The sequence below is a fragment of the Pipistrellus kuhlii genome, unplaced genomic scaffold (assembly GCF_014108245.1).
Source record: "Pipistrellus kuhlii isolate mPipKuh1 unplaced genomic scaffold, mPipKuh1.p scaffold_m20_p_37, whole genome shotgun sequence".
In the NCBI taxonomy this organism is placed as follows: Eukaryota; Metazoa; Chordata; class Mammalia; order Chiroptera; family Vespertilionidae; genus Pipistrellus; species Pipistrellus kuhlii.
Window position 1 is genome coordinate 4,100,827 of NW_023425537.1, and position 128,768 is coordinate 4,229,594.

At 54.9% G+C, this 128,768-nt stretch overlaps 9 protein-coding genes, 1 long non-coding RNA gene and 1 other non-coding gene across 29 annotated transcripts in view; 6 read left to right on the top strand and 5 right to left on the bottom strand.

The window, feature by feature from the left end:
• The first annotated feature begins 358 nt into the window (after positions 1-358).
• NR1D1 (nuclear receptor subfamily 1 group D member 1) lies at positions 359-3,791 on the top strand. The gene is made up of 8 exons (XM_036407850.2): positions 359-458; positions 619-954; positions 1,213-1,301; positions 1,404-1,548; positions 1,886-2,520; positions 2,829-3,014; positions 3,497-3,707; positions 3,754-3,791. Exons 1-8 carry the CDS (start codon positions 359-361, stop codon positions 3,789-3,791), a joined length of 1,740 nt encoding a protein of 579 aa, XP_036263743.2.
• On the bottom strand, positions 3,758-28,901 carry THRA (thyroid hormone receptor alpha). 5 transcript variants are annotated; one of them, XM_045570801.1, is made up of 11 exons: positions 28,720-28,901; positions 18,021-18,369; positions 15,489-15,556; positions 14,771-14,871; positions 12,623-12,770; positions 11,878-12,083; positions 10,560-10,706; positions 9,297-9,555; positions 8,533-8,660; positions 4,419-4,763; positions 3,758-4,376 (listed from the first exon to the last, which is right to left on the bottom strand). In XM_045570801.1, the coding sequence occupies exons 2-11, from the start codon at positions 18,071-18,073 to the stop codon at positions 4,272-4,274; spliced, it is 1,560 nt and encodes a 519-aa protein (XP_045426757.1). In that variant the 5' UTR covers positions 18,074-18,369; positions 28,720-28,901; the 3' UTR covers positions 3,758-4,271. The 5 variants fall into 5 exon arrangements, with proteins under 5 accessions (XP_045426757.1, XP_036263739.1, XP_036263740.1 ...); XM_036407846.2 differs by having other exon boundaries at positions 3,758-4,763; positions 28,720-28,899; XM_036407847.2 differs by having other exon boundaries at positions 3,758-4,646; positions 28,720-28,896.
• Positions 28,394-60,198, top strand: MED24 (mediator complex subunit 24). 9 transcript variants are annotated; one of them, XM_045570800.1, is made up of 27 exons: positions 28,394-28,527; positions 38,857-39,066; positions 39,154-39,236; positions 46,098-46,136; positions 46,453-46,526; positions 46,845-47,077; positions 47,223-47,279; positions 48,660-48,771; positions 48,925-49,075; positions 49,347-49,460; positions 49,992-50,039; positions 50,406-50,488; positions 50,746-50,832; positions 51,273-51,384; positions 52,080-52,258; positions 52,783-52,820; positions 53,173-53,273; positions 53,613-53,791; positions 53,900-53,999; positions 54,291-54,466; positions 56,886-57,150; positions 57,394-57,575; positions 57,768-57,858; positions 58,091-58,190; positions 59,030-59,110; positions 59,428-59,576; positions 59,681-60,198. In XM_045570800.1, exons 2-27 carry the CDS (start codon positions 38,937-38,939, stop codon positions 59,795-59,797), a joined length of 3,081 nt encoding a protein of 1,026 aa, XP_045426756.1. In that variant the 5' UTR covers positions 28,394-28,527; positions 38,857-38,936; the 3' UTR covers positions 59,798-60,198. The 9 variants fall into 9 exon arrangements, with proteins under 9 accessions (XP_045426756.1, XP_036263716.1, XP_036263714.1 ...); XM_036407823.2 differs by lacking the exon at positions 28,394-28,527 and adding an exon at positions 38,363-38,495 and having other exon boundaries at positions 38,879-39,066; XM_036407821.2 differs by lacking the exon at positions 28,394-28,527 and adding an exon at positions 38,441-38,495.
• Positions 53,031-53,132, top strand: LOC118702206. The gene has a single exon (XR_004982671.1). It is a non-coding gene; the product is annotated as a small nucleolar RNA SNORD124 (small nucleolar RNA).
• Positions 60,199-62,158: 1,960 nt separating the features above from the next.
• On the bottom strand, positions 62,159-64,712 carry CSF3 (colony stimulating factor 3). The gene is made up of 5 exons (XM_036407858.2): positions 64,430-64,712; positions 64,123-64,277; positions 63,649-63,756; positions 63,368-63,514; positions 62,159-63,112 (listed from the first exon to the last, which is right to left on the bottom strand). Exons 1-5 carry the CDS (start codon positions 64,440-64,442, stop codon positions 62,933-62,935), a joined length of 603 nt encoding a protein of 200 aa, XP_036263751.1. The 5' UTR covers positions 64,443-64,712; the 3' UTR covers positions 62,159-62,932.
• A 6,875-nt stretch (positions 64,713-71,587) lies between these two features.
• PSMD3 (proteasome 26S subunit, non-ATPase 3) lies at positions 71,588-83,332 on the bottom strand. The gene is made up of 12 exons (XM_036407844.2): positions 82,938-83,332; positions 80,715-80,905; positions 79,131-79,268; positions 77,381-77,517; positions 76,388-76,578; positions 76,168-76,271; positions 74,439-74,553; positions 74,217-74,336; positions 73,991-74,094; positions 73,580-73,735; positions 72,228-72,278; positions 71,588-72,044 (listed from the first exon to the last, which is right to left on the bottom strand). The coding sequence occupies exons 1-12, from the start codon at positions 83,152-83,154 to the stop codon at positions 71,967-71,969; spliced, it is 1,602 nt and encodes a 533-aa protein (XP_036263737.1). The 5' UTR covers positions 83,155-83,332; the 3' UTR covers positions 71,588-71,966.
• A 1,544-nt stretch (positions 83,333-84,876) lies between these two features.
• LOC118702169 lies at positions 84,877-87,854 on the top strand. Of its 3 annotated transcripts, none has more exons than XR_006739595.1 (3): positions 84,877-84,925; positions 85,322-85,437; positions 87,746-87,854. It is a non-coding gene; the product is annotated as an uncharacterized LOC118702169 (long non-coding RNA). The 3 variants fall into 3 exon arrangements; XR_006739596.1 differs by lacking the exon at positions 84,877-84,925 and adding an exon at positions 84,950-85,001; XR_006739594.1 differs by lacking the exon at positions 84,877-84,925 and having other exon boundaries at positions 85,144-85,437.
• GSDMA (gasdermin A) lies at positions 87,165-99,383 on the bottom strand. 2 transcript variants are annotated; one of them, XM_036407853.2, is made up of 12 exons: positions 99,284-99,383; positions 97,677-97,895; positions 97,309-97,489; positions 93,644-93,809; positions 92,721-92,817; positions 92,173-92,220; positions 91,440-91,466; positions 90,836-90,856; positions 89,951-90,105; positions 89,387-89,501; positions 88,404-88,477; positions 87,165-87,772 (listed from the first exon to the last, which is right to left on the bottom strand). In XM_036407853.2, the coding sequence occupies exons 2-12, from the start codon at positions 97,888-97,890 to the stop codon at positions 87,530-87,532; spliced, it is 1,341 nt and encodes a 446-aa protein (XP_036263746.1). In that variant the 5' UTR covers positions 97,891-97,895; positions 99,284-99,383; the 3' UTR covers positions 87,165-87,529. The 2 variants fall into 2 exon arrangements, with proteins under 2 accessions (XP_036263746.1, XP_045426758.1); XM_045570802.1 differs by lacking the exon at positions 99,284-99,383 and adding an exon at positions 98,331-98,349.
• An 8,903-nt stretch (positions 99,384-108,286) lies between these two features.
• LRRC3C (leucine rich repeat containing 3C) lies at positions 108,287-112,674 on the bottom strand. The gene is made up of 3 exons (XM_036461415.2): positions 110,612-112,674; positions 110,370-110,418; positions 108,287-110,003 (listed from the first exon to the last, which is right to left on the bottom strand). Exons 1-3 carry the CDS (start codon positions 110,934-110,936, stop codon positions 109,196-109,198), a joined length of 1,182 nt encoding a protein of 393 aa, XP_036317308.1. The 5' UTR covers positions 110,937-112,674; the 3' UTR covers positions 108,287-109,195.
• Positions 112,675-121,166: 8,492 nt separating this feature from the next.
• ORMDL3 (ORMDL sphingolipid biosynthesis regulator 3) lies at positions 121,167-128,402 on the top strand. 4 transcript variants are annotated; one of them, XM_036461423.2, is made up of 4 exons: positions 121,167-121,325; positions 125,040-125,237; positions 126,089-126,240; positions 126,892-128,402. In XM_036461423.2, the coding sequence occupies exons 2-4, from the start codon at positions 125,064-125,066 to the stop codon at positions 127,025-127,027; spliced, it is 462 nt and encodes a 153-aa protein (XP_036317316.1). In that variant the 5' UTR covers positions 121,167-121,325; positions 125,040-125,063; the 3' UTR covers positions 127,028-128,402. The 4 variants fall into 4 exon arrangements, with proteins under 4 accessions (XP_036317316.1, XP_036317318.1, XP_036317319.1 ...); XM_036461425.2 differs by having other exon boundaries at positions 121,171-121,325; positions 125,045-125,237; XM_036461426.2 differs by lacking the exon at positions 121,167-121,325 and adding an exon at positions 121,529-121,854 and having other exon boundaries at positions 125,045-125,237.
• Positions 128,403-128,681: 279 nt separating this feature from the next.
• The window catches only part of GSDMB (gasdermin B), an 8,152-nt gene continuing 8,065 nt past the window's right edge, over positions 128,682-128,768 (top strand). The window contains exon 1 of the mRNA XM_036461421.2: positions 128,682-128,696. Coding sequence (XP_036317314.2) covers positions 128,682-128,696 — 15 coding nt within the window. The remainder of the gene's footprint in view (positions 128,697-128,768) is intronic.

Below are 128,768 nucleotides of genomic sequence, written 5' to 3' on the forward strand. Positions count from 1 at the left end.
GCAATGTGCACTGCTGTTTCCTGGATTCAGAGGAAGAGTCCCCTCGGACTGGGGGCTATTGGAGGCCGGGGAACCGGACCGGGCAGGTTTGGTACCTTCGGAGAATACGTCTTCCACTTGGGGGGGAATGTGACTTTAAATTTCCACATTCCCCCACGCCGCTCGCTGTTGGCTAGCTGCCCCTCCGTGGCCTCATCCCTGGAATGGTCTTCTGTTAAAATCGGCAGCTGTTTATTTTGGAAGACGGGGCCTTATGAATGGGTCTCAGCTGCTCTTCCCATCCTTAGGTCTGCCCCGGACAAGTCATTAGCTGCAGCCAGTTTCCAAGGAAGGCTTCCAGGGCAGGGGGAGGGGGCACATGTGTGAGATGACCACAGGAGTCGTGCTTCTAGGGAGGTCACCTAAGGCCGAAGCTGAGTGTGCTCTGCAAAGGGTCGTGGTGGTTGATCGGCTCTGCCGTATCTAATATGTGTTGGGGGTCGCCTATGGTGGCTCTTCTGGGGTGCCACATGATTAACTTCTGGTTTGGGGGAGGCAGGGGGGTGATGAGCAGGGTGGTGCCCTGAGACCATAGACATACGGCAGCTGACATCCCCTCCCCCTGTGTTCTATCGCCAGGTGGCGTCATCACCTACATTGGTTCCAGCGGCTCTTCCCCGAGCCGCACCAGCCCCGAGTCCCTCTACAGCGACAGCTCGAATGGAAGCTTCCAGTCCCTGACCCAAGGCTGCCCCACCTACTTCCCACCATCCCCCACTGGCTCCCTCACCCAGGACCCAGCTCGCTGCTTTGGGAGCATCCCACCCAGCTTGCGCGATGATGGCTCTCCCTCTTCATCTTCTTCATCGTCCTCCTCCTCCTCCTTCTATAACGGGAGCCCCCCGAGTGGTCTACAAGTGGCCCTGGAGGACAGCAGCCGCGTGTCCCCCAGCAAGAGCACCAGCAGCATCACCAGTGAGTCCACTTCCACGTGATGGAGGAAGGAGGTGGCAGACCCAGGTCGGGAGTGGGTGTCCACGTGAAAGTTATTGGCCTTGGAGACTTCTCCTAGAGCTGCATCAGCTGCTGCTGAGCCCAGTCTGGTCATTTGAGTGCTCCCTAGATACCTGGGCTCCTCCTCAAATTTCCCCCCAGAATCTCCAGCCCAGAAAACCTCCATCTCTGACCACTAGACACCCCTCCTGCTCACTTGCGGCCCCTCTCTTCCCACAGAGCTCAACGGCATGGTGCTGCTGTGTAAAGTGTGTGGAGACGTTGCCTCGGGCTTCCACTATGGTGTGCACGCCTGTGAGGGCTGTAAGGTGAGGCAGGCTGGGGGAAAAGCCAGGGCCGGTGACCCCCTCCCCCAGGACGCACAGGCCTGGCCTGGATGGAGACGCTCACTCGCTGCCCCCGCCGTCTAGGGCTTTTTCCGCCGGAGCATCCAGCAGAACATCCAGTACAAAAGGTGTCTGAAAAACGAGAGCTGCTCCATCGTCCGCATCAATCGCAACCGCTGCCAGCAGTGTCGCTTCAAAAAGTGTCTCTCCGTGGGCATGTCCAGAGATGGTGAGGCAGCACGGTTGCCCCTGGAGCGTTTTCCTTCTGTTTCCGAATGAACCCCTCCCTGGAAAAAGCCCCAAACTGAGGCACATATCCGGGAGTCCCATTTGCATAGGGGATGCCCATACTCCATCCTCAGGGGTAAACACAGTTCCTTAGTCCCTCTGGTCACTTCTTAGCGAAATCCCTACTTGGAAAACTCCTCCATGGTGTGCCCTTGCTGGTTTTAGTTTTGATGTGGAACCCCAAGCCCGCAGGGTCTCGCCCTCTCAGGAGGAAGGAAGGAAGAGAAGCATGTGAGTGCGTATGAAAACTTCCTGACACTGCTCTCATCCTGTCACAGCTGTGCGTTTTGGGCGCATACCCAAGCGGGAGAAGCAGCGGATGCTCGCCGAGATGCAGAGCGCCATGAACCTGGCCAACAACCAACTGAGCAGCCAGTGCCCGATGGAGACCTCGCCCGCCCAGCACCCAGCCCCAGGCCCCATGGGCCCCTCACCATCCCCCGCTCCAGCCCCCTCACCCCTGGTGGGCTTCTCCCAGTTCCCACAACAGCTGACACCGCCCCGATCTCCAAGCCCGGAGCCCCGAGTGGAAGATGTGATATCCCAGGTGGCCCGGGCCCACCGGGAGATCTTCACCTATGCCCACGACAAGCTGAGCTCACCTGGCAACTTCAATGCCAACCACGTGTCCGCCAACCCGCCGGCCACCACCCCGCATCGCTGGGAAAGCCAGGGCTGCCCGCCTGTTCCCAATGACAACATCATGGCCGCGCAGCGTCATAACGAGGCCCTGAATGGTTTACACCAGGCTCCCTCCTACCCTCCCGCCTGGCCCCCTGGCCCTGCCCAGCACAGCTGCCACCAGCCCAACAGCAATGGGCACCGTCTCTGCCCCACCCACGTGTACCCAGCCCCAGAAGGCGAAGCACCTGCCAACAGTCCATGGCAGGGCAACTCCAAGAACGTCCTGCTGGTGAGGGCACCAGGGGTGAAGTGGGCAGGTGGCCCGCAAGACTGGATTTAGCTCAGGCAGCTGGGTGTGCCCGGAGGCTAACACCAGAATAGCCTCTTCCCCGGGGAGGATGCTGAGCCCTGTAGCGAGGGCTCTGCCTGGGGAATCCCTCCTCTGCACCTGGGCCCTGCTCGCTACTTCACCTGACAGACCCGTCCTCTCGGCCACGGCCTCTCGCCCGGGCCAAATCACGGCCCCGCACCTGTGGGGGGAGCTCATCTGAGCTAGCCCGGCTGATCCTCCCCTCCCCAAACCCCTTCCTCCTCCAGGCATGTCCGATGAACATGTACCCGCATGGATGCAGCGGGCGAACCGTGCAAGAGATCTGGGAGGACTTCTCCATGAGTTTCACACCTGCTGTGCGGGAGGTGGTAGAGTTTGCCAAGCACATCCCAGGCTTCCGTGACCTTTCTCAGCACGACCAGGTCACTCTGCTGAAGGCTGGCACCTTTGAGGTGAGTGACCCTTGGTGCTCCCCACCCTTGACCTTGGGAAGCACCAGCAGGAAATTTGGCTTCCGGGGCAGGCAGTGTCTGTGAAAGGCTTTGGAACCCCCAGACCTTTGTCCTTAGACTCTGACTGAGGAGGGAGGGGGCAGGACGTTTCTCACTCCTGCCTCAGGAGGCTGGGCCCTCTGCCTTCTCAGCTGGGGTCTAGTCACATCCCATTGCCTTACAATAACCCTTCGGGGCACATGGCTACCCCCATTCGAGGCCTGAGCAAATTAGCTTTGGTGAAGTGACTTGCCCAAGACTCTGATTGAGGCCTGTTGGATTTCAAAGCCAGTGTGGGGTGTCCTCCATCCTCCCACCTCCCAGTCCCCGTTTGGAAATCGTCCCCACTCTTTCCTGAGAAACCCAGTAAGCCCTCCCGAGAACTGCAGGGGTGACTCGGCAAGTGCTGCCGCCACCTCACCCAGGATGCCTTCCCGCGCTAGGTGCTGATGGTGCGCTTCGCGTCGCTGTTCAACGTGAAGGACCAGACAGTGATGTTCCTGAGCCGCACCACCTACAGCCTGCAGGAGCTCAGCGCCATGGGCATGGGCGACCTGCTCAACGCCATGTTCGACTTCAGCGAGAAGCTCAACTCCCTGGCGCTCACCGAGGAGGAGCTGGGCCTCTTCACCGCGGTGGTGCTGGTCTCTGCAGGTGAGCCAGCCTCCGCCTGCGCTGACCCGGGAGGAGGCGGACGCAGTTCGGTTGAACACACCTTTTATGGAGTACCTACTCTAGGCCAGGCCCCGCACCGGGCTCTGGCGATACAGACACGATTCAGACACAGTCTAGCTTGGGAGACAGACTCATGCCCGACTAATAATAAAACAGTGAAATAAGTGTCACAGTAGAAGCATGAACCAAGGGCTTGGGAAGCACACACACAGCTATTTCTGCCTGGGGAGCTGGGGAAGGAGGTGACACTTGAGTGGGGCCTCAAAGGACAAGTGAGCTATTGCCAGGCAGAGGTGGGGGAGGGGTGGGAGCGTGGGGGTGAGGGAGAGGCATTCAAGCGGGGGGAACTATCGAGCAAAAAGCAAGGGAGCCTGGGTAGGATTGGCCTGTTTAGGGGAGGAGAGCGGCCTTATGGGCTGGGAGGTGCCCAGCCCAGCTGAGCCCATGCTCCCAGCTCTGGGGCACCTCCTGCTCCGGGGCAGAGGCCTGGGGGGAGGAGTAATGCTTCCTTCCTCCTCCCTCCCTTGGGCCCTCCGAGGGGCTTCAGGGAGAGGCTGCATTGCCCGAGGCAGCCTCCTGGCAGACCTCGGGGTCCTCCTGGCAGACCTCGGGGTCCTCCTGGCAGGCCTCGGGGTCCTCCTGGCAGACCTCGGGGTCCTCCTGGCAGGCCTCGGGGGGCTCCTGGCAGGCCTCGGGGGGCTCCTGGCAGGCCTCGGGGTCCTCGTCAGAGGAGCTCAGGGAGCTGGCCTCACTGCTGTCGTCTTCCCCACAGACCGCTCGGGCACGGAGAATTCCGCTTCGGTGGAGCAGCTCCAGGAGACGCTGCTGCGGGCTCTTCGGGCTCTGGTGCTGAAGAACCGGCCCTCGGAGACTTCCCGCTTCACCAAGCTGCTGCTCAAGCTGCCGGACCTGCGGACCCTGAACAACATGCATTCCGAGAAGCTGCTGTCCTTCCGGGTGGACGCCCAGTGACCCGCCCGGCCGGCCTTCCGCCGCTGCCCCCTTGTACAGAATCGAACTCTGCACTTCTCTCTCCTTTACGAGACGAAAAGGAAAAGCAAACCAGAATCTTATTTATATTGTTATAAAATATTCCAAGATGAGCCTCTGGCCCCCCCGAGCCTCCTTGTAATACCTGCCTCCCGCCCCCATCACCGAACCCCCGCCCCTCCCTATTTAAACCACTCTGTCCCCCTAATGCTCTCGCCCCCATTTGTTCTGTTCCTGTCTCAAATCCAATGGTTCACAGCTGAGCTGGCTCCTGTGGTGTGTGCTTGTTGGGGGCGGGGTGGGGCGGGAGTAATGCCAAGGCCGGGGGCACACCTCTCCATCTGGTCAGTTTGGGGGGTGGGTACTCTGCCAGCAGATGGGAGGGTACAGGGAAACAGCACACGAGTCTAAGGGGGGCGCCCACGGGGGTTATTTTCATCATATATTTATTACATAAATATATAGTAAAATAGACGAGCAACAATTACCATAAAAATATCTTTCTTTAAAATCCTGACCCAAAACACAACGGGGTGAAAAATCGCACATAACAGACATACTGATTGTCAACGTGGGGCAGGAGTAGGAGCCCCCCAAGTCACTCCTACTGGCCCCGCCCCTGGGGAAGGGAACTACTGCCTTCCCTGTTTCTGGCCACAGCCCCCCTCCCCCCACCCCAGCACCAGCTTCTCATACATTCAGTAGCGCCTCCAGGGAAGTGTCCCCTCCCCCCACCCAGGAGTCCCGGGGCAGGAATTACTGTCCCTACGGAAGGTGTCTGTCACACGCCCTGCCCTCTCCCAGCCCTGAAGACCCGCCACCGGGAGAAGGCATCGGGGCTCCTCGGCCCCCACCCTCCCCATGTCTGAGCAGGGAGGAGGCTGGATGAGGTATGTGTGTTATGAGTGATAGGACGGGGAATACTGAGATGGAGAGGCGGTGGTGGGGGTGGGGTAGTGGTCATGGCTCTGGCACCCCCTTGTCCTGGCCTGGACCCCTCCTTCTAGTCTCAGCAGCCCCTCCTCCCACAATACTGCACCTGCTGCCCCACCCTGCCTGCCCTAGTGCCCCGGGCCAATACTGGGGGAGGCATGCTAAGCACCCACGTCTAAGCCGTCCCCCTCATTAGCACCAATGGGCCCAGGAGAGGGCCCTGTCCCCCACTTCCACAGCGGGGACTGGGACAGCTGCCTCTCCAGAGCAGGTGTGTGGCACTCCTGAGTCCCCCCCCAGCTCCTCCCCCACCACATGCACTCACACATTCACACCGAGAAATGCACGCGTACGCCCCACATCAGAGTGAGGGGGAAGGGTCAGGGCAGGAGTGGGGGGTCACAGCTCATATGATTGGGGTGGGGTAGGGGGATTCCCAAGTGCCTGTAAGAGGCCAAGCCTCCTCAAGGCCTTTTCTCCGCCATGTCCATGGCTGAGAATGGGGAATGGGGGTGGGGGGAAGGCTGCAGGGATGGGGGAGACAGCAGACAGGTCAGGAATTCCACTGGGCCCCTAGGGGTGGGAAGCGGGTACGAGAGGGCTTGCCTATAGGGCAGGAGGGATACAGGAATTGGAGCCCCAGGAGAGAGAGAGGGAGAGACAAGACAGCATGTGCAGCCCGCGTGCCCCGGGGGGCGGGGCAGGCACTCGCACAGGTGACAGCACAGGGACAGCGGATGCTCCTCTGGGCCCTCCCCTCCGCCCAACACTGACAGCAGGGGAAGGACACGCCCTGGTGGGCAGCATAGCATTGCCTGTGTGTGTGTGTGTGGTGTGTGTGTCGGGGGGGGGGGGCTGTGGCAGGCTGAGGGTTGGGGTGGGGTGGCAGGTCCCCCACGGCTTAAGACATGTTTGCCCCAGTAGTGCAAAGCTCAGGAAGCCCTGGCACCCCGCCCCCCTCCCCCCTTCCCCATGGCTTCCGGGGGCATCTATGTCCACCCATCCATCCCTGCCGACATGCAGCCCTGAGCCCAGGGCCCTCTGGTCTGCTCCGCCCCTCCCCGCCCTCCCCCCTGCCCCACCCGCGGGAGAGCTACCCCCTTCTCTGTCCCTCTCCCTCATCTCTCTCCCCTGCAGAGCGGGCGAGAGCCAAGGGGAGGAGGAGGGTAACTGACCCAAATGCAGACCAACAGAGAGCACTCCTCGCCACCGAGGGTGGGAGGTGGCTCAAGCCAAAGTCCCTGAATTAGAGAAAAGAAGAGGGGAAAGGGGTCCCGGGCGGGGCGGAGGGGCTGGCTGGCCTAAAGAGCTTCGGGGGGGGAAAGGAGGAGCACCAACCGCCCCCTCCCCAGGGCCCGAGCTAAGTGCTATTCATCGAAGCGTCCCGTTCAAGGTGCCTGCCCACCCGGGGTCTGGGTTCCTGCGTAGACGCGGCGGGGGGGGGGGGGGGGGGGGGGGTGGTGTCAGGACGGGGAAGGGCAGGGGTTAGAGAGAGCCCAGAAGACATGTGGGAGACAGAGTCCTGAGGGGGGCGGGGGCCCGGGAGAAGCCGGGGCACGCACACCCTCCTCGCCCTGGTGCAGAGCATCTGGACTGGAGCTGGAACAGCAGGATGTGAGGAGGGTGGGAGCTTGAGCCACAGTTTTTCCTGTGTGGGTGCCAAAGGGCAGGGGGAGTGGGGGGCGGGGGAGACGGGGGAGGGACAGGGAGAGGCCCCCGGGGCTGGGCACTTGAAAGGGGAGAGCTGTGCGGGCAGCAGGGCGGGCAGGCTGGTGAGGGGCCAGCTGGCATCCAGCGTGAGAGGTAGATGGAACTCAGCGGGCACGAGTGGCAGAGAGCAGAGGAAGTCCTGGGGTGGGGGTGCCAAAAGGGGCACAGAGGGTGGGGGCAAGGCAAGGGGTGGGTGGCCAGGACCCTGTTGTGTGAACTCACAGCTCTGATCGGCAGCCCTACCTTTAGGGACCTTGTGTGTGTGTGTGGGGGGGGGGGGGGGGGCAGTTCTCTGATTTGGGGGGGGAGGGGTAGTTCTCAAAGTGCATGGGGGTCGTAGGGGGCTCCTCCCCTCTGGCCAGCCTCAGTTAATAACTTAATATTATCTCTCTCTCTCTTTAGCAATAGTTCGCGCGCTCTCTCTCTCTCTCTCTCTTTTTTTTTTAATTTCTTTTTTCTTTTTTCTTTTTCTCTCTGTCTAGTTTTTCTTCATTTACCTTCTCCCCTCGCCTGGTTTCCAAAGTGCAGTTAGAATGACTATAATTTTTAACCTCCGGGGAGGAGCCAAGCCCAGCCCTTCTCTGCACCCAGGCATCTGGGGAAGCGAGAGGCCCCGAGCCTGGAGGGGGAATCTAGGCCAAGGACCTAGACGGGGCCTCTCTCTCTCTCTCTCATGTGTGTGTCGGGGGTGAGCTGAGGGCCTCTCCCCCCGGCTCCACATTCCTGTCCCCTACAGTCAAGATGGCTTGTCCCCTCTTGGCTCTCCCTTCCTTCCCCTGCCTTCTCAGAGGACGGGGCCCACGGTCCCCCCCAAGCCAGCCTCCCACGCTGTCCTTCCATAGCCAGTTCATCAGCGGCCCTGTCCCAGGGCTGGAGGCTCTGGGGAGGGGCGGGGTGGTGCGGGCGTGTGTGGGAGCTGCATCTATCCGAGGACGAGAGGGAGGAGAGAAGAGGGGTGTGTGGGGGGTCTCCCTCAGCCCCCCGGCTCTGCCCCTTCTCTCCAGGCTCCTCCCCACCAGCTCCGCACACCCTCTGGCCGCCTGAGGCGTTAGACTTCCTGATCCTCAAAGACCTCGAGGAAGAGAGGGGGGAAGAGTTCGGTGGGGCACTCGACTTTCATGTGGAGGAAGCGGCTGGCGTGGCAGGCCCCGATCATGCGGAGGTCAGTCACCTTCATCAGCAGCTTGGGCCAGAAGTGCGGAATGTTGTGTTTGCGGTGGTTGACGTAGTGCTCGAACGCCAGCAGGTACGCCTCCTGACTCTTCTCGATCTTGTCCACGCACAGCAGGCCCGAGCGGTCTGCGGGGAGGAGAGGCACGAGAGTGAAGGGAGGCGGCAGGGCGGGGCGGGGAGTGGAGGAAAACATACGGGGGAGGGGGGCGGGGGGGGGGCATGTGTAGGATAAGGTGATCAGATGTCCCGCTTTTGGCAGGACAAGTCCCGATTTTTAACAATTTCCAAAAATCTTTCCCCAAAATTGGGACTTTTTTTTAAAACACTGAGGGACAAGTTGTTAAAAATCGGTCGCCTTAGAGAGGAGGAACAACTCCAAGGCAGAGGGAGAGTGACGGAAGGGGTGAGGACAGAGGGACAGACAGGTGCGGGGGGGGAGAGGAAACTCAGCAATCGGGCAAGACTGGGGGCAGAGAGAAGGGCTGGGGGGCAGAGAGGTGGGTGGGACAAGGGTACAGAAAGGATAAGGGGGCAGAGATGGAAAAGGAGCAGGAGAGGAATCCAGAGGCAAGAGCTGGGCCATGGGAACAGAACCGAGGGGGTGGGTGACGGAGCAGGGCGCAGGGGACAGAGGGTGGGCTGGGCCATGGGGATGGCAGAGGTGAGGGGTGGGCCCCAGAGGTGGGCTGGGGGCGGCGGTGGAGCTGGTGAGCGGAGCGACACTGGGGCTAGGAGCAGCCCTCCCAGCCGGCCAGCAGGTACCTGTCGACATTAGCAGCACGGCCTGCAGCAGAGCCACCTCCGTGTCGTCCAGGTTGAAGGCAGAGAGTGACTTGCCCAACTCGAAGATGGCGTCGGAGACGACGCCCAGGCCGCCATTCTTGAGCTGCTCCCGCTTGACAGCCATCTCCCCGCTCAGCGTCAGGGTGTCGCTCTCGGGGTCGTAGCGGACGGCAGCCCGCAGGGACATGATCTCCATGCAGCACCCCTTCAGGAGGATGATCTGGTCTTCGCAAGGCAGCTGTGGGCGGCAGGGCCGGGGGGACTCAGCTGGCCCTCCCAGGCGTGTCCGGGGGGGGGGGGGGGACGGTGGCCCCAGGAGCTGCGAGGCCACACCGGCCTCAACCAGTAACCTGTACTCAGCACAGCTCCCCTCGCGCTGGGCCCCAGACTGGCCCTGTTCCACGAAACCCCACAATCACCCAATTACATCTCCATCCCCCCTGCAGGTGAGGAAGCAGAGGCGAGGGAGCTAGGTGACATGGCCAAGGTCATTCAGCTGGTCCGGCAGCCTGGTCCCAGCTGTGCTCTCTAAGACGAGAACTTACGGGCTGCCTGGAGTTGGGGAGGCCACACAGAGATGGGGGAGAGGGGCTGGGAGGGCTTGAGAGGAACGGTGGGAACCCTCTGGTTCCTCAGGGGTCAGGTAGCCCCCAGTGTGTGTGTAGGAGGGGCCAGGGGGCGGTGGAGGGTGTGGGGTGTGTGCTGATCTAAAGTGAGGTGACCAGCCGAGACCGGTTTGGCTCAGTGGTAGAGCGTCGGTCTGCGGACTGAAAGGTCCCAGGTTCGATTCCGGTCAGGGGCATGTACATTGGTTGCGGGCACATCCCCGGTAGGGGGTTTGCAAGAGGCAGCTGGCAGATGTTTCTCTCTCATGGACGTTTCTAACTCTCTATCTCTCTCCCTTCCTCCTCTCTGTAAAATATCAATAAAATATATTAAAAAAATGAAAAATTAAAAAGATAAAGTAAGGTGAGCAGATGTCCATACTTTTAACAATTTGTCCCGCGTCCCGCGGCATTTTAAAAATCGGGACTTTTTTAAGACACCGCAGGATGCGAGACAAATTGTTAAAAATCGGGACTGTCCTGCCAAAAGCGGGACATCTGGTCACCTTAATCTAAAGGAACCGTTCCCTGCCCAGAGGAACTCAGATGAGCCGGTGCCGGGACTGAGTGGCCTGGGGAGTGGGTCCAGGCTTCCCTGCCGGCTGTCACCACGTCTCCCCGCCCCTCGGCCGCTCACCTCGGAGAACATGGGCAGTTTTTTGGCAAAGTCCACCACGCGGGTGATGGCCGGGGTGATGATCTTGGTAAACTCGCTGAAGGCCTCGAGGTCCACCTTGTCCCCGTCCGGCATGGAGACGATGGGCGACTGGCCAATGTCGTCCGGCTGGAGGGAGAGAGCCGGCAGGGGTCAGCCGGGGGGAAGGGAGGGGGGGCCCGAGGACCCCTTCCAACCTCTGAGGCTCCCTGCCCACCAGGGGGAGCTCCAGGGCAGCGTGGGGAAGAGGGGCCGCCGGCACCTGGGACGGCTCTAGCCCGGGCCCAGGGCTTCTCCTCCACCTCGGAGCAGAGAACAGACCCGGAGCCAGAGCTCCCAGTCTGCTAATAATAACAATGACCATCACCGCGGCAGAAGCAATGGCATAAGAACAGAAGCTCTATTTACTGAGCATTGACTATGTGGCCAGGCATCGGGCTAATAAGGGTTTTACACATAGTATCTCATTTAATCCTCACCACAAACCCTATAAAGAAGGTGTTAGAGCCGAAACCGGTGTGGCCCAGTGGATGGAGCATCAGCCCGCGGACTGAAAGGTCCCAGGTTCGATTCCGGTCAGGGGCATGTGCCTTGGTCGCGGGCACATCCCCAGTAGGGAGTATGCAGGAGGCAGCTGATTGATGTTTCTAACTCTCTATCCCTCTCTCTTCCTCTCTGTAAAAAAAAAAAAAAAAAATCAATAAAATATATATATTTTAAAAGAAGGTGTTATAGTTATCTCCATTTCACAGATGAGGAAACTGAGGCACGGGGCAGCTAACCGATAAGCCCAAGGTCACGACCAGCAAGTTGTAGATCCAGGCAGCCTGATTCCTGACCAGGACAGCACACTGTCCCGCCCACTGGCAAACCTTTCCGGAGCCACTCTGCCAGCTTCCTGCCACCTCCATCCCCTTGGCACTCGGTTTTGCCAGAGCCTAACACCATGCCCGGCCCCCAGCAGGTGCCCCCAAATACTGTTCCATGACTGTGTCTCCCCCCGCCCCCCACTCCTCCCAGTTGCTGTGAGCGAAGAAAAGAGGAGAAGTCGGTCCCGCGGGAAATCTGACGAGGAAGGAGGGGCCCTGTCCTCAGGCGGCTCCCAATCGGGTGGAATCGGCGGGAGGACCCAGAGGGCAGTCACACACACATACAGGGGTTCACACCAACACCACCAGGGCCTGGGGAGCACCCGCTTTGTGCTAGGGCAAACCGGGAGGGCTTCCTGGAGGCGGCGGCGCGGCTCTGCGCTGGCTCTCCGCTCCCCGGCCCCTCGCCCCCTCGCCCCCTCGCTCCTCACCAGGAATTTCCGCCGCTGCTTCCAGTGGCTGCCCTGGGCGTTGGTGCTGCGGTGGGCCTCCGTGGCCACGTGGATCAGGTCCCACTCCTCCGGAGTGGGCTCCGGCCGCTGCTGCAGGGACCGGATCATCTCCTCCTTCCGCCGCCGCTCCCGGTTCTGCTCGATCAGCTTGCGCTTGGCCACCCGCTTCGAGTCGTCTAGGACCACTGTCAACGGGAGGACACAGCCCTTGGCGCGGCTCTTCCCGGGGCGCGGGGCGGGGCAACCGAGGGCCAGGGAGGTCGCGCGAGCGACTGCCGACCCCACCCCCTCCCGGCAGCTGCGTGACACCCCCGGGGCGTGAAGATCACGGGGACAGCAGCTCCCCTGTGGGCCCACCCAGAGGCCTAGCAGGTTCCGGTCCAAAGGGCTACGGCGACAGCCGTGATCAACAGACCCTGCTGACCCTAGGCCACGAAAGGCATCCTCTCTCCCCCAGAAGTGGGGTGTCCCGCTCTGGAGGGGGCGCTCAGGGCTTCTCTCTACCCAACCTCTCCCTCTGAGGCCTGGAGCGGTGAGACGCAGGTGAGCACCCAGAGCGGGAGCCAAGACTCCGAACATCCATTTCACCATCGGCCTCGCCTGCACGGCCCCTGGGCCCCTGGGCCCTGAGGGTGCCTTGGGAGGGAGCTGGCCCATCTGAACTCCCCCTCACCCCCCCCCCCCAGCCGCCTGGCCCGCCTCCCCCGCCCCCCCATCCCCTTACAGTCCATGGCCATGCCCACGGCGATGCACTTCTTGAAGCGGCACAGCTGGCACTGGTTGCGGGTGATCTTGTCGATGACACAGCAGCTGTCATACTTGCAGGAGTAGGTGGGATGGAGGTTCTTCTGGATTGTGCGGCGAAAGAAGCCCTGGGGGGGGGGGGGGCGTGTTGTCATCACGGCCTCCCCCTTCGGGGCGGGCCATGCAGCGCTCGGGGGCGGGGTTAGTGCGGGAACCTGGCACGCTCCTGGCACAGCGGGCCCAGGACCACTGGGCTCTGTGAGGACTGAGGACGGACGGAGAGGGCCTGAGGAGCGCTCGCCCTCAGCTCCTCCAGCTGCTGGGGGGTGGGGGGGAGATGTGGGGAGGGGATGGCAGAGGTGGGATGATGACTGAAGAATGGAGGTCTGGGCCTGGGAGGGTGTGAGGTCCCGCGAAGCCGGAGTAATAGCAGCACTGGCAGTGCAGGAAATACCCGATGCCCAGCGTTTTGCTGAATGGCCCTGACCCCAAGACCCACTCTCATACATGCTGCCTGGTGCCCATGCAGGTGGCGGTCATGAGAGAAGGAGAGGGGGTGGTCAGAACGTCGAGGGAAGGCATTGTGTGTGAGTTCTGGCAGTGTTCACACGACGTTTCGGTTCTGTGCATCACGACCAACGCCCGCTGTGTGCCAGGCCCTGCCACGCCTCTGCTCCGGGCATCGCCACCTTGAACCTGGTGCCAGTCCCACGGGGCAGGCTGTCCCTGTCTCCGTTTTGCTGGCCAGAACGCCGAGAAGCTTGGAGAGATTTAGCAATGTGTCCAAAGTCCCTCCACTGGCTCAAACTGCCCAAATGGCCAAGCGGGCGTCCGAGCCAGGGCTGAGGCGTGGGATACCAAGGCCTGAGCGCCCAGATTCTAGGGCGCGTTACCATCCCCTAGGCCAGTGGTCAGCAAACTCATGAGTCCACAGAGCCAAACATCAACAGGACGGCGATTAAAATTTCTTTTCTGAGAGCCGAAAACTATTTCTGGTGTTTTGTGGAAGAGCCACACTCAAGGGGCCAAAGAGCTGCATCTGGATCACGAGCCGCAGTTTGCCGACCACTGACCCAGGGTGCTCCAGGTCCCTGGACCTCGCTCTGACCCACGTCAGACCCTCCAGGGGCGGGTCAGGCCCCCGGTCCTCTGAGCTGCTCTCCGGGAACTCGGGTCTCCGTCCCTGGAGGTCTGGGTCCCCCCGCCTGTGCCGGGGACTCTGCCTCCCTGGCCGTCTTGGCTTGGTCGACACCAAGAAAGAAAGGCACTTGAAGCCTTCACATATTTTAAAACACTCCTGTGTCTTGGAGGGTTTACATTTTCAGGTGGTGACGATCCCAGGAAAAACCATGCAGGTTGAAATGTCCGAATGGAAATCTAATGAACCACCTACCCCGCCCCTCCACCCGACCCCCAAGTCTGTGAACTCGTTCCCTCTGCCCCGGGAGACCCTGCCATCCTCCTCTCTCCTGGGCGCCCCCAGCCTTCCCCACCCAGCTCCGGCTCTCGCCCTGTCAAGTGCAGAAGCAACTGGGGAGACTTGTTCCAAGCAGATTCCCGGGCTCCACCACGGAAAGTTCTGCGTGGCCGAGGCTGGCGGGGGGGCCCGGGGATCTGAGTGTCACTAGGCCTGCAGGTGGCCCGTGAGCCACAGTGTGAGAAGCGCTGATGCTGGTTTCACCCGTCTGCCTCTCTCCGGGCGGCTGTGAGCAGCCTGAGGGCGGCGCCTAGACTACACGCCTCGCACCCGGCGCACTGAACGGGTGACGGTGGCTGGCACGGACTGAGCGCTTCTTTTGCGCCAACTGTTACCGTTTTAAATACTCCGAGTGGGTGCTCGCATGTCCCTCCCCCAGTCACTCTGTGAGGCAGGTGGCGCCACTGTCCCCACTTCACAGATGAAGAAACCGAGGCCCAGAGAGATCAGGCGTCTCGCCGATGAGGGGCGGAGCAGGGATTATGGATGGACACATGGATGGATGGTAAGAGAAGTGGTGATGCCACAGGTGAGCTGGAGGTGACGTGTTCACAGAGCCATCCTGAGCTGTGCTGGGTGCTGAGAGCCTTAACAAGCGTGCGATGGGGGCTCAGGCAGTGGGGGGAGGGGCAGGAGCCGGCTGGTCCATACCTTGCAGCCCTCACAAGTGATGCAGCGGTAGTGATAACCGGTTGCCTTGTCCCCACACACGACACACTGCTCGTCTTTGTCCAGGTAACTAGGGATATACCCTGGGGGGGAGGAAGGGAGGCAGGCAGGCAGGCATGGCTGGGGCCCCTAGGAGGGAGGCTCTTCCACTCCCTGCGTCCCCCGGCTTTCCTTCCCTGGCCCGTCCCCTAGCCCAGCCTCCCTGGAGGGCGGGATCCTGGAGACAGTCGGAGGTTATCTCCTCCATCCCCTTCCCTGAGAACATGGAGAATCCGGAGTTCTCCTGCTTGCCCACTCAGGGCCTTTCTCTCGCTGCGCCCCAGGGGTGGGGGCGTGCAGGAGAAGCAGCAGCCAATGTCAGCAGCTCATCTGGGGGGGGGGGGAGCAGGCTGTACCCAGCTCCAGGGGCACCACGCCAACTGGCACAAAATCCCTCAGGCTCTGATTTTTGGGGCGGGGGCGGGGTCTCAGGCAAGAGGGTTATGGGAGAAGGGAAGAGGTGCCCTCTGGCCTAGTCCATCTGCAAGGCGGGGGCATGCCCACGTCACCCGTCTCACCTGCAGACAAGTCCATCCCAAGCCCTCTAGGAGGCTCTCCCCGTGGGCCACAGCAGCGGTGGGCACACGCCAGGCTCCCGGAGCCCTGGTCTGGCTCGGCGGCGTTCGGGGCAGGGAGGGGGGGCGCACACAGGCGGGCTCACCTGACATGCTGGTTTTCAGGGAACATTGGCCGTTCTTTCTTTTTCGCTTTCCATCTGGCGACCTGGCACTGGATGGGGGCAAAGTGGGCAGAGTCACAGAGCAGCCTGTGGGCGGGCAGCCCCCTTCTCCTCCAACAGGCTCAGATACCCCCCCCCCAGGCCCGCCTCCCTGCCCCTCATGTCCTCATCCTACCTCCCACCCCTCCGTCAGCTGACAAAGCTGACAAGGGTCCAGCTATCTAGAAGCTTCAGAGAGCGATAAGGGGCTTGGCTGGGGCACAAGCATGTTCTAGGGCGCGCACACGCGCTCGCGCACACACACGCACACACACACACAGCATTATAGAACCGTAAGCACCCACAATCTAAAATACCCACATACTGAAGCCTTCAAGTGCATGAGACATGCAGGAAGAATCTCCAGGACATGCTTAGAGTTATATAACCTTGAGAACACACACACACACACACACACATCTATGCAACACAAGACCACTAGCTATGAGTCACGATGCAGCCCCCAGGATAAGGCCAAGCATGGTAAGCAAGGATCTACATAACTACCCAATTTTCAGGGCGTTCTCAAGTGTGTTACATGACCTCTCGGATATGCCCACGTGCTACACTGCCCTCTGGACAGACACCCAATCACACTCCTCCCTCCTCCCAGCAGTAAACATGTCGCTGGATTTCCAGGTCACACACACGCATGCCCCCTCACCACAGCGACGGAACACAGAGAGTGCCCGGCGCCTGGAACCCGCTACCAAGAACGTGAGAAGGCGAAAGGCCTTCCGGAGCCACCCTGCCCCTTCAGCTCTTTCCACAGAGCAGCAGACGGGGGCCCCCTCGGTGCTTGGTGACCCTGAGCTCTGACATCAGCCGGGACAAGGACCCCGAGCCCCGCCATGCAAGGTGTTAGCAACCCACAGCCCCTGCACGCTCGTCCCCAGCCTCTCCACATACGTGTTATATAACGTCCGCGCACACGGGTTACATAAGCCTTGCACATGCACGCACGGATTGTATAACCTCCCACACCCACACCCGCTCTCCTCCGTGTGGCATGTGGCGTGGCCCCTCCCCTGATGCGGCTCCCAACATACTGACACAGTGACCTTGGTCAGGGTCATAGTCAGAGACAGCTCTGTGCGCCACGCTCCCTGGAGACGACCCCTGTCTGATTACTACAGTGTTTGGAAGGTCAGATCTCCCTCTCTCTCCACTCCAGGCCCCAGGAGGGGAGGGTGTGGGGGAACTCCGGCCACCTAGGGCCCAGTTGAGCGCCCGGATTTTCAGCAATTATTAGATTTAGAGCCTCTGGGTGCAGTCCCAGGGACAGCCACCAGGTGGCGCAGGGCCATGGGGGAGGGGAGGATAACGGGCAGGGGTGCAGCTCTGGGGGACCGGGAACCGGGATTCCAGCCTTTCCCTGCTCAGAAGCAGACTCTTCCAGATTCACGAGGTCTGGGCCGGGAAGTACAGAGGCTGCCAGTGAGAGCTACGCAATGACACGGACACGCCCGATCTTTTTCAGAGTCTTCCCTCTCCCCCCCCCTCCCCCGCCCTGGGGTGAGTCTTTTGGGAGGGGAAACTCTAGGTGCCCTACCCAACGGACAGCCCCATCCACCCCCCGCCCCCCACCCCTCCAGAGACCGGGTCTTGGGCCCCAGGGCTTTGCCTGGCCAGGCTTCTGGCCTCCTGGCTCAGAATCTGGTCTCCTAGGCAACGGCCACTCTGCTCCCCAGAACAACCCATCCCCCACCCGCTCCCTGGCCATCGACACAGGCTGTACCCAGCTCCAGGGGCACCACGCCAACTGGCACAAAGCTCTGTGCCACTCGGAGTTGACGGGAGAGGCAGAGACCCTCTGGGCTCCCTCAAGGGTACGGCGGATCACGGGGAGCCATTCCCAGCAGCCTGTGTGGGGCTCATGCCTCCACCGGTAAGCAAAACCCTCACCGTTGGCATCCACTTCCACTTCCTGGGAGGAGCCCACGGCAGCCTGCGCCCGCCCTTGCCCATGAACAAGGAAGAGCTTGTGGGGCTCCTAAAAGGTTCCAAATATAAGCACGGGCTGACGAGGGCGCCTGGTGTGTGCGCCCCGGTCGGTCTGTCACGTCACGTGCACCACGGCTTGTGGGCTGCACGCGGGGGGCGATGCGGACAGGCTGGCAGGGAGAGGAGGCAAGTGGCGAGCCTGTTTGCATTCCACATGCTCAGGGGGGGCGGCTGAGGGGGCACGGGGGGCGGGGGGTGGGTGAGCATGGGAGCCTGCCCAGCACTGCCCAGGGAGTGGCCATGTGCCTGCTCCTCGTCACTTCCCCACGCCCAAATGGGCATCTCTCCTCCAGGTGCCCAATTCCCATCACACGTGGACATGACCTCACCTCCTGGGCAAAGGTAGGCAGCGGCAGGCTTGCTGGCCTCGCGTCCATTCCCCCAAGGCCCAAGCTCAGCTCGCTTTTGCCCAACCAGGTGACCGTGCCTGCCGGCTAAGAGTTGGCGAGACCTAGCTGCCAGACCCATTACCTGTTCTCCTCTGGGTCGGACCCACACTCCACCTTGCTTGGCTTCTGTTCCATTCACTTTAATTCCATCCAGGATGCCCTCCAGCACGCCAAGAGACTGGGTGGGCACAACGGCCCCCCCCCGGCACACCCACAGACTGCCCACCCCCTGCCACCCAGGCCTAGGGCACAGCACCCATGGTGCGCGCCTCAGCACGTGGCCTCTCACACCATGCCCTGCGCCCCAGGGGGGTGGGCGGTGAGACAGGCCAGGGAGTGGCAGGTGGTAGTGTTGGGGGGGAGGGGAGCTGGGTCCGTCGGGGAGTCCTGGGCTGGGGGAGTAGCTTCGGAGTCCTGTCCTGGCGAGGTCCCTGCAGAGAGAGGAGAGAGGCAGGGATGAGGTGGCACCGCGGTGGAAAGCAGGCTTTTGGTGGCATCATGTTGGGGCTCTTTGAGCTCACAACAAGATGGCGGTGGGCATGGAGGGCAGGCACGCGGGGGGGGGGGGGGAAGGGAGACAGAAGCAGGAGAACCCCTCCGACGGACCAGTTTTAGCCGGCAAAACTGGAGATCCATGTCCTAAGCCCCAGACACGGAAAGGGTTGGAGGGAAAGAATGAGGTCATCCATGTACCATGTCTCAGTCCTCGCATTCAATCAAGTATCTGGCCCCTAACAATGTCTAGTAAATGCTCTTGTTACCACGCATCTAGCCAAGTTTTCATAAAATTCACCATACTACAGGGCGTGAGGGGGCAAGGGATGAGCGGTGTTCAGCCGGGGCGCGGGGGGGGACGAGGGAAGGAAGGATGGGGTGTGGGAAGGGGGGCGGGAATGGAGAGAGACACTGAAGGCTGTGGTGGGGGGCGCTGACCTCCCCTGCTGCTGGCCAACTTGTGACTCCAACCCGGCCCCCCAAGAACCCCAGAGCTGCCCAGAGGAGCTGCCAAATCACACTGCCCAGACTGAGGCCCAGACACCCCCGTAGCTGAGCCGCCCCCCTCGGGGATGGCAAGGGGAAAGGACAGGAAACGAACACGCGTCAACGTCACAGACGAGGAAACTGAGTCTCAGAAGTCACCGAGCTGGTGAGCAGGTGGCTCCGGGTTAACACCTCGACGCCTGGCTTCGATGCCCGTCTTGTCCCCATCCCCGGGGGCCGGGGCCGGGCCAGTCCGGGCCCACCGTCCCCTCCACGGCGCCTCTGACCGCAGGCTCCCGACCCGAGGCCCGGGTCTGCGCACACGGGCAGGCGTGGGCATGCTCGAGGGGGACAAAGGGTGCAGCTCCCAGCACACAACCAACCTCCCTCCGGCACAGACCTCGCCCCGGGCCCTCCGCCCCACCCTGGCTGATAAGGAGCCAGAGGAGGAGGGGAGCAGAGATAAGCCAGCCCACTGGGCAGGGCGGGGGGCAGGGCCCCTGCCCCCAGGTGAGCCCTCGGTGTGGGGAGCGTGGCAGGAGGACGGAAGGGTGGCCCCTCTGCCTCGGATCTCCCCCCCTCCCCGACTCCCCGACCGGGACTGGGCACTGGGGGCTGGACAGGAGACGGGGGACGGGTGGGGGGGTGGGGTTGGGAGCGGGGAGCCTGAGCCCAGAGAGCCTTCAAGAAAGTAGGTCAAGTTTTTCTTGGCTTGTGGAGAAATTCCTGTTATAAATTTATAATGGCGTAGCCAGCCCTGAGGGGTGGAGGTGGGGGGAGCGGCAGGAGTGGGTGGGGATGCCCAGGGCCTGGGCGCTGGGGCCTGCTGCTCTCGGCCTGGGCAGGGAGGGTGAGGGGCCGGGGCAGGGGTGGGGTGGGGCTGGACAATAGGGGGCTATTTTCTGCCGCCCGTTTCCACGTCTGTCTGTGTCCAACAAGGCTTCCTTGGGTCTGTCTGTCTGCATCTGAATGTCTCTCTCTCTCTCCGGGTGTCTCCCCATCTCCCCCCCGGGCTGTGCCTCGGTGCTTGGCACACCCTGGCTGCAGTGCTGCCCCCGCCTGTCTCCTGCCCACCTGGCACCCTGCCACCACTTGTTTACAGAGGCTGGAAAAATCCACTCGCCAGCAGGAGGCCCGCGTGCCCCTGGGGAGGGGAGGAGGCGGGCGCAGGAGTGGGCCTGCGGAGAGGGGGGCAGCCCCGGGGAGCAGGCCCCGGGGGCAGGCGGAGAAGAGGGCCCGGTGTGTGCGGGTGGGTGTGCGCAGCCGCGGGCCAGGCCTGGCGGGGAACACCGGCCGCGCCGGCAGCCACATGCCCCGGGCGGGCCGAGGCTCTGGGGGACCCCTCCTCCCTCACCCCTGCCGCTGCCAGTTGCTACAGGGCACACCTGGGGCAGTGCCAGCCTAAGCCTCCATGTTTGTTTTCCCTTCCCCCTCCCCGGCCCAGCCTCCGCTCCACATGTGTCTGGGCACTGCCAAGGGCTCGCACTGCCCGCAGCGGGAGGGAACCGCCCTCCGGGCCTCAGCTCCGTGCTGCGCCCAAGGGTGCCCCAGTGCCCGGGTGCCCACTGCACCCCTGGCAGCGGGGAAAGACACTGTCCTCACGGCTGCAGGCACCTTGGCCTCTAGCGAGGATCTGGGGGTTCCTTGTCATGCCTCCAGGGACACACCTGGGTCTCTGGGGTGACACCGCGAGTCAAGGGCCCAGCATTCAGAGAGGCTCATGCCAGGCCCGTGCCACGCGAGCCTGAGCTAGCTGTGGGCAGAGAAGGGTCAGGGGGGAAGGGGGATGGGGCAGGGGTACCCGCCCTGGGGGGCAGCCCTGCTCCCTTCCTCCTGAAGTCCTGTTTTCTTTTTCCCTTTTTCTTTTTCTAACCTGGAGTCCTGCCTCATCCCCCCAGCTCCTCCCTGGCACCCGGGCTCGGTCCCAGGAGGCGGAGGGGGTGGAGCGGTGGGGGTCTGAGTCCTGGCTGGACAGCCGGACAGCAAGGCCCACCTGCCGGCCGGCCTGGCCAGCCCCCCCCCCCGTCAGATAAGCACTGCCTGCCGGTGCGGTGTGGGCACGGTGCCCACGGAGGGGGAAGCGTTTCATTAAGGCTAAGTGCCTCTGCCAGGGGGGGACCCAGCGCCCGGGGCGGCGTCCGCAGGCGCCATGCCAGGCTCCGCTCCCAGACTGCGGGCCCAGGCCTCCCCCAGCGGCCTCCGTGCACAGGACTGCCCCGTGTCTGCCCTGGGAGCTGGCCCCACCTGCCGGGGGCCCCTAAACTTTGTCCCGAATGCCCTGGAGGAAGCCGAGCCCTCCTCCCTGCCAGCCACAGAGGGGGAGGCACACTCACAGGGAGGGGCCCAGGGGAGGGGAGGAGGAGGAGGAAGGCTGGGGTGACAGCGATGATGGGGGCGAGGGGGCGAAGGACGAGGGGACGAGGGGACGCAGGAACAAAGAGCGAGCGGAGCAGGGACGGGGCAGAGGGGGACGCGTAGCAAGTGCAGGGGAAGGAAGAAAGGCGGTGGTGAGAGGGGGTGGGGGATGGGGAGGGAGGGAGGGGGGAGAGGGGCGAGGTAGAGAGGAGGACAGAGAGGGGGAGGGGAGACAAGTGGAGGGGGAGACAAAGGAAGAAAGGTAACAAAGAAAGATGGGGGGGGGGCGTTGATGCATGCCCTGCCTAAGCCCCACCCCACGGGGGCTGGGGGAGGGGGAGTGGAAATGGTTTCCACGGCGACAGCTGGTTCTTGGTGGCCTGGCATGTGGGCTATTAATAGTGCCGTGGGCAGGTTCGCACCTCCCGCTCCCCTTCCCCTCTGCCTGCTGCTAGGGTTGGGGGGACACACTACTCCCCCCCCAACGATCTGGCGTGGATGGGCTGACCCCACAGCATCCACTGCAGCAAGCGGGGTGATGCTAGGGGCCCAGGTGGCTACCAAACCCAAACATACACACAGGCATGCACAGGCACACACAGGCATCCGTGTGCAGACACCGCCGCCCCTGCCTGCGTGGGCTCCGTGGGCGGCCACGGGCACCTGCAGTCCGGGGGGGGGGGTCCGGCGAAGGGGGAGGCTGCGGCAGCAACACAACTGCCCCCCCAGGAGGGGTAGATGCCCCTGGGGCGGGGCCTCGTTTTCCTTCCCCAGGTCCCCCTGTTCTGCTCTCAGGTATGCACCGAGCAGGCGGCCCCACCCAGCGCCCTGCTATCCCTGTGCCAGGGAGAGGAGGGAAGGCGGGAGGAAGGTACTGCTTGGCAGGTGTGAGATGGCAGAGGAGTGCAGAGACACAGGCACCGGCTTGGCAAGCGGGAGAGAGGGCCGGAGGGAGGGAGGGAGGGAGGGAGGGAAGGAGGGAGGGAGGGAGGGGAGCCCAGGAGGCAGCACAGCTAGGTGGGCCCCACTGGGCACCCATGAGATGGGGTTCTGGAGCCTAAAGGCAGTGGCCCTGAAGTCCGATCTCCCAGCCACTGTGGGACCCCGGAGGCCAGAGAATGGGAACCGGGGGTGGAGGGGACCGGGCCAACAAAGAATCCTGTCCCCCTAAAGAATGGGACAGGAAGCTCCCCCCTGCGGGTCAGAGACAGAAGGACATAAACAGCAGCCCTGGCTGGGCCAGATGCCCAGTATTCACATCAAAGACCGCTCCCCCCAGCAGGGCCTCACCCACCTGCCGCTCCACCCTCCTCCCCTCGCCCACCGGCTCCAGCCAGGCAGCAAGGTGGGTGCCCAGGTCTAGAGGTCAGCCCCACCCCCAGGCCCAGCCCTGGCCTGCCGATCCCTGGAACTTTGTGTCCCCTGACCCAGTTCCCCTTGGGAACGGATGTGGGAAATGCAAGTCACCCAGAAAGCAGAGCTAGGAGCACCCCCAGCTGGGCAGGGCACCTCCCCCCCGCGGCCAGGCCAGGGGTAATTGGAGCTGGGCGCTGGGGCAGCTGAAGGCTGGAGGCATGAGTGTCACGGGGCCAAGGCACTCCCTGGCACCGCGGGCACAGGCTCGGGGTCCTCCCTTCCCCGCTCCCCTCTTCCACGGAGAGAGGAAGAGGCTGGGAAGGGAATTGCCACCCAGCCCCGGGGCGCCCGCCCGCTGCCCGCCCGGGAGGGAAGGAAATGGTGGAAGGGAAAGGCAGGGATGTTCTTCTCCCAGGCCCCCCAGGGAGGTGGAAGCTGGCCCCTCCGAGGGCGGGCGGGAGGGAGAGACCGAGGGAGGGGAAAGAGGGAGGAAGGGAAAGGGAGGGAGAGAGAGGAAGAGGGAGGGAGGGAGGGAGAGAGGGGATAGAGGAGGGGGGAGAGGGAGAGGGAGAGGGGACAGAGGAGAGGGGAGGGCGAGAGGGTGAGGGAGGGAAGAAATGGGGAGAGAGATTAAAAAGTGTGTGCGTGTGCATGTGTGCATGTGTGTGTGTGTGTGTCCCGCCCGGCACGCAGGCTGTGCATGCAGTTGGGGCTCAGGCACACACACGGACACGTGCAGACACACACTCGCCCCGCATGCGCAGAGCCGTTCCCCAGCTATTCGGAGCCCTCCCCGCCCCACACATGCACAAAACACGCACACATGGGCGCGCGCACAACACACCCACTCACGGATGTGCACAGAAACGCCACCAGCCACCGAAATCTCGGCCCGTTTCCCTTTCCCCGCCCACGCGGGGGGGGGGGGGGAAGAGAAAATGAAACAGGCAGCTGAGGCTCCGGAGCCCAGCTCCTCTCTTCCTCGCAGGAGGAAGAGGAGGAGGAAGAGGGGTGTGGGGGGGGCTCGGCCCGGCCATGCTGCAGTTGGCCGCTGCTGGAGGGTGTGGCTGTGCCCTCCCCCCTCATCCTGAACTGCAGTCCGGGGTCCACGGATCGAATGCTACCCCCCACCCACCCCAAGGCGCGGGAGCAATGGCAGCATTTTCTGGGCACCAGTGAGCTCCATTTTGCTACCCTGGTCTGCCCAGACACCGTCTGACCCCTCCCTCCGGACCACCTCACACAAGGTAAACAAAAGTCAGTTCCTCTTTGGCAGCCCTGCCTGGGCCTGCCAAGGAGGGCTGTGCCGTAGGCCCAACCGTAAGCCCTCCGCCACACACCGCCCAGAGGCCTCCATGAGCCGCCGAGAACTGCCTGGGGTTCCAGCGGCCTGGACATCCCCACCCGGAGCGGGCCGGGTCCTGGGCGGACAGGGGCGTCCACAGGTGTCACTCACCCGCCGGGAGGCACCGGGCAGGGCGCGCAGGTGTCACCCACGGTGCACTGTCACCCTCCCTCAGCGTGCGGGAGGCATCCTGGTCTCCAGGTGACGAAAACCCAGCCCCAATTCGGCGACTGGTGGATGGCAGACGCCCAGCTGCCAAGTCCCAGCCAGTTCTCTCTCTGCTGTGGTCCCGCTCGCCTCCCCTACCCGCATCCAAACAGCCCCCCAAGCACCTCTGCAGCCAGGAGAGCTAGAGTTGAGATGCTCCCCCCCCCCCCCGCCCCCATGGCCCACCAGGGGGCATCCCCCCCCCACACAGTCTTGCTGCACCTTGGAAGGGAAGAGCTGAATAAAAGGAATTTGGAGGAGAGAGGAGTCTTATCGCCGGCTTCCCAGAGGGAAAAGGCAACCCAGGACAGGGCCTCAAGGCACCATGGGCCTCAAGGCACCATGCCTACCGCGCTGATCCTTCTCAGCGCCGCTGCCATCCACACAAATGCCCCGTCCATGCAGGGGTGGGAACCTGGGGTCTGTCAGCAAGGCTGGGTCCTGGTTGCTCAGCCAATGGTAGGTATCTGGGTCGCTGGGTCCCCAGGAGAGAGAAAGGGGGCTATCCTCTATAAGGAAGGAGGGTTACTGAAGGCGAGGAGCCTGCTCTCCTTGTTATTCTCCCTCCTGGTCCCCCCCTCCATTCCCAGGGTTCAGACTTGCCCCAACAGAGATGCAGTGGTGCCCAAACATTCATGCATGTGCCCCTGACTGGGGAGGAGTGGCCCAGGCTGAGATGCCAAGGGCTCCTTTTAAGCAGCAGCTATAAGAACTCCAGCCCGGGGCCCACAGCTGTAAGGCGAGGTTCAGAGAAGCTCGAGGCTGCAGAAGCTTGCAGAGGAGAGAATGGTGGTGACACAAAGACTGAGGGGTCTGGAGATGAGGGACCCACGATGCCCCCGGACCCCACCCTCTCTCATTCCCGCTCCTGTGATGTCTGGGAGCTTCTCCAAGAAATCCAGGGGACCCCCGGCCCCAGGGCCGCCCCACTGTAACAGCTAACACACACAGTGCTTGAGGTGCACCAGGCACTTTGCAGAGCATTTTCCTATATTCTAAACCCTCTGCTCCTCAAAAAGCTGAGTGAAGCAGGTATATCATCTCCCAGTTACAGCTCATGCCAGGGGTGGGTTGAATCACTTGCCCAAGGTTATGCAACCAGCAAGTGGCATAGCTGGGATTCAAACCCAGGCCTCCCAGCTCCCAACAAGTCTGTGCTCTTAACCATTCTAGCATATGTTTCAGCTGCTGGAGGAATGCTACCTTGGTCCCTGTGACCCAGCCTCCGTTGTCCCTTCTGTGGCAACCCATGGCTTCTCTACGGTGGGATCACTACCAGTGCTGCCTCACCCGAACAGGCCAAAGCTAGAGGGGAGAGAAGCAGACGTGCCTGGTGACCCCCGTTCAGATGCACCCTCTGGAAAAGTTGCCCATTCTGCAGCCCTGGGCTGGAGCCTGCGCCTCCCTCAGCCCTGCACACAGCCTGGGCAGCTGTGCCCTCAGAAACACGCTCTGAGGCTGGGCAACGGGGGCACAGCTGTTGGGCATCTCTGAGGTGGGCCTCAGCTGCCAGGGGTGTGGAGAAAGGCCACTGGAGGTCCTGCCAACTCTTGCCACTGCCCATGGGGGCGAGTCTCTTCCAGTGGGTGAGTGAGGTGAGGGGCTCCTCACTGGCCTGGCTGGAGCCAGCCTGCTTGGCGTGCATCCCCGGGGCCCCCACCGATCTGGTGTGCCCTGGCTGAGCCTGGCAGCCTGGGAGGTCAGCACGGGCAGTAGGTAACCCCCTTCCCTACCCCCTGTTCTGTCTGTGTGGGCATATTCCCTGTTCCCGCCTCCAAAGCTTGCTGGCCTGCAGCTGCAGCATTGAGGAAGTGCAGGATGTCCTGAGCAGCGGCGGAGCCCCATGAACACCGCCCCCCCCAACCTCTCCATGACCCCAGAGGCAGGGCAGGCAGGGACTGAGGGGCGGGGTTCGAGTATTAACAACCGGAAAACTATGAAGACCATCCATGCCAGTTCCCAGCTCTGAGAAAGGAGGTTGTGGCAAAAAAAAAACAGACAAGAGCAGGGGTAGACGGGAGTAGTGACAGGGTGAGAGTTACAGTCTGGCAGACACACAGGCAGAGGGAATCAGACACAGCGAGACAGAGCCACGGAGAGATGGCGTTGGAGAGAAATTCCAAGTCAAAAATACACATCACTCACCCAGACACTCACCAGCATCCAGCCCGAGGAAGGCTTCCAAGTTTGGACAGGAGGGCAGAGGTGGAAAAGGGGGCCAGACTCGGCCGAGAGGCAGGAACGTGGCTGGGGGAGAGCGAGCTGCCCCGGGAAAGGCGCAGACAAAAGATCCCGGCGGGGGCAGCTGGGTCCCCCCACCATTTGCTTTTGGGGTGGGGAGGAGGATCTAGAAGCTCCTTCCCCCAGCAGCCAGGACAACCCCCGCTGCTGGAAGTCCCTGGACACTGCTCCAGGCCCATGACTGCTCTCTGGAGCCCCCCGTCCCTACCCTCTTTGCTCTAGTTTCTCTGCCCCTCAAAAAAAATAAAAATAAAAAAAATAAAATAATAAAATATAAAATAAAATATAAGATAAAAAATAAAAATAAAAAAATATATATATATATATTTTTAAAGCTAAACCTTGAGGAAGAAAATGGGAGGAAGCTTAAAGGAAAGAGTCCATGACTATGTGTGCATCTGGGGACAGCCTGCCCTGCACAGTCCCAGGGTCTTTGCTGCTGGGGTTGTGTAGGCACGACCATTGGTGTGGACCTGGGCCTCGGGGAATGCCTTCTGCACCTGAGTCCCCGGGACTTGTGTGCACAGGAGTGCACCTGTGACTGGAGTTCCCACAGTCAATCAATTAACGAGTATTTACAGAGCACTTCCTGCGGTAGGCTGGGGGGGGATCCCCAGTGCCCGGTGCAGTTCTGCCAGGTCTCACGCTCATTATCTAGCGCCTGCCGTGGGATGGCGGGCGACAGAGACCTAGGACGCTATCACCGGGGCATGCCTCGCACCATTCTGCAGAGAAGCCCCTTCCCGCAAAAACACATTTCCTTTTCTCGGGAGCAGGGGCTTTGTCGCAGACAGAACCTCAGAGAGCCACAGCAGGAGTCCAAGAAAATACTTGTTGCTACACTGTGTATACATGTGTTGATGTGTAACCACGTTTGCTTTGACTGAGTGACAGCGGCTGCCACGGCAGGCGATAACGCCTGTGTGACTGGGCTCACGCGAGCACGGGTGTGCCCGTGAGTGACAGGGTCTTTTGTAACGTGTGGTTGCGTGCAATGGCCCCGTGTTCCTGCATGCGTGCCACAGAGACTTTTTTTTTTATGTGGGTGACGGAGACGCCTCCTTGCCCCTGTGGGTGACAGCCTCTCCGGGTGACCCTGTGCGTGGTCTCCCGTGGGTGTGTCCCACCCTCCGAGCTCCCGGTGCGGTGCAGCCTGCCTTTTCCCTTCTCCCCAGTGGGTGTGTCCAGCGGCTCCTGTCCTTGAGTCTGCCTGGGTGTCCCTGGGCGTGCATGTGGCTGTCTGTGCGGGCATATCTCAGCGTCTGCATGTCACATGTGCTCCCACCTCGTCTTGGACAGCAGCCCTGTTCATTCCTTCCCCCCTCGCAGGGCCAGAGCCATCATGGCGAGGTGGGTTCCCACCCCACCGGCTGTCCCTGCAGGGACCTCCACCCGGGAAATGGTGGCTCCCTCCGCTGCCCGCCAGCCACAGGCCTTTCTCTCACGCCGGACAAGGGAGGCCCCAGGCAGAGAAGGGGCACCAGAGGAGACACGTTGCAAGGGGAGGGGATAAAAAAAAAGGGGGGGGGCACGCACAACACAGGTCCGTTCCTCCCTCTTTTCTCCAACAACGCGGGCTTGCAATTCCCCTGATCATCTCGGGACCCTCCAATACACACTCCCCCACCCCCAGCCACGTTTGTGTGTGTGTGTGTGTGTGTGTGTGTGTGTGTGTGTGTTTTGCAATCAGGACTGTTGCACCGGAGAGAGCCACGCTCCATTGGGGAGGCGGGTGAAGTTGGGGTGGGGGGAGGAGGACGACTTCCCTCTCCCGGGGGCCCTGCAAGCTCACCAGCCCACCCCACGATGACTGGCCTCCGCGACGGAGGCAGCTTTGGAAAGGCCACTCGGCCTCGGAGGCCGGGGTGGGGGCCGCGGGGGGGCAGGCTCCGGCGGGCGCACCGTAAACAAACCGCGGGCGGCGGGCGGCGGGCGGGCGGGGGCGCTGGGCGGGCGGCCGGCGGCGGGGCAGGGCCCGGGAATGCGCAGCAGACGGGGCCGGACCGAGGCCAGGCGGGCCCTCGAGGGGGAGGCCCGGACGCCATCTCCGCTGGCAAACCCCGGGGCCCACCGACCTCCCCGCAGCACCTCCCTCCCCAAGGGCGTCCGTTGCAAGCTCCCGGGGCTGTGACAGGGTCCCCGGGGCGCCGGGGGCAGGCTGAGGCCGGCGGCGGGGCCCCTCCCCGGGCGCCCCCCCAGATCGCCGGGGAGCTGGCCACCGAGCCCCGCGGCTTTGCATAATCAATCGCGAGGGATTTGCATATTAATGCCCCCTCGCTCCCTCCCTCCCCCTTACCTCGGCGTGGCGCGCGGGCCGGGCTGGGCAGCGGCGCGGGGTCTCAGCGCCCCGTGCGGGGGGCGTCCATCGGGGGCCGGTGGGGCCCGGGCCGCCCGCCTCTGCGCCCGGGTGTGAGCGAGTGAGCGCGGGGGGGCGGGGGGCGAGAGTGGCGGCCCCGGCTCCTCCGGCAGAGGCGGCGGCCGCGCTGGCTCCTCCCCGCCCCGCCCCGCGCCGGCTGGGGCTCCGCTCGCTCCGGGCCCGGCTCGCGGCTGCTCCCTGCAGGCCGCCCGCCGCCCGCCGCCCGCCGCCCGCGCCCCCCGCCGCCCGCCGCGCCCGGCCCGGCCCGCCGCCCCCGTCCCGCCCCGCCCCGCGGGCCTCCCGGCCCCACGCCGCCGCGCCAGGGGTGCGAGGGGACACAGTCCGGGAAGATGTCCTTTCAAAGACCAGCCTGTGCCCGCGGGAAGAAGGGAGGGTCCGGGGGTGCACGGTGCGGACGGGGAAGGCAGGCGGTATGGACGAGCCTGCCTGCCCCTTCCAGGAAGGGAGAGCGATGAGATGCCAACCCCGGGGCGGTTAGGGTTTGCTGCTGAGTTCGGGTCCCCGGCCCGGAACTCGGTGTGACCTTGAGCAATCACCCCGCTCTCAGCCAGCGGGGGGTGGGGGGGGGGGGGTGTGTGTGTGTGTGTGTGTGTGTGTGTGAGAGAGAGAGAGAGAGAGAGAGAGAGAGAGAGAGAGAGAGAGAGAGAGAGAGAGAGAGAGAGAGAGAGAGAGAGAGAGAGAGAGAGAGAGAGAGAGAGAGAGAGAGAGAGAGAGAGAGAGAGAGAGGAGAGAGAGAGAGAGAGAGAGAGAGAGAGAGAGAGAGAGAGAGAGAGAGCTTCCTCCACCCGAAAAGGCGAGCGTTGCGCAGGTGAACCCTGAGGTCCATTTGGCTTCCATCATCCCGTTTGTAATCCTCCTGGAGGTTTATTGGCTTCCCCTCTCATTTCTAAGACCCATCGCCTCCCCTTCCCATGCCGCCCTCTTCCAGTGCAGGCTTTCTGCTCACTGTCACCAGCCACTTCCTCAGCCCCCTGCCCCGTACCTGAGCTGGGGAGGGGGGGCAGGACTTGCCCTAGCCCCTGCCCCCTCAGCTGCACAGAGGTGGCCGTTCCTCCCGCCTGTGCCCACACCAAAATCCAGATGGTACAGGGGCCAGCCTGAGGAGGAGGGGGGCAGGCTGCATGGACATGGATTCTCTTCCCCGCAGGAGAGGGCTCCGCCAGGGAGCCCCGCCACCCATGCACACACACACACACACACACACACACACACACACACACACACACCTGCGTTCCTGGACATGAAACCAGCCCGGTGACGCCGGAGCCCCTTTCATCTCGGGATCTCCCAGCGCCCGGCAGAGCTCTAATTACCCGGGCACCCCCCCTGGCCCCGCCGGTTCCCCTGCTGTCATTAGCCGCGTTTACCAGCGGGGGCCACAGCCTTCCCACGGCTCTCAGGGCGGGGCCCTGCCTCCCAGGTCTGCTCTCGGAGGGGTGTGTGCGTGCTGCGGAGGTCTGCTCCACTAATCACTCGGTGTAGGCTGAAAAAAAAATCACTAAGTGTGGGGTTCTGGCCGACAGCCTATCTGTGTCGGGCTGCCCTGGCTCATCTTAGTCTCAGCCGCCTGCATCTTCCCTCTGGTGCAGCCCCTCCGCTGACAGGGGACAGCGGGGTTTGCAAAGCCTGGGAGAGAGAAAGGGGCCTCTCTTGGGACCACCCTGGAGTCGTGAGGCATGAGAAGGGCGCCCCGGGATGCATCCCACGGGTTGCAGAGTGGGGAGGTGGTGATGAGGGTCTGCAGGGGGGGAGGGGGGAGCAGCCTGCAGTGTGCGGTAGTGGCAGCTGCAGTGGGGGGCCGAGGCTGCAGCAGCATGCAGTAAGTGAACCTGTGGGCTTGGCCTGGGCGCACAGTGGGCATGCAACAGCTGCAGGGTGGAGCAGGAGGCTGCGCTGTCCAGTCAGAGCAGTGTGCATGCAGAGCAGACAGCGAGGTGCACGGAGGGTGGCTGCTGGGCCTCTAGGCCTCCTCCTCCATCATCAGGTTTGGCTGAAACCCTTCGGAGCAAGGCTGTGGTGTGCAGGGTGCAGGGTGCACGCTCTACCCTGTTTGGAAATAAGTATTTGGGATAGGGCTGCCCAAGGAGTTGGGAGAGAGTCCCAAAGTATAGGGTAGAGTTATGGAATGAGCTACATTTATGCTCTCATCGACCAGGCAGAACCAGGAGGCCGTGGAGAGGTCCAGCAGAGATTTGGATGAGGGGATGGGGGGATGACAGAATCAAGAGGGGAAAGATAAAAGAAAATGGCTCTGGCCCTAACTGGTTTGGCTCAGTGGATAGAGCCTCGGCCCAAGGACTGAAGGGTCCCAGGTTCGATTCCAGTCAAGGGCATGTACCTTGGTTGCGGGCACATCCCCCGGGGGAAGTATGCAAGAGGCACCTGATAGATGTTTCTCTCTCATCGATGTTTCTAACTCTCTCTCTCCCTTCCTCTCTGAAAGAAAAAAAAAAAAAAAGCTGTGGTTTTGTCTCCCCTCCATTCTGGCTTCCCTCACCACTCTCTATGACAACAGGCCTTAAAGATATTGAGCGAGATAGACTCTCAGAAATTCTAGACCCAGAGCCATCAAGAATGAAGTGAAGAAGGAAAAAAAAAGTTAAAAACATGAACAATAAAATGGCAATAAATATATATCCACCAACAATTGAATCTAAAAGTCAAATGAACAAGAAATCTAATGAACAAATTGAACTGGTGGATGAAATAGAATCAGAGGCATGGAAACATGGCACAGACAGAGAAATCTCAGAGGGAAGTGGTTGGGGGTGGGAGGAGATTAACCAAAGACCCATGTGTGGATGGATCAGTAGGGTAGTGAAGAGCTGTCTAGGGCAGGGTAAGAACCGGGTAGAGGGGAGACATGGGAGGGGGAAAAGAGGGCCATCTGTAATACTCTCCACAATAAAGATTTAAAGAAGAAAAGAAAAAGGTGCTTCCTGACCCCCCCCCCCCCCTCTCAGGGGCAGAGGGGGCCCCCTTGAACTCAAAGACAAGAGTTCACCATTTTGGGGAGAGATCAACCAAAGGCCTTGTATGCATGCATATAAGCCTAAGCCGTGGACACAGACACCAGGGGTGGGGGTGGGGGTGAGGGCGAGGGCATGAGTGGGGGGATGGGGAGTTATGGGGGAATAAGGACACATATGTAACATCTTAATCAATAAAGAAATATTTTTTAATTATTTTTTATTTTTTAAAATATATTTTATTGATTTTGTACAGAGAGGGAGGGAGACAGAGAGTTAGAAACATCGATGAGAGAGAGTCATCGATCAGCTGCCTCTTGCACCCCCCCCCCCCACTGGGGATATGCCCGCAACCAAGGTACATGCCCTTGATCGGAATCGAACCCGGGACCCCTCAGTCCCCAAGCCGACGCTCTATCCATTGAGCCACACCGGTTTCGGCAATAAAGAAATTTTTAAAAAGAAGAGTTCACCATTCCCATCTTCTCCTTTCCCTTGGCTCCCACCGTGGGCTGCTGACAGACCTGGGCAAGGGCAGAGTGAAGGGCACGCTGCCTCCGGAGCAGATGCCAGGACCCAGCCGGGGTGTGGGCTCGGAGCCCCTGCCTCTGTGTGGTCCACCCCACTCACCCTGCCCACCCCCAACTCTTCCAGCCCTTCTCACAGCTGGCTCATCCCCAGCTCCTGCTTTCTCTTTGCCATGGAAACCCCCACCTGCCTGTGTCTTCCCTCCCCCACTTCCACTTCAGGACCGAGTCTAGAGGGGAGAGAAGGAGGGTGGGGCCTGGGTGAGGAAGGATAGAGACCCTCCAAAGGGACATGCCTGGCGGTCCCTTTGCTCTTAGATGTTGGTTGCCATGGAGGCGGCAGGAACAGCCTGTTCTCTGGGCTCCTGTGGCAGCAGCTCTACCAGGCCCCTCCCCCTTTTCTTTCTTTCTTCCCGCCCTCTCAGACGGTTGCTAGGAAGCACCCCAAGATTTCTTGAGGGTGCCACCCCTAGAAACCAGGGATCCAGATATCTTTCTGAAGAGCTTCCCCTGGAAGCCTTGAAGCCAAGACCCCACAGAGCACCCTCCAGCCCAGCTCAGAGGAGCCTCGGGCCGTTTTGGGGAACAGGGAGGAGCTCCGTGTCTCGGGCCTCGGCAGCTCCCCTGTCCGTCCCCCCCCCCCCCCCAATCATGACCTCCTGGGCTCTGGGCGAGGGCAGCAAGCGGTGAGGTGTCCAGCAGAGACCCCTGACTCTGCAGACACAGCCCAATTTTGGGAGAATTCTGCGAAAACCACCAGCTAAAAGAACCTAAAACCCAGGTATTTCTTTCCCCTTAGGGCTCTTTCCACCAAGAAACGATGGAAATAGAGGAAAGGCAGAGGGACCGTTTATGGGAGTTGGAGACCATGCAGCAGAGATGAGAGAGAGAGGAAGAAAAGATATAGAGATAGCTAGATGGAGAGAGAGATATATGAGAAACATAGGTTGATTGCCTCCCATACTCACCCCGACCAATGATTGAACCCGTGACCTGGGTATGTGCCCTGACTGGGAATCAAACTCACCACCTTTTGGTGCAGGGGATAATGCGTCAACCAACTGAGCCACCCACACCAGCCAAGACAACACTTTCTTTCTTTTCTTTCTTTTTTTTTTTAAGCATGTAATATGTAGCAGGTATTCGATCCCCTGTTCCCAGCTCCTGGCTTCACTCCCATACAGAACCCCCTCACCCTGCCTTTGCCAGGAGGAAAGAGAAGAGGAGGGAGGGGGAGGGGGCGGTCTCCTTTACCATAGAGTTTGGGTCTTACCATAGAGCAGCCCTCCCCTTTCAGTTAAAGGCTGGTGTGGAGGCCAAGAGTATCGAGTGGCACTTACAGAGTGCCCAGAGGGAAGGCCTTCTTCGGGGTGTGAGAGAGGAAACCGCTCAGAGGATGGTTCAAATTCTGCCTTTTACTGTTCTGGTTGGTCTCTCTCTGGACCTCTGGTGAGGTCAATGGGAAGATGCAGAAGTGTGTGGGGATCCAGAAGCTGTCCTGAGGTGGGCCCACCATATAAACCCCTCTGTCCTCCCCTCCCCTGATAGATAAAAAGCAGGCAGTTTGATGGGGGACTGGTGAGCACAGGAAACGGGTTTGGAGCCAGCTGTGTGTGAGTATGTGGGAACGGCTCCCTCTCTTTCCCCACCCACCAGATGCCACTGCACTCTCCACAGTGGGGGGACCCAAGCAAGCTTCCAAAAGGAAATATTCCATTAGGGGAGGGGAATGATTCAGTTTCCCTCTGTGCCTTATATCCTCACTGAGTATTTCAGTGTTCCTGGGCCTAGACTCTCACCCATTTTCCTTCTACTTCTTTTTAACCTCGATAAGAAATGTCTGTCCCATTGGGTACCCAAAACCCTGTTCCTCACAACCACTCACCTCACTCCAAGCCCTCGTCCTGGCCTGGCTCATTTCTGCCCCTGCTCCAGGGATACCTGCCACTCTGCCTGGCTGGCTGCCACCTGCCCCTCTTCTCTCCTGCCCCCCCCTTCCCCGGCCAGCCCAGCCAACCTGAGGAGGAGGCTGGGGCTTTGGGCTAAGAGAGCAGAGGTGGGCGCTCAGGCCCCAGCAGTGCTGAGGGAGAAGAGACACAGCAGACGAAAGTGGAGCAAGAAGAGTTTTTGAGAAGGACTGCGTGGGGGGAGGCTTTCCTTGTACGCTCAAAGGCGATGTCAGCATCTCTTCTTTCACATGTTGGAGGGTTAGCATGGAGTCCTGTCCTTATAGTCAGAAGGCAAGAGAGCGTGTGGGTCCTCGGAAGCTGCGGTGATGTGGGGGGGAGAAGTGATGTATGGGAAGGCTATTTCTGATATTCACAGACTAGCAGACAGGACAAAGTAGAGAAGCTGAAGAGCGCCCTTGCCCAGAACTAAAGGAGTCCTTAGGTTCCCGTGGGAGTCCAGTCCTTGGGGAACCCTGCCATGTCCAGAGAAAGGGCTGCTGCTGAGAGCTGGGGGGTCAGGGAAGGCAGCCGGCCGGACTGCAAAGGCGACCTCGCGATTGTGAAGTGGGAAGGAGCACCCCACTCCCTCCACCCGGATCTGCCAGGCTGCCCGCCAGAGGGAGGTGGTTGGAGCTTAGAACATTACTATCCTCAGGCCCAAACACTCCCCACTTCCAGGTGGACCGGATCCAGCACCCACTAGTCCAATCAGGAGCAGTCACAAAGCTGACAGCTTCTTTCCCAGAGGGGCCGTTTGGCTATGAGGGAGGGGACAGGAGCTGCGGGAGCCAGGCCTGGCTCCAGGAGGAGTTCCTTGGCTGTAGTAACGGGAAAGGAACAAGAGGAAGGCAGCAGGCACAGGTAGCGTGAGGGCCTGGGAGGGGTTCCAGGTAAGTGAGAGAGCAAAGACAAACAGGGTTTGAGGCCATCTCAAGCGTGTATGTATGGCCGCGGGGGAGTCTGGAGGTCAAGTGTGAGGAGTCTGGGTTCTCCCTCCTCCCTGCTTTGGAAGCTTTGGCTACGCATATTTGGCAGTTGTTCCCCAATGATGTCACTTGGGCAGGCATAGAAGGAAGCAGAATGGAGGGTGTGTGTGTGGGTGCGTCGGGAGGTAGAAAGGCCAGAAGGATCCCTAGCCAGTTTGGCTCAGCAGATAGAGCATCAGCCTGCGGACTGAAGGGCCCCAGATTTGATTCTTGTCAAGGGCACATGCCTAGGGTATGGGCTCGATTCTCAGTGTGGGGCGCGCAGGAGGCAGCCCATCAATGATTCTCTCTCATCATTGATGTTTCTATTTCTCCCTTCTCCCTTCCTCTCTGAAATCAATAAAAATATATTTAAAAAATAAAAAGATGATATTCTTATAAAGAAAAAAAACAAACAAAAAAACAAAGAAGTAGGAAAGGAAGGCCATAAGCAGCAATGACCTTAGAGGGATGTGATCTGGCCCTCCTCCAGCTGCATTCTCCCCTGCAGAACAGGAGTCCTTGTCTCCCTGTTTAGACTACGCTCCAGATTCCCAGGATCCTGTTCTTTCTTGTTTTAAGGCCCACACGTTTTAGCCTGAGTGCTGCTCCCCCAGGTTCACTTTCCTGAGAACTGATTTGCCGCTGAAAGGATGGTCAAAGAATGGCTGTTGGGAAATATGCATGGAGCTTGGACTCATGGACTAGGGCACATGTGTCAAACACAAGGCCCGCGGGCCAAATCCGTCCCGCCAGGCCTTGCAACGTGGCCCGCACCGCGCTGTCATCACTGCACTCCGCTGCGTTTCCATCACAATGACAGTTTATGACTGTTCAGTAAACCATTCGGCCCGCGATTTAGGCTGGATTTTAGATTTTGGCCCCTTCTCTGATTGAGTTCGACACCCCTAGACTAGGGTGTCAAGCTCCTCAGGCACTGAGATGGAGAGCTGAAAATAGGAGTGGGGGACACTAGGCTGTTCATTCTTTTTTTTTTTTTTACAGAGAGGAAGGGAGAGAGATAGAGAGCTAGAAATGTCCATGAGAGAGAAACGTCGACTAGCTGCCTCTTGCACACCCCCTACTGGGGATGTGCCCACAAGCAACGTACATGCCCTTGACCGGGATCGAACCTGGGACCTTTCAGTCTGCAGACTGACGCTCTACCTCTGAGCCAAACCTGTTTCGGCTGGGCTGTTTATTCTTGTCCCTCATTGTAAATATTAGGGACAACCTGTTCACAGGACAGAGCAAGGATGAGGGCTGTGTATGGGGAGACTCAGACATTGGAGTCAGAAGTAGGTAGCATTTGTTTTTTGACTTTTCACTGAGGGGGAAAGAAGGACCAATGATGGAAGACATGGGCATAATTATCTACAATATGGTTTTATAGGATAAGCAAGACAGCACATTTAAAAAATATATATTTTATTGATTTTTTACAGAGAGGAAGGGAGAGGGATAGAGAGTTAGAAACTTCAATCAGCCACCTCCTGCACACCCCCAACTGGGGATGTGCCCACAACCAAGGAACATGTCCTTGACCAGAATCGAACCTGGGACCCTTCAGTCTGCAGACTGATGCTTGATCCACTCAGCCAAACCTGGTTTTGGCAAGACAGCACATTTTTTAATAAACTTAAAATATTTTTAGCTCTAGCTGGTTTGGCTTAGTGGATAGAGCGTTAGCTTACAAGCTGAAGGGTCCCAGGTTCGATTTTGGTCAAGGCCTTCCTCCTTGGCCAGGGTCCTTGTCAATCTGTTTCTCTCACATCAATATTTCTCTCTGTCTTTCCCTCTCTTCCACTCTCCCTAAAAATCAATGGAAAAATATCATTGGGCAAGGATTAAAAATGTATGTATATTTCTATTGCCCAGCTGGCAAGGCTCAGTGGTTGAGTATTTACCTATGAACTAGGACATGAACTAGGTTGGCAAACTCATTAGTCAACAGAGCCAAATATCAACAGTACAATGATTGAAATTACTTTTGAGAGCCAAATTTTTTAAACTTAAACTTCTTCTAACACCACTTCTTCAAAATAGACTCTCCCAGGCCGTGGTATTTTGTGGAAGAGCCACTCTCAAGGGGCCAAAGTTTGCCAACCACGGACTAGGAGGCTGAGGTTGATTTCCTGGGTTTTGGGCTCATGCCTGGCTTTGGGGCTCAATCACCCCATGTTTGGTGTGCAGGAGGCAGCAGATCAATGATTCTCTCTCATCGTTGATGTCTCTCTCTCTCTCTCTCCCTTTTCCTTCATCTCTGAAATCAGAACCTCAATCTCCTGGTTCATAGGTTGACACTCAACCACTGAGAAATACCAGTTGGGCTAATAAACTTTTTTAAAAAGAATAGTTTTAGATATATAGGGAAAATTTTTGAAGATAGTAGTGGGTGTCCACACACCCCAAGCCCAATTTTCCCTTTTGTTAACACCTTACATTAGTATGGTACATTTGTTACAATTACAATGGAACCAATACTGATACATTATCATTTACCAATGTCCATGCCTTATTCAGATTTCTTAGTTTTCTCTTAATGTGCTTTTTCCGCTGCAGGGTCACACCCAGATTACCAAATTACATTTAGTCATCATGTCTCCTAAGGCCTTCTTTGGCTAAGACAATTTCTCAGACTTTCCTTATTTTTGATAACCTTAACCTCAGTTTCCTCCTTACTTTTCCTCCTGCGTCTCCTGGTATTCAAGCAGTCTGCAAAGCCAGGAGATTCTGGGAGGATTGCCAGATTTGGGGGTGAAGTGGTGATGTGTGTAACTGAGGAAGCCTCAATGTGGCCTGTGGAACACAAGTGTGGAAAGGAGAACTCTGGTAATAGACTCAGAGGTTTAGGAAATAATAATGTTTGTTTAAATATGCCAGGAAAGAAGAAACATATTGCTAAGAGAACGCCACCCCCTCGCTGTGCCTACTAACTAGCGGGTAACGAAGGAGTGGCAGAATATTTAAATAACGAGTAGGCAGTGACGTCATTGGGCGAGGTCTGATGGCGAGCGGCCTTCGAGAGCCCTCCCCACTCATTCCTCTGAGCCCCTGGGATGCCTTAGCTCCTACAAGTCCTTCTACGGAGGAGAGAAGCGAGGCGGGCTGACTACTTATCTTCCACGCTAGCTCAGTCCGAGAAACTACAATTCCCAGAAGACCTCGCGGAGTGACCTATCTCTCGCTGCATTGGCTCATGTACGTTGTCCCCAGCCAATAGAAAACTAGCTCTTTGATAAGTGCCAAAATGGCGGTGCCTGGGTCTTAGAACTAAGTGGTCCGGTAGGCTTCATTTGGGGCGTTGGTGGATGAAAAGGAAACCGGGGACTAGAGTGTTAGGGTTATGGGCAATGGAGGAAATGGGGGTGTTGTCTAGATTTGGAGTGGGGGTGCCTGCTGAGGGATGGAGCCAGAGCTGAGGGAATAATTAGGCAACCAGAACTGGCTTAACCCTTTGCTGTCCTCTTTACTCTTTGAATTAAAGCCCCTTTGACACCCTCGTTAGCTTAAGAAAGGATGGTCCAGGATGGCAGGACCCTTACCACCCTCTCCCCCTCGTTTCCTTTTTGGTTCTGTCTCCCTTAAATCTTCCTGTAGCTTCTCCATTTCATTCAGGTCTGCCCTCCCCCGCCCTTCCCCTCAGCATCTCCTCTCCCCTTCTCTAGCTCGATTTCTCCCGCCTCCCAGCGGACCGCCGCCGGCCCCGCTCCTGAGAGTGCAATCATGAAGGTGGTGAACCTGAAGCAAGCCATTTTGCAAGCCTGGAAGGAGCGGTGGAGTGACTACCAGTGGGCAATCAACATGAAGAAATTCTTCCCCAAAGGAGCCACGTGGGACATTCTCAACTTAGCAGGTCTCCAGTGAAATAGGAAGGAAGGATGGGAGGGCTACACCCGGGAAAGTTGTGACCACACTTTTTACTTTGTGATTCCCCTTGCAGAAGCACTGCTGGAGCAGGCCATGATTGGACCTTCCCCCAATCCTCTCATCCTGTCCTACCTGAAGTATGCCATTAGCTCCCAGGTAAACTGCCCCACCAGTGTCAGAGGGCGAGGGTGTGAAGGTATAAAAGGCGCAGGGTACCTTGTGGGCTCATACACCGTCCAGGGGAATTGGTTGGAATATATCACTTCTCTGAGCCGCAGTTTTCTCTTGGAAAGAATAATACTTCATTAACTTATTCTGCAATAAATATTCACGAATGTGCCAGACGGTGCTGGGGATATGGCTCTGAACAAGGTCTGATCCCAGCTCTCAAAGAATTTACTGGGTAATGCAGATATAATAAGCTGCCAGTCACAGGATAGGCTTATGATAGTGGATGGGACAGGGCACTGTGGGAATACATGGAAGGGGCACCTAATCCATTCTGAGCAAACAGAGGGATGCCAATGTTTAAACCAAAACATGAATGTTGAGTTAGCCAGGCAGATTGATAAGATTGTGCATAGTGTTTGACAGTATTTCCACACATCTTTGCCAATGCTGGATAGAATCTTACAGATTTATTTCCAGAGAAGCAAAAAATAACATCATGTTATATTATGTCTTTCCATGATTGTGATGTTGAGCATATTTTTATATGCATGTCTTCTTGAATTACTTATGTATACCATTTGCCCAGTTTTTTATTGATTGTTTATTTTTTTGGTAACAGCTTAATTGAGCTATAGAACACGTACTATATAAATAGTTTACCAATTTAAGATATTCACTGAGTGGCTAGAATATTATTATATGTTCTCTGTACACATAATAATCTGGCCACTCAGTATATATCCTATATAATAAAAGACTAATATGCAAATTGTTCCCTCGACCAGGAGTTCAACCAGCAGGCAGGCCGGCTGGCCAACTGCCCATGTCCCCTCCGCCTGGCCAGGCTGGCCTAACCCCACCCATGCACGAATTCATGCACCAGGCCTGAGTGGCCAGATTATTATGCATTCAGAGATCATAATAATCTGGCCACTCAGTGTATATCTCAATAGTTTTTAGAATATTCAGAGTTATACAACTATCACCACAATCAGTTTGGAACATTTTCATCGTTCCAAGAAGAATTCTTACTGATTTTTAAGTGTCTTTTAAAATAATATATCTTGCCCTAGCTGGTTTGACTCAGTGGATAAGAGTGTCGGCCTGTGGACTGAAAGGTCCCAGGTTCTATTCCAGTCAAGGGCATATGCCTGGGTTGTGGGCTTGATCCCCAAAAGGGGTGTGGAGGAGGCAGCTAATCAGTGATTCTCTCTCATCATTGATGTCTCTCTCTCTCTTTCTCTCTCTCCCTTCCTCTCTGAAATCAATAAAAATATATAAAAAAAAGTAATCTATCTTGTAATTCTTTTAAAAAAAATATATTCTTTTAAAAAATATATATATTTTATTGATTTTGTACAGAGAGGAAGGGAGAGATACAGAGTTAGAAACATCGATGAGAGTCATCGATCAGCTGCCTCTTGCACATCCCCTACTGGGGATATGCCCACAACCAAGGTACATGCCCTTTACCGGAATCGAACCCGGGACCCTTCAGTCCCCAAGCCAACGCTCTATCCATTGAGCCAAACCGGTTTCGGCTAAAAAAATATATTCTATTGATTTTTTTTACAGAGAGGAAGAGAGGGATAGACAGAAGCATCAATGAGAGAGAATCATCAATCAGTTGCCTTTAGCACTCTCCCTACTGGGGATGTGCCCGCAACCAAAGTACATGCCCTTGACCAGAATCGAACCCTGGACCTTTTCGGTCTGCAGGCCGAAGCTCTATCCATTGAGCCAAACCGGTTTCAGCTATCTTGTAATTCTTATCTGTTGTATATATTTTTAATTTCCATTCTGTCACCTTTTTTTAAATTTGTGATTTTTATTTTCTTAGCATGCAGAGTTTTTAAAAAATATTTTTATTGATTTCAGAGAGGAAGGGAGAGGGAGAGAGATATAGAAATACCAATGATGAGAGAGAATCATTGATTGGCTGCCTTCTGCATGCCCCTCTCCGCCACTGGGGATTGAGCCTGCAACCTGGGCATGTGCCCCTGACCAGAATCAAACCCAGGACCCCTCAGTCCGCAGGCCAAGCCTCTGTCTACTGAGCCAAATCAGCCAGAGCAGCATGCAGAAGTTTTTAATGTTTCTGTTGCCAGATTTAGCCTTTTTATTTTTTCCTTTGTGGCTTTGTCTTGCATAAGTGGTTGCCTGCTCTAAGGATCAAAATATATTTTTCTCTAATTTTTGCCAACACTTCACTTTTTTTTATTTTTATGTTTCTTTTCTCTGACACAGTAAAATGTATTACAGACATAAGGACACGGTGAAAAGATCGTTACCCACCTATAAGCCAGAAATTGGGCCCTCACCACACACCAAATTCAGAGCACTTTAGTCTTGGACTCCCCAAAACTGTGAGAAATAAATAGCTATTGTTTAAGTGAAAAAAAAAAAAAAAATGTGTTACAGTGTGAAACAGATTAAAATTTATATATTTTTTCAGACAGATGGACAGTTGACACAACTACCTTTATTGAATAGATCATTTATTTGTCCTATCTTAAATTTCTTATAGGCAAGATTCTATTTCTTGACATTCTAGTTTATTTTATTGATATATTAGTCTTTTCTCACACCAGTACTTCATTGCTTTAATTACTGTACCTTTATAGTATGTTTGATACCTAGCTAGGCAAGTCTTCCCAGTTTTATCTAAAAAATTTCTTGACCCAGGCATTTTCATTTCTAGACAAATTTTAGAATCCACCTACGTTCTTTTTAAAATCCTATTATATTTTGATTGGGATTTCCTTGACTTTGTAGGTTTAGGGAATTTGTAGATTAACTTTAGAAAAATTACTCTGATCGTAATTTGAAGAATGGGTTGAAAGGAGAGGTAAGACAGAAGGCAAGGACACAATTTAGTCTGAAATATTTTTGCTGTAAAGAACCAGACAGTAAATATTTCCTGTTTTGCAGGCCATATAGTTTCTGTCACTACTGTTCTGTCTTTATAGCTTGAAAGCAGATCTAGATAATATGTAAATGAGTGGGCATGCCTGTGTTCTGATAAAACTTTATTTACAAAAATGGTGGATAAGCCAGATTTAGGTTGTAAGCCATAGTTTTCCAACTCCTGATTTAAGCTATTGGAGTAATTCAGGAAAGAGATGATACTAGCATAAACTTGGGAAGTGCCAACCCTGGTTGTTAATGCATTGGCCCTAAAACCAAAGGATCTTGGGTTCAACCTGGTTCAACCTGGGGTGCAGGTTCAATCCCAGGTCCCAGTTAGAATGAAGGTAGGAGGCAACCAATGTCTGTCTGTCTGTCTGTCTCTCTCTCTCTCTCTCTCTCTCTCTCCCCTCCTCTCCCTCCCTCTCTCCTTCCCACTCTCTAAAAATCAATGAAAAAATATCCTTGGGTGAAGATTAACAAAAAAAAAAAAATAAAATAAAATAAAAACAGTTGGTTGGACATCGTCCCATGCAATGAGAGGTTACCAGTTTGATTCCTGGTTGGGGCACATGCCTGGGCTTCAGACTTAATCCCCTGTAGAGGGTGTGCATTCATGTTTCACTCTCCCATTGATGTTTCTCTCTCCCTCTCTAAAAATCAATAAAAACATTTTAAAAAGGTGGCTTCAAGAACAAGTTAGGAAATGACATTGAGAGAGGATTTGGTGATTGACTGGAGGACAAGTGTGAAAGAGAGGAGAACATCCAAGGTGGTGTCTAGGTCTCTGGTTTGGAGGACTGGCTGAATGATGGGATCGTAAGGTGAATGATGGGATCGTAGGAAGACAGTGGGAGAGAGTAGGACTTAGGTTTGGGGTGCAGATGAGGGTGGAGATGGCATGTTTGATTTTGGCCTTGTTACATTTAAGGTGTCTCTGTGGGCTATCAAAAAGGAGATACTGAGTTGGCAGTTGAACATACAGATCTGGAACTTAGAAGGAGAGGCCTAGACTAGAGCTGTCGATTTAGGAGTCATCGTCTGCACATGGTAATTGAAACTATGGGCCCGGAGAGTATGGAGAGTGAGCAAGGAAGGGAGGGACCAAGCCACATTCCTGAGGAACCCATCACATTTAAGGAACACACAGGAAAAGAATTCCTTATAGGAGCCCAAAAAGAAGGGGTCGGTGAGGAGAGAAGGAAAGAAAAGCAAGAGAGCGGGTGTCAGTAAAAGCCACAGGAGAGGAATGAAGAATGAAGAGGTATTTCCTGGTGTGAGATGCTGCTGGGAGGTCATTGAGATCAGAACTGAGAGCTGTCCATGGGGTGTAACAACAAGAGTTTGCTGATGAGCTTAATGAGAGGATTCATGCTGTGGGAAGGACAGAAGTGATTGGAATGGGTTGAATTGCCAACGGGAGGTGGGGAGGTAGTGAGTATAGAGAACTCTTATGCCTGTGAAGAGCAGACGAGAGGGTGGTGGACAATTGGAAGTGTGAGGTCTGCGGGAAGTTCCTTTAAAAATAGAAGAATCTTGAGATGTTTAAACACTGAAGGGGAAAACAAGAGGGATAAAGAGGCTGAAGTAACAGGGAGAGAAATAAATATACATGGAAGACCTTTGTGACTTCCAAAGTGCTGTGCACAATTAGTCACTTATTTTCCCTTCAGAGTCAAGAGGCTCTTTGGTCCAGTGCTGTAGGGGTCCTCAGGAGCAGTTGGGGTGCTGACTGTGAAGAGCAGGGGAGATCAGAGAGCAGTCTGGGCTGGCGAGTTGTGCAGGGGCCACAGACGGTCTCCACCCTTGGGCTGCTGGTATTGAGCGCTCCCGCGTTGATGGATATATGACGACTGGCATAGGTTAAATCCTGCTGTTAAAACAGTTCGCCACGTGGAAAGTATTTTTAGGTCTCTAGAGGAGGAGTGCTTTATTGATACTGTTGGCAAAAAACGTACTAAACAGAATCCTGAATTTGGAGACCATATAAACATCCAACCCGTGGCATCCTTCAGGACATACAGAATTGGGGGTGTCTCTTGTAGTTTGGGTCCGTTTCTCGCGGGGACATCCAGCTCCCCCTTCAGGTTGGCATCCAACAAGGTTCTGTGCTCTGCCAAGCTCTTGCTCTGGGGACATTGGTTATAAATAAACAGAACACGCGCCTGGAGCGTTACGGTCATCCCGCCCAGGCAGGCGCCCAACTTTCTGGTCTCTGTCAGACACACACCGGCTTCCCGGCGCGTCCCGCTGAGCATGGCACTAAACACCGGTGGTGTATTTAGGTCTTCTGCGTGCTTTGCACCTGTTCAATTTAAGAATATTCATTAAAGATGTCTGAACAGAGAGCAGTCTGTGCACACGATGGGGAAATAAGACGGGAAAGGCATTGCCACGCATGTAAAATTCACCCGACTAAGGACATGGAGGCTGACTTAGCTTTCCTCTTAAATCTTTGGAAAGTTCTGTTTTTCTAGGGAGGAAAACCCACGAGGCAGGTAATTCATTGTCTTGACAGTTTCTGTCATTGTATTTTGTGTTTTTTTTTATTTGGTGTATTGTGCTGCTAATTTTGACTTTTTCTGAAATATTACTCATTTTATCAGCATGCTATATTATTATTATTTTTTTAGAATATGACAACTTAAAAGATTTTTTGTAGGGTTTAATTTCATTCAGGACAAATTATTTCTTTTGAATTATATCTCTGATCTTATGGTGATAAGTAGGTTTTACTAATAGAAATTTGTTTTAAGGTAAATTCCCTCCCCCCCTCCCCCCTTCGCCCCAAACATTAGTTACATGACATCTTAGATATCAGAATGAAAGACACATCAATGAGGAAAGTGAATTCATCAATCTAAAGCAATAAAAACTTACGGAGGACCCACTACCAGCTGGGCCCCAGGCTGCGTTCTAGAGAAGCAGATAATACATTTTAAAATTCTGTTTAACTTTAAAAAGCCACATGTGGCTGATGGCATCGCTGTTGTCCAGTGCAGCTTTAGAAGGTACTTTGGGAAATGCTGATCTCAGGGTGTGTTCTTACTTATTCATTCTACAGACATTGTCAACAAGTTCATGGGTCACCGAATAAAAGCATCCTTTTCCTCAAGGAACTTCTAGTTCGGTGTGGGGGGGGGGGGGAGAGGGAGGGCAGCAGGCACCAGCTGTGCAGTGATGGGCACAAGGGGATTATTGGACTCAGAGGAGGATTTCAGCCTTGGGTGGGAGGTTGGGGTGGGCCAGAGAAGGTGTCCTGGAGGAGTCCTCGAGAATAACTCCAGAAAAATGAGAAAGAGGTGAATAGTGGAATTCGATACCTATGTCAGGGCGCAGTTACCACCTCATCCACTGCAAGAAATGTGTGCTTGTCTCCAGCTCTTTTTTATTTTATTGATTTCAGAGAGGAAGAGAAGGAGGGGGAGAGAGAGAAACATCAGCGATGAAAGAGATTCATTGATTGGCTGCCTCCTGCACGCCCCCCACTGGGAGTCAAGTTCACAATCCCAGCATGTGCTCTGACCAGGAATCAAACCGTGACCTCCTGGTTCATAGGTCGACGCTCAACCACTGAGCCATGCCAGTCGGGTTGTTCTTATACAAACAAAATCACTCTTGATGGAGAAGTTGTAGGAGTAAAGAAACATAACCATTCTGTTCACGGGCAGTTAGTCAAACTCTGTAGTGGACCGTGAAACACGGTCCCTTTGAAAACCCATCTTCTGAATGGGTTTGTGCTTATGATGTCATTAGCGGTGAGTGTGATAGAGGGAAGAATGGAGACAGTGCCTGGTGATTTGTCCATTTAGGGGGTTGAGGAAGGCCTCTGGAGGGGGTGGAGGTTTAGGAGAGCTGCAGCAACTTGAAGTATCAGCGCTTGTTTGCTCAATTGCGAACACCCGTTGTCTGAACTTTATCTTTCTTCTTTCCCTCCAGATGGTGTCCTACTCCTCTGTCCTCACGGCTATCAGCAAGGTACGATCATAGCTACTCACAAGCTGGGTGGGGGCAGGGGGAAAGATATGGTCATGACGGAGGGGGCCCCACCTCCTCGAATGCTCTGATCATGTGACCACTGAGGCTGGACAGGCAGCCCACGATGCCTCTGGCTGGCATAGCTGCCTTTCCCTGGAAGGGGGAGCATCCTGGGAAGTGGGGCTGGCAATTAGCCAATCTCCAATGTTGAAAGGGTGCCCATTCTGAAACCTGAGGTGGGAGGAAAGATGAGTGTCCCATCTGCCTCGTGGGAGACCAGGGGTTGACTGTAGCATCACCTCTGTTCTTTCCACAGTTTGATGACTTTTCCCGGGACCTGTGTGTCCAGGCTTTGCTCGATATCATGGACATGTTTTGTGACCGACTAAGGTAATAGGGGTGAGAGGCTCACGACCTCCAGCTCTAGCTTAGTGTAAAGTATAGAGACTCTGTGGCTTCCCACACTTCTCCCCCCGCTGCTCACCCACACCCACCATCCCCATCCTTTTCTCCTTAGTCCTTAGGACAAAAATGCCTCTTCTCGATTTGGAGTAGCTCCTTTGAAATCTGTCCAGTGGAAGCCAACAGGGCTGTCTTCCTAGGACTTTGCTAGCTTCCCAACCCTCTTCCCTGGTAGGGGAGTGCCAGGCAGTGGGGGTCAGATTTCAGTCTTTGGAGCAGAGACAGATTTTGCATCCTTTCCCTTAGCTGTCATGGCAAAGCCGAGGAGTGCATCGGGCTCTGCCGGGCTCTTCTCAGCGCCCTCCACTGGCTGCTGCGCTGCACTGCAGCCTCTGCCGAGCGGCTCCAGGAGAGGCTGGAGGCTGGTGCTCCAGCGGCGGGGGAGAAGCAGCTCGCCATGTGCCTGCAGCGCCTGGAGAAGACCCTCGGCAGCACCAAGAACCGGGCCCTGCTCCACATCGCCAAACTCGAGGAGGCCTGTATGTCCCCTCGTCCCCCTGAGCCCCACCTGCCACTGCTCCCATATCCGGTTCTATAATTGAGAGGGGAGAGGCAGGATGGCACCCCACTTTTTTCCAGGAGGATCTGAAATCATCCCACTTCCTTTTTTTTTCTCCCCATAAGCATTGCATACATCCCAGGGACTTGGGCAGGGTGGCACCCGAGCCAATCAACCAACAGGTATTTACTGAGCCTTATTGTGTGCCCAGCACTCTGCCAGGTGCTGGGGGCGGGAGGGCTGGGGGCTGCTGAGGAGCATGTGGCAGGGTCCCTGCCTTCAACCAGTGCACATGCCAGAGGGGAGCAAGACTAGTGTGCCGTGCACTTGGAAAAAACTAGAGGACAAGGCAAGCACATGACCCATCCTGTGTTTGTCTCCATGTTACTGATCATCTGAAAAACAGATGGCTGGGTTTGAGCATTGCCTAACACGTCCTTTAGACATGATGCGTGTCTGCTGCCAGGCCTACTGGGCCATACACCTCTCGACTCCAGTGCACATGTTAAACTTTGGAACTCTCCAGAGTCCGCGATCAGACAGGTCACCTGGTGGGAGGGAGGGTTCTGATAGTCCGGACGTGGGGCCCGGCGGCCGCAGTTTTGCTGCGGTTGGGACCGTGGAGGATCTGTATTTCTCCAACAGGAGAAATGCCAGGATAGGGCCCCTCAGAGCCTTCACGGCCTGGTGAAGGGCTTGCTGTAGGATTCGTCTGTTTATGACTTCCCAAAACATGTTTTAGTGCCTGGGTAAAGCACAGGAAGGCGGCCACGATGCAAAAATGGGCTATGCAGACAGTTCCTTACCTCTCTTGAGCACTTGACAAATGTTTATTAGCTGTAAAATGAATGAATATTTAACTTAATGGGCCTCCGGTCTCACCTCCCCCATGCTTGTTGGTGCCATTCTTCATCATTTGACCCTCTGGAATTGTAACTAGAATAAGTGACTTGTAATTAAGTGCTAAACCATGCAGTATAGACCATGAGTTCAGGCACTGAGGAGCGATCAGTGGGTTGGACCAGCTGGGTCAGTTGTTAAAGCAGCTGGGGCTGGACAAGAGGCTTGAAGGCTAGTGAGAGCCGGCGAGGTGATGAGTGGGAGGGGCATTTCCGAAGGGAGGACGGCTGGAGCCAAGGCCCAGACGGGGTGGAGGACACGGAAGGTGGTGGAGGAGTCCAGCTTGACGGAGTTGGAGAGTGTTGGCTGTTTGCAAGGCTGGCACACTCCTGGAGTGACCTGTGGCCACCTCCCCGTTCCAGCCTCTGGACTCCCCTCCCCGGCCCCACCCCTGCCTCTTCCACCGCCTGTCTACACTCAGCTGTACGCACCCCTACCAGTCAGGCTTCTAGGTTTGGCTTCTAGGGGCTTCACTGTGGTATACAGCCTCCTTCTAGAAACAGCACATGCTGCCCCCAGGCCCTCAGCCTCCATGTCACCCGCAGGGGAAGCCTCGCGTGGTTTTGTGGGCCCAGGGGGTGCCAACGTTGAGGAGTTTGGGGCTACTCTCTCCCTCTTCCTCTGTTTCCCATCATGTTCCTGCATTTCCCTTTCTCCACCAGCCTCCTGGACGGCTATCGAACACTCTCTCTTGAAGCTTGGGGAGATCCTAGCCAATCTCAGCAACGCCCAGCTGCGGAGCCAGGCTGAGCAGTGCGGCACACTCATTAGGAGGTACCAGCTCCCAGGCCGATGGCGGTGAAGGGAGAGGGGAAAGGCCCTGGGTGGGGGTGGGTCGTGTGGCGCCTGGCCCCAACCTTTTTGCTCTGCCCTGCTCTCCCTCGCTTCCCAGCTCACCAGATACCTCCCCTGTGTGTCTGTCCTCAGCATCCCCACGATGCTGTCCGTGCACTCGGAGCAGCCGAACAAAACTGGCTTCCCCACGGTCCACGCGCTGGTCCTGCTGGAGGGCACGATGAATCTGACCGGCGAGACGCAGCCGCTGGTGGAGCAGCTGATGATGGTGAAGCGCATGCAGGTGGGCGGCCGCAGCGCTTCTCTGCCCCCCTGGGGCGACCGTTTGTGTGCCAGAGGGAGGGTCCTCTGGTCCTTCCGGGGGACACGGGGTTTCTCCTGTTCATGCTGGAAAGGGAATCCCTGTCTTATACGGCTCTGCCATCTCACCTCACGTCCCTGGCTCTCAGGTCCCTGTGTTTCCCGGTCTGTAACCCAGCCTGATCCCCGGGGGCCTGCAGAGGTGAAGGGGGAATGGGGCCCCTCTGACGCCTTGCCCTTGGATCTTCCCGCAGCACATCCCCACCCCGCTCTTTGTCCTGGAGATCTGGAAAGCCTGCCTCGTGGGGCTCATCGAGTCTCCCGAGGGGACGGAGGAGCTCAAGTGGACGGCGTTCACCTTCCTCAAGGTACCGGCACACGGGGCAGCCGGGGGCCAGTCTGGGGACGGTTCTCGGGAAAAGCAGCGCCTCCTGGGCCTTGGCCCTGTGTTTCTCTCCGCTGGCGTCCTGCCCAGCCTGCCAGGTCCCCGGCCCTAGTTCCATCGATTCTTTCCTCTGGGAGTCCCAGGGCCATGCTTAGCTCGCTGGCCGGCTCCTGCTGTTTCTCAGCACACTGGTGCCTTCAGCTCCGGCTTCAGCCGGACTCCTGCAGGGCGGTCACAGAGCCAGGGAAGTAGGCCACGGTCCTTGAAGCGGGACTTACTTTTGCTTGTGGCATCTCCTCGTTGGGCCAGCCCACGAAGGGTCCCTGTGCCCCGTAGGCCGAGGGCACCGGGCACGTGGGCACCATTGCTTCCTGATTTGGCTTCTAGAATGCTCTCCCCTCTAGGGCAGGGGCGTTCCTGTCTCTGCCCAGAGCAGGGGCCGGAGGGGGGCCTTCAGTCCTGGGTGGAAGAGAAGAACTTGTGCTTCCTGTTTTCCCCGCCCCCCCCTCCCTAGATCCCACAGGTTTTGGTGAAGTTGAAGAAATACTCTCACGGGGACAAGGTGAGTAGAAGAGATGAAACGGAGGGAACATAGGAGCAGTAGATCCTTGTCTCTGCCCTGGAGAAGCAAGAGCAAGGGCAGGTCACTTAACCGGCGGGAGCGTGTCCTTGTTCCTGTGGGAAGGGCAGTGTGTGTGCACTGAGCATCTGTGTGCACCACACATGCACCCAGGCTCCGAGAGAAGGCAGCCAGGCTGCTCAGGAGGCAGGGCTGCCCGAGGTGATCAGGACCCCAAATACCGCCCCCGCCCCATTGTCACTGGAAGCCAGTGGGTAGGCACGGCCGACTTGTAGGCTTTATATCCAGTGTCCAGGCTGTGGGTGGGGAAGAAGACTCGGGAGCCAGATGGCATTTCTGGCTCTCTAGGACTTCACCGAGGATGTCAATTGTGCCTTTGAATTCCTGCTGAAGCTCACGCCCTTGCTGGACAAAGCCGACCAGCGCTGCAAGTACGCACTCCCCTCCCTCGCCTGGGAAGTGTCCTGGGCCCTCCCACTGCTCTTCCTGCCACGCACGCCTCACAGCTCACCCACCAGGCAGCAGCAGGAGGCAGCCGAGCCCCTCTCCCCTCTCCCCTCTCCCTTCCCTCCGGCCCTCCAAACGTTCTTCCTCCTGAGGGAGGGGGGACCCGGGCTGGGACCCTTGGTCCTGCCCCTGGGGAATCCCTGTTCTGGGCCGCTCCCCTCACCCTCCTTCTCCCTCACAGCTGTGACTTCACAGACTTCCTCCTGCAGGAGAGTCGGAAGCAGGGGCTTCTGTCTGAGGCCAGTGTGAACAACCTCATGGCCAAGCGGTGAGTGTGCGCTCCCTCGGGCCGGTCCAAGGCCCCTCGCCCTCCCTCCCTCCTGTCCAGACTGGCTCCCGGGTGCCTTTCCCCTCCTGTCCACTAGGGGCTCCCCTAGTGCGGGGTGCGGGGGCCTGGGGCCAGGAGATGCTGGTCTCTGCAGACTAAGGTTTTTCCCCATGAGGTTCTGTGCCTTGACTCTCAGCCTCCTTCATGGTCAAAGTCAAAATCCTCAACCTTCCTCCAATCTTACATGAACGTTCAGAACGGGTGTGATGACCAGTGACCGAGGGAAGCGGTCGCATATTGGATAGGCTTTTTTCAGTGTCACCATGGCACCACAGGTTCTCCTGTGCTTCCCCTGACTCTGGGCTCTGCTCCGGGCTGGAGGGAGCACGTCAGGAACTGACCTCTGTTCCTCCTCTCCTCTCTGGGCCTGCCGGCCACAGCGCCGCAGACCGGGAGCACGCCCCCCAGCAGAAATCGGGAGAAAACGCCAACATCCAGCCCAACCCCGGGCTGATCCTCCGCGCGGAGCCCACTGTGACCAACATCCTCAAGGTGAGAGCGCCCGGCCCTCGCCACCAGGGCCGACTCTCCCGTCTTTCCAGCTTTCCCTCTACTTCCGGATAAATACTCAGAGGCCATAGACTCTCTCTCTCTCTTCTGGCTTTTGTGCTCAGTTACTTGGGAAGTAGAGAAAGGGGTTCTCAGGGGAAGCTGCCACTGAAACTCACCTTTGTTGAGCATCACTGAAGCCAGGTGCTGTGGTAGGTGCTTCACGTAGCTTGTCTTGTGCAGAAACAATGGAGAATCTCACAGCAAGGACCTCACTGCCCCGGTCCTACCTCCCTTGTCCCAGTTTCGTTGTGAGGGATGGTTTTGGAGAGCAAGGATAAGATTTTTTTTTTTTAAATTATTGTATTGATTTTCTTGGAGGAAGGGAGAGAAATAGAGAGTTAGAAACATGGATGAGAGAGAAACATCAATCAGCTGCCTCCTGCACACCTCCCACTGAGGATGTGCCCAAAACCAAGGTACATGCCCTTGACCGGAATCGAACCTGGGACCTTTCAGCCCGCAGGCCGACGCTCTATCCACTGAGCCAAACCGGTTGGCTAAGGATAAGATTTTAGAAACTGTTCTCCAGATTGGAGTCAGAAAGCCGTAGGTTAAGTTGCAGGTCCCGATGAACCATTGGCTGGAGACACGCAGAGAGAGAGACTGTGGCCAGGCTATATCTGGGGGGGCTTCAGTGTTCTTCAGGACTTGATTTCCTGTCGTGTCCCCAGACGATGGATGCAGACCACTCCAAGTCCCCGGAGGGGCTGCTGGGGGTGCTGGGCCACATGCTGTCCGGGAAGAGCTTGGACTTGTTGCTGGCTGCGGCTGCTGCCACGGGGAAGCTTAAGTCCTTCGCCCGGAAATTCATCAAGTAAGGACGGCCGAGCTGTGACCGGGCCGGGGAGGCTGGTCTGACGTAAGAAGGAGCGGGATGGGGTGGGGCCCTGGGGTCGGGGTCTCCCAGGATGCTCAGGCCAAGGCAGAGCCTCCCAGCTGGCGGCCCCGGAGGAAGGGCCGCTTCCTCGGACATGGAGCCTCGTTGCACTTCGGCTGAGGGTGAATTGGAGGAGTCCCAGGAGGGGACGAGGCGGTGGACGGTGGCCCAGAGGGGTTCTGAGTGTGCCCAGGCGCTGACCAGGGCTCCCCTCGTCTGTGGACTTACTCTTGTTCACCTGGACTTTGATCTGTAGAAGTTGTTCTATCCAGTGAGCCGTTCTTTGGTTTTTGGGAATCTTTAAAAACAACGTTCTCTCTTTGGTAGCAGTAGTGTTCATTTTAAGGTTAACCTGTAATTGGGACCAGTGAGTGCCTCTCGGGCTGGGTGTGGTCCGCCATCCCCAGCTCTCACTCCGCCCTTGCCCTGGCTGATGCGGCCTCTCTCCGTTCCCCCCACAGTTTGAATGAATTCACGACACACGGCAGCGAGGAAAGCAGTAAGTCACTGCGCATCCCCAGCCCGCGAGGCGGGTGTGGGGCTCAGGAGGGAAGAGGATGCCTTTCGTGGGTCCCGGGGGCTCTCCCCCTGAGTGATGGCTCATGAAGCCAGGGGGAGGCTGGAGAAGGGGGATGCTGGGAAAGGGTGCTCCTACAACCACCGCCTTAGGATTCGGTTGGGTATTGGGGGAAAGAGGGAATCGAAAGTCTGATTCCAAGGAAGGAATGATGTTCCAATTGAGACTCAAGAAAAGGATTCTGAGCCTCAGAGCTTTGAAGGAGACACTGGCTCTGACCTTCCTTGAGGCGAATCCTGCCCCCCTCCTGCCCCAGACAAGGGCGCTGGGTCAGCCCTCTCATCCTTCACAGCCAAGTCGGCCTCCGTGCGCGCCTTGCTCTTCGACATCTCCTTCCTCATGCTGTGCCACGTGGCCCAGACCTACGGCTCCGAGGTGGGTGAGAGGAGAGCAGGCAGGATTAGGGGCACTGAGTGGGAGGGGCAAGAGGGAAGGAAACAGCCAGTATCTCTCCCCTCACCTCCTGCCCCACCCTGTCAGGTTCTTGGTGCAGAAATCAGGCATCCGCCCAGAGAATGTAATAGAAGTTAACATGCCCTCCTGGTCACAACCCAAATCCTTCAGTGCCGCATTCCTGACCACTAGGTGGCAGCATAGCCCTCATCTTTCCCCTGTAGCGCTTTGTCCGCAGTTCTCCAGGGGACAGATGGCAGCAGGGAAGCCCAGGGCACGTGCTCCCCACTCTGCTGGCCTGTGACTCGCCTCCTTTCCCAGGTGATCCTGTCTGAGTCGAGCACCGGGGCAGAGGTGCCCTTCTTTGAGACCTGGATACAGACCTGCATGCCCGAGGAGGGCAAAATCCTGAACCCTGACCACCCCTGCTTCCGGCCGGACTCCACCAAAGTGGAGTCCCTGGTGGCCCTGCTCAACAACTCCTCCGAGATGAAGCTGGTGTCAGTGGCCTGGGCGCCCACTCCCAGGGGCGGCGGGCGGGGCCGGTCCCTCTCCCTCAGCCCACCCTCGTTCCCCTGGTGATTCTCCTCCCCCTCCCCACCCCGCAGGCAGATGAATTGGCACGAGGCCTGTCTCAGCATCTCAGCCGCCATCTTGGAAATCCTCAACGCCTGGGAGAATGGGGTGCTGGCCTTCGAGTCCATCCAGGTAGCCCTCCCCGCCCCCCTTTCCAGCAGCCTTCTCTCTTCCCTGGGACACAGAGCCAGTCCTTGGTAGATGGTTATATTTCATAAGAACAAGGAGGCAGACCCTTAAGCCAGGAGCTCCTGTGTGGATGCTGATCTTCCTTGTAATCATAGTCCTGGCCACTCCCTCCACCCAGGTGACCGGGAAGGTGGCCAGGGCTCCGCTCTGCACTCAGCCGCCCGCAGAGGCTGCGGAAAGTGACGGGCGGGGAAGCGGAGGCAGTGGCCCCGGTCACACTTTCCCCTCTCTCAGAAAATCACAGACAACATCAAGGGGAAGGTGTGCAGCCTGGCCGTGTGTGCCGTGGCTTGGCTCGTGGCCCACGTGCGGATGCTGGGCCTGGATGAGCGGGAGAAGTCGCTGCAGATGATCCGCCAGCTGGCGGGGCCGCTGTACAGCGAGAACACCCTGCAGTTCTACAACGAGAGGTCAGCCCGCCCCTCCCTCCCTCCCTCCCTCCCTCCCTCCCGGAGCGCTGCAGGTCTGCGGTGAGGAGCCGAGATCTAACCCCTCTGGACCTTCCCAGACACGCCGCTCACCGGCTCACTCACTTCCTTGCTCGCTCACATTCCTCTTCCCCTATTCACTCACTGACTCAGCAACAGTTTCGTGTCTTATCTGGCACCTGCTGTGCCCAGAAATACAGACCCCGAACACCGATGCTCCTGCCCTCACGGAGGTTAAGTTCTGGAGAACTAGCTTGCCCAAGAACAATGCCATTATCTCAGCAGCGTTACTGTCTAGAAACTGTGAGCCCATCTGCAGATGTCACAGGCCGTGGCCCTGCCCACTCCCCTCACCCACACCGGCTGTCTTCTGTGACCTTTTTCTCCTTGGCTTTTCCTGGGCTTCCGGAACCTCCCTGGCGACTTCAGCCATGTTGAGTTCGTGGTGCTGGTCCATTCACCTGTCCAATAGGCTTTTTTAATTTAATTTAATTTAATTTATTTTTTATTGTGGTAAAAAAATACATACTGTGAAATCTGCCATCTCAGCCATTTTTATGTATTGATTGATTTTGGAGAAAGAAAGGGAGAAAAGGAGAAGCATCAGTTTGTTGCTTCACTTACTTATGCATTTGCTGATTGCTTTTTTATATGTGCCCTGACCGGGGATTGATCCCACAACAATGACGTACCCGGCCAGGGCCCATTTTAGCCATTTATTTTTTTTATTAAGGTATTATATGTGTACATACCTTACCCATTCATTTTAGCCATTTTTAAATGTAGAGTTCAATAGTGTTAATATGTGTGTGTGTGTGTGTGTGTGTGTGTGTATATATATTCATATATATGTTATTCATTTATTATATAACAGTGGGAAGAGATTATTTTTGTTTGTTTGTTATTCCTCATCTGAGAATATTTTTTCCATTGAATTTTAGAGAGTGGAAGGGAGAAAGTGGAGAGGGGTTGGGGGGAGACGTGGATATGAAAGAGACACATTGATTGGTTGCCTCACGTATGCACCTCAGCTGGGCTGGGGGATCGAACCTGCAAACCAGGTACTTGCCCTTGACCAGAAATCAAACCTAAGACCCTTTGGTCTGAGGGCTGACACTAATCACTGAGTGAAACCAGCCAGAGCTGTGTATTCACGTTGTTGTAAATCAGACCTCCAGCATTTCCATCTGCGAATCTGAAACTCCTGCCCCTTAAGCAACCACTCACCCTCTCCCGACCCAGCTTTTCGTAACCGCCATTCTGCGTTCTATTCCTGTGAATGTGACTACTTTAGATAGCCCCGTAAGTGGAATCCAACAGTATTTGTCATTTTGTGACTGGCGTATCTCACTGAGCACAGTGTCCCCAAGGTTCGTCCACATTGTGGAGCATCTGAGCACGCCCTCCTTTTTAAGCTGGATAACATCCCACTGTTTGTATGTACATCCCACGGTTGCCTGTCCGTCTATTAGTCGATGGGCACTGGGTGTCGACCCTTCTGGGCTGTGTGAGCGGCGCTGCTGTGACCTGAGCCCGGACCAGGCGGCCGTTGTGAGTGGTGATGCTCCAGGCGGCCGTCAGGGTGCCTTCCGAGGGAGAATGGACACCGGGCGAAACGGGCTGGGAGCCTCTGAAATCGCACCTGCTTCCCCTGGCCTCTTCCTTGCCTTCCCTCACTGCCCTCCCTCCACAGTAATGAGTGTGCGCTCTCCGCTCCAGGCCCCTGGCTCTGAGGAAAGTGGGAAGTCTGTGGCTTCGTCATGCTCGAAGCAGTGGCTCTGACAGTCCCAGGGACTTTCCCAGCCCCACCGGCGTTCCAGGAACAGCTAGTCTCAGGCCCCGTCTGCATTCAGAGTCGAAGACTCTTCACGTAAAATTCCTGGATATGCGCTGAAATTTGCCCCGAGAAAATTCCTGGATATTCACTCAAATCTGCCCGCTACCAAGGGCCGGGAAGAGGGTCCCGCGGGGCAGCCCTGGGCCCCGGTCCTGGCAGTTTGCATTGGTTGGAGGCCCAGGCTGGGGGGACCCCCCTCAAGCACTCAGCCGGAGGGAAGTGATTGTTCTCACTGATGCCAGGGCATTGGCAGGCCAGGCCTGCGGGTGGGGGCGTTGGAGAGAGAAAATACAAATCCATCGCTAGACAACCTGGGAACGGAAAGCACCCCTGTCCCCTTCGGCTCTGTGCCCAGCAGAGAGTCCTGCCAGGTCAGGTCTGCTAGGGGTTTCCAACTTCCTCTTGTCTGCTCCCTTAGCACAGAACGGGGTTAATTGCCCAGGAATGTTTCCGTAACCCAACCCCTTGGAAACGTACGTCTGGCCTGGGAGTTTCCTCCTCTGCCCTCCCCGCCCCAGCTCTTGAACCCGTGTTGCCCGAGCCTCAGGTTCCCCCCTCCCCCAGGGTGGTGATCATGAGCTCGATCCTGGAGCACATGTGCGCTGACGTGCTGCAGCAGACGGCCACGCAGATCAAGTTCCCGTCCACGGGCATGGACACGATGCCCTACTGGAACCTGCTGCCCCCGAAGCGGCCCATCAAGGAGGTGCTCACAGACATATTCGCCAAGGTGCTGGAGAAGGGCTGGGTGGACAGCCGCTCCATCCACATCTTTGACACCTTGCTGCACATGGGAGGCGTCTACTGGTTCTGCAACAACCTGATTAAGGTACTTGGGGTGGGGGGGGGGCGGGTGTCCTCAGACTCCAGGAGACACCTGAGGACATGCCTGTCATGTTCTCACCCTCTGACTTCCCAGCACTAACCTGGGCCTCTCAGAGGTGTCTAAGGACTGGGAGAAGCTCCCTCTCCTCACCTGGGGAGCTGCAGGGCAGAGGGAGGGATGGAGCCGCAGCTGGGGCTCCCTCATAAGAGTCCTCAGCTCCCGGACCCCCCTCACCTGCCCTCACAGGAGCTGCTGAAGGAGACGCGGAAGGAGCACACGCTGCGGGCGGTAGAGCTGCTCTACTCCATCTTCTACCTGGACATGCAGCAGGTGACCCTGGTCCTGCTGGGCCACATCCTGCCCGGCCTGCTCACCGACTCTTCCAAGTGGCACAGCCTCATGGACCCCCCCGGCTCCGCGCTCGCCAAGTAGGCGCCTGCAGAGCATCCGGTCCCCGTAGCCCCGGGTCAGGCAGCCTTCCCCGGGGTCACCCAGGAAGTGGGGCTGTGGGAGGCCATGTCAGCTGGGGCCTGATCACCCAGGGCACAGAGCCCCCCTTAGAGCTGGAGGTGACTAGGGGTCCCTCTAATTTTACTCCTCTTCCTGGAACCCTCTGCCAGGCTCGCCGTCTGGTGTGCCCTGAGCTCCTACTCCTCCCACAAGGGACAGGCGTCTTCCCACCAAAAGAAGAGGCACCGTGAAGACATCGAGGTAGGGTCCCTCCGCCCACTATTCACGCGTTTGTGGAGCAGACGTTTCCTGAGCCTCTTCCGGTGAGAGGCCCCTCCCAGGCCGAGCAGCCAGGCTGCTCCCTGACTCCGGGCGGCCTGGCGGCCATGTGGCCGCAGGGATGACCGAGCAGGTCTCACTGGGATCGGAGGGGTGAGGGGAGGGCTGGGATGCCGCGGGTGGGGAGCCCGTAACAGTGAGTTCCCGCCCCCAGGACTACATCAGCCTCTTCCCCTTGGATGACATGCAGCCCTCGAAGCTGATGCGCCTCTTGAGCTCCAATGAGGAGGATGCCAACATCCTTTCCAGTCCTGGTGAGAGAGGACAGGGCTGGGCAGCGGCTCCTTTCCTGGCACTTGGTCCTCCGGCTGCTGTGCTAGGCCCCAGCGCAGGCATCTTTGCTGGCGGTCAGAGGGCGGCAGGAGTTTGTCCCATTTTGTCTCCTGGCTGCTGTTTTCCACCCCAGAGAGACCGGGGCTGCTGGGGTCCCTCCCACCAGGTGGAGGCCTCCTGCCCGGTCCAGGCCCAGGCCCAGGGCTGTCCCTTCCCGCCCCTTCCTTCCCGCCAGCTACCAAGGGAGCCCACTGCCTGGGCACAGTCTGCCGCTGACTCACCAGCTCTGAGCTTCCTGGTCCTGAAACGGGCCCTGAGGCCGGCAGGCTGGGCTGGGCTGGGGCTCGGGGCTGCTCCCCACTCTTCCTGCCGAAGAGCAGCCCCCCCCCCCCCCCCCCCCCCGGCTTCCCTCGCTGTCCGCACCCAGGGCTCTGGTGGCACTCACATTGTGCTGCTTCTGGAGATTTCTCTGAGGCTTTCTAGGGACCAGGGAGCCACCTCTGCCTGAGCAGCAGGTAGATGCCGCTCTGCCGCCTGCCAACCCTCTGGCCTTTGCCTAGTCACTTAGCACCTCTGATCTCGGTTCTTCGTCTGGAAAACTGAGGTGCGAGGCTACAGCGCTGAGTCTGCGCGGCCCACAGAGGCCCCTGGCGCCTGGCGTGTGGCCGGTGTTAGTTCTGTCTCCTCTCCTCTGGGCCTCTCTGTTTTGGGGGCCCCTCGGTGACTCTGGACCCAAGGACTCTGCGGGGCCCTCCACGCCCGATGGTGAGGCTTCCCCGGCAGAGGGCCTGGTCCTGAGTGCTCTCCGTTGGCCCCACAGCCGACCGGTCCATGAGCAGCTCCTTGTCAGCCTCCCAGCTCCACACAGTGAACATGAGAGACCCCCTGAACCGAGTCCTGGGTGAGTCCTCCCCCCGACTCCGGAACGGGGTTCAGGCCCGTCAGCTGGAAGAGGCCTCTTAGTCCCCTGTCTGCTCTGTCACATCCCCCTGCCTCCATCCTTCTCCCCTACCTGCTAGCTCTCCGTCTCCCCCGGGCTCCCAGGTTGTGCCTCTTCTGACTCACCCCCAATTTCCCTCTACATCTCCTCTTCATGACACCCCCATCTGGGGGGACACTCGGCACTGCTCTCCCTTCCCTTTTCAGTGCCACCTCCTCCCAGTCTGACCCCCTCGCAGACCCTTCTCACGGGATTCTCGCACCTCCCCGTCCTCACAGCCAACCTGTTCCTGCTCATCTCCTCCGTCCTGGGCTCTCGGACCGCCGGCCCGCACACGCAGTTCGTGCAGTGGTTCATGGAGGAGTGCGTGGACTGCCTGGAGCAGGGCAGCCGCGGCAGCATCCTGCAGTTCATGCCCTTCACCACGGTGAGCTCGCCCGGCTGGGCGGTTCCGTGGCGAGCCCTCCGAGGAGGGAGGGGGCCCTACTACGAGGTAGACCCAGTAAGCAACTGTCTGTCTGTCTGTGGCAGGTGTCAGAACTGGTGAAGGTGTCGGCCATGTCCAGCCCCAAGGTGGTCCTGGCCATCACAGACCTCAGCCTGCCCCTGGGCCGCCAGGTGGCTGCCAAGGCCATCGCTGCCCTCTGAGGGGCCCGCAGGGAGGGTCTAGCCCCAGGCGCCTCGAAAGGAGACAGTGGGGAAAGATGAGGCATCATTGCTCACATCCACATGATGTAAGGGCCCTTTGCTGGCTTCCAGATCCCTCCCCTCTCCCCTACTTCTGGCTGTTCAGATGCCCTCATCTTTCATCATTTCCTCTCCGTGCTGCCCGTTCCTGACGGAGTGTGAGCAGCCTGGCCCTCAGCTCAGCGCGGTCTCCCCGCCCGCCCCGCCCCGCCCCGCCCCTGTGCTCCTGCCCCCTCCCAGAGGCACTGGGTGCGGAGTGTACATATGTATGTATGTGTACATTTAAACGTTTGGCAACACACGAGGGACGTTCACGGCAGCTCACTTGTAAATAAAGGTCCTGTGGATCCCTTTGTAAGTGCTGTCCGAGTCTCTGTCTGGCCTGGGGGTGGGGGTGGGGTGGGGTGAGCAGAGGAGGGCTGGCCTCGGGGGCCGTGTTTGTCCACTCCTTTGGGGCAGGGAGGGCAGTGGATGATTACCGTCACCCGAGGATAATGAGTCAACACTGGCCCACCACCGCCTACACCCACCCCCAAAGTCAGACTTTCTCTGAAAAAGGTGAATACTCATTCCTAGAGTTGGGGTAGAGTGTCTTATTCTGATGCTCAACCCAGACCAGCCACACCCAGAGTCTGATCTGTCCCCCATGAGAGCAGGGGGGGGGGGGGGCGCGCTGTGGGGCGGTGAGGGGCAGGAGCTGTTTTACGCTGCCTTGCCTGCTCCGGGGGACTCCAAGCCTGATTCCTTCAGAACTGACCGAGAGGGAGGACTGAGCCCCCACTGGGAGGTCCAGCTGGCCAAGCCGGACCCTGCTCTGCAAGGAGCCACGAGCGGAAGGGAAGGGAGGGCCGATGAGGACGGGGAGGCCTGGGGAGGGGGAACTGGGGACTGGCTGGCCGGCTGGACCTCCCTGGGTGTGGCGGAGGCGCCTGGGAACCACACGGGCACCTTGGGCTGAGGGAGAGGGCTGCCCGTGGGAAGCAGCCCCTCCCAGCTGCCCTCCCAGCCTCTCAGCCCAGGCCCGAGACCAGCAGGAGGCAGGTGTGAGCAGCTCCCTGCCCGCCGGTCAGAGGCCGCTGTGGAAGGGGGAGAAGTACAGAGCCTGCGATTTGAGTTCAGACCGACGCAGTCACCTGGACTCCGCCTCCTGATCTGTACAAGGCCCTTCTCTTTTAAAACTACATTTTTATAGGTTTCAGAAAGGAAGGGAGAAGGAGAGAGCCATAGATACATCAGTGATGAGAGAGAATCATTGATCGACTGCCTCCTATACACCCCTGCTGGGGAGGTGCCCTGGCCAGGAATCAAACCTAGACTTCCTGGTTCATAGGTTGACGCCCAACCGCTGAGCTACACTGGCCAGGCCAAGGCACTTAAAAAAATTTTTTTTTAAATCCTCATTTGAGGATATTTTTTCATTGATTTTTTTTTAAAGTGGTTTAATGATTGTGTTAGACATATGGCAGGCAAGATGAACATATGTTTTTTAGAGTATATTTTTATTGATTTCAGAGAGGAAGGAAGAGGGAGAGAGAAATATCGATGAGAGAGAATCATTGATCAGCTGTCTCCTGCACACTCCTGCCTCCAGCACACTGGGAATTGAGCCTGCAAACCAGGAATGTGCCTTTGACCAGAATCAAACCTGGGACCCTTCAGTCCACAGGCTGACAATCTATACACTGAGCCACACCGGCTAGGCGCAGTGGTCGGCAAACTCATTAGTCAACAGAGCCAAATATCAACAGTACAACGATTAAAATTTCTTTTGAGAGCCAAATGCTTTAAACTTAAACTTCTTCTAATGCCACTTCTTCAAATTAGACTCTCCCAGGCCGTGCTAGTTTGTGGAAGAGCCACACTCCAGGGGCCAAAGAGCCACATGTGGCTCGCGAGCCGCAGTTTGCCGACCACAGGGCTAGGGCAAGGCACTTCTTAATTCTCTCTCTCTGAAGGCTCCTGTGAGTGTGGATGGGCTGGAGTTCATGAACGATGTAAACTGCCCGGCTCTGCAAACATTAACTGCATCTGGACGGTCAAGGTTCTCCCCAAACTCCACATGCCCCTCTCTGGGTAGCAGTGTCGCATCTGCCTTCGACCAGGCCCGGCGGGCGCACTGCCGCGGCCCTAGCATTAGCCTCGCGCCTGCGCAGAGAAGGTGCAAGATGCATACGTGCTGAAGGAATGAGCCAGAGGACTGACTGCCCCTCCTCCCTGCACCCCTTCCCCCCTCCCTCTGCCCTTGACCGCCATTCAGCTCCCTGCCCCCCCCAGCCCCTGGCCAGGCACCAGCTGGACTCAAGAAGGAGGAAGGACATTTACTAGAGACAAACACTTTATTAACATGAAGTCTGGCTACAAGAAGCAAGTAGAGGCTGAGAGTGAACAGTTGAGCTTCCCTCTCACCCATCCCATAATCCCCCTCCTCTTTTCCCGCCCACGTTGCCATCCCCACGCAGCCAGGCAGGTGCACCACCATCTGCACTGGCCCCGGTGGGGGTGGTGTCCCAGGCCTACGGGGGTCTCTCCAGGGCGTCCAGAAAAAACAAGAGACACCCCACGGGCATGACAACATGCCCCCCGAAGTCTTAAGAAAAGTTAGATTACCCAACAAACTTGTGGGACCGCAGGGCCAAGCCTCCAAGCTCAGGCCGCCTCCGCTGGGCTTCAGGCCCGTGGGGAGGGGCCGGGAGGGGGAGAAGGCCTGGCGCTCACACGCCACGCTGCAGCCGGAGCGAGGGAGGGATGAGGACCCAGCTGCGAACACGGCTGTTTAAATATTAAACAGGCTGTCTTGTCTCCCACGCGGGAGAGCTGCTGATGCTTCCAGGGGCCCCGAGGTGGGGTGCCCTCGGGGTCGGGGGGTCGGTGCCCACCCCAGTCATCGGAGTTAATACTTGGTATTTACCTAGCGACCTCCCAGTCCAGGGGACAGGAGGTCAGGAGTTTTCTCTCTGCCACAGACAGAACGACATTTGGAGGTGGAGGGAAGGGCCCAGGAATCGGAGACTCCGTTCCGCTCTTCCCTGTCTTTAAATATTAGGTTTAAATAAATAATAAATAGCGATAAATACATTGGAGGGGGGGGGGGTCCGCTCAGGGCTCCGAGGAGAGGTAGCGCAGGACGCGGAGCGCCAGCTCCAGGAAGCCCTGCAGGTTGGAGGCCACCAGGAAGGCCCCTGCCCGGCGCTGGAAGGCCGAGGTGAAGGTGAAGGTGAAGGTGGGCATGGTGCCCTGGGCGGCCGGCACTCCGGGGGCCATCCCCAGCTCTTGCATCTGAGGGCGGGGGGAAAGGACAAGATTAGCCAGCGCCCTGCCGAGGGGGCAGATCACGAGCACATGGTTGAGACAGAGCCGGGGCCCGAACCCAGGCCTCTTCGGAGCTCCAGTGACCCCACTCCTGCCCTCAACTAGGGGAGCGTGGGAAGGCCAGGAGCAGGAGGGTCCCCCCACCCCCCAGGTTGCCAGCATGACCTTTAGGGACCATCTCGGTCTGGTCCCTAACGCCTGCCGCTCCCAACCCAGGCTCACCTGCTGCCGGATGTTGGTGGCAAAGTCGTTGATGTCCAGCTGCAGCACGTCCAAGGTGGGGCCCACCCCGGGGGGGCCTCCTGCCAGGGCCTGCAGGAGGCCCTGGTAGAAGAGGAGGCCACTGTGGAGCTGCCCCAGGCAGCCTGTCTGGGGAGACGGAGAGGGAGAGTCAGGGGGTGCTGCTGGGGCGCTCCCCTCAGGGCCCCAGCCTGGAGCCTGGAGGTGGGGGACCTTCCAGATCACCCTTCCCCTCCCCGCCCTCCTGCCCCTCAGACACTCACCAGCTGCAGGGCCTGGCTGGAGCAACTGCCCAGGGGCACCTGGGGGATGCTCAGAGAGTGCCTGAACAGCACCAGCTCCTCAGGGTGGCACAGCTGGTGGGTGGCACACTGGGGACGAGAAGGATGCTGAGTGCAGGGGACTTAAGAGAGCCAAGCTGTCCCCCAATCTCTCTGAGGTCTCCCCCTGCCTCCATGTCCTGCCAGGCTCCTCAGCCCATCCTGCCCTCCACTTCCATCCCGGCTCGGTCCCCAAGGTTCTCTCCCCAGTTTCTTCCCGCCTTTCAGGGCTACCCTTCTCCTACCTTCCTTCCCTGCCCCGTGCTTCTCTGCTCCCAGGCCCTCCTGGTGCCCCCGCCCCCCATGCACACACACACTTCCCTTCCCCTCCCTCCGCCGTCTCCTCCGTTCTCTGCCCCTATCCCCGCTGGGCAGCGTGTGTGTGCCCTCCCTCCTTGCCGCCAGCCCCTCACTCACCAGCCTTTCCTGCAGGACCAGGACATCCGCCTGGATCTTCCTCACTTGCTCTAAGCACTTGAGCAGGAAAGTCTCGGGCAGGTAGTGGGCAGGGCCCAGGGGAGTCGCTTCGTGCACCGTCCAAAGTGCACTGTGCCAGAGGAGCAGCTGGAGGGCTGGGAGCGGGCGGACGGGCTCAGGAGCTGTCCTCTCCGCTCCCACCAGCACCCTGTTCTGGGGACTTAGGGACCACCAGCCCCTGGACCCTCCCAACCCCCCCTCCCCTGCCCCAGGCAGCCAACTCCGGGATCCTGGGCGGGACACTCACCCATCAGCTTCATGGGCTCTGTGCAGCGGGTCAGCAGAGTCTGGCTGGGGCTGCAGGCTCGGGCTCTGTCCGGGACCAGCTCTGAGGATCTTTATACCTCAGCCCATGGAGGCCCGGGAGGAAATACCTGCCACTAAGGCTTAGTAATAACTTCCCAGGATTTATGCAAATTCAGTGTCCAGGACAACAACGAGGGGGGGTTGAGACAAAACGCTGTTTGCGAAAGTTTTGTGAAATTGTGGAATCCCAGATCCTTTGACCTCGGTGCCCCCTCACACTCTCTTCCTCTCCTTTGCCCCACCCAGCCCCGAGCTGCCGCGGGGTGTTTGAACAGCCCTGAGCAAAGGCTGAGCCGCCCATCCAGAGCCTTGGAGACTGGAGTCGGGTCAGACTGCTCGGAGCCTGACCTCTGGGCAGCCCCACCCTCTCTCCTGGCAGATCTGTGGGGCAGCTCCCTTTGCCACTTTCCTGTGGGATAATCAAGCCACCTGCTCTCGGCACCTACATTCCGAGAGGGGAGAAGCTAGTCGCCCCCATTTCTACCCCCCAAACGCCCACTGCCTTCCGGAATCCTCCCCCGAGAGCCCAGGGGCCGGGGATTAGGGACATTAGGGTCTTGCCTCCTGACCCTCTGCACGGCTTGATGGCCAGCATCCCAGGCTCCTGCCTGCACTGATTAGCTGGGAACTCCCCAGTCCCCCCCATGACTCATCCCTTTAAGCCCCTGGAATCCTGGCAGAGACCAGAGGAAACCGGATGCCTGTCCTGAATGAAGCAAGACCCTTTCGAGGCTCTGGGTTCACCTAACCCTGCCCTTCCTCCTCCTCCCGCACCCCCCTCCCCGAACAGGGTCCCAGGGCTTTGGAGTTGGGGTCTGGGATGCGTGGCTTCCCAGGCCGGGTGCACTGCCAGCCAGAGCGCGTGTGCTGCCCCGAGGCGGAGTGGGCTGCGGGTGAGAAAGAGGAGCTGCCCTGGCTCTGAATCCGCAGACCATGCCATGTTGGCACTGGAAGGAGCCTAGGAGACACATCTGACCTCAGAGAGCTTAGGTGTCTTGCCAAGGAGCAGCACGCAGATCTGCCCTGTGAACTGGGCCAGAGAGGGAAGTGCCTCGTCCCGGGTCATGTTTTACAACCGGGGCCTCTGCCTTGGGCCAGAGAGCTTTCCCCAGGCCGAGGGGCCTACCCAGGGCAGTCTGACCAGGCACACCACGGCTGTCCATTTCTGTCCATTTCTGTCCCAACTTTCTCTGAAATGTGCCTGGGAACAGAGGCATCTTCTTCACCTGAGGAGTGGGTGTGTCTCATTGGGTGAGGTCATTTCTGCAACAGGGGTGCCCCCTGGTGGTCATAGCTGGCAGGGTCTTCACCTGCTGATGTGTTCACATCCTGCCTCGGGGACCCTGTTCCTTGTGGAGCAGGCTCCCCACCTCCACTTTCCCGTAGGCCTTCTGCCACCGTGCACTGGCTGCCCCCACTCCATGGGCGGGGGGCTGGGAACTCACATCGACAGACGCGACCCCTCAAACCTCCGGAGGGGTCAGCCCGCCTTGGTCAGTGTGCCGAGTGAGCAGAGCACGCTACACATCGTCCAGTTCCTCTCCATAAGCCCTTCTCCCTTTTACAGAAGACAAATTCGACCTCCGAGAGCTTAAGTAGCTTGCCAAGGAACAGAACTCTTAACCATCAGGTCTCTCAGCCAGCGTCTGGCCTTCCTCACTCATGACCAGGCCAGTGCTAGACCCAGACTTCTTTTATCTGCACCTGCAGTCCAGTGTCAGATGTTTGGTTCAGAAAATCATGTGACTCTAAGAAGGGTGGCCAGAATGGTGAAGGACTCAGGATCATGATTAAAGAAAACAGGCTTTCTCACCTGGGGAAGAGGAGGGGTTGCTGGGTGGTCTCGGGGCTGGAAAGGGACCGGAAGTGAAGGCCACAGACCGTTTTCAGCTCAACAGAAGGAAAGTGCTTTCTAACGGTGTGAGATGTTGAAAGATGGAGTGGGCTGCTTCCAGAGGAAGTGATGAGCTGTCGTCCCAGGAAGTGTCAGGTCATACATCCCATAGGGAGAAATCTGAATGCTGGCTGGCAATTATGTCAGGCACCTTCTCTTACACTTTCGTCATTTCTTTTTCTTTTTTTAAATAATTTTTTATTGATTTCAGAGAGCGAAATAGAGAGAGAGAGAGAGAGAGAGAGAGAGAGAGAGAGAGAGAGAGAGAGAGAGAGAGAGAAACGTCAATCATTGATCAGCTGCCTCCTGCATGCCCTCTGCTGGGGATTGAGCCCACAACCCAGGCATGTGCCCTAAGTAGGAATTGAACCGTGATCTCCCGGTCCATGGGTCAACGCGCAACCACTGAGCCACGCCGGCTGGCTACACTTGTCATTTCATCTGATCAATCTGGCGGTAGGATGTGGCTTGTTCTCGCAGACAAGGGGTGGCCTCGGAGAAGCGAAGGGCCTTGCCCAAGGTCACAGTCAGGGGAGAGCCAGGCAGACCTGCTTCCCAAGCCCCCGTGGCTCCCATCACATCTCCTTCCTGCTCAGATGAATAACGGCTCAATCCAGACTCCTGCCCAGCTCAGGGGAGAGGAAAGACCAGGTAGAGAGAGGGGAGAGAGGCGAGAGCTTGTCACTGGCCATGGCACACACAGGCTGAGCTAGACCCAAACAATCATATGGCAAAGGGTCTGGCTCCAGCGACCCCGAGTTACCCATCCTTCCAACTTCCCAAAGGCTTTCCCAGGTATTTCTCAGTGTCCGGAGCGAGCAGCCACGTCCCCTCCTCATCCTTCCTGCTTTCGTCTGGCACCGGGTGCGGAGCATCTGTGTACCGGCTCCGGAGTAATCATTTATTGCAGTTAGTCAGTGGGCCAACGTACGTACGCCCTGAGTTAAGTATGGGCTTTCCATTTTTAAATGATTGGGGGGAAATAGGAAAAATAATATTTCATAACACATAAAATTGTATGAAACTCAACCCCCAGTGCTCATAGACAACATATTTGCATATTGTTTATAGCCGCTTTCAAGAAGGAAGGAAATGAGTAATTGTCACAGACCATATGGCTCACCAGCCTAAAAATGTACTATCTGGCTCTTTAAGAAAGCTTGCACGCCATGTATACGGCAACGTGTGCAAGGAGACAGGCAGAGATGTTCTCTGCAGCATGGCTTGTAACGGGAAAGGCTGAATAAATTCTGGTCCATTCATACCACATATGCCTCCCTGCCACCCCCTGACAAACTCCGAGAGGAAAGGAGTTTTATTCCATTGTATTCTCAGTGCCTGGGACAGTGCTGGGCTCGTGTCAATATGCTTAGACCTCAAAGCCAATACTGAGCCAAAACCGGTTTGGCTCAGTGGATAGAGCTTCGGTCTGCGGACTGAAAGGTCCCAGGTTCGATTCCGGTCAAGGGCATGTACCTGAGTTGCGGGCACATCCCCAGTAGGGGGTGTGCAAGAGGCAGCTGGTCGATGTTTCTCTCTCATCGACGTTTCTATCTCTCTATATCTCTCCCTTCCTCTCTGTGAAAAATCAATAAAATATATTAAAAAAAAAACTCCAAAAAAACCCCCCAATACTGAGTGAAAAGAGCAAGTTACATTCATGCGATACATCATTTACAAAGATCAAAACAATACCACATATATTTTATTGATTTTTAGAGAGGAAGAAAGAGAGAGGGAGAGAGTGGTAGAAATACCATTGATGAGAGATAATCATGGATCGGCCACCTCCTGCATGCCCCTCACTTGGGATTGAGCTCATGACTTAGGCATGTGCCCTTGACCGGAATCGAACCCAGGACCCTTCAGTCTGCAGACCAAATCTATCCACTGAACCAAACTGGCTAGGGCTGTGATCGGTAAACTGCGGCTCGAGAGCCACAGGCGGCTCTTTGGCCCCTTGAGTGTGGCTCTTCCACAAAATACCAAGGCCTGGGTGAGTCTATTTTAAAGAAGTGGCATTAGAAGAAGTTTAAGTTTAAAAAATGTGGCTCTCCAAAGAAATTTTAGCCCTGACTGGTTTGGTTCAGTGGATAGAGTGTCAGCTTGAGGACTGAAGAGTCCCAGGTTCGATCCAGTCAAAGGCATGTACCTTGGTTGCGGGCACATCTCCAGTAGGGAGTGTGCAGAAGGCAGCTGATCGATGTTTCTCTGTCATCGATGTTTCTAACTCTATCCCTCTCTCTTCCTCTCTGTAAAAAAAAAATAAATATATATATATATATATTAAAAAAAAAATTTTAATTGTTGTACTGTTGATATTTGGCTCTGTTGACTAATGAGTTTGCCAACCGCTGGTCTAGGGCAAAACAATACTATATTTTGTAGCAAAGGTGTAAAAACAGAAGCTGGAAGGCTACCCACCGAATCCATCAGTGTCTGCCTGGGGAAGGAAGGGAAGGGCCCGGGGAATGAACAAGATGGGTTTCCAATTCATTGGCAATATTTTCACTTGGGTTAAAAACTTGACACAATAACAAAATGCTAACATTTATTAAATGCAGGTGGAAAGTATTGTACATGGGTGTGGAGAGCAGCTCCAGGTTTGGACAGGTTCTCAGACTAATGAGAGGGCACGGTCCTCTCATGGCAAAGCCACGTGCAAGTCCCAGCACAAATATAGCCCGGGCTACAGCCGTGAGCTCGACCTTACGGTCCGAACCTGCGGTCCCACGTGCCTGAGTGATATGGGCTGTGGGAGGGGCAGCAAGTAAACAAACCTGGATCAAGTGCAGGTAATTAAGTAGATTCCAAACCCAGGAGAAGGTGGTAAACATCTTGACCACGTCCTTACTTTGCCTGGTGGAATCTGGCTATAAAATAAAGACTCAGGTTACAGCCCGTGGCGCTCTCTCTCCATCTGAGAGGGCGGCGCCCCGGCTTTATTCTTTTTTTTTTTTTTTTTTTTTTTAAATATATTTTATTGATTTTATACAGAGAGAAAGAGAGAGAGAGATAGAGAGTTAGAAACATCAATGAGAGAGAATCATTGATCAGCTGCCTCTTGCATACCCCCTACTGGGGATATGCCCGCAACCAAGGTACATGCCCTTGAGCGGAATCGAACCTGGGACCTTTCAGTCCCTAAGCCGACGCTCTATCCACTGAGCCAAACCAGTTTCGGCCCGGCTTTATTCTTTTAGTCTGTCTTTCCTAGTCCTTCATCCGAGAGGGCGGCCCCCCTCAGGTTCTCCCATGGCCATGCTGGCATGGCTCACGTGGGTATTTGTTATGTCATTTTTTGTATTTCTCTGTTGTTTTCCAATTAAAAAAAACAAAACTGGAAGCGGGACAACACAAAGGGCGCTCCAAGCATAAAAAGGACTGCTTCTCCAGGGGAAAAAGCCAAGCTGATGGGGATGAATTACGGAAGGAAGTTCCGGACAGCGGAGCAGACACAGGTGAGCAAAACCCAGGACATCATGTCAAATGGCTTCAAGTCTACCCGTTCCAATCCGCTACCAAGTAAAGAAAGGGCCTGAGGCACTTCGGGCCAGGCACAGAGTTTAAGATCTGTAAATAATTGAGAGGACGGGCATCATCAGGAAGACTTTTAATTCCTATGAGACATGCTAAGCAAGTAAGAAAGCCTCAGGGGCTGCATCTGTCCTCTGTACACAAGTGCCCTCATCAGACACTCAAAGAGGAAGTCACTTTCCGAGGTCGGGGAAAGTGGTGGAGGGCCAGACCAGCCTCATGAGGAAAAACCAACCCACCAGCTGCCAGAGCCTCGGACGGGCTGGAAGAAGGTGGCGCAGCCTGGCGGAGGGAGCCTGATCTTGGCATCTCGAGAGGCAGTTCACTTCCCACCGAAGCCGGGCCAGGATCCGGCATTGGGGAAGGACATGCCCGGTGCTCACCATTAGTCCTCCGCCCATTCTTCCTGGGAGGGGATTAAAGGTCTGTTAGGTTTTTTAATTGGCCGGTAAAATGGGGAAAAGGATTAGAATCCTTAAAATAAAAGTTTGGGCCCTGGCCGGTATGTCTCAGATGGAATGCCCTCCCAAGCACCAAAAGGTGGCAGGTTCAGTTCCTGCTCAGGGGACATACTCAGGACCCTTGGTATGGGGTGTGTGCCGGAGGCAACCAGTCAATGTTTCTCTCTCTCAAAACAACAAAAACAAAAAACATCTTCCACACAGACATTGGGGGAAGTGGCACTTCACAAAGCAAACGTTTTTGAACTTGAGTACATGGGGAGGTGGCAGAAGCATAAAGGAAATCGGTGCCAAAGCCCTGACCAAGGCTGGGTGGGCCAGGAGCCAAGGCCAGGCACCTAAAACATGCCTTTCATGGAAAATAGGGATGTTAGGGGATGAACACAATGTCCCTTTTCCAACAAACAAGACTTTGAGCCCAGAGTGCCCTCCACTAGGGAGGCCCTGGGAAGACACATGCCCCCGCTCAGAACAGCTCACAAACCAGATGGGAAGGCTCTCACGCCACCTCCCTTTTCAGGAATTACTTGATTACGAGTGGTCTGGAAGCCAGGGGGCGAGAGGCTGGGGAGCCCAGGGGTTGCGTACAGAATCCCTCCAGAGGCAGGGTGAGCACGCAGACAGGAATTCGGTTAAGGAGGCAGAAAACCCCAATGCATGTGCAGTTGACAGAACTTGGCAGGAACAGTGTGTATGAGCAGCGATGACCCAGGGGCCAGTGGAGAACACAGGAGTTACTCAAATGCCCCGCGGGAGCCCTGCTGTTGGAGGCAGGAAGACGGAGACGCAGGCTGGCCTTTCCCCACCACCCGCAGCTGGGAGGTGAGCTGGGCCACAGGGGCCCCCTCCAGCCGCACCTCTGCCCTCAACCTGCGGTTGCCCAGAGGGAGACCCTCTTCTCTGCAAACTTCCCGTCAGGCTCGCCCTCCCTTTGGTCCCTGGAAGTCTAGATTCCTAGATCCCAAATCGAATCCTGTCAGATGTGGGAAAGGAGACTGAGAGGTTTAGGGATCTGCCCAGTATTTGAGAGCCAGTTAGATACGAAACAGTAAGCCCGGGCCTTCTGACCCAGCTGCCTCTTCACCCTGCCCTGGCCTTCCTCATCTCCACTGTGTCCTCAGATCACACTTGAGAAAGCAAAAAACCTGGGCCTGTCAACACTGCAGGCGCAAGAGCAAGCACAGCCATTAACTGATGCACAAAGAGCTTTGGAGAATTTTTTATTGTTTAAAAATCATAATTGAAGCTTCAAAAACATACAATCCAACCCGTGTCCCAATTCAAGTCCTCTGCTCCCCGGAGGAGAGCACAGGTCTCTGCCCTCCCACCTCGATGCCCACACCACTAGCCAGGACCCTGCCCTGGGAGGCCGCTGCCCGCCCTCGGCCCTCCGTGTGCGAAGTCTTGGGCTGGGGAGGGGCCCTGGGGCGAGGTGGGGTGGCTGGCTCTCTCCGTCCCGCCCTGCCCCACAACACGCAGTCTGTGAGCTGTGTGTGGGAAAAGGGGCAGTTCCCTGGGCAGGGGACCCCAGGGGAAAAGAGAAAGAGCCAGTCCCCACTCACCCCACCCCTCCCCAGCCCCCCAGCTCAAGGAAAGCTGTCGTCGTCATCTTCTGCCATCTCCTTGGCAAACTCCAAATCTTGCTGCTCTCGCTCTCGCCGTTCCTGGGCAAAGAGATGGCGTGAGGGCTGCGGCCTCTCTCACTCCTCCAGACCCGCCCCCCCCCTCCCCCCGCCGCCCCCGGCCAGGATCCGCCTGGTTCACAGCTGCCCAGACCCTCCAGAAACCCCCTTCCGTTCTGAAGGGAGTTCTATCTCCCAGCCTTCCCCCCGCAGAAGGCAGCTTACCTCTGCCGACTCCAAGTCCTTGTTGTAGGATTTGGGAGGGAACCTCATGGCCTGAAGCGGAGCAAAGAGAAGAGAACATGGTGAAGTGGAGGTGTTAGCGCACGTTCACTTCCGTGTTCCAGGCACCAAGTCACAGTGAGGCAGGCTGATAGCCTCCAGTTAGAATAGCGGGGGAGCCAGGCATGGAATCAATCACTGCAACACCATGGGTGATGCTAGAGAACGAGGAGACTCGGGGGTAGCAATGACTAACCTCTGGGTTGGACAGGGAGGGGAACGGCAGTGGGGGGAGAGGAGGAATGGACTGGTTGTGGGAATGAAGGAAAAGCAGTCGGGACAGAAGATGCAATGTGTGAAGAGGTCTCTCCTGAGTTCAGTAGGGGAGGAAAAGGAGATAGGGGCCTGACCGCTGTTGCTCAACGGTTAGAGCGACAGTCTGTACACAGAAGGGTAGTGGGTTTTCTTCCTGGTCAAGGGCATGTACCTGGGTTGCAGGTTTGAGTCCTGGTCCTGGCCAGGGAGTGTGCAGGAGGCAACCCACTGATGTGTCTCTCTCACATCGAAGTTTCCTGTCCCCGCCCCCCCTCCTTTTCACTCTAAAAAACCAATGGGAATGTATCCTCAGGGGAGGATTAACAAAAGAAAAAAAAAAAAAAAGGAAGGGGCAGAGGGAAAGAAGGGGGGTAACAGTGGGTGCCGTGGAGCATGGCTTTTGCCCAACTGTAAGCAAGGCAAGTGATGTCCCTGGATTCCAGCTGAAGACCAGGAATAAACAGAAGCCAACAGTACAGGCGCCTAACTCAGTGCCTGACACAGGATAAGGGCTCAACAGCCTTTGTGGGACAAATACCAGCCCGTCTTTTACACAACTTAGACTTCACTCAGTGCCTGAAGACGGTGATTTCATTTAATCTCATCACCCTGTGAAGCAGGCAGGACAGGCACCCTGTTTCCCTGAAAATAAGACAGTGTCTTATATTAATTTTTGCTCCCAAAGATGTGCTAGGTCTTATTTTCGGAGGATGTCTTATTTTCGGGTAAACATGGTAGTATCTCACTATCAGCTTCACTGGCGGAGAAACAGCCTCAGAGAAGGCAAATGACTCCAATTTGGAACCAAATCTAGAACCCGAAACTGCGAATCTCTGTCCTCCTCAGCAGCTAGACCCCTTAAAAGCAATAAGAGGTGCTACAGCCTCATGAGCCAAGTTCTGTGTCCCCTGAGGCCCTGTCCTCACAGTGATTTACCGAGACGGGCTGGGAACTGGGGCCCACCCACACCGATCTTCCCCGAGGACCACGTGTGAAGGGCTGTGTCCTGCCAGCTGGCGCCTGCAGCTGGCGCTCCTCACCTTGACGGACATGTTGTGGATGTCTAGGCAGAAGGAGATGCGCTGGTGGAAGGCGAGCTGGGGCTCACGGGTGGAATAGATGTCGATCATCTCCTTGGACTGCACGTAGCCCTTCTCGTGGTTGATGCTGGCCTCAATGACGCCGTCCCGGATGGCCTGTGGCCCCAACGGCAGGGAAGGTCACCAAAGAGCCCGCCGTTCTCCAAGTCGTAGAATATCCTGTCCCATCTGTCTTCCCTACCCTCTCACACATTCACTCACACACACACACACTGGCTGCTTCCTGCAAGACTGGCACCCCTAAAAAGAGGCCACTGCTCTACCCACACCCCTCCTTGGCCAACTTCCGCCCACTCCCATCCCCTGAAACGAGGCAGGAAGTTGACAGCTGCGGCCCCTGGACGAGCCCACCTTGGCAACAATGAACTCGGCGTCCTCCGGGCTGTCCAGCTGCAGCTTCTGGGCGATGTCAGCCAGGGAGATTCGGGAGTAGGAGAGGCTGATCATGCGCACCCCTGGGAGAGAAAGGAGTGGCAGGGTGGGCAGAGCACAGGCCCTTCACCGCCCCTGGACACCCACAGGGTGGTCCCCGTCCCTGGGTCCTGCTCCTCCGTGGCCCCTCGACCCGGATGCACACCTGTCTTAATGACGTTGTGCCGTAGCCGGATGATGAGGGTGTAGGTCCCATCTGCTTGGAACTTCTCCCCAAACTGATCCAGGACCTGGTTGAACTTGGCCAGGTTTCCTGTCCTGACAGCTGCAGGGAGGAAGAGGAGTCGGTCAGCGGATGCAGAGGACACACACATCAGAGGCCACAGGCCATGGTCTGAAGCGCTGGGAGGGAGGGGCACTGGCTTACCTTGGGTCAGAAGGAAGTAGGGCATGAGTGAGCGCTTGAGAGATGGCTGACGGAACTGCAGCCGGTCCGGGATCTCCCCCAGCAACAGCTCCACCACAATCAGAAGCTTGTGCACCTGGCAGAGTGTGACACGGGAACACAGTGGGCAGGGAGTCCCCCAGGTGGAAGAGAATGAAATGGGGCTTCAATTCAGTCAGACATCCTGGGAAACGGGGACACGGCACTGTGATTAGGCCCAAGGAGACAGGACACACCCCTGACCCTGCGCTGGGCAGGGAGTCCAGGCTCCGCCCGTGGAGTCAGGTCTGGGAACATCGGACCCTCTGACCACACTTCGCCCTGTGCCGTTCCATCCGGCCAGTAGGCGCACACACTGCTCTGAACTGGCGATGCTCTAACCCCCCAGTGACTCGAAAGCGACTACACTGGGAAACAGTCTTTAAAGAGGTCATTAAGGTAAAGTGAGGTGTCCTTTAAGAGATTAAGACACAGCCATGCACAGGGAGACCATTCGAAGACACTGGAAGAAGATGGCAGTCTACAAGCAAAAGAAAGGCCCTCAGAATCCAACTGCTGACCCCTGACCTTGGATTCTGGCCTCTAGGCTGTGATGAAATACGTGTATGAAATGGAAGCCACCAGGCTGTGCTCCTTGGGAAGGCGGTCTGAGCAGACTAAGACGCCATGGACGCTGGTGAAGCATCCCGGGGTCAGAGCTGAGCCATAGAGCAGGAGCACCCCAGGAGAGCATGTGGCTCCTACTTTCGATGAACAAGCTTCCAGAGTGTTCTGCTGTGGACTCCACGGTCACCTACAGCTAGCTTCTCTACTGTGCTCTCTACCCCATTCCTTCCCGTCTCTCCCAAGGCCTCAACCTTTCTGCTTAAGTCGGGAAGCTCTCCCAACTCTGCTTCTTTCCCTCAAGCAATTACACCATCATTTCCTGCTCCCTCACCAGCAGTCCACGGCCCTCACTCCAGCTCTCTGCTCCGTCCTGCCACCAGGCTCCGCCACAGAAAACATGGAAACCTTATTCATCTCCAGTGAAATGTGGCTTGAAAACACTGCTTTACCTTTCAACGTCTACCCCCAGTACGTGGACGCGGCCTGTACGTTCATTCACTTTCAGTAATTTTTACAAGGACTTTAGTGTATGTCCAGTATGGTAAGCAATCTCACATTCTGCACATTGTGAAAAGCCATTCCTTTCTGTGAAAATTCTTCCCATCTTTCAAAAACCAGATAAAATCTAACATTTTTCTTTAAGACCTCTTTAGCTATTTGACCAAAATCAAACCTTCCTTTTTATGAACTTCTGAACAGAAAACAACCCAATTCTCCTGCCACACTGACCTTATCACTGTGTTTGTAAAAAATACATATTTTTATTGATTTCAGAATGCTATAACCTGGCATTTCCCCACACTGCTCCCAATGGCACCGAAGGGACCAGGTAAGTGCCTGAGTTTTACCAACAGTCCATGCCCAGGACTGGAATGACCAGAGGAGTGCTAGGAATCAGGACACTCTACCTCTCTACCAAGAACACTCTGAACGTAAACTGCCAGAGGTGCAGGTGGCATCTGCTTACTGTGCCCTGAACAACGCTGTGCACAGGCATCTGATGCCACCTCTGGGATAACGAAGACTAAGGAGCCCCTACATAGGGAAGCAGAACTAGAATGTCATCAGATGAACAAGTAGTGAAGGGATGAGAATTGCTGCTCACAGTCTGTTTGAAGCCGACAGCTGTGTGCTGAGGGGCCTTGCGAAGGGCATTGGTCATCGTTCTTCGGGCCTCTGAGTATTCCAGCTGGATGGCTTTGATCCGCCCTGGGGTGGAGAAGAGAAGAGTGGGTCAAGAGAATGGCGCCATCCAAGCCCTTTTGCAAACCAGAGTGCCGAATGCATCCCTAGCACCGAGGAGGCCTGCGACACCTGTGGCTCACCTGTGTAGTAGAGGTACCTCGCCCACTCGTTGTTGTTGGCCTGCTCGGGGAACACGGACTTGGACACCAGCTTCTCCGCCTGGTCGTACAAGCTGTAGTGTAGGTAGTTCCGCAGCAGGAGGTTCAGCAGGGTGGCCTGTCCGTCTGGGTCATGCCGAAGGGTGGCTGTCCGGAGCCGAGCATGTAAGAAGCTTCAAGAGGGAAAGAAAAAAAATGTCAAGTCTCTTCAAACTGCTTCTGACCTCCTCGTTCTTTCTCAATTCCTAAAAACGCGATACAAACTGCTTTTCTGACTATTCACAGAATATTTAATGAACTATTCTAGGTCCACAGAAAGGACAGCACTCTGCTCTCGGAGTTTGGATTCTGTCGGGGAGGCAGAAAATGATCAGGATGAACAAGTGTATCATGCTGCCTGGAGAAATCAGGGTAAGTCAATGCAGAAGGTGGGGAGGCTGGGGCTATGATTTTAATATGTTTGTATTGACTTCAGAGAGGAAGGGGGAGGGAGAAAGAGATCGAAACATCAATGAGGAGAATCATTGATCGGCTGCCTCCTGCATATGCCCCTGGGGATCAAACCTGCAACCCGGCCTGTGCCCTGACCGGGAATCGAACCAGGACTCCTGGGTCATAGGTCAATCACTGAGCCATACCGAAGGGCACCACTGCAGGTTTTAGAGGAGTGAAATGTTTTCTAACCTGTCATCTACTCTTTAGCTACCAATCAGCCCTCCCTTGATGTGGGGTGAAGGGAAGAGACTGGGGGGACAGTTCTTAACCAGCCTTGGTCATCTCTGTTTCTTCTTCATCTAACATCATTCTCTTTTAACCCCTCCCATGGCAGGGCATGTTAAGGACATGCTAACAACGACCCCATTTCCTGCTGGGCATTTCCATCTACCAGCTTATCACCCTCTGCAAGTCAGCTCTGTGGGAGGGACCGACCACAGCTCCGACCTAAGGGCCGGCCTGGGACCCCGGGCCCTGTACCTGCGCACCACGTCCAGCTTGTCCAGAAACTCGTAGACCCGGGCGTGGTAATAGTAACACTTTGCAGCCAAAAGGTCCAGGGCCCGGCGGTTCTGAGTGCTGATCTTCTGCATCAGATCATCAGAGATCTTCTGTGCCTGGGGAGGCAGCGAAAGAGAATTAGTTCCTCAGAAAGTTAAACATGGAGCCATCATATGAGCCAGCGAGCAATTTCCCTCCTAGGCATGTATCCAAGAGAACTGGAAACATTTGTTCACATAAAAATTTGCATACAATGTTCACAGCAGCATTACCAATAACCAAAAAGTGGAAATAACCCAAGTGTCCATCCACCACCCGATGAATAGGTAAACCAAGTGTGCTATATCCATGCACATCATTCATTAAAAATGGAGTACAGATACATGCTACAACATGGATAAATCTAGAAAACATTATGCTAAGTGGAAGATGCCAGACTCTCCCATGGAAAATCCATGAGACAGATCAGGGCTTGTCAGGGGCTGGGTGGGGCGAGGGGAATGGCTACTAATGGGTACCGTGGTTCTTTTTGGGGTGATTCAATGTATTGGAGCTGGTGATGACAGCTGCACAATACTGTGAATACACCAAAGAGTACAGTACACCCACTGTACTCTTTAAAGGTGAATTATATCTAAAAACAACCAGGAAAGGAAAAACCCCAGAGAACTGAGCAGTGGGACCTCCCATTTTTCTTTACCTTTTTAAAATCTCACCTAAGGGTGTTTCCCCTCATTGATATCATTCCCCCATTAATTTCAGAGAGAGTGAGAGGGAGGGAGGGAGGAAGAAAGGAGAAGAGAGAGAGAAACATCAATTGTTTGCCTCCCACACCCACCCCGACTAGGGCCAGGGATCGAACCTGCAACCCAGGCATGTGCCCTGAGCAGAATCAAACCCGCGACCTTGTGGTGCCCGAGATGAGGCTCTAACCCACTGAGCCGGACCGGTGGGCGGGACCTGCCATTTTTTGGATGTGCTCTTGTGACAGTGGCTATGACTGACAAAGAAGCTGGTCCCAAGTGGAGGAAGTGGTGACATATAATACCCAAAATGAGTTGTTCAGGCCCCTAAGAGGCTACCTGCCCAAGAGAGTGTGGCTCAGTTGGTTGCAGCACCATCCGTGCACGGAAAGGGTGCTGGTTTGATTCCCGGTCAGGGCACATACCTAGGCTGCAGGCTCCATTCCCAGCGGGGGGCATGCAGGAGGCAGCCGACTGATGTTTTTATCTCATGATGTTTCTATCTCTCTCTCCCTCTCCTTCCTCTCTCTGAAACCAATAAAAACATATTTAAAAATAAAAAATTTAAAGAAAAGTGTGAAAGCTTACTATGTACAGATTGTGCTAATTATTTTTAAATATACTATTTTATTTAATATCAACAATAATCTTGTAAATTAGGCATTGTTTTCCCCACTTTACATACAGCTAAGGGAAGTTAATTTGCATAAGGTACAGCTGGGATTTGAACACAGTTCTTTTTGCCTCCTCATTTCCAACTCTCCCCCAAAGAACGCACTAGACTGGCGTGGTGCCGTGGCCAGGCGCACAGAATGACCACTGCAGGAGCTGTGGGGTCTTTCCTGACTGCGGGGTTAGGCGCATCCCCGGGGGAGAGCTGGGGGCGGCTGATAACGCAGGGGCTGTCTCCATTTTTCCACTAGAAGCCATCTCTCCCCAATCCCGGGCACCGCCTGGGCCCTGTGGATCACCCCGGAAACCAGTACCTCCTTGTAGCGCTTGCTGTTCATGAGGAAGATGACCACGAGGAGCTGCAGGTAGGCTTCCACTTCGGGCAGGAGGGGTGCCGAGGCAGCTTTTCCTGTCCGGGGACGGAACTGGAAATCAGCTTCCGTGTCCATGGGCTGGGAGAGGACAGGCGTTAGCGTGGAAAAGCTCAGTCACGTCAGTCAACCAAAAATGTGTTAAGCGCTCACTATGTATTCAATGAACGCCTAGTAGAGGCCAAGATTTCCCTCGGTGCTGGGGATAAAAAATGAAAGATGAGGGTTTCTTTCTAAAGGGAGTCAAGGAGGCTGGCCATCCAATAGAAAAGAAGGTTACAAGAGTGTGACCATTTCACAGAGGGCAATGGGGACAGAAAGGATGCTGTAGGACTCTCACAGAGCCAACAATCTTAGTGGGGAGAGTAATCCACTACACCTGGAACTACTACAAATTCTATCATCGGTTTAATAAAGTGATAGTTTTAGAGATGAGATCAATAATAATGAGTCAAAAAACACTTTTTTTGTGTGGGAACAAAAGAAATTTTGGGGAAATGTGCTTATACATAGTACTTATTTTCAGCTTTAGTCACCAAAACTGGAGTAATGTGAACCACTGAGCAACACGCTCAAAAATTCACCCGTGAATTTAGGGATATAAGGTTAAAAAACATCCCAGGTGGCCTGGTGCTATTCCCCTTTCCCTGACAATAGATTCTTTATCATTCCACTTCAAGGAATTTTCTGAGCTTTCACACCTATGGAACAGACTGTAAGTATATAGAATTTTTGGTGGCTGAAGGTCAATGTTTTAGGGAGATGAAGGTGGCGGAAGGGTAGGACCTGGACTGTGTGCCATGAATAATAAGGGCGATTTCACAGCCAGAAAGGAAAAGGAGAGGCCTCTCCAGGCAGAGAGACCACTACCCCGATCAAACTTCCTTCCTGGCATTCACTATGAGCCAGGCACCACGCGCTTTACACATACTCCTCCCCTCCACTGCCCCCAAATCTGTCCATCACATTCAACAACCGAAGAAAATGAGACACAAGGAGGTTAGGATTCAAATTTAACTCTACCTCCAAACCCTGTGCTCTAGACCTCTGTTTCACACGTCCCCATAGTGAACCTCAGAGGCAAAGAGGCGGGGGCACCTTCTCCTAGGACAGTGGTCGGCAAACTTATTAGTCAACAGAGCCAAGCATCAACGGTACAACCATTGAAATTTCTTTTGAGAGCTTAAAACCGACTTCTGCACATGGACCACCAAGTTTCAATCATACTGCACATGGGCGCCCACATGTGGTATCATACTTTGTGGAAAAGCCGCACAGAGCTGCAGCACTGTCCTAGGACAATGGAGACGCGATCCGACTGGAGGAGAGGTCTGTGCTGCGGGCAGTAGGAGATGCGTTTGGTGGGACGGTTCCTGATTCCCAGCTCCGGTCCCTCACTCAGAGGATGACACTACAGGGCAGAGGACGGTGCCCTTGGCCATGGGCAATGGCTACTGAAATGGGCCTCCATTTCTCTGCTGCAGCAGGTGACAAGACAGGGCTTTAGGACGCGCCTGGCTCACTCACCTCTTCCAGAAAGGGAAGCAGGAAGTCCCGAGTGGCGCTGTTGGAGGTGAAGAAGCCATGCACAGCCTTATACAGAACGTAGTGGTTGAGGCGGCGTGACGTGGAAGGCAGCATCCGCAGGGCCCTCAGCACGTAGCGAGGCTCCTTGCCGGAAACGGCCTTCTCCAGCTGTTTCACATGCTCCTTGATGTCTGCGAAGGACCAGAGAAAAAGTGTCACTTCCAACCCTTTCTATCCCTCCCTTACCATCCTCAAAAGGGCAGAAGGTGGCCAATCACCTCTTCTGCCCTAACAGGGTTCAGCAATACTTGTGGATGCCATACAGGGAGACCTCACCACGTGCCAAAGAAAAATAAGGCTGGGGTAGGGAAAGGGTGGAGATACGAAGAAAAAAGAAATGATGAGAAACAAAACAAACTCATGGATATTTATCAGATCTCTGAATAAGAGAAGGCTTTCCAAAGGTAAACAGTGGGAGAAATCACACACACACACACACACACACACACACACGATTGATGAATTTGATTTCAATAAAAGAAAAATATCTGCAACAAATGTGACCAAAGATGCATATCCTTATTCTACAAAGACCTTGGATAAATGATTAAGACAACTCTGGGGCAAACAGGACATTTCTGCTGGTATAATAATGTAAACCAATCCAGTTTTTCTGGACAATGCCTATCTCAAACATTCACCCTTTCCACTCAAGCACATTGATTCTAAACGGAAGAAAAAACTAGAAAGGCAGATTAAAAACTTGGGCAAAAGATGACTGCTGCATAGCTATTTATAAAAATAAGAAGCTGGCCACTCTTAAATGTCCAAGAAGAAAATGCAATCAACGAGTCGTTTCTTCATCAACTTTGTATACTTAGCATAGGGTGCCTAGGCCACATTAATAACGTGATATAATGATAACAGCTAGTGTGTACAGAGGGTTTACTACGTGTTCATCATGTGCTGGATGCAGTTCTAAGCATCTTCATCTTCACAACAACCCAACCAAGTAGATACTCTTCCTCTCAGGGAAAGAAACTTAAAAGCACACCAGATCACCTGTTATTACGCTATGCCTGTTCCAAACCATACATATAACTCGATTTGAATTATATAGGAGAGCAGCTTAAAAATTCACAGGAAAAAATGGGAACCATGGTTGATCCTCCCTCTCCCTCCTGCTACACTTTTAGACTTCTCAATTTTTCCAACATTTCTACAATGAACACGAGTTACTTTATAATAAGAAGGTGAAGTATTTGTAACAAACACATACATACTTAGTAGGTAATGCCAGCAGCCCCTTTGCTACTGGCTATCATTATTTTAGGTAAAAAGGTGGATATTAGCTGCTGAGCCAAGTGACCAACCTACTGAAGAGCAGGAGCTGATGCAGTCAGCACGCTCACCCCCTCAAAACGCCACCCAGAAGCATAACTGCATACGCTTCGGTGTGTCGGAGCTAGTTTCTCATGCACTTTGGAGAGAAAACCCAGGAAACTGTCCAGTCCCACTCGATCGGAAACTGGGGGAACAGCAACAGGCTCAGAGTGAGAAAGGAGAAACGTGACCTGGGAGGAACCAGAGCTCGACTGGGAGAAGGGAGCTCCGATGGGAGGCGAGTGTTAGGAAACTCACAGACGATAGCTACAAAGTTGAAAGTATGTCATGGATTTCTCTTTAGAAACAAGAGCAGGAGGAAGGGCTTGAAGGGAGAGGAAAAAAGAGATGGGATCGTTTGGGCGCCTTGGATTACAGAGAGGAGGAAGCAGGATCCTAGGCAGAAGGGGCTCTTTCAGGGGAGTTTGCTAAGGTAGCCAGCACAACAGAGACCTTTGTACACGCTTAAAACAAGGGCCAGTCTTCCACCCGCGCCCTCGACCCCCTTTCACACACATAAACACAAACGGTGGGTTCTGGAGGGATCAGTCGTACACACGGGGCGCCACAGAACCAGGATGTAAACGTGAGTTAGGGGGGAGGACTAAGGAGGAGTCTACACGCCCAGGGGGACCCAGTCCTGGATGCAATGCCGGGCGGGGTGGAGGTGTGTGGCGAGGGGGAGTCCTGAGCCCGGAGTGATTGGGGCTGGGAGTGTCAGGGTGGTGGGGGCGGGAAGTTTTTTTGGGGGCGATCCTTAGGAGCCAGGGGCGGTGGAGGCTGCGCTGGGGTCCCAGAGAGAAGCTGATCACGGCCCGTCCCCGGTCCAGACTTCCGTACCCTCCAAGGTGATGGTGTCCAGTTCTCGCTGCGAGTGCTCAGTGGCCGTCGCCGTCTTCCCGTCGGCGTCCCCCGTGGACCCGCTCCCCGCCGTCGCCTCCTCTTTCATCTCCACATCCTGGGGGGCCGGGGGCACCGGCGGTTCCTGTTCCCCTCCGCCCGGCGGCGGCTTCGCCTTGTCCGCGCCGCGGCGCCGCGCGGAGCCCTCCTGCTTCATGGCACACGGGGTCGCGGCCTAGTCCGGGGACTGAGGCCGGGGCCTCGCGTGAATCCCCGCAGCGGAGAGCTGGAACCAAGTCGGGCCTGCACACGAGCGCGGGATCGCTACGGGCCGCACGATGACGGAGCAGCAGCAAACCCTTTCCCAGCGCGGGGCCTGCTGGGAAACGCCAGGCCCGCTGGGCCGAAGGCTGAGTCCACGAAGGCGAGAGAAATCAACAGCCGAGCGCAGGATGGGGGCGGATCGGCGAGGGAGGCGAGGGGAGGAGCCTGTTTGGGTTTGCGGTGCTTGCTTTGCAGTATTTAAAGGTTGATTTTCTTCCATCTTCCTCCGGAGTGCACTTCTGTGCTTGCCCACGAGAGGTCCCCATAGGCTCCAAGCTGGGCTTCTTCGGACTCGGCGCCTCCACTAGGGAGGAGTGCACAGGACCCGTGGGAGCGCGGGGCGTGATGACGTCACCAGTAGCCGGGCAGGTTTCTGCCCAAACTCGGCTTGCCCCGCATTCCCGGTCCGCGGATCCGCGAGGCTCACCTTCAACGGCTGCCCCGTGCGTCCCGCGCGAGGGAAGAAAAGCTGCGCAAGAGGGATGTGGAGCTAGGCTGTTGGGCTTAAAATAAAACCAAACTATGGGATCCAGCCTTTTTTTTTTTTTTTTTTTTTTTTTTTAATCAGGTTTTTAGCTAACGCTGAAAACGAGGCATAACAATCTCTGCAGCCTGGGAGGGTGGACAGCGGTAGAGCGCATTGGCGTACAGTCGCTCCAGTTTAACAGTGTGGCTCCGCTCTGTATGGCCCGGCGCTAGCGCACTGGGGGGCGCCGTGGTACCGCATCGCTGCAGAAGGCGGTCTGCTGAAAGCCGTGCTCCCTGCCGTGTGCTGTGAAGGAAAGAGGTGGAAGCCCCTACTGGCAGAGGTTCAGGGAGTCCTTGGGGCGCCTGTGGGCATCCAGACTGTGGTGAAATAGGGACCAGAAATAATAGTGTACCTACGGAGAGCCCGAGACTCCCCCAGGGGAAGGAAACTGGATCACAAGTCCCATCTACTTATTTTACAAAGGAATCGCCCAGGGATTCTGCAGGAGGTGGATACATATTCTAATTTCCGAAGACAAAACAAAAACTTCCTTGGAACTTTTATCTCTTCCATAAATGGGAGTCCTGAGTTGTAGACCAGGTCAGACCACACAAGACAGTTTAGCTGTCTTGTAAGGTCCTAGAAGACAGAGGATATGTTTTCACTATCTTCTCCTTTAAATTTATGTATATAGAAAAAAATTATTTAATTAAAAAAATATTGATTTTTAAAGAGAGAGAGGAAGGAGAAAGAGAAACATCGATTTGTTGTTCCACTTGTTTATGCATTTACTAGTGAGCCAGTGCTAGATTTTTCACATTGAAAGAAAATTAATTAGGAGGTGGCCTGCAAGGTGGGGCTGGGCGAGAGGGGCCAGACATGCCCTGGAGCCAACTTCCCTGGCCTCTCCCCAGTGTTTTTGGAGTGAGCAGGGTCCCTCCAGCAGGTAGGGTTCCTTGGCAGGTGGGGTCCCTCGGCCTGGCCTGCGGGGATCGGACTGAAACTGGCTCTCGGACATCCCTCCAGGGGTCCCTGAGTGCGAGAGGGCACTCTGCAAAGTTGCTGTCATACAGGGTATGAAACACAAACACAAGAGTTCAGTAAACCAGCATTGGGCGGCAGAGCCCCAGCAACAACATAACCGATGAATCGCGCAGCTGGCAAAGGATTGGGTTCCCTCCTCTCTGTTTTCGGGGTGCATCACCCAAGGACCTCTGCTGCCAAGCCACTGCAGCTTGGCAGCTCCTGCATTGAGCATCTGCCCCCTGGTGGTCAGTGTGCATCAGCGACCAGTCAGATGATGGGAGGGACACTTAGCATATTAGCTATATATATATATATATATATATATATATATATATATATATGTGTGTGTGTGTGTGTGTGTGTGTGTGTGTGTGTGTGTGTGTGTATCCAGTCAATGCTCTAACCAATTGAGCTCTCTGACCAGGGTTTTACCACACCCTTTTCATACTATTGTACCAAGGAGCTCATGCACTAAACAGCCACTTGCTAAATGGGAAAATGTGTGCTCCAGTTTTAGGGAACATGCCTTGACCAGTTCTTCCCTAACTATGCCCCTTCCCCGAAGGGCTTGGGAATGGATAACAGGACTTTTGAGTCATCACTGGAATAAACACATTAAAGCCTCTTCATAACGCCATATCTGTAACTGAAGGTGGGCGAGAACGGCAAGGAAGAAAACAGGTGAGCTTCGTGGTTCATCTTTACGGAGTTACCCTTCCGGATAGTTAGGGTGTTAGGTCACTTCTTTATTATGTTTACATCATAAGATTAGAACAATCAACTCAGTATGTCCTTGAGCAATAGAGTGAGGCCTTAGAACATGCCCCAGAATGGAGGAGGATGGCTTAACACAAAGTCTTTGGCAGTTGGTCATGAATTCTTGGTGAGTGAGGGAACTAATCAAGACAAGGGGTGGCTAAGAAGGGGAAGAGTTTGACTCCCGGGGCCAAAAACCTTGGAGAAATTATTCCACTCACAGAACTATTTTAAAAGGGGTTGGTGAAAGATATTAAAACCAAGTTTTAGGCGGAGGAGGATGGTATAAATCTAGCAGTTTTATGAGACTGTAATATCCATGTTAGCAGGTCCATATGCAAGTCTAGCCATATCACTTCCTCCTACAACCACCTCGAATGGAGAGCAAGAAGAGAAAAAGGTGAAATCAGAAGATAATAGCACAATTTATTTTTTAAAAAGCTGTTGGTCAATATATATCAGAGAGGAAGGGAGAGGGAGAGAAAGAGAGAAACATCAATGATGAGAGGAAATCATTGATCAGCTACCTCCTGGATGCTCCCCACTAGGGATCAAGCTCGAAACCTGGGCATGCCTTGATTGGGAATCAAACCTCAACCTTCTGGTTCATATGTCAGTGCTCCACCACTGAGCCACACTGGCCAGGCAGATATCTTTTTTTTTTTTTAATCACCTATTTGCATTTTAAAATTATTTATTCATTTGTTTGTTTTTAGAGGGGGAGAGAGAGAGAGAGAAACATCAATTTGTTATTCATTTCATTGATTGATTGATTTTTGCATGTGCCCTGATTAGGGATTGAACCCACAACCTTGGCATATTGGGGCAATGCTCTAACCAATTGAACTACCTGGCCAGGGTTTATTTGCATTTTTATCCAATAAACTTGAAAGTTGTCTTACTCTTGTTTGGGGTTTGTACAATGTATCTCTAGAGTAGGGGTGTCGAACTCAATCAGAGAAGGGGCCAAAATCTAAAATCCAGCCTAAATCGCGGGCCGAATGGTTTACTGAACAGTCATAAACTGTCATTGTGATGGAAATGCAGCGGAGTGCAGTGATGACAGCATGGTTCGGGCCACATTGCAAGGCCTGGCGGGACGGATTTGGCCCGCGGGCCTTGTGTTTGACACATGTGCTCTAGAGTTTTGCCTTTCCCAGTCCTTTAACCCAGCGGTTGGCAAACTCATTAGTCCACGGAGCCAAATATCAACAGGACAACGTTTGAAATTCCTTTCGAGAGCCAAATTTTTAAAACTTAAACTTCTTCTAATGCCACTTCTTCAAAATAGACTCTCCCAGGCCGTGGTATTTTGTGGAAGAGCCACACTCAAGGGGCCAAAGAGCTGCATGTGACTGTCGAGCCTCAGTTTGCCAACCCCGGCCTTAATCCAAGTCCAGAGGACTCCAGAGGCTCCGCTATGAAGACAAGCTGCTTTGATGACATCTCACTTTAGAATCTAGATTCCACATTCTATGCCCTCATAGTTCTTCTCTGAGTATCTCCCAGCTGGCCTGAGGACAGTGTAATAGCATTCATGTACATATGATCTATAATATATGTAGTATGACAGTGTCTATTTTCTTTTCTGGCACAAGTTAAGAATTTCCTTATGATAGATTCTTAAAAGAAAACACCAAAGACATTTCATCCAAAGTGAAATATTTTCCATTAATTCTAGTAAAGCTTGATTTTTTTTTAAAAGCACAAGATTGAGGGATTGGGATAGAAAATTAATTAATTTTGGTTTTGCTGAAATGGTTCATAATTTTTAAAATTTGAGTGTTTCTACTCTCAGAGGACTTAAGCGTCAGCGGGTGGGCTTAGCGGGTAGCAGAGCTACAGGTGCAGGAGGAGATACAGACTTGGTCAAGTGGAAATTGGTTATCTTGGGGGATCAGCTAGGATTTTCATCCTCCTTGGCCTGGCGGCTATGAAATGCCCTTGAATGTTAAGGACGTAGCACAGTGAGGTAGGGAAGGCGTTAGGGAAGCAACAGGCAGACGGAAAAGGCAAGTTAGGAGGCCTTGGTCAGCAGCTGCAGGAAGGAGAGGCCGGCGTAAAGGGCACAGAGGTGGGGGAGGGTGTCTGGGTCCCATGTGTACTGAGGGCCCGATCTCTGCACTTCCAGGCCGCTCAGCCCCACGAGGGCCTCAGTGAGGATCAGTTCCTCTTCCCCAAGCGAGGCGAGCAGGTTAGCTTGCAGGGGGAAAACATCCTCTTTGTCATGCAGAAAATTCTGTTCCAGTGTGCTCTCCACCTGGAAGGAACAAAAACAGCATGAGAAGAAAGAACTGGAAACCTCTCTTCTCTTCTCCTAACTCATAAAAACCACAGATGCCTACCTTTCTCTTATTATAACTCCTTTTATTACGTTATGTTACAACTCCACCTGGACCTTTTTTTTTTTTTTTTTTTTTTGAAGTGCCCTGACCTCAATGTGCCCTGATCGGGGATCAAACCCGCCACCTTTTGGTGTATGGGACAGTGCTCCAACCAACTGAGCCGCACTGGCCAGGGCCCATCTGGACCTTTTAACAACCCTGTACGGAGGGCAGCTCATTGGTTTTTAGCCCAATTTTACTCAGAGACATTAAAACATGAGTCCACATCACTTGGCTAGGACTAAGCAAAACCAGGGCGTCCTGTCTCTCCTCCCACGATCAGGCTGAAAAACCCAGACAATCGCCCGGACATCTATCTACTCTTCCATCTCTAGTTGTGAAATAGCAAAAAAGGAAGAAACGAGAGAAATAAGAAGGGGCATGAGGCGCTGGGATGAGACAGAGGCCCTCCAGGATGGATCTGTCAGGAGGTGACGTTTGTCTCTTTGCCCTGGTTCGGGCTGACTCCCTCCCCGGCTGTCCCAGGAGTCTGCTGCTTATTCTCACAAGTTTCAGTTCCACAGGCAGGATCTTTTTCTCCATGGATTTCAACAGCAGCTTCTGTTGGGCTTCACTTAACTCTGAAGAAAGAGAAGAGAAAGATGTGTGTTGTTGGTGCATAGGGAACTACAGACTCCACATGGGTACACGACCAGCCTTTCATCGTTAATTAATTCATCCAGCCAGCCACAGGTGGTGCCTGCTCTGGGCCAGCCACCTTTGCTGAGCATGTTCGGTAAATATGTACTCCCTTCACTCAGGGAACCTGCCGTCTAGTGGGGAAAACAGGAACATGCAAATACAGCACACAGTGTCAGGGGAGCCATAGCGGAGGGGCCTACTTTGGTCTTGGCATTTGATGGTAGACTTCTTTTTAAAAAAATAAATATATTTTATTATTATTTTTTACAGAAAGAAAGGGAAAGGGATAGGAAGCTAGAAATATCAATGAGAGAGAAACAGCGATCAGCTGCCTCCTGCTCACTCCCTACTGGGGATGTGCCTGCAACCAAGGTACATCCCCTTGACCAGGATCGAACCTGGGACCCTTGAGTCTGCAGGCCTGCGCTCTATCCACTGAGTGATGGCAGACTTCTTAAGAGAGCAAACGTCTCAGCTTATGCCTGAAGGACCAGATAATTCTTTTAAGTCGGGGAATGTTCCCTGCAGAGCGAAGAAGAGTATTCAGGGGAGGTTACCCTCTGAAAGGAAAGCTAACAAATATCGATAACATGTGATGAGGTTAGCGATGTGTTACCCCAACCTCTGTTTGCAAGATTAGGCCATCTTCTCAGACTATCCAAGGTGACCAAGTGAATCCTTAGGCATGAGACCAATTTTTAAATATGTAGGTATAAGCTACTTCATTGTACTATAATTTGCATGGCACTCATTCAATTACTTATTCATTCATTCAAACATTTGGGAATTCTCTCAGTGATTCATTCCTATCACCAAAAGGGTGTATGAATGAAGGCCTTATTCCTTACCTGTTAGTGCTCCAAGGAAGTAGAGGATGGCGCCCATAACCTCCTTGGATATGAGGACGTCTTTTGGGAGTGCCTCCAGCGTCACTTCATGTCCTTTGTCGAGAGCCCCTTCAAGCTGTGGGAAAGGTGGGTGACTAAGGTAACCTGAGGAAGGGGCCCAGCACGGTGTCTGGCACATGTGTCAACTTCCTTCGATTTCCAGATTTCTTTTTCAAGGTATCAAGTCCTGAAAATATTGGACTTGGGGGTTCCTTGGTTCCTGAGCCTTGCTTCCTGGAAAGGAAAGTTCTGGTCCCCTTCCAAGAGAGGGCCCTGCTGGCTGCTGCCTCCCCTGTCCATCAGGAAGGAGCCTGTGCCTTGAAAACTGCACTGTCTGTCCTTCTCCAGAGGCACAAGGGCAGCCTGGGGCACATGGCCAGCTTGGGGAAGGCATCTGCTGTTGAGTCCCCTGGCCCCTGATCACCTTCTGCCAGTGTCAGATCCCCAACCCCCCAAATGCAGCTGCATCAAAAACCTCCCTTCTCTCAATCCTCCTCCCCGCCCCCACTTCCACTGGGACCTCACCGTGAGCTCCAGGTCTTGTAGCTCCTTTTTCTTTCCTAGAAGTTTGCAGAGGGCCGTGAGCAAGGAGCTTTGTCCCACGGGACTCAGCTTCTCCACTTCTTGGGTCTCTCGTTGAATCTCTGCTTTGAGCGTCTTGAAGTCCTCATGCATTTCCCCTGTGGGGACAGTAAACGTGGCAAACAGGCGGCTCTCCACCTGGCACCCTCCCCACTCAGACAGCGTTCTCCCTGCAGGCTCCTTCACACACCCTCACAGGGCCCGTGCTCTCTCCCAGCTTTAGCCTGGCCTCTCTTTTTTCTTGACCAAGGGATGCAATTATGAAGTTATCCATTAGCCCTGACTTGAGATGCATACGTGTGTGTGTGTGTGTGTGTGTGTGTGTGTGTGTGTGTGTGTGTGTGTGTGTGTGTGTGTGTGTGTGTGTGTGTGTGTGTGTGTGTGTGTGTGTGTGGCCATTGGGGGCGAGGAGGGGTCCAGGACCCACAGTACCATCTAAGCCATAGTCATTCTCCCTAATCTCCCAGGCCCCCAGGCCCCACCAGGGATCAGCAGACAAGTGACTTCCCTTTCTCTAAGACTGGCTAAAAGTTGAGGAGGGAGGTCTATCTCCCCTTCTCCTGAGTTAGTTGACAAAGAAGAATGACTGGTGACTGAGTGAAGGCCAAGATGGGACTGCTCCTGAGATCCGTGGGTGGGTCTATAGACAGATGGATCAGAGTTGACTTGAACCTTGGCCTGACCCTAAGACCTGGCACCCTAGGAGAATGTCCAGCCAGCTTTGGAGATTGGCTTCCTGGCAGTGGACTCAGCACTTGTCTTCTTCTCCCTCCACCCCAATGCTTCTCCTACTCCAAAGTCTTGGGAGAAACCCACAAAGTTCCTTACCGACATCAGATGCCTGGATGACTGAGAAGAAAACAAAAAACAAACAATGATAAGAATGTAATCCTCTCAAACAGTAGCCATACCCAGGGGATGAAACATTAATGGGGGGTTAGAATACCCAGCCAGGCAATGAGGTTTAATAGGGGGAATGGGGGGGTGGGGGTGTTAGGATGGCCCAGTCAGTTTAAGGATACTCTTGTCCCATTTGTGGGAGGCAGGAATGGGTCAGGAGAAAAGCTAATGCAATGGGAAAATGGCAGCTGGATTGAGTTGTCAACACTGTGATTCAGCTGCTTCCGCCCCAGGTGCTGGGTGGTGGGCGGAGTTGCAGAGGTGTGTGTAATAGGTTAGAGCTACTAAGGCCCTCGAGGACAGCGGTCTGGTCCGAGGCATCAGCCCACCTGGGTATCTCATGCAGAGACCTCCCCTTTCCACTGCTTGTCCTAAGCTACTGGCATTTCTGCCATGTTTCAGGGACGATTGTTTGCTGAGATCTGTTCTGCCATGCTTCCTGTCAGCCCCATGGAGGAGGTAATCAAACAACAACTGGAGTTTTAAAATTCTGAGTCAAAAACGTAACAGTGAAATGGCAGGAAACACTTACGGATGAGCTTCTCCTCTTCTGGCTTTTCTGAAGACAGAAACAATGCACATATGTCAGCATAACACCTACTCATGCCTTTTAAAATGGAGCAGTTGTCAAGGCAGCTTTATCAGTGATCATTATAAAAACACTCAGAGCCAGGCCAGATGGCCAGCATGGCTCAGTGGTTGAGTGTCAATCTATGAACCAGGAGGTCACAGTTCAACTCCCGGTCAGGGCATATGCCACAGCGGTCAGGGCATATGCCCGGGTTGTGGGCTCGATCCCCAGTTAGGGGTGTGTAGGAGGAAGCCCATCAATGGTTCTCTCTCATCATTGATGTTTCTATATCCCTCTTCCTCTCCCTTCCTCTCTAAAATCAGTAAAAATATATATTTTTTAAAAATCTCACACACACACACACACACACACACACAGCCCACACAGAGACTATGTTAGCTCATCTGCCCACAATTTGAGAACACACGCTGTCTCCATGTCTTATTATTGTTTCCACTGGTGCCTTTCAGTCCCTCTCTGTTTCTCTGTCCCTCTTGTGTGGTATTCACAGGTCTTTCTCTGTCTTCCTAGAGTTCAGAATAGATATTTTAGGGACTTGGAAAACCAAACCAGGGGCTCCTTGGCAGGGGGATTATGGTGTGTGTATGTGTGCGCTATTCAAGGGCACAGTCTTCAGCAGATAATGTCGGGGTAGGGCAGAAGATGTGGGGAGCCGGGAAGCAGACTCACTTACCTGCAGGAAGGAAGGTTTGCATGTTATCGTTGCAGATATGTGGAATCTCTGTAAGAGAGAGGAAAGCAGGAACCTTAAACAGCTGCCCCATTTTTCTTTCTCTAGTTTTCACGTCTACTGAGGCCAGGAACCTGCCCTTAAATGCCTCGCTGCATCTTTGGGTCCTCCTCTCTTGCCACAAGGAATCCTTTCCCCCTTTGTAAATCCTTTCCTGTGATAACAGTATTCTCCCCCTTGCATTTGAGGTACTGGTTTATGGGTCTGTTTCCTCCACTGGCCACAGACTCCTTGAAGCTGGTTGCTCTCAGCTCCCTCTCCCCCAAAGCTAACGCAGCATCTAGCACACAGGAGATGCTCAAAACTGGGAGTCCCTTCCCTCTCTCTCCAGGGCAGCTCCTGCTGTTCTATTCCTTGAAGTTGGACCACCAAACAACACCCTGGTTCACTAATCCCCTAGCACTGCCCCAAGAGGGGACCAGGATGTCTTAGTATTGGTGCAGGTCATTCTTGTCCTGTCTTGAGCGGAGAACACGCTGGTGTCTACTTACCCCATTCATTTTCCCCTTTGACTATCAGCTGCCTCACTCGAAAGGCCAGGATGCAGCCCTTGGGGATGGTTACCGCCTCCTTGTGGTTGATGGATCCCTAGGATGAGACAGTGAGGACTTGTGAATCTGCGGAGATCCTAAGTATGAGACATTGGAAGTGGGGAGTGAGGGTGCAAATGAAGGGCCAGTTTGAGGGCCTTTGGGGACACAAGAAGTTGGGAACCCTTCACTGGTGCCCCTGATTGCCTTTCTACCGGGCCCAGACTCCATGGAGTGGGCTTCACAGCTCTGTATCTCTAATGATCTGTATCTCTCTTCCTGGTTCAGACACATGAAGGAACTGGGCAGACCTGCTCCATCACTTGCCTGGACATCCCTGTCCCACCTTAGAACTTCCATCCAGGCCTTGGTTCCTTCTTCCTCTTTGCACTCTGTCCCTTGCTCACCTCCTTCAAGAAATCTTCCATGACTAACTCCTATTCCCCGTTCCAACTCATCCTTTGAATATTTATACAAAATAGGCAGAGGTATCCAGAACATTACGTATTTACATTGAATTTTGCAACCTAGGTGTCAACTCCATGAGACAGAACTTTCTTGAGAACAGGATGTCTCTCCTGTAGATGGGGAGCACCACGAGGGAATGCCATGTCTGTGAGTTTCCCCTTCTCTGACAGATTCCCTGTGGCATGTGGCACATTTGTGTCTGGCCAGCAGGGGACTGGATCCTGAAGAGCAGGGAGAAAGAATGGGTCCTTGATAGTGTCCTGGATGGGCACTGATGGGGCAAAGTCAATGCAGCCTTTGTGAGAGGCTGAATGTGTGTGTGTGTGTGTGTGTGTGTGTGTGTGTGTGTGAGAGAGAGAGAGAGAGAGAGAGAGAGAGAGAGAGAGAGAGAGAGAGAGAGAGAGAGAGAACCAAACCTGTATCCCCAATGGAGCGAAGAAAGGGAGGGAGAAGACACCCTCTGCCTTGCCGGCTCTCTCTAGAGTGACCTCCTGCACTGTCTCCACCACCTCCATCACCACATACAGGTTCTCGCCTCGATCTCGCATCTCTTTCAGGAACGGGTGCTCTGCTGACAGCTTCCTGTGGCAGGAGAAACATAAGGGAATCGTCCAGAGCTTCTCCCTGCCTGGGCCCTGGCCTCCCCTTTTCATCTGTCATTCCCAGGTGCTAGGCATAGCGGAGTCCGGGAAAGAGTGGGGACTCGGAGGAAAGACCAAGGTTGAAACCCAGATCGCCGCTGATAGCAGGGCAGCTCCTCTGTCGCAGTGGCCTCACCTGTAAAGTGTAGTGACACCTACCTCCTGGGTGCTGACAGACAGACTGGGCACTCATCCGGCCCCGGACAGAGCCTCGCGATTGCTTCTTTCTCTCTTTTCCCTTGGCCCTGGGGTGGACTCCCTCCCCTTTCCTCCCTGTTCTTAATCAGCATCTCTTCTAGGGGCCTTTCTCTCCATCTCTTATTCTCTGTCTTGCAGTTTCCCTCTCTTCTTGCCTACATAATACATAAACATGTCCTTTGATCTTGCTACTCCCTCAAATTGCCATTGTTCCTCTCCTTCACTTCATTGGCAAATATGTCAAAAGATACACCTATACCCCTGTCTTTACTTCCTCCCCGCCTTCGCCAAAATTCTTTGGCTTCTGTTTCTACTCCTCAGTGGAAGTCACAACTTCCCACTTACCAAACTCAAAGGTCTTTCCTAACTTCGACCAACATTGGACCCTACTGTCCAACCCCGCCGTGAGATGCTGTCTTCTGGTTTCTGATCACCCGGTGCCGTCCCAATTCGCTCCGGTCTTTCTGGCTTCTAAATCCCATTCATTCTGTTGACATCACATTTGCCCTAAAATTTTATGTTGTCTAAGATTTTGCTCTCAGTTCTCTGCTCTCTGAACTCCCACCCCATTCCTATAGCTGTAACCTTTATGTGGCTGATCACCGCATATGTATTTATGTCTTGACTTCTCTACTGAACTCCAGACACTTATTTTCAAATACCTTTAACATTTTTAAAAAAATGAGGTCTTGTTGACATATAACACTGTACTAGTTTTAGCTGTATAACACAGTGTTTCCCAAACTTCTCTCATGATGAGAATCACCTGGTGGAGTTGTTAAAATACAGTTTAGCATTTCTTAGTTGGGATTCAGGAATCTGTATTTTAACAACTCCACCAGGTGATTCTCATCATGAGAGAAGTTTGGGAAACACTGGATAACATAATGATTCGATATATGTATACATTGAGAAGTGATTACCACAATGAGTTTAGTTAACAGCCATCACCACACATAATTACAAATACTTTTTTTCTTGTGATGATAACTCTTTTATGATCTCTCTCTAGCAACTTACAAATATAGAATACAGTGTGGTTAACTATGGTCACTCCAAGTACCTATTGACCACTCTCACCTGTGGTCTCAGTGGAGACATGAACTCAAAACATCCAAAAGGAACTCACAATCTTTCTCTATAAATATGCTTCTACACTCAGTCTTCATGTCTTTATTAATGTCATTAGTTGAGTCAAATGTCAAAGTCATCTTGGGGTTTTTATTCTTATATAATTAATTTCAATAAAAAATTTTATATATATATTACATATATATATGGTGACACATGCTTTGATATACATAGAGAAATTATTATTATAGTCAAGCTAATTAACATGTCTATCTCACAGTTACCATATGTGTGTGTGTGTGTTTGTGTGTGTGTGTGTGTGTGTGTGTGTGTGTGTGTGTGTGGTGAGAGCACCTGCGATCTACTTTTAGCAAATTTCCAGGCTACAATATAGAATTATTAACGATAGTCCTCACCCTGTATGTTAGATCTTTGACAAAACCCATTCCCTTATTCTGTACTCGGTTGGCAGGTCCAGTCCATTCTGCTGCCCCAGACGCCTTGCACCCATCCCTCCCTCTTTGCTCTGCTGCTTTTCCCAGCTCAGGTCCTCACTTTACATCTCCGATGGACAGTGGGACAGCGCCTTGCCTGGTCTGCCTGCTTCAACTGCTTCAAACCCCTGTCTCTTGTGCACTAACACTCTTCCTCCATCTGGTTAGACTGATCATGACACACATCACATCGCCAGGGTCCCTCTGGTGCCTATAGGATAGTTGCGTCTCCTGGTTCCTGAATGTTCCGGCTCACCCTAATCTCCCTTTGCTCCACTCGTATCTCTTCATGGCCCCTATAGTTTTGTGATTTCTCACCTACGTGCCTTAGTAATGCCCTTCTCTCGGCCTTGGATGTCCAATTTCTACGCATCTTTCAAGGCCTAGATCATGGGCTGCGTCCCCTGTGAACTCTGTCCTCCTTTCCCCAGCTAGAAGTCCCCCTGACCTGCCGCAAAACTCAGACACACTCCTCCTATGGCACTCACCACTTCTTGCCTTGAATTCTAGTTACTGTTATACACTTTTCTCACACACCTAGATCCCAAGGGTCTTGGACCAAGATGTTCTAGTGCGCCCCAGCACCTAGTAGGTGCGTTGCACTTAGTGAAGCTATATAAATTTTACTGGATGATTTCTCAAGCACCCAGTTCTTCCTTCCTGCCTCCCTACTCTTCACCTGCTTCTTTCAACCACTACTTAACTACTTAAAAGTCAGTTCCCTTGTCAAACCACACATCTGAGGTGCCCCGCATCAGCATGGCATCTGCCACACCCCTGTGCTGCTGGGGCAGCAATCCCAAGGGCTGCCTTGGGTGTGTGGGGGCCAGGCTTGAGGTCATTTATGAGAGCAGACTGCTGGCTCAAGCTGCAGTGGGGAGCAGTTAAGGACCTTTTCTTTCATATATAAATATATATATATATATATATATATATATATATATATATATATACACACACACACACACACACACATACATACATATATATGTATACACACACACACATATATACACACACACACATACATATATATGTATATATATATATATATATATATATATATATATACACACACACACATACATATATATATATATAATTGATTTTTTATGGAGAGGAAGGGAGAGAGATAGAGAGCTAGAAACGTCCATGAGAGAGAAACATTGACCAGCTGCCTCTTGCACACCCCCTCCTGGGGATGTGCCCACAACCCAGGTACATGCCCTTGACCGGAATAGAACCTGGGACCTTTCAGTCCGCAGACCAACGCTCTACCACTGAGCCAAACCGGTTTCGGCCAAGAACCTTTTCTTTTAAAGCATATTTCATAGAGTCTTAGGGTAGGAAGGAATCCTTGAGATTTCCATCCAACCTCATCATTTTTTTAGGAAACAAAACTGAGGTCCCAAGGGCAGAAATAACTTTTCCAAGTTCATAGAGCAAGTTCATGTGAATACACTCATTCTCATGTGTGTGTGATGGGGGGTGGTGGTGGTGGTACCAGAGGTGGTGGAAGGACAGGGGAGTGGTTAGAAAGTGGCCTGGAGGCACCCATAGGCCAGAGCATCATCTTTGAGAGTTCCCCGGTGGTGATCTTTAACTCGGGGACCAAGGCACCCTTTCCATGCTACCCCCTCCCCCATCCTGGCAGCCCCCATCCCTGCCAGCCCTCACCTCTCCTGGTGCAAGGTCTCCAGGGCCTTGGGAGCCACACTGAGCGTCTGGACCTCCAAGGTGCTGTTCCGAGACAGTCCTGCAGCCCCCGTCACCTTGACTGTCCTTGGCACATCCACCTGTCCCTCCACTTTGGCATCCAGCATATTCTTAAAGGCAAAGTTCCCAGAGTCTGTTGGGTCTGCAGGAGGGAGAAGACGAAAGGGGCTGGGCCGAGAGGCATCTACCGGCCATCCCCCACCTCCAGCGAGAACTTGGGGCTGGATGACACCTAACCACATCTGGGTAGAGGGAGCTTCGGGGTCCTCCTCATAGGTTCATGCCTGGGCCCCCTCCCCCAGTCCACAGCCCCACTACCCCGGGCTTACTGGAGGGTGAGCTGCCAGGTTCCAGCACATCCAAGAAGGTGTAGTCGGTGCGCAGGTACCGGGCACCCCAGAAGAGCGTGCTCTTCCTTTTCCTCAGCACCAGGCAGAAGGGGTGGAAGCGCTTGAAGTCTATGAGGCTGTCCAGAGGCGTCAGGTCCCCTCGAGGGTTCAGCTGTCTGGTCAGGGCCCGGGTGACATTTTCAAACATGGTCATTGTCTCTGGGGGGCCAGAGGGAGACAGAAGGGTGACAAGTTGGGAGACCAGGCCACGGGAAGGCCCCTGCTGAGCGAGATCACCCTCAGGATGCTGGGATTCTTGGAATGTCTGCGTTGGAAGGAACCAAAGGATTCTTCGCTTTATGACGAGGAAGCGAGGCCTCCAGAACTGAGGCAGCTTGCCCAAAGCCACCGGCTAGAGAAGCCATCCCTGCCCTTTCTTTGTCAAAGGCTCTTCTCAATCCGCACACGTTTTATTCACGGACGTGGCCGGAAGCCAAGCTCTTCTCACACAGCTATGCCCACCTCATCTTCCCAGAGAACTGTGACAGCCTGGACCGGGGATGCCAGGGGAGGGGGCAGCCACCGCGGGCGCCGAGGGCCTGGGGAGGCAGTTGCCCTGTTTTGGGGGTTGGAGTCACTTCCCTGTACCCTTACCTCCCTGTGCCCTCCCCCTGGCTCCCGGGGGTGGGAGCCACTGCCCTCCGGGGCCTGCCCCGCAGATCCAGCCATTTCACTGCTCTTTGCCTTTGCTTCCCTTCTGCTTACTGCTCCCTTCCAATCTAGAGTCACTAGTCATCCTTTACAGCTTAATTTGGGTCACCTCCTCTGTGATCTCTTCCCTCATCCTCTCAGACAGCTCCACCCCACGTCCCCAAAACAGGTGTCCTTCTGAACACACCTGCAACCTCATGTTATGATCTATTCACCCGACTCTCTGACCTACTCTGCTGGGACCTCCCAGAGGGAAAGAAATGGCTGTTAGTCATCACAGCAGCAGCAGCAGCACCAGGCACAGAGCCTGGCACAGATTCGGAGCTCGGCATGTGCGTGCAGAAGGAATGAATGAACAAGCGAATGAATGTGGCCCCGGGAGACACAAGCTGGGGCGAGAGAGCCCTAAAAAATATGGGGCCTGCAAGAGCCCGAGGTTCATCCTCTTGGGTCTCTGTCTTTGAGGTTCAAGTCCAGGTGCACGGGCTGGGCAGCCAGCTGGCTGAGCCAAATTATCCCCGTGGGTGGCAGAGGATATACCAGCTGGCCTGGAATTGCTTCACCTCCCCTGTAGGCACTTCGGAGAGTCATGGAAGCAGGAGGCAGTGCACAGATGTATGGGCTGTTCTGCCAGCCACACGAGCTCTCCTCATTCCTAGGAGGGCCAGGATGGGGCAGGACCAGCTCCCGGGCCAGCCAGACTTACCTGGGAGGGGCCCGGATGCCTGCAGTCTCCTCACCAGAGAGGTGCTCACAGGCTCCCTTCGCTCCCCGAGGCCAATCAGGAAACCAGCCCTATTGGGCTCTTGGGGATCCCTAGACCCTTCTTGACCCACCCCGGTTCTTGTTCATCCCTCGAACAGCTCCTGCCTTCTCTGCTGTCATCAAGCTCTTACCAGGGAGTGGTCCTGGGTTCTGTCCGGCGGCCGGGTCTGTGGGTTGAGTGAGTGACTGTCCCTCACCAGGACAGGTTGCTGCTTTATGTGTCTGTGGAGGTGAGGATGTAGGCCTGCCCCAGTAACCACACCCCTCTCCCACTCCACTTCCGGGAGAACAGCATGAACCTGTTCCACATGTGTCCTGCCCCAGGGGGCAGGTGGCAGCGTGGGTTGGGGGAGCCAAGGCCAAGAGAGAGGTGGCAACTGAAGGTCAGCTTATTGGGCTGAGAGGACAGGAATAAAGGCACCTTTGGGAGAAAAGCATGGAAGTTGGTGTGTGTGTGTGTGTGTGTGTGTGTGTGTGTGTGTGTGTGTGTGTGTGTGTGTGCGTGAGAGAGAGAGAGAGAGAGAGAGAGAGAGAGAGAGAGAGAGAGAGAGAGAGAGAGAGAGGAGGGAGGGCATCTCTGTTCTGTTATCACGGTCATCAGGAAGCATCTAGGATTTATGGTGAGACCTTGGGGGTGTGATAAGTGGATAAGAAATCCCGTGTGTTTACAGATTCCCCCATAAAGCGGAGCAGCTGTGAAGTGGCCCTCCATCTTTCTGCTAGTCAGCCTGCATATTACGACCCAGCTCCATTTGTTTTCCTTACATACACGGATCTACGGCGCTGCTGGAAGCATATGTCTGTGTAGGCAGAGTTGGTTTTCTGTTCTTCTGTGTTCAGCATCTCTGCTCCTCATGCAGCACTGTATGTACACATGCACACACACTTATAGGCAGAGGCATATGGAGCTAGTGAAACCCAAAATGTGGTTTCTGCTGGGAGAATTTCGACGTCTCCCCACGGGTCCCTCGAGTCTTGCTCCCACCTGGAATCCCTGCCCGGAAGGAGCTCTAAAGGAACTTACACACCTGGGGAGGCTCTAGGTGACACGTACAGGCCCGGGCTGTGTCCGTGTCTGTGTCCGTGTGCGTGGGTCACCTGACTGCAACTGAGCATCTGTGCTCCACCTGGAGGCTCTCAGCATCGCTCACCAAACACGGGGTGCAGCTCTGAAAGCCACGGAGACTGAGTGAGGTCTTTCCTGGAGGTTTTCGTGAGGGGATGGTGGTGAATGGGGAGATTAGGCCACATTGATTTCAATGAAACTCCCTAAAAACTTAATTACTCCACCTCTATCCCAAAGTCTCAATCAATATGGTGGCTCCTCCCAAATCTCTCTTTTCTATATCTCACACCAAACAAGCAAGTGCCCCTTCAGGGTCTCTGGTCGCTGACCGCTGTCTTTTTGCTTGCCTTCCTCCCCAGGCCCTTTTTGCATACTTCCTCCTTCCATAGCCCTAGACTTTACCTTAACCTCACATCCCGCCCCCCGAGGGGAGGAAGGCAAGAGTTTGGACATGTAGGAAGGTTGTCATTTGTTATTTGGTCCCTTTCATGCCTGCACATGTATGTAGAAATCTGTTGTGTGTATAATATTCTTCCCATTTCTATGTTTTCCTGGATTTTCGCCTCTTCCTCTCTCTCTCTCTCTCTCTCTCTCTCTCTCTCTCTCTCTCTCTCTCTCATATTTCTTTATTGATTTCAGAGAGGAAGGGAGAAGGAAAGAGAGATAGAAACATCAATGATGAGAGAGAATCATTGATCGGCTGCCTCCTGCTCACCTCCTACTGGGGATTGAGCCAACAACCCAGGCATATGCCCTTGGCTGGAATAGAACCAGGGACTCTTCAGTCCACAGGTTGACACTCTATCCACTGAGCCAAGCTGGCTAGGGCTGTATCTCTCTTTTTAAAAAATTATGTTTTTATTGATTTTAGAGAGAGAGAGGAAAAGAGAGGAATAAAGAGAAAAACATCAGTGGGCTGCCTCCTGCACACATCCTATTGGGTGGTTGGGAATTGAACCAGTGACCTCTCGGTGCATAGGGGTGCATGGGATGGCGCTTAAGCAACTGAGCCACATTGGCTAGGGCTATATCTGTTGATCTGTGCATTGATGTATATAATCCTGGGCTGTGCGTCTCCCTTCCCTTAGCTCCAGAGTAGGCAGCTCCACTCTAACCCTCTCACCATTGCCTCAGCCAGACTTTTGGGAGTTTTCCCCCGGTGTCCACTCTCCTCCTGCTGGCTGCAGGCCAAGATTTCCAGGCCAGCTCATCTTCCAAAGATCTAGAGAGCAGTGGTTTCAAGAAACCACACATGTGTCTGCTCTCTCTGCGATAGATTCCAGAAGTCCATCTACCCAGCTTGCTCTCCTCTGCCCCAGACGTTTTGCTGCTTTTCTTTCTCTCGGCCTCATTCATGCTGAACTCTACCAGGCCTGTCCTCATTCTCTTTGTCCCATCCCCACCCCACCTCTGACACATTGAACCATTCCTCAAGTTGCCTAATGGTGCTCCAAGCAGGAGGCTTTCAGGGTTCAAGGCAGAGAGAAAAAATATGGGCTGTGGGGTCAGCCTGGTTAAAAGTCCTGTGCTTTTGGGATAAAAGTCTCCATGTCAGGCTTGCCCCTGTGCTGCTTCTCCCACCCATCCAGGTTACTCTGTCTTTTTATAACCCTCTCCCACTCCCACCCCCACGCCCACCCCTCACCCCCATACCCATAGTCTTAGGGAAAGTCTACAGAATCCCTTTAAGATCCTGGTTTATGTTCCAGGGAATCTGGGAACATATTTAAAAAAATGTTTTATTGATTTTAGAGAGAAAAAGGAAGAGAGAAGGAGAGAGAGGAAGGGAGAGAAGGAGAGAAAGAAGGAGAGGAACATTGATCTGCTGCCTCCTGCATGCACATCCCCCACTGGATGTGGATCAAGCCCTCAACTCAAGCATGTGCCCTGAGGGAAAACTGAACCAGTGACCTTTCGGTGCATGGGACGTCACTCCAGCAACCGAGCCACATCGGCCAGGCCTGGGACATATTTTAAATTGCGCTGGAAGGTGTTTAAGTTTGACTAATACGTAAGAACTCTTTAAGTCCATTAAAAGTGACTTGCTGAGGTGGCGGTGCCTGGTGCTGATGCGGTGGTGGCTTTGCTCTCTTTCTCCCTCTGGTGGTCAATCAAGAGAAGGAATGGCTGATAATCACCCCTGAAGTGCATGCCAAGCTTTTGACTTGTGCGTGGTTGGTGGGCGATGGGGATCCAGTCAGGAAATTGGCTTAGGGGAGAAGCCCCGGGCCAGGGTTCTCTGGGGACCTGATCGCCTCCCAGAGTGACCCACAGAGTGCTCCCAGAGTGACCCACAGAGTGCTCTGCAGACCCCGCAGACAGACATAGATTTTGGGACAGGACATTCCTTCCTCACACGTTTTCCTTCTCACTGCTGTTGATTTTCTGCTCACCAGGGGGCCAAAGAGGAAAGAGAGAGGCGTGGTCTACTGGAGGTCAGGAGGGTGGAAGGAACCAGTCCTGCCAAGAACAGGAAGAAGCTGGCAGTGACGGGGGAGAAGGTTCAGGAAAGCGCCTGTAGGATATGGAGCCCCCTTGCAGGATGTGGGACGGCTGGAGCATTTGGGGGGAGTTACCCCTCGCACAGACATACTTCTGTATCTCCTCTGAGTATGAGAAGGTGAAATAGTGAGAAAGGGAAGTGAGCGGGATGGAGGGGTGACTGTCTGGAGAGGCAGGAAGAACCTTCCCCAAGGTCGTTGAATTTTACACTCCCCATGGGAGGCTGGGAGTTTTGGGGTGCTCTTCTTCCATAAATGCACTTCTTTTCTGAGCACAGCAAAACCTCCAGACCCCTTTTTTGTTCCTTAAAAACATTGAGATTTCTCCCTAAGTCCCCAGATTAGCTTTGGAGCCCGTGGCATCGCCAGACGCCTTGCCGAGCAGACACTGTTCAGTGTCTGTGACACTCACTCAACTCCAAGTTGGGCTGAAGAATTGAAGTGATAAACATACCTGTTCATCTCGAAGCATGTCAAACTCAGCACCAACCCTCAAGATGGCGGCCCCCGGCCCTCCACTGCCATCCTCCTGAGGATGCGGCTGGAGCAGGTGCTGGCGCTCCTGTCCCTTCATGGCGTTGCTCCTCAGCGAGGCTCTTCTGCTAGGACAGAGCTCCCGGGGTCCTTGTTAGCGAGACGGGGTCCCAGATGGAGCTCTTTACCATCTCCCTAGGCCCGTGCCACACTCCACTCCGCTTCCCCTAGCCCTGGTTGAGGTTAACCAGGTGTCACCTAGTGCCTGGAGGAAGGAGAGGGCGGCACAGAGTGGTCACAAGGCATCAGGCACCCACACAGAGAGGAGTCCAGCCCCTCGTGTGTCATTTTTAGGACTCGCCACCTCCCCTGCAGAGTCCCTCCGGGGCCTGGGCCACCTTCAGCTTCTCGCCCCAGCAGCCTCTGACCAGATGGAAGAGAAGACAGAGAGCACTGCCTGCCCTGGGAGAAATTCTGGCCCAGGATGGTCTCCATGGGGACAGTAGAGAATGGACGGCACAGGATGCTCTGCATTTGGGGAGGGAGCCGCCAACTGCTAAGGTGCTCTGCGGTAGAAATGTAAATTTCAGCCCTGCCCCCCATCCTTGACCTCACTGCCCATTAGTTCTAGAGTGGAGCGGAAGTGAGCAGGGATTGGGAATCTGGAGACCTGGGTCTCTGGAGAGAGCTCTGCCTGGAGCCTGCAGTGTGGCCTGAAGGACCTTCTCTCTCTGGGCCCCAGTGCTCATCTGTGCGGAGGTGGAGCTGGGTGAGCTCCCGCACCCCCTCTGGTGGTCAAACTCAGTTTTACCATAGTTGTCATCCTTGCACCCTAGGACCCTTACCGGCTCCGTCGGTTGGGGTAGGAACCCTTTCTCCATGGACAGGGTACGCAAGGAGATAGCAGGAGGGACAAGGGCAAACTCTCCCTCTGGTGGGCAGGGGATTGTAATGCAGCTCTGGGAGCTGGAACTAACACGTATGTGTGCCTGTGTAGGTGCATGTGTGTGTGTAGCGGGGGCCAGCAGATTCACTCTTTCCACTCCGGGAGTGAGTGAGAGAAGATTCCTTGAATGATGTCTCCTCTTTCTTTTAGGGAAAATAGGTGTGGAGTAGGTGGGCTTGCCCCTTGGAGGAGGGGACAGCAGGGTTTGGACTCTGATTCGCTCTGCCTGTGGCTTGGTAGGAGAGCCAGCTTCATAGGCATGCAACCTGTCAAGCTGCACATGGCCCCATGCTTGGTTCAATGTGGAACGATTCTTAGTCCTTTTTAAACAAGGAGCCCTGTGTTTTCATCTGGCGCTGGAACCCGTAGGTTATGTTGCAGGTCCTGCTTGTTATCATAGGGCCTCATCCATTAGGCCCGTCAGTCCCATCAGGGACCAAGCCCATCCCCACTCCTGACCCCACCGACAGGTACGAGATTGAGTTTCCTAGAAAACTCCCGCAGTCATTGGAGGACTCCACGAACCGCTGGCTCTCTAAGATCTAGGGCCTGACCCCTTGGCAGAGAGATGAGGAGTGGTCAGCTGGCAGAGGGGAGCAGTCTCCCCGTTCAGAGTGGGGACTCCCTTAGGGAAGGGGTCTAATCTCTCCCTTAGCCTGAAGGAAACTCCCCCAGAGGCGGGCTGAGCTCTCACTGGACCAGGAGGTCGGCCCCGCCCCCCGCCGCCTTAGCCACGCCCCCTCCACCTTAGTCCCGCCATCACCACCCGTGCCCGCCCCCGCCCCGCGCTCACCGTCTGTCCCCATCTCTTTAGCCCCGCCCTGACCTCCCCAACCCCGCTCATGCAATCCGGTCTGTCCCGCAGCCGGCACTCCTAAGTCCCTCCTCTGGCCTCCACGACCCTGAGGTCAACCGACAGCCTCCTCCTGCACTTTCCCATCACTCCGCCGGGCCCGCCCCACTGTGTCCTCCAGCCCCGCAGCGTCCAGTCCTTAGAGCCCATGTTCCCAGTCAGGCCCTTCAGCCCCAGCAGCTCCTCCATCTCGTCCTGCAGCGCCAGGCACCCCATGTGCTCCAGGGGGCGTGGGGATGGGGATTGGCTCAGGCCTGGACTGAGCTTTGAGGACAGGACTCTGGTGACCAGGCATTGAACCCAGGACCCTTCAGTCCGCAGGCCGACGTTCTATCCGCTGCCCCAAACTGGCTAAGGCTGCAGTGCTTTTTAAGTAAACACTTTTAATAACGTCCCTGCCTGCTGTCAGGTGGTGGTTTCTCACTGTGTTTACTCTGTCTGTAATAGACTTTTTGCTGCTTCAGATGTATTGCTTCTAACTTGCTGTAGGCAGGAAACCACGGTTCCAAAGTTCTTAGAACTCTATGAAAAGTAAGATTTTTGAAACTTGGTAAAATGAATAAGTTCTGAGTAAGAGTTCCTGTGAACCAACATGAGCCTTGGGCAGTGTTTGCCTTAGATGACCTTTCTGGGCTCACAGGGCCCCTGTGCACCCCAAGGATGGGCCCCGTGACCTCCTCATCTCTGTCCGCAGTGCCTGCCACACCGCAGTCACTCAGTCAGTGTTTTTCGAATGAATGAGTGGACTCGTGGCGGCGGTGTCTGTTTTGGCAGCGTGGATGTCTGCTCTGCTTTGTTTGCTGCATTCCTGACTTGGGACAACATCCCTCCTCGGCGGGAGAGAGTCCCAGAGAGAGGAAGAAAACCTGTTTCCAGTTGGAACTCCCCTCATTCTGATGGGGAGGCACAGTCCCTCCCCGTGAGGAAGCTGCCCGAGTCCTGCTGGTGTCGATGCTGAAGCCCCTCCCTCTGCGGAGAGCTCAGCGTTGCACCAAAGGTCTGTCTGTTGAACCCCAGGCAGGAAGGGTGGGGCACACCCCACGCCGTGCTCCTCAGCTGCCTCCCTCAGCTCCCTGGTGCTCCGTGTGCTCTCTGCTCACTTCCTCTCGTAGAGAACGAGATTTTGTAGGCGCTTTAGCCTCTGTGTCGGGGTATGTCTGGATCTCATCAGGCTCAGAGCTCCCCAAAGAGAAAGAAAGCTGTTTACTCCATGACTGAGAGTTAAGTCCAGGTCGCGGCCTTCCTGACTTGGGGCTCCCTGAGGGCAGTGTCTGCTTTCTGCACCTCTTCATAGGGCGGGAAGACGCTGGTGGTGGGAGGGCGGAGTGAGGGACTTCTTTCTTTTTTCAAAAAAATATTTTTTATTGATTTTAGAGAGAGAGAGAGAGGAGAGGAGAGGAGAGGAGAGGAGAGGAGAGGAGAGGAGAGGAGAGGAGAGGAGAGGAGAGGAGAGGAGAGAGAAACATCAATGATGAGAGAGATTCATTGATGAATGAATCTCTGCACACTCCCTACTGGGGATCAAGCCCACAACCCTTGCACAGAACTGAACCTGGGATCCTTCAGCCCGCAGGCCGATGCTCTACTCACTGAACCAAACCAGCTAGAATGGGAGCCAATGGAGCATCTTTCCTGCCACCCCTGCTCTCCCTCTTCCTTTCCTCCTGTCCTTGCTCCACAGAGGGAGAGGAATTTGAGCCAGAGGGGACCTAAGGGGGTCACTGGTGGGAAGTTTGTGATCCAGGGCTCCTGTTCCATCCTGAACTCACCGCTGAGATTTGGAGATAAGTGTCAGGGTGGGGGAGCTAACGCTCTGCAGACCAGAAAGGCTTGGTCTCTGCTGCTCAGGATGACAGGGAGTCTAATGAGCCTCTAGGAATGGGCACCAATCATAGAGGCACAGGGCCCCACCCTTCCACCTCCACAGATCCATGCAGCCTGTTTCCCAGAACCCAGCGAGACACGGTCCAGCCTAATTCCAGCAGGGGGTGGTGAGCCGAGTGGGGCAGACTCAGAGTGGCAGGGGAGGGACCGATGGAGGGTTTGATAGGGAGGGGCCAGGATTCCAAGGCCCAGGCCAGGGTGTGGCTGGGGTGGACGGTCAAGGCTGCAGCCTGAACCTCCCCACACCCTATTCCTTCCCCCACCCCTGAGGTGGGGAGGCCCACGTCTCCTGAGACAGGAGGATGGGTGGGGTGCCCCAGGTTTTTCTGACGTGAATCAAATTGAGGCTCCCTGGATGATAGGAGAGCTCAGCCTTGGATTGGTGGGAGGAGCCTCAGGGATGGAGAGAGGAGAGGGGTCTGGGAAGGAGACAAAGGCATCAGGATGGGTCAGAGGGACCAGGGGAGGTGATGGATTTCTCCTGAGTGGCCACCCAGTCTGCCCCAGGCTCTGCCCCAAGCTAGGGGAACCTTGGTTCAGTGGTTTTTGAAAAATATATATATTGTTTTTTTGTTTTGTTTTGTTTTTACAGAGAGGAAGAGAGGGTTAGAGAGTTAGAAACATCGATCAGCTGCCTCCTGCACATCCCCTACGGGGGATGTGCCCGCAATCAAGGTACATGCCCTTGTGGGGAATGGAACCCGGGACCTTTCAGTCCGCAGGCCAATGCTTTATCCACTGAGCCAAACCGGTTTTGGCAGTTCAGTGGTTCTTACCTTCAGCTTCTACTGGGGCTCCTACAAGCTTCCCCAAAGCAGCTGCTTCCTCCCTGGAGGCCACGTGGGCAGATCACTCTGCATGGGGCCAAGGGACAGGGTGTGCTGGTCCCTCCGGGCCCCTGGAGAAGCCTGTTCAGTGACAGGGATCTCTCAGGTAGCCCCTGCTTCGGCCAACTTGGTCTTCACCCCCCCCCCCCCCCCAGGAATTCTTTCATTAATTTTGAGCACATCTAGTTTCTCCTACCCCCTGCTCAGACTCCCGCTGAAAGAAAAGAAGACTGCAAGATGGCAATAGCTCCCTCTCCCTTTGCTGGAGACTGCTGGCAGATGACTGATGTCCAGACATTGCCCTCTTCCCGCCCTCCCCCCAGGCCCCTCCATTCCCCATCCTTCCCGTTTGTCATCATTAATTCAGAGGCCCTGGCATTTCTAGCAGATGAACCCTAGTGCCAGGAGCTGAGTGCCTAGTGCCAGGTAGGGAGGGAGAAAGGAGAAGGCATCTAACCCAGCAGGAGCAACCCCCACCAAAGGGTGATGGTGAAGCTCCCCCCTCTTCCCCTCTCCTCAATGCCAGGCCATAGTGTTTAAGGAAAAGAACAATAAGAAAAAGACCAGGGGCATTAACAAAAGTGGCTTTATTGAGTTGTCTTGGGGTGATGTTCCGGGTGTGGGCAACCTTCTAATCCTCCCACCCCTGCCCCCAGTTCCCCGGTGAGGGACCCATCCCCAGCTCAGGCATAGAGGAGACCACTACACCCCCAAGGGAAAGAGTTTAGGAAACCCTTCAATATATGGAGAGAGCAGAAAAATGGGGAGCCTCTGGAAAAGGAACCATGGGGCCCTAAGCCAGGGGTTCCCCAAAAGAGGACCTAGGGGGAGGAGCCTGGGGCCAAGAGAGAGGCATATGTGAGGGAGGAACTTCTCAGTAGAGGTGAGAGAGAGGAGGAGCCCGCAGGGTCCTTCTCAATCTGACTGCACTCCAATTTTCTGACCCCACCTCCAGCTTGGTCCCTTCATCTCCATGCCCTCCTTTGCAATCTCTGTTTCATCTCCAGGGTAGGGCTTGGTGCTGCCCAGACTTTCCAAGTGGTTTCCCATCTTCTTTGCCTTTGTTCACCCCCTTTCAGGAGGGTCCTCTCTCTTCTGTCCGAAGCCCTTAGCATTCTGGAAGAGTTCACTCAGACTTCCATACAGTGAAGCCTTGGAGATCAGCTCAGCCACACAGCTGTCTGCCCTGCCTCTGCGTGGGCACACGTGCCACCTACATTCTCTGTTCTGCAGTCCCCCCTCACCACGGTGCCCTCGGGAGCTTTGAGGCTCACACAATCTGGGCTCAAAGCCGGCACCCAAAACTCTAGGCACCAATAACAGTGTTGGCTGAAAGAGAGCGATCAGGAGGATAGGAGAGACAGAGGAGGGAGCGGGGTGGGATTTGGGGGGTGGGGCGAGGCTGCAGAGGAGGCAGAGGGGGTCAGAGGACAAGAGAGAGAGCCCAGGGGAAAGAGTGTGGGGTGTGGGGCCAGAGGAGGGGACCTGGCCATCAGACCAAAGTGCTGAGGGTGGAGGAGTCCTCCTCGGAGCGCACCGGTGGCGGCACGGGGGCCCTCTTGAGGGGACGTCGGGTCTCATCCCGGTTCTGCCACACGTAGTGGGCCAGGTAAGCCACCACCAGGGCCAGCCAGCCCCCCATGGTGACCAGCAGGGCCACGTCTGTGCTCCGCCGGGCCCCGCCCCGCCCCGTCCCACACAGCTCTTCCTCCCCTGCCAGCAGCAGGAACTCCTGCCCCACGAGGTCTGGTCGGGCTCCAGGGCCACACACGATGCCTGTCCCCGTGCCCGGTGCCAGCCTCACCTGTCGGAGAACCTCTTGGAGGGCACAGTCGCAGCGCCATGGGTTGGCAGACAGGTTCACTTGGATCTGCAGCCCCACAAAGGCCTCCACGGGCACGGAAGCCAGCTGGTTGGCAGAGAGGTCGAGGTGCCGCAGTGTGCCCGCCAGGCCTTGGAAAGCAGCCCCCGAGAGGTGGGCAAGGACATTATGGGACAGATCCAGCTCCTCCAGAACAGGCAGGTGCTGGAAGGCACCGGCTGGCACCGATGCTAGCCGGTTGGCATCCAGGTAGAGCTTGCGGGTGTCGTTGGGAATGCCAGTGGGCACAGCAGTCAGGCCTGCCTGGCTGCAGCGGAATGTTTGCTCACCAGCTTCCTCTGCCACGTAGCAGCCCTGGGGAGGTCCCTGGGGACTGGGCATGGTACCCCCTGTGCCCATCACCAGCAGCAGGGACAGGAGGTGACAGGCTGGTGCGAGCATGGCCACAGACTGGCATAGTCCTGGAATGGAGCAGGATCTGGGGAAGAGAAGGTTCCATAAAGGAAGAGTGAGTCAAGACAATTCCCTTTCCCACTGCCAGTCTCTGCCTGAGGGCTCCCTGCAGCGTCTCTGTGAACTGGGGACCTTCCTTTGGGGATCTCACAGGCCTGGCAACCTTTTTGCTTTCTCTTTGGGGTTTAGGGCTCCTCATTCAGGCCCTCTGGGAAAGAAGTCCTCTGGGCCTGACCCTCTCCTAGAGTCTCTTTGGTTCTGGAGGGCGAATCTATAAAGTCTCTTGGGCCAAGGCCCTGTTGTCATTCTGAGTCTGGGGGCTTCTAAGTTTCTGTTTCTGCCTACGTATGGGTTTTCCTCAGTGGAATAAAGTCTTTTCCCACCACCTTACCTGGGTGGCTGCCAGGTGGGCCAGGTGGGCACCAGAAGGCCAGTTGGCACTAGAGTGAAGGATACAAATAGGACATGTTGGTAATAAGATTTTAGGGCATCCCGCTAGGCTAGGTGACTAAGGGCCCACTTCAGTGTCCATTACCCCTTTTCCTGGAGCATCACTCCTCTGCTGCTCCAGCTTCGTCTCCTCTACCCCACCCAATTTTCTGCCTTGTTCCCTCTTTTCTCTAAGCCCCTCACCTCTGTTGTGGGGAGAGCCTTCTCCTGGGCTGCCCCCTCCCGGAAGTAGCCTTCCTGTTGCTCCGCTCTGGAGACCCGCTTCCTTCTCCAGAAGTCCTGCTTGCTCATAGCTGCTGGAAGTTGGGGGTTGGGACCCAAGAGTGTTGGGTTTCCTGGCATGTGACTCTGGGCCCCAGGTATCAGATACCTGAGCCATGGCCTGGCTAGACGATGCCAAGAGAGGGCAGATCCTGGACCCTGATGAACTCTGCCTGGGGAGGCCAGGCGCCATTTCCATTCCCTGCCCCGGGCTCCCCTCCCATGACCTGCTGCTGTCATCTTCCATCCCTCCCTTCTCAGCCGGCGAGGAGAGCCTTCTGTTACCCAGAGCCTGACCCAGCAGAAGGATTCTCGCTTGGCAGACGTACGGGCAAAACTGGGTGGGCTCAATCTCACATCCATTGCCTCCAGCTTCCCCTAGCCCCACCCCTCCCTCCACTCTCCTGCACTCTGGAGCAACCTGTCTCAGCCTTTTCCTGGGAAAACTCGTCTCACCCTGGAGGACCTCGTTTTCTGCTCCTCACAGGGTGCCCAGCCCTCTTACCTGGCAAGGGGCATGGTGGTTCCATTTTAGTTTGTTCTCTGCACTGTTGGTAGATGGCCCCTCTAGGAGGTGGAAGGGGTTCTGCAAGGTGCCCAACGTCAGATACGGTTGTCTACAAGTTGTCCTGCCAATTTTATGTTCTGGATTGCAGCTGACTCCGGTTCCCTCACTTTGTTGGGACACTAGGTTCCAAAGTTGGTACTTCTAACTCTCTGTCACGCCTGAGAGCCAAGGAGGGCTGGGACACCATTCCCCAGGGCCTCTTGATCCCACCCGTCATGTGCAGCCCAAGCCACCGAGTTACATCACCGTCCCCTGAGGCTCACGGGGTTAGTGGAAGCGTTGGGTACCACAGAGATCTGCACAGAGGAGGCTGCGGTCCTATGCTGTGGAGCGCTCCCTGAGAAGGAAAACCTTGCTGGATTTCGTAAGAGACCCTGCGTGACCAGGATCGGACACGATGCAGGACCCAGTGCAAAACGAAAATGGGGCCTTGTGTTCCAAGACTGTCCCGAATGTCACGATAGCCACCGCAGATGGCAAAACCAAGTGCAGGGCCCTTCTGAGCACAAGGTGTGGTGTCCTGGGCAACTGCACAGGTCACATGCCCACAGAGCTGGCCTTGTGCAGGTGACCTTTGACCAGGGGACAGAATCAGACGGAAGGATATCGGATGATGTCATCTCTGTAGATGATGTACTGACCACTGACTCATTCTTGTGACATCGACAGGGCATGTCTCACACTCACAGTTGTCCGAGGAATCAGGGAAGCTACGTCGTCTGCCTTTGGGCGGGAGAAGCAAAACGTTTGTCTGTGGGTTGCTTGTCGGTTAGCCCAGGCGCTGTGCCATTGAATGGATACTGCAGAGTCCATTTCGGAATTGTAGCTGCATGTGGACGAGCAAGCATGTGGAAAGCTACCCCTCCCACTGCTCTTCTCTCACACTGGGCAGGGTGGGTAGCTCAGGCACAAGAGCTGAGCCTGGCTGCTGATGGAGAGAGCTGCCTCCTTCTCAGACTAAGGCGGCTGCCAGGAAAAGTTGGTACCCGGATGCCCAGCTGTAGCAGCTATAGGAGCAGCGGTCTGTGCACACAGGAGAGACCACCCAGAGCATGGATGTGGTTAACGGAGGGCGGCTAAGTGCAGTGCTCAGGGTGAAAGGGAGGCCTGAGAGGAAGGAGGAACCACACCACAAGGGTTGACAAGGTTGGAGGAGAAATCCTCTCTGTCTTTCATTTGGGGAGGATTTGCTGTAAGCCCCATGTTTCAAGCACTGTGTATATCGAAGGATATACAGTTCTTAAGGTCCCAGATCTATAGCTGTGGCTAACCCAGCCTGCACATTAGAATCCCTGGGGGGGGGGGGGGAAGAGTAGCTTTCAAAAATTAATTCTACCTGGGTTTCATGTGGACCAATTAAATTAAAACTTCTGTGAATGGGGCCTAGGCACTGGTATTTTTCAAAAGCTCCCTGGTGTCCTAACCAGTTTGTCTCAGTGGATGGAGCATTGGCCTGTGGACTTAAAGGTCCCAGGTTTGATTCCAGTCAAGGGCATGTACCTTGGTTTTGGGCACATCTCCAATAGGAGGTGTGCAAGAGGCAGCTGATAGATGTTTCTCTCGATCCCTCTTCCTTCCTCTCTATAAAAAATCAATATATATATATATATATATATATATATATATATATATATATATATATATAAAGCTCCCTGGGTATCTCTAACTAGAGGCCTGGTGCAAGAATTCACGCACAGGTGGGGTCAGGCTGGCCTGCCCCAAAGGGGCCATGGGAAGTTGTTCCATCGTTCCAGTCGCTGATTTTTATATACATAGATGTGCAGCCTGAGATGAGAATTGCTGGTCTGAGGAAGACATGGACATATGGACCCTTGTCTCCACAAAGCCTTAATGTGATTGCTGTGTAACCGATGTGTATATGGAAGCTTTGACACTCAGAGAGAATAAATCTCTGGGGTAGAATCTGCTGGCTCTCTACTTGGTATTGTAGGGAGGCAACATTTTACCTCTACCCCCTTGGGGCTTTTCAGCCAGGCCTGAGAATTAACCTGACAGACAGATTAACAGGTGAAAAGCATACATATTTACATACCTTTTACATGATGTGAGAGCCGTAAGACAGTGAAAACCCAAAGAAATGGAAGAACATAAATACTTTTGTCTTAGGCTGAATAAAGAGAGGCAATTGTAGAAAAGTAACTAAACTATACAAGGCTAGAGGAAGATTAGAGTTATTTGAACAAGGTCTGTTTGTGTCGAGTTCTCTGGGCTTTGACTCCCCAGTACAGGGAGAGCGTCTTTCGCATGGTAGTTTCTGTCTCCTGTTCTTTTGGAAGAAAATAGGAGAAAGGAATGCTCTTCTGGTGTCTGTTTTTTTTTTTTTTGTTTGTTTGTTTTGTGTGTGTGTGTGTGTGTGTGTGTGTGTGTGTGTTTTAATGTGCCTTTAGCTCAAAACAATCCTTATGCCTAAATGGCGTATTTTGGGGTGGCCTATTCTGTCACCCTTCAGTATCCGTTCCTTACCTCCTCCTTTGATGACATGTGCTGATTTTGGGGTAGCAATGTACTCAGTCTGTCCTGAGAGAGCCTGATTGGTCCTTTCAGTTTATTAGAAATCCTGTTGCCCACTTTTCCCAGTCACCCTTGCAGCTGGGGTGGACCAATTCTGATCAATAATATCTAAGTGGAAGTCTGCTCAAGAGATTTCCTAGACTTTCTTTGATTCACTCATAAAAGAGGTTGGGCTGGCTTGGCTGGTGTGACTCAGTGGTTAAGTGTCGACCTATGAGCCAGGAAGTCATAGTTCAATTCCCCGGTCAGGGAACATGCCTTGGTTACAGGCTTGGTCCCCAGAAGAGGATGTGTAGGAAGCAGGCAATCAATGACTCTCATCATTGATGTTTCTATCTCTCTCTCCCTCTCCCTTCCTCTCTGAAATTAAAAAAATAAAAATAAAAAAAAATACATATAAAGAGCATGGTCTGAGCCCTCCCCTTCTCCCTACAGCTCTCTCCCTGCTTTGGACACGCAGGGTCAACTATGGCCATCTGTGACCTTGGGGCAATTAAAACAGAAAGAAAAGGCCAGGAGCATCATGGAGATATTGGCCTGGATATCACTGAACCACTCAACCAACACCAGCAACCACCTACCACTGGACTCATTAAAAGTAAACCCCTGCTTCAGTGCTTCTGAACGTGGCTGCACATTAGAATATGTGAGGTTTTGAAAAAACACTGATGTCTGGGTCCACCACAGAGATTCTGATTAAATTAATTTTGCATGCTCCTGGGGAAGGACTGTTAAAACCTCCTTAGATGAGTAATGGCACCAGGGTCAGACTCATTCCTTTGCTTGGCATTTTCTGTTGCTTTCAGTTGACATCATTCTTATCTGATACGACTAACTTTTCCAGGCTAACAGGGAAGGCTTCACCAGGAGTGACATTTGAGCTGGGTGGTTAAGGTCGAGTTCATGAGCTGGAACATGTGCAAGAGCAAGGGAGCATGAGAAGGCCTGTCTTCTCTAGATTGTAGAGGGAGCGGTGGGCATGGTAGAGGCTATGGTTAAACTGGAAATGGATCGGGTGCTTGTGGCCTTGTATATACCATATAAGAATTGGAACTTGGTTTAGTAGCTGATGGGTGGATTTTAAAATTAGTTTTTTTTGTGTGTGTGTTTTTTTTTGTCACTTTGCTAGCTGTGTGGAGAATGTGTACATATATAATTTTAAAAAATATTTTTAGCCCTAACCGGTTTGGCTCAGTGGATAGAGCGTCAGCCTGCGGACTGAAAGGTCCCAGGTTCAATTCCCGTCAAGGGCATGTACCTTGGTTGCAGGCACATCCCCAATGAGGGGTGTGCAAGAGGCAGCTGATCAATGTGTCTCTTTCATTGATGTTTCTAACTCTCTATCCTTCTCCCTTCCTCTCTGTAAAAAAATCAATAAAATATATTTAAAAAAATATATTTTTATTGATTTCAGAGAGTGCCTGCATGGAAGCCATGGTGTGGGACTGAAGGAGCCATGAATCGATGTTCCATTCTTGGCCATGACCTGTGGGGCGCACAGGAAAACTCATGGGCCAGGCTCAAGACCATCCGACATTTGTGCCACTGGGTACATCCTTCCCCAAATCCCCGTGGCCTTTGGTTCTCTGGACCTCACAGTCTCTGAGATCCCTAATAACCTGATGATGTCAATGTGCCTATGTTGGTGGGGCAGGGGAGAGGCTGAGGCATGGCAAGCCTGGCTTCCAAGTTCAGGGCCCAGGAAAGTGATTCATCCTGGGTGGGGTGAATCACAGCTTCTCACTTCCAGGGCAATAATTTCATGTCCCAAAGGTGTGACCTTGGAGAAGAGGAATTCAGCAGGCCTCCAGGCCCCTGCCTGCCTGATGTAGCCCCCGATCCAGACTGGAGAGAGGGGCATAGTGAAAGGAAAGGAGGAGAGCCAGCTACTTTACCTAACAGTTAGCCAGGTGTACAACTAATGCCAATGTTCTGTGCAGTTTCCGTTCGCGGGGCAGCTAGGGCCTCTGCTGTTCCTGTTTCTTGTGGAAAATGGCAAAGCATTTACACACCTCATGCTCCCATCCTCGGATGTACTCTCTCAGTTGTTCAATGCACTCCTGGCCCTCTGAGGCACTGGGGATGCAGAGGGAGCTAAAACGCTCCCTGCACAATGCGGGGAGACAGACTTGTGCACAGATACGGCCACCTGATAGCCTATGGGAGGGTTCTATGATGTGTCAACAGGAGCCCGAGGAGCCCAAAGCACGAAGCAGCGGACTCTGCCCGCACAGTTGGGGAAGGCTTCACAGAGAAGGTGACAGGTGAGCAAGGCCTTGAGGGATGAACAGGAGAGACAAGAGCAAGTCGGAGCAAGGCATGTTCTGAGAGAGGAGCTCAGTGGAGCTGTAGTCTTGGATGAGTGTGGGAGTTACCTCCTCCAGGTAACATCTACTGAGCATCCACCATGCACAGGAAATGCGAGTGTGAATAAGACTCGGAGCAAGCACCCTCTCAAGGGAAGTGGATGCGTAATCCGTCACTCAGATAGAGCACCCTCAGGGCAGGAGAGGTCTTTCCGAGGCACCTATGGAGACAGAAGGAATGACTTTTTGGAAGAAATGCCACTTCCCAGCTGTGGGACCTTGGGCAAAATAGTTCAACTCTCTGCCCTGCAGTTTTGTCGTTTGTTAAGCGGGGAGAGTAGAAATACCTACTTCCCAGGGCTGTGTGAAAGTTTGCACATGTAGAGCCTCTTGGGCGGTCCCTGGAACACAGCAAGTGCTAGTGCCATGGGCTGTGATTGCTACGGAAAGGAGTGGGCGTCAGGCAGGGGAAGAAGGGCCGGCTAGGCATGCAGTGGGCAGGGCACCGGGAACCTTTTCTGAAAGCGCCTGTTTTCTAGGTACTGCCCTTTCGAGCTGTAATATTACGTGTTCTAAGCTGTCTGTGCCCCTCTAGGAGAACATATCAATTACCCACATCGGAGAAAATACAGCTTATTTTGCAATATATTTGGATCACAAAGAGCAGCAGCTGCTCTTGTTCCAGAGGAAGGTTCTGGTTCCCAGGCCTTGGCTCTGGCCCTGGAGGCCCTGTCTGGCTCAGCCTCTTTCCTCTGCAGCCCAAAATAGCCAACCACAGGGCTGGGCGAAGGGAGGAGAGGGAGTGCCCACTGGCACTGGTACCATCCCTGCCCCTCCCCCACCCCCCACCAGTTCAGTAGCTCTCACTCAGTGCTATCTGCTTAGCATCATGCCCTCCTCTTCACCTCGGCCCCCACCCAAACAAAAACACAACGACTGCCAACACAATAAAGTTGTTTGTTTGTTTTTCTTCCTTGCATTTGCTCTGGAAGAGACCTCAACACCTCCCCCAGGAAGGAGCCGGGGGCTGAGGGAGACCGGAAATGAATTGAAGGGAGGAGGGGTAGTCACAGGGGTACCGTTCTTTCCCCCAGAGGTGTGTGTCGGGGGAGAGAGCTCTGTTTCTTACACCCCACCTCCTCACTTCCCACCACCGCCGCCATCACCCTGGAATGCGTTCCCAGTTTATCTCCCGCCCATGTTTGCTATCTCTGCCCACATGGGTGTATCTATGGCAAGCAGAGGCCATGCCACCCCGCCAGATGGAAACACCCCAGGGCTGGGAAAGGCAGCTGTCTCAGCGGTCTCAGGCACTTGCAAGAGGACAAGGGGAGCCCGGGAAGGCAGCTCACTCTGCTTTCAAAACACAAATACATTTCATAAAAAACTTAAAGCTGGCAAGCTCACGTTACACAAAGTTTGAAACCAGAGAATGAAAAAGATCACCCCAAATCTCTCCCTCCTAACACAAGACCTGTTTTTATTTTGTTGAATTTCCACAGGCCCGTGAAGTAGATGCTCAGATATCATTTAAATGTGGAATGGATTAATACGAGGCAACACATATAGAGAACAATCGCCAGGAATTGTTGCGAATGCTTACAGTTGTGGACCCATTTCATCTTCACAACAACATGAGGTTGGCAATGTAGCGATGGTCACCATCTCCACTGGGAAATGAGGTAACGGAAGCACAGAGAGGCTCCGTGAGCTGCCTAAGGACACACAGCTGGTAACTACAGGAGCAGGAAGTGGAACTCAGGCAGTCTGGTGCCAGGATCTCACCAAACACTTTATTTTTTAACACCACAGTGGTTAATGCATGTGCAGGCTTACTACAACTTCTTATGGTCCATTTCCAACGTGAAGAAGCAGCTAAAATGATATAAGCAATCTCATATCCCCATCACTCCGTTCTTATCGTAATCACTTCATGGCCCATCTTGTTTCTTTTATTTCTCCACATCCCTCGCCCAGAGTATTTTGAAGCAATTTCAGTCATCCTATCATTTCATCCACATACATTTTAGTATATATCTCCAGAAGATAAGGGGGATTTTTTTCTTTTAAAAATTATCACAATACCATATCGTGCCCATATCTGGACACAGACAATAGTATGGTGAAGGCGTTGAGGTGGGGGCTGGCTGGAAGGGGCAAAAGGGGGCAAAATGGAGGACATATATAATACTGTCAACAATAAACAAAAAATTTAAGTGCCTTAATATCAATTTGAATAGTCAGTGTTCAAATTTCTCTGATAATTTAATATTTTTAAAAATAATGTTAGTTTGCTTAAATCAGGATCCAAATATATTGCTTAATTTATTTTCATCTGTAAGTCTCTCCCTCTACTATGTTTCTTCCAACTTATTTGTTAAGGGAATTGGGTGTTTTCCCAAGTCATTCTTTTTCTAGATTTTTCTGGCTGTAGCCCTGGGGAATGCTCATGCTATTTTTTCCTGATCTTTTCATATAACCTAGCATTTTCCCACACTGCCACATTGTTTTCACAACCACTTACTACATGGCTTCATACTATTCCATCCAATGGATATACTATTTTTCTTGGGCATTTAGGTTGCTTTTGGTTTTCCACTATTATGCATAATGCTGGAGGGGGTAGTTCAGTTGGTTAGAGCCACGATTGTGGGTTTGATCCCTAGTCAGAGTACATACAAGAATCAACCAATGAATGTGTAAATAAGAGGAACAACAAATTGATCTCTCTCTCTCTCTCTCTCTCTGTCTCTCTCATTTTTCCTCTCTTTCTCTAAAAATTAATAAATAAAATAAATAATGCTGGAATGAACCTCCTCACATATAGTAAGTTCCAGGGGTGCTACTGGAAATGCAATTCTGAGGCCTGAACAATTTTTCAGCCTCTTGGCCCATATTACCAATTATTTGTCCAAGGGGGTGTGCATTCCCCAGCACCACATGAGTGCTGCCACTCATCCTGCACAGTACTTAGGCCTATTCATTGCTCAAGGTTGTTTGGTGAAGACAGGGTAATTATGAGGGCAGAGAGCTGCAGAAGGAGAAGAATGATGACAGGGACTCGGACTACATTAAGCAGAAAGTGATGCACCATTTACCACAAACCTAGAGTGAGTCAGAACTCTATTCATTTCTATTGTGAAAAAAAACACCTTGATAATAGGAGTTATTAATAGGGCATGGCACGTCCAGTTATCTTTCCGTTAGACTATGCATTAGTCAGAACCTTATTTGAGATGTGGGTCCAGTCGAGGTCAGTGAACTTCACTGGCAAAGACATAGACAACTTGATGGAGGTTGGAAGAATCCCAGAGAGAAGTCAAAGTACTCAAGTAGGCTCCAATTTGTCTCTGTGTGTGGAAATATATATATATATATATATATATATATATATATATATACACACACACACACACACACACACACACACACACACACACACACACACATATATATATATTTATTCAACCTGTGCATGAATTTGAGTCCGGCCAGCCTGGCCAGGGGGAGGGAACATGGGCGGTTGGCTGGCCTGCTGCTGGTGGAACTCTTGGTCAAGGGGACAATTTGCATATTAGCTTTTTATTATATAGGATGTACACTGAGGGGCCAGATTACCATGCATTCAGAGATCATAATAATCTGGCCACTCCGTGTATATCCTCAATGTTCTGGAGGTTTCTGTGGGGAAGACAATGCTCAGTCGTTGGCTTACGTCTTCAGAAGGCGGTCTGTAAGGAAAGGGGCCTCCAGGAACCAGGAGAAAACTTCTGTAGGACACAGGGAAGAACCTTTTCGGTTTCCAGGGTGATTATTTAGCCTTGGGACGAGTGCTCTAGGGCCACTGGCCCTGGCAATATTTGAGAAGCAGCCTGTTCTCCTGCCCCGAGTGCCTCAGATATGCACCTGCTCAGTGCCCACTAGGTGCTCCCCGGCCCCACTCCAGGTCTGTGACATCTGCTTCCTGGCAGCCCTCTGGAGAGGGGTAGGTGAGGTCTGAAAGGAGTGCTCCCCAGACTGCCTGGGCCAGCCTCCTCCTTCTGTCCCCTCACATTCACTTCAGTGTGTGTCCATAGCCAGTCTGGTTGGCATGTCATGACGTCATCTGATCCTGCTGTTCCAGCCTGCCATGCACAGTGAACTCAAAAAGAAGCTGGGCAGGGCTAGTGGAAACTACTCAAACAAGGCCCTCTTGGTGACTCAGGAGACCTCAAGAGCCATTTAGTTCAACCTCCTACAGAAATAGCTTTCTACAGTGCAACAGATGCTTTACATACATTCTTTTGAATTTGCACAACGTTGGAGGGAAGGTTTCCCAAGTGTGGAGTTAGAGACTGAGACAAGTTATTTGCTAGTAGAGGAGTGCCTGCTGAGTCTACATGGCAGTAAAATCTGTGTCCTTGTATGCAGATGTGAACACTGCAAGTCAGAGAGCTGGAGCCTCCCACCCAAAGCCACACATGCCAACCTGGGACTGGAATTAAGGGTCCTAACTATTCTTCAAGGAATCCTCCCAAGACAGGCATCCTCTTCTGTCGTTTAACGTGGGAGGTCAAGGATGTGGCCTCGCCCGGGCCAGCCTGAGCCACCTGTAACTGAGCAGCCAGGCTCCGGACAAATGCTGCCCACAGGCCGCGCTCTCGGCTCTCCAAACTCTCGTCTAAGCCCGCTTCCAGTAAGACGGAAAGGGACAAAGGGCTGGGCTAGTCCGATTCTGGAGGAGCCACTCTGGGGCCAGGGTGGAGGCAGCGAGGTGTTATTGAAAAACTCTGACCTGAGATCAAGTTCTGGCTTGGGGCCCAGCAAGTCACTTAAAACTCCGAGTTTCCTCATCTGCAAAATGGGGGATGTGTGTAAACTGCACTTAAAGCGGGCACGAACGCAAAAGCAGTTATTCTGCCCCAAAGCAATACCATCTGATCTTTGCATTACGTTCTAGGGAATCGTCCGAGGGGCCTCGCCAAGAGAAGGTGGGCGCCGGGAAGGAGACTACAAGTCCCAGGTGGCGTCGGGAGGGCCGGTACGAGGGCAGGGAAAGAAACTACAACTCCCAGGAGGCACCGGGCAGGTCGGCGCTGGGCGGTGACGCCACGAGGGCCGGCGCGGGGCGCTGATTCGGCCGGAGGGCCAGCGGGGTGGCTACCGCCGCGGGTTGTTCCTAAAGCAGCGGCCCCCGCCCCCCGGCACCTCTCGCGGGCCCTCGAGGGCCCTAGACCCCCGGCCCCGCACGGTGAGTCCGATTAGGCGGCCCGGGTGGCCGAACTGGGAGGCTCCTGGTGCTCGAGGTGGGGCGAGCTGCAGGGGAGGCGCCCCGAGCTGGAGGGGGCCGCGGCCGGGCGCACACGGAGGTGGGGGCGTGCGTCTGCCCGCGGGATACCCAAAGGCGACCGTGGGGGCGGAGGCCGGGGGTGGAGCGTGGGGAGGAGCGCCGGAGCTCCGGCTCGCGGTGAGGGGCCCGGGGCGGCTGGCTGGGCTTCGGGGATGAAGGTTTGGCCGCTTCCAGGGCTGGGTGGACGCGTGGAGGTGGGGGTGAGGCTCCGGACCCGGCCAGGCTCCGAGTGCGAGGTCCCGGGCTGGGGAGCGGAGCGGGAGGTCCCCCATTCGGTTTGAGGTCGCACTCAGAAAACCCAAACAATAGTGAGGACCCCGCCTCTGTGCTTCACCTTCTCCCCGGGAGAGTAGAGGGTTCGCCCCAGGATTCGCCGCCTTTCCTTTCCCACCGCCCTCCGGAGCCCGGGAGGCAGGGCCCGAGCTAAGAGGTAAGCGACGGTGGTGAGGGGTGGGCAGAGAGAAAATGGCATTGTGGCGTGCTGCCAGCGACTCCCCTTTGGGGTCCATTTGCAGGCTTAGGTGTTTTGTGCTCCTCACCTCGAAGGGAAAAGGTTTGCGCTTAAAGGGCTGCCCCACTTGAGCGAGAGAATGGGCATTGCTCACCTGGCAGCTGCCCTGGGACACGCTATGGTCTTGGCTTAGGTGTTTGACAGACGCGCCGGGCAGGCGTGTTTGTGTGTGGAGTCGGGGGGAGGGGAGGGAAGTAGTGGCGAAGAGCTACCAGCAAGAAAGTAGTTAACAACAGAGTTGCTGGAGGCTCTGGTTTGGGGCAGGTTATGAAACCACTTCAGGGGCTGGCACGGGCGGCCACCTGCCAGCTGTGGCCGGGGAACTTTTCAGCCTCAGCTGCTGAGGACTTGCTTCTCCTCTGCCAGCTTCTTCTCCCTGGCATCTCTCCTTCTGGGCTGGGGGCAACTGGTTAGTGTACAAAGGGAAGTGAATGTACCCCGAGCCGCACACAAGGCTCCACAAGAGTGCTTCCTGGCTGCCGATCGTTTTCTCAGGTTATTGATCGGGCCTGTCTTTTTGGGAGGCTGTGGATCTCCTGGGATTCCTGTTCTCAGGGCAGACGGTGTTCAGGTTCAGGAAGAAGCTTTCCAGAGTGTCCGTTAGGCCCTAAGTGCAGGCCCCTCCTAAGCTCATCGGACTTCATCGGATGCCCAGTTCCAGCCAGAAAGGGATGTAGAATGAGCTGGGATTCAGTAAGACTCCTGGCGCTCCTGGACAAAATGCCAGAGAGGGCTAGGGGTCTCTGCTTCTACACCTTGGAGGTCCAGGTAGGGGAGTAGGGGGGAGGGGCAGCAGCAACTGGTGGACTTGGGAAGTGCTTCTCTTTCCTTAGTAAGTCCTTCAGAGCCTTCACTTCCTAGCCAGCCCCAATCTCTCTCCACCTAACACCCCCCCCCCCCCCCCCAGGTGGAGGCTTTTGCATAGTTGGTTCCCAGGAGCTGTGTTAGGGTAGCTGAAGCCCCAAGCCCCTGGGAAGGTAAACAACTGAGCCAGTCCAGGTTTTCTAGTTCCCTGGACTTCCGCTGGGCCCAATTAGCCTGCCTAATGCTGAGGTGATGGGCCCCAGGAGCGTCGATTCCTCTAGGACAGTGTTTTTCAACCTTTTTTGGGCAAAGGCACACTTGTTTCATGAAAAAAATCACAAGGCACACCACCATTAGAAAATGTTAAAAAATTTAACTCTGTGCCTATATTGACTATATATAAAGTAATTCTCTTGAATAGGAATCAAATAAACACAAAGAAAGTATTTTATAATTACTTTATTATGAAATATTAAGTAAACAAAATAGTGAAAAATTATAAAATTCTTGTCTTGTCTGCACCTATGGCACACCAGGCAACATCTCAGTGTGCCGCGGAACAGCGGTTGAAAAACGCTGCTCTAGGATGCACCCTGGGTCATCTCACGTATGTTTGCACATCGGAGAGGTGGGTTGTGTGTCCCATTTCCCCTGAGGTCTCTAAGCTTCGAGTTGTCTGAGAAGGGGAAACTTGTTCCCATTATCCTGGACCTGAGGAACCAATCCTCGAGAATTCTGGTGCCAATGCAGGCTTGGCCATGATCCAGTCAGAGATTGATTGCAACTGAGTTTGAAGGGGTTCGTTGGAGCAGGGTTAGGGTGTGGCCTTCTGGGCACTTCCAGGACACCCCCACCTGGGACCCCGTTCTGTGTCCCCAGGAAAGATGGGGCTGTAACCATGGTGATGACCTTAGGTCTCTATCAGGCGGGACCCTCCCTCAGCTCCGGAGGTGAGCCAGTACAAAGGCACCATCTGTTCCACCTCCTGCTGGTCACAGGGCCCTCAGGGATCTGGGGACAGCGGAGCTCTGGACAGGGACTGCTCCTTCCCTTCATCCAGGAAGGCAGCTGAGCTTCTTGGTCACCTGGGCACCAAGGGCAGTCCTCCTGGTTCCTGGTGCTGCATGCTTCTGCCATCAGGGCTGGGCCAGGGAAGGCACGTGCTCCTAACACCTGGAAATAGGTGGTGGGAACGGAAGCGGAAGTGAGGGTGGGTGGGTAAGGGAAGGAGCAGGAGAGAGGCCGCAGGTAGGTTTGGTGACATTGAGAGGGGATGTTGATGTGGATTCCAGCTGCTGCGGGAGCTGTGGCTGTTGGCTGTGTTCTCTGTCCTCGCCTCTCTGGTGGGGAAAAGGCCGTGTTGGTTTGGCAGCAGAGGGGGTGGTATCACGAGGGTTAGCCTGAGCTGCTGCCAAATGGATAAAACATCTGATTGGGCTGTTCTGTGTCACCAAGAAGGAGGCTTCCAGGTCTGGGCAAAGGTTGATCCCAGTCTGTCATTTTCCCTTTTTTTCTCTCTCACCTCTTTTTTTTTTTTTTTTTTTTTAAATATATTTTATTGATTTTTTTACAGAGAGGAAGGGAGAAGGATAGAGAGATAGAAACATTGATGGGAGAGAAACATCAATCAGCTGCCTCCTGCACACCCCCTATGGAGGGTGTGCCCACAACCCAGGCACATGCCCCTGACCGGAATCGAACCCGGGACCCTTGAGTCCGCAGGCCAACGCTCTGTCCACTGAGCCAAACCGGTTTGGCACTCTCCCGCCCCCTTTTTATCCTGTTAGTCCCCCTGGGTCTGGATTGTAGACCCAGTATTGGAGAATTAGGGGAGCTGGGTAGAAGCAATGACCCCCTCCTCCCAAATATTTCATCCAATGATCTCCTTGCCTCTTTTTATCCCATCTGATGAGGGAAGTGGGAAAGGGTTAGATGTCCATATCAGCCCTCATGAGAGCCCAGCAGGATTTGTGCTGAGTGATTCTTAGGGTACAGGCTTTGTGGGAAGAGGGCTCTGGTGAGAACGCTCCGGAGGATGAGAGGATGAGACAGGGGCAGTGGTTTCTTTGCTCTGGGGCTGGATGCTTCCTGACCTGTCCACCAGGCGGTCTGTGGGTGATGGATGGTACTTATCCCATCCCAGCACTTGGGAAATGTGTAAGTTAAGACTTTCTCTGGCTTCCTTGTTTATGAACCAAAACGGTAGAACTGCCTGGAGCTCTTGGGGAGAGCAGGGTTTGGAGGGGGGGGAGGGGCAGAGGAAGCGGGGTGACCTGTCTCACCTGTGCTGCGGCTTGCAGAGCAGCGGCAGGAGGTGCAGCAGGATGAACGTGGGCACGGCGCACAGCGAGGTGAACCCCAACACCCGGGTGATGAACAGCCGCGGCATCTGGCTCTCCTACGTGCTGGCCATCGGGCTCCTCCACGTCGTGCTGCTCAGCATCCCCTTCGTGAGCGTCCCTGTCGTCTGGACCCTCACCAACCTCATCCACAACATGGTGAGGGCCTGCCTGCCGCCCGCCGGCCGTGGGAGCTGCCCTTGGCGGGACTGAGGAGCACAAGGGGGCCCCGAAGGCAGGGTGACATCTGATAACCTCTGTCACCGCCGTCCAGACCAAGCTCTCATCTCTGACCCACTCCCCCTCCTGAGTTCCCTTCCTGTGCACTCCAGTAAGAGGACTAAAATCTGTAGATTTGTCCCATCTCCAGGATGGGGTAGTTTGTGGACCATCGAGAGCTGAACTATGAGTCCCAAAGGGCCCCCGGGACCCAGGTGCCAGTCTGGAGCAGAAATGCCCCTTTCCCAATTGACGGTCTCACATCTCTTGCCTCTCTTTGCTCTCTCACCACCTGCCTGCTACCTTTCACTCTTTTTAAAAATATATATATTTTATTGATTTTTTTACAGAGAGGAAGGGAGAGGGATAGAGAGTTAGAAACATCGATGAGAGAGAATCATCGACCAGCTGCCTCCTGCACACCCCCCACTGGGGATGCGCCTGCAACCAAGGCACATGCCCTGGACCGGAATCGAACCTGGGACCGTTGAGTCTGCAGGCCGATGCTCTATCCACTGAGCCACACCGGTTAGGGCTACCTTTCACTCTTTGTGGCGAGGCAGGGGCCCAGTTCCTTCCCATCAGCTTGTCCCCTCCCAGCTGGCACAGGCCTGCCCTCTCACCCTATTCTCCTGCCAGGCTCCGGGTCCGGCTGCTTCACCCTGACTTCCAGCCCCATGCCCCGCACAGAGGGAGGCGCAGGCCACCGGAGCCCACTTCTGTGCCGGTGGAGGAGCTGAGCCGGAGGGCCTGTGCCTTTTGTGTCCTCTGATGCAAGCCTCTCCCTCCAGGGCATGTACATCTTCCTGCACACGGTGAAGGGGACACCCTTCGAGACCCCGGACCAGGGCAAGGCAAGGCTGCTGACCCACTGGGAGCAGATGGACTACGGGGTTCAATTCACAGCGTCGCGGAAGTTCCTGACCATCACCCCCATTGTGCTGTGAGTGTCCTGGACAGCGGAGGGTGCTGGTAGGCGGGCCAAGGCCCCGGGGGACTCTGGGGCCCCACCAGGTCTGAAGCCCCCGAGTTTGACTCTTAGTGGGGGAATGGAGAAAGGAAGTCGGAGCATCCCTGGCCATGTGCTGGGCTCAGGCCTTGTGCCTCCCTGACCCTTTTTTTTTTTCTTTTTAAAAAAATACATTTTATTGATTTTTCTTACAGAGAGGAAGGGAAAGGAATAGAAAGTTAGAAATATCCATGAGAGAGTAACATTGATCAGCTGCCTCCTGCACACCCCCTACCGGGGATGTGCCCGCAACCCAGGTACATGCCCTTGACCGGAATCGAACCCGGGACCGTTGAGTCCACAGGCCGACGCTCTATCCGTTGAGCCAAACCGGTTTCGGCTCCCTGACCCATTTTTCATGTGGGGTTTCCTTCCTGCCAGTGAGGTAGGCCCACAGGCCTGGGGGACAGCAAGGGAACTGAGTTGGGAGGGGTATCTTTATTTGGGGAGACCTTGCCATCTTCTGTCCTGGGGGCCTTCCCCGTAACTTCTCAGCTGTCAGGAATTTGCCTCTCCCCACCAGGGAGTGAGGGAGGAAGGGTCCTTCAAACAAAGGCTCACACCTCTCCTTAACTTTTCCCGCAGTTACTTTCTCACCAGCTTCTACACCAAGTACGACCAGATCCATTTCGTCGTCAACACTGTGTCTTTGATGAGCGTGCTCATCCCCAAGCTGCCCCAGCTCCACGGAGTCCGGATTTTTGGAATCAATAAGTACTGAGGAGAGAGCCTCTTTCCCTGACCAGATGGCGGGAGAGCGGTGGAAGCTGTGCTGTGTTGCTGAAGACAGGAGTCTCCGGAGACTGCCAGAGCTGGGGGCTGAGCCTCCGGGCCGTTCCCCCTCACTTCCCCCGGTAGCCGACTTGAAGTAGCTTGTAGCCGGGTTGGGGTGGGACCTCCCCCCCACCCCTCATCCCCCGGACTCTGACCGTCTGATTTTTTGAGAATCTTTTTCTTTTGCCTTTTGGATAGAGACTCTGAGGGGGTGGTCATGGCATGAGCTGGGCTCCAGGCTGAACACAGACCTGTGAGCCTGGGACAAGAGGCCAGGGAAACCCCCTGCTCACTTGCTCATTCTCAGACCGCTGAAGCACTTTAACCCCCGTGAGGGTACGGTACAGCCTCTAGATTGTTCCACTTTAGTTCTCACGTCGTTAGGATGACTCGCAGTGTGTGCTTGTATTTATGAAAGCCAGTGGGCGATGGCGCCTCATCCCTCTGGTGAGAACGTCTAATCGAAGCCTCATGCTTCTGTCAACTCCCCTACAGCCCCCCCGGGGAGAGGGTGGGAGTGGGGAGGTAAGGAGAGGGATGGAGGGGCTGGGCATGGACGGCCTGGTGAGTTGAGATTCAGACAAAGGGGGTCACATAGCAGCAGAGATTGGTGGGAGGGAGGGAAGGGGGGAACAGAAGCTAGACGTCATTCTTTGGAAAGTGGTCAGAGGGGCCCCTGCACGCTCGGAGAGTTAGTGTCCCCATGGCGTGAGGGTGGAGAGACGAAGGGAGGCTGCGGTGGGTTTGGAGCTCCGGGGCCGGTGTGATGGGGTGGAGATGGTGTAAGAGGCTATTACATCGTTAAAGCACAGGCCCAGGTGGACACTGCTGGCGCAATATTGTGAAGGGGCGGGGACACGGACAGAAATGACGAACGGTGCGGCCCTTCACCTCACAGCCTCTCTGTGTAGGCGGGCACTGGGCAGGGCCTCTCGTGTGACATGTGGGGCTATTGAGGCCACCCCAGGCGGGTCAGTGGGCTCAGAGTCCTGCCTGGGCCCTGCTGGTGCAGGGAAGGAGTGAGGAGGGGCAAGCGCTGTCTCCTCACTCCGAGGGCAGAGAGGTGGGCAGGAGCTGCCTTCTCCTTCCCCAGTCTCACTGGGGTCTGTGTTGCTTTGAAAAGGTCTGGGTTCCCCCTCCCAGGGCCCTGAGGAACGAGGGCAGGTCATTGGCTGTTTTCTGCCTCTTGGGCCCCCAGCCCCCACCCCATGTATCATAGGGAACTTTCACCTCAAAATCTTTCTAAGCAAAGTGTGAATAGGATTTTTACTCCCTTTGTACAGTATTCTGAGAAATGCAAATAAAGGACTACGTGTTCCTGAGTCTGGCCTCTGCTTCCTAGAGAGCCCTGGGGCGGGGCGGGGGAGGGGGCCACAGCCCCTGCTGAGGGCAGTGGGAGCCTGGGGTGGGCCATCCGCCTGGGTGGGGAAGGGGCCCTGGGACTGCTGCTCTCCCTGCGGTCGGTCCCCAGCAGAGCCGGGAGCTGTGAGGGGACAAAGCAGCCGCAGGTTGAGAGAACTCTGTCTGTGACTGGCTGTTGGAACCTCGCGAAGGAACTTCCAGACCCCACAGGCTGGGCTGGCAGAGAGACGGGGTACGCCATGGCCAGGGAGGAGGTCAGTCCAGCAACAATGGCTTTAGGAATGAAGCCAGAGTCCGAGGTGTGCCCCATCTTTTCCTCTGAACGC

What these genes read in the sequence shown, in the direction of transcription:
- GSDMA (XM_036407853.2), bottom strand. Translation starts at nt 97,890, where the DNA reads ATGACCATGTTTGAAAATGTCACCCGGGCCCTGACCAGACAGCTGAAC. An exon ending in CAAAGGGGAAAATGAATGGG is followed by an intron (nt 92,221 to 92,720) that starts GTAAGTAGACAC and finishes TCTCTCTTACAG; the next exon opens with AGATTCCACATATCTGCAAC. An exon ending in TACAAGACCTGGAGCTCACG is followed by an intron (nt 89,502 to 89,950) that starts GTGAGGTCCCAG and finishes CCTTTCCCACAG; the next exon opens with CTTGAAGGGGCTCTCGACAA.
- PSMD3 (XM_036407844.2), bottom strand. Translation starts at nt 83,154, where the DNA reads ATGAAGCAGGAGGGCTCCGCGCGGCGCCGCGGCGCGGACAAGGCGAAG. An exon ending in GAGGTACCTCTACTACACAG is followed by an intron (nt 76,272 to 76,387) that starts GTGAGCCACAGG and finishes TCTCCACCCCAG; the next exon opens with GGCGGATCAAAGCCATCCAG. An exon ending in CTGTCGGCTTCAAACAGACT is followed by an intron (nt 74,554 to 76,167) that starts GTGAGCAGCAAT and finishes ACACTCTGCCAG; the next exon opens with GTGCACAAGCTTCTGATTGT.
- ORMDL3 (XM_036461423.2), top strand. Translation starts at nt 125,064, where the DNA reads ATGAACGTGGGCACGGCGCACAGCGAGGTGAACCCCAACACCCGGGTG. An exon ending in CCAACCTCATCCACAACATG is followed by an intron (nt 125,238 to 126,088) that starts GTGAGGGCCTGC and finishes CTCTCCCTCCAG; the next exon opens with GGCATGTACATCTTCCTGCA. An exon ending in ACCATCACCCCCATTGTGCT is followed by an intron (nt 126,241 to 126,891) that starts GTGAGTGTCCTG and finishes CTTTTCCCGCAG; the next exon opens with TTACTTTCTCACCAGCTTCT.
- CSF3 (XM_036407858.2), bottom strand. An exon ending in TGGTCCTGCAGGAAAGGCTG is followed by an intron (nt 63,757 to 64,122) that starts GTGAGTGAGGGG and finishes TCTCGTCCCCAG; the next exon opens with TGTGCCACCCACCAGCTGTG. An exon ending in CCAGCCAGGCCCTGCAGCTG is followed by an intron (nt 63,515 to 63,648) that starts GTGAGTGTCTGA and finishes CCGTCTCCCCAG; the next exon opens with ACAGGCTGCCTGGGGCAGCT.
- THRA (XM_036407846.2), bottom strand. Translation starts at nt 18,073, where the DNA reads ATGGAACAGAAGCCAAGCAAGGTGGAGTGTGGGTCCGACCCAGAGGAG. An exon ending in AGCAGCGGCGGAAATTCCTG is followed by an intron (nt 10,707 to 11,877) that starts GTGAGGAGCGAG and finishes CTCTCCCTCCAG; the next exon opens with CCGGACGACATTGGCCAGTC. An exon ending in AACTGCCCATGTTCTCCGAG is followed by an intron (nt 9,556 to 10,559) that starts GTGAGCGGCCGA and finishes TGCCGCCCACAG; the next exon opens with CTGCCTTGCGAAGACCAGAT.
- NR1D1 (XM_036407850.2), top strand. Translation starts at nt 359, where the DNA reads ATGTGTGAGATGACCACAGGAGTCGTGCTTCTAGGGAGGTCACCTAAG. An exon ending in ACGCCTGTGAGGGCTGTAAG is followed by an intron (nt 1,302 to 1,403) that starts GTGAGGCAGGCT and finishes CCCGCCGTCTAG; the next exon opens with GGCTTTTTCCGCCGGAGCAT. An exon ending in TGAAGGCTGGCACCTTTGAG is followed by an intron (nt 3,015 to 3,496) that starts GTGAGTGACCCT and finishes TTCCCGCGCTAG; the next exon opens with GTGCTGATGGTGCGCTTCGC.
- LRRC3C (XM_036461415.2), bottom strand. Translation starts at nt 110,936, where the DNA reads ATGGAAGATGACAGCAGCAGGTCATGGGAGGGGAGCCCGGGGCAGGGA. An exon ending in AGGCTCTCCCCACAACAGAG is followed by an intron (nt 110,419 to 110,611) that starts GTGAGGGGCTTA and finishes CCTTCACTCTAG; the next exon opens with TGCCAACTGGCCTTCTGGTG. An exon ending in CCCACCTGGCAGCCACCCAG is followed by an intron (nt 110,004 to 110,369) that starts GTAAGGTGGTGG and finishes TCTCTTCCCCAG; the next exon opens with ATCCTGCTCCATTCCAGGAC.
- MED24 (XM_045570800.1), top strand. Translation starts at nt 38,937, where the DNA reads ATGAAGGTGGTGAACCTGAAGCAAGCCATTTTGCAAGCCTGGAAGGAG. An exon ending in CCCGGCTCCGCGCTCGCCAA is followed by an intron (nt 57,576 to 57,767) that starts GTAGGCGCCTGC and finishes ACCCTCTGCCAG; the next exon opens with GCTCGCCGTCTGGTGTGCCC. An exon ending in AGTTCATGCCCTTCACCACG is followed by an intron (nt 59,577 to 59,680) that starts GTGAGCTCGCCC and finishes TGTCTGTGGCAG; the next exon opens with GTGTCAGAACTGGTGAAGGT.